This window comes from Diadema antillarum, unplaced genomic scaffold, assembly GCF_040938485.1.
Source record: "Diadema antillarum isolate AM-2024a unplaced genomic scaffold, OU_Dant_1.0 seq00002163_RagTag, whole genome shotgun sequence".
Lineage (NCBI taxonomy): Eukaryota > Metazoa > Echinodermata > Echinoidea > Diadematoida > Diadematidae > Diadema > Diadema antillarum.
The window spans coordinates 1-131,322 of record NW_027272802.1 but is presented as its reverse complement, the minus strand read 5'-3'; the positions used below and the strand labels follow the sequence as shown (position 1 = coordinate 131,322).

The window sequence follows — 131,322 nt, the reverse complement described above, 5'->3', positions numbered from 1 at the left end:
TGTTCGCATTAGAAGTCGAAGTCAATTCTTTCCATGGGTATATGACAAGCAGTCAAACTTTTCTAATGAGCTCTTTGCTTTGGTGAAATATTTAGGCATAAAAGTCTTCTGCTTTTTTGCCCATCATACCAATTGACTGACTAGGACTGTGATGCATTCTTTCACATCACTGCAGCAACGTTGAAATTGAGGGAGGGCCAATGAGGGAAAAGCAAAAAATTGCATCCACTTACCTACTGAACCGTTGTCCAAAATGCGAAGGTCGAAGGCGTTTTCAAACCCCATACGGTAGTCCCCCAAGAGACCCCTGTCCCATTTAACATTGACCCTCATGGCGCCATCCCCCTGGGTCCCGTCGTCCCCGAAGGAGACCACTGTGCCGACGTGCCCCGCCCCTCCGTCCTGGTCTTCCCATTTCCAGTCCGGCCCGCGCACCACTCTCAGGCCTGGCCGGAGGGACATGGCTACGAGTGGCTGCCTCGGAGATTAGGTAGTTGACTGGCTTCTACAGGTTTCTCTGTAATGCATCCACAACATGTTCTTGTGTTATGAGTGAATAGCGAAAGCCCTTACACTTTGCCCATATTATTTCATCAACTAGAATATTCATCTGCTAGTGATAAATCCTAATTTTACACGCTTAGATCTCTTCTTTTACCTTGCTTGCATCTAAGCCACATTCCTGAAGATAAAAACAAAAAACACAGACATACTATAAACACCAAATATTTTGAGAGGTTTTTATTATCGCCAATTTCGCAAGTCAGGTGCTATTCATAAATTTATAAATTTATGCGAAAATATCAACTCTAACCCTGCTGTGAATGAGACATGCATGCATACATTTCTCCATTTAGTACTGTACTCCACAAATGCGACATTAACCAGTCACAAAACTTGATGGGAAGTCCCGATTTGTTAAGAATTAGACTCTTTCTACACATGGGGTATACAGTACGTGATATGTCATCAAGAATAAATACATGGCAGTTTGGTGTGTTTTCAAAGTTGCTGCTGAATGGAAAGTCTACTCAGATTTAACTATGAATGGATGCTCAACCTAAGATGATGTTCATAAATACAGTCACACACAATTTCATCCTCCTGTACAAATGCATACTAAATGCACTTCAATACCCAGAATCCAGTTTTCATGTGAAGTTCACAGTTGATTCTTAATCAAGCAAGTCTTGAGCAAGCTTTCTGGCTGTTAGGCCAGAGCAGCCTTTCTTATTTTATACAAGGTATGTACTAAGTGTTTAATAATATGTACATTTAATACTAATCTGATCTATCCCCCCCCCCCCCCAATCATTTATAACAATGTGATGATATCGTCATAATCAAGCTAGCTTTTGCTACAAGGCATTCCCAATTCATTTCTAACTTCCAAATTACTGTAAAACGAGGAATGTTCGCGTGCATTTTAATTTCGCAAATATCGCGAGCGCCAAGATTCGCAAAATTAGAATGCACACAAAAGTTCTTGTCTACACTACTTTGTGCATTGAATGCTTGTGGCAGTTTGCGAAAATTTCATGCCGCAAAAAAGGCCATCGGCTCCAATTCGCGAAAAATTCATGCCACGAATATATCATGTTTTACAGTATTCATTTTGGAGACAAAAATAAGAGTGGCATTCACATATGCTTCATTCCCTGTTGATAACATATTTTATAAAATGGGTTCAAGAATGTAGCCAATTGGAAGCACTGAAATGAGTCACGTGTGCGTGCATTATTTTCTTACTAACATGCACGGCCGTGCAAAAAAGCGTAAAGTCACTGACGTCACAATGTTTACACTAGCAGTGCACACTCAATCAGTTGTTACAAGTGCGTCGCGCGCTACTATACGCGCTGTCAATCCTGTAAACAACTTCTAGTTCGGGCTGCCAGCCGACCTTTCTTGTGCACAACATGTGGCGTACGTATACTCTTATACGTAGAGTACTTAATATACACTGTATGTGCGGGATTTCCGAGTGTGACGTGCGTAAATGTTTGGGACGAATATCTTCGGACATCTTGACTTTTGAGCGAGTGCTACATGTAGCTGACTTTTATTGACCCACAAAGGTACATGAAAAATGCTGTTAGTTTTCAAACCATTTTATAAATCAAATAATACACAGGTTTGAGTTCGTGACGTTAGTGGAGATGCAGCTCACTCTCGGGTATTTACAAACATGCACTTGGCTTCGCCTCGTGTATGTTTCACAATTGTAAATACCCTCGAGTGCGCTACATCTCCACTAACGCACTCTCACCTGTGTATTATTTGTATAAATAACCTAGGTGGCTGTAATTTGCAATTCAGTAACCTCTGTATTACAGAGAACCTTTGAAAATAAATGAGGCAAAAACACATGCCATATCTGTCTAGGTAAAAAAACAAATAATCATGAATTGTACAAGGGGGAGCTGAAAATAGAATGTTTCTTTAGCCAATCAAATCTGTTTTCTCGCTTTTATTTTTAATCTTATAGTGATTCTCCATTTGATTTTTCTTCTTTTCCTGGATGAGATTTGTGACAAAATTGTTATTCTAGTTGAGGAGGTAACTACACGTCATTGGTTACATTAAAGGACAAGTTCACCTTCATAAACATAAGGATTGAGAGAATGCAACAATATTAGTAGAACACATCAGTGAAAGTTTGAGGAAAATTGGACAATCGATGCAAAAGTTATGAATTTTTAAAATTTTTGTGTTGGAACCGCTGGATGAGGAGACTACTACAGCTTGTGAGTCATATGCGTACAACAGTATAAAGAAAATGTAAAAGAAAATTCAACATATTTTCACTTTTTTCGCATAATAAAAGAGCTCTTGACTTGCCTCTTTCTAAAGGCAGGGGGAATAATATTGCCCATAACATTTGTCGGTAACGAGTCAGGGGAATGTGTACTTTTTTCAAAAGATGGAATTTTGTGAAATTCTCTTTATATTTTCCTTATATTGTTGTACGCAAGTTATTCATACACTGCAGTAGTCTTCTCATCCAGCGGTTGCTGCACAAAAATTTTAAAAATTTATAACTTTTGAATGGATTGTCTGATTTTCCTCAAACTTTCAATGATGTGTTCTACTAATATTGCTACTTTCTCTCAATCCTTATGTTTATAAAGGTGAACTTGTCCTGTAAATATTGTAAGGATACTAAAACATTTGATAACATAACAAAATAATGATTCATCATTTATCAACATGAAATTACAGCAAATGGTAATGGTATTTATCTATCAATGTTTAACAGGAGTGAACATGATTGCTTGTGCAATTCCTGTGGGCATACAATAATAAAATGGTAATCCGATGGTATATATGTTTGGCATTACTGCAAGGATAAAATTGTACAAACAGCCCTGGTTTCACTTTGTTTTGTGCCTTCCGTTTTATTGGGCTCTCCAAACAACAACATGTTGTCACAGGAAGGAGACTCAGCAGAGTGGTTACTAACACGGAAGTCGCTTAGGACATTACAACAACTGCCTCCCAGATTGCATAATTCCATGTAGAGTTTAAACAAGGCACAACTGCTTCTCACAAACAAGGGGTTAAAGAGTAACCTACTTAATCTACTACGCTGATAGAGTACATGTATCAAGTAATTGATGTGAAAGATATAGTACGAGTAAGAAGTCATGTAAGAAGTCACACAGACGGCACATGTCTTTAAAGAAAACCAAAACCCAGAGAAATGTGGATTGAGTGAAAGCAGCAACATTACACATCAGTGAAAGTTTGAGGAAACTTGGACAATCGATGCAAAAATTATGAATTTGTAAAGTTTTGGTGTTGGAACCGCTGGATAAGGAGACTACCAGAAGTTATGATGTCATGTGTGGACAACAATATAAAGAAAATATAAAGGGAATTCCACAAAAAATTCATTTTTCTACCATAATGAAAGAGCACTTGACTTACCGCTTTCAGAAAGCAGGGGGAATAACTGCTACCCTTAGCATACGTATATGTCAGTATCAAGTTGATGGAGGGTAATTTTCATAAAAAATGAATTTTTATGGAAAACCCTTTATATTTTCTTTAAATTGTTGTCCACATATGGCGCAATTACCTCTAGCAGTCTCCTCATCTAGCGGTTCCAACATCGAAACTTTAAAAATGCATAACCCAGGGGGGCTTGGGCACCCCATTTTTTTTTTTGCACCATACAAAGGAATACATAAGGTGTCATCACTTTGCCCCCCCCCCCCCCCCCCCCGCTTTTTTTTAACCCGGAAGTACGTAAGTGGCACTAAAAACGAATAGATAGAGATCTTGTAGTGTGAGCGCGGTAAGGTGATGTTTTTCTGCTGAAGACTTTTTTTTTTTTTTTTTGCTTGTCTGACGAAGAAACCCAGAAGTAGAACAAGAAGGGTGAGCTGAAGACCTTCCAATTTTTTTTTTTTTTTTTTTTTTTGCTTGTCAGCTGAAGCAACGCGGAAGCGCAAGGGGAGGGATGAGGTGGGCACCCTCTTTTTTTTTGCTCGTTAGCTCATGAAACCTCGCCCCCCCCCCCCCCCCCCCCACTTTTGAAAATGCTCCACCGGCCCTGAGTATACCACCAGATTGTTAGACTGGTACCATTCATCCTACTTATCAGACAACATCAGCCTCAATCTCCCCATCTTAATGTAAGCCCAAGCACCATACTAATCAAACAACGATTAACGACTAGGTCTAGTCAACCCAAAACATACTGTTCTACCCCACCCCCCATTCATTATGTGGAATTGATGTTGAGTCTAACCCCACTAAACACCATGGAGGTAGGCCTGCTATCTCCTTGCTAAAACTTGTTCCACCTTGTTTCTAATTATGCACCAACTGAAGTTTGATCCAATATTGAAAACCTTTCTTTAATATCATATCAAGACTGAACCACCATTCACCCGGTCATTGTAACCTAGCTATATTGACCAGTTGTGGATATTTGCTGTATCTTGTGAATTGTAACATTAAAGAGACTTGGAATTTGATGCTCAGAGAGTGAGAGGACAGGCCATAAGAAACCTCTCAAATAAAATACCAGTACCCTGGTAGTGGTACACTTTGTTCGACATATGATGCATCGATCACGCGTTACCCCGGGGTACCGTAGTACCCTGGGGTACCACGTTGTATAGCGCCACCTCACGTCCACTCGAGGACAGCCGCAGAGAAATGCATGCACTGTGTGTGCGTGTACATAGTCATTCCCATGTCACTGCATGTTATACTATGCATGCATGGTACGCTGTGCTAGCAATAGCATGTGCTTCAGTGCAGTGCAGTGCAGTGCAATGCAGTGGCTAGCGTGTTCTATTGTTTGTAGCTCCAGCACAAAAATAATTTCCACTTTTTTGCAACCCAGGGTACAACCTTTTGAAAAAAATAAATAATTCAACAAGATCAATGGCTGATTTTCATTTGGTACCCCGGGATACCATTTATGTCATCATATCAGGGCTGCCAACTCTCACGCATTGAGCGTGAGACTCACGCATTTTGGTCCTTTCTCACTCCAAAACTTTATTTCATTTGCATGCATTTCTATTGATCTCACTCATTTTGACTCCTAAATTTATAGCATTAGCCTATGGGAGCTAGTCTCACTCTAAACTGGTTTCCAGCGTTGGCAGCCCTGTCATATATTCACTGTGTACCTTGTCACACTCACAAGCCATTCCTTCAGCATACCTTCTAAGAACCCGACCCCAATACACAACAGTAGTGTCCATTCTCACCTGTACAGATGAGTGTGGCAAGCAGGCAATAATTTCTGGAGTAAAACCCTGCTTGCAACAAAAAGCTGAACTGCTGATATCTGAACACCATTTAAATCATACTATGACTCTATCACACCATTTTCATGGCAGCTAACAGAGCAGAGGCTCACACACCGTCACAGATTCTATACTGTCATTGCAGTCTCCCAAAATAATTTGTGGACACTTGATTGCAGAAACGTATTAACTGAGGTCTGAGCGGCCTGGCGAAAGGCAATACAACCATCATAACTTATTGTTTGCGGGTAATTAACAGTTAGATGTGGGTAATTAACAGTTAGATACGGTTCTAACGTGTTAGATAATAGGCAGTCCCTGGTCCCTGGTACTGGACCAGTTCTAACCCCGGGCGCTCCTTGTACACAGTTATACTGTGGTGTCGGCGTTGAGGCTGGTCGCAGTTAGACCAATTCAGAAACTCACAGAGCTTGCAGAGAAATCATTAGACTTTGCATGATTAATGAATCTATGATGATATTCAGACTCTAGAAAGAGAGAGATAGCATTCAGTGCAGTATAGCCTATAGCCTAGGTAAATTACTCCTGAACGTTGCAGTAACGGTAACATTAGAATTCCGCAGCTCACGTATGTGACTACGAAGATTGATTCCTGGTGATAGCATTATGAATATAAATAGGAGTTTTACCCTTTAGGACTTGGCGGAAGTAATCAACTCTAAAAAATCCCGCTTCTATTCTATGGTCTTTTCACTAACCCTGTTTCGGTGTCCACTTAACAGGCGACAGGCTACCGCTTCAAGCATAAGAAAATCGGGCGTCGAACGTCTTGCCTAGTAGTAAGTACCGCCTGGACTTGGACTTCGCACTGACTGGAAAACAGTTCCTGGCTGGTCGTCGATCAGCAGCATCATTTGTGGTGGGCGAGTGAGTTTACAATCAGAACTCGCTGTGTGGACCGATCGCATCGCACCGTTGGGGAAAACCTACGGGGAAAACCCGCTGCCAGTCATCACGAACGTCCCAGTTCCGGACCACTGGTTGTTTCTCGGCAAAACTGAACATTTTTCCATCTCCCGGAGAGACGTTTTAACATTCCCCGTTGATGCAATTTTTCGAGATTTTTACATTTCCCGGCCATACGTTTTGCACGTATCCAGCGTTCTGCCATTTACTAGGACAGTATCTTACTGCCTGATGAATATTCATGATGAAGCGGGACGGGTGCCCAAATAGTGCTTACCGAAACGCGAACGTATCTGCATCTTGCTCAAAGAGATTAGGTATAATCTCTTTGATCTTGCTGGAAACGCAATTTTAAACAGCTCCCTCTCTTGTTCATGTTTTTCACGGGAATTATAATTTACATCGGGAAGGATTATCAGGGCCCTGTTGCATAAAACCCTTACCGCTGGACTTAACCGCTCCTTTCTAGCGGTAAGTCTTCAAATTAGCGGTAAATTTTATAATCCTTGATGCTGATTGGTTGTGACGCCCTATTTTGACGGTAGTTACCATTAAAATTCAATGGTATGTTTTATGCAACGGGCCCCAGATTCTTTTCCTGACTGGATGGGAGCGCAGCGTTTTGGTGTGCTATGTACGGAAATAATTTTCTTTTTGCCCGATTTGTTCATTATTGTCTTGTTCATTTGTTTACTACGTTCCTCATTACAATGTATTACAATGAAAATGTACCTAATACATGAATACGATATCATATCATGGATATGACGAGTTTCATGGCAAAATGAGCTAAGCGCTCCTTTTAAATATTTAAAATTGAGCCCATTATCTGAAAGAGGAAAACAAAACATTTTCCACTGATATCTAACTTGTAACAATCCTCATAGCAAGGAATACTCTCAAAGTTAAGATTACAAAAAATATCTCGTATTTTCCATGTCTTGTTTCGGTTTTGTTACTTTTTTTAGCAGCCGTTAATCGCAAACAATATTTCCACTCAACAAAATTGGAGTTAGCTCATTTTTCGATGAAGCTTTTTATTATTTTGCCAGTGTAAAGCAACAACAACAAAGGACAAATATACATAATGATATTTAACATTAATATTTTACGATGCGTGTTGGTATATACAAAAGTAGATGATAAGATAAAACATTTAAACTATAGCCTGATGACAGTGAACAAGACATGGGCTGGTTGGTGACAATGTACCCCATAAGTGGCGGTATTTTACCGCCAGCAGTTTTGAGGGAACAGAATGCATTGATAACACGAGCAAATATCTAATGATAGCAATCTTACCTTTTAACATCCAGCATGTCCAAGGTGACAAGTCTCTGCTCTTTTTTTTTTTACTAACCTTTATGGTATCTTGACGTCTGATTGAATCATTATATTGAATTGAATTGCAGTGAATCGAATTGAACTGAACATTGAATTGAACTGAAATGAATTCAGCTGAATTGAGTTTAATTGAATTGAATTGATATATGTATCTGACGTTTTCAGTTACAATATTAAATCTATTATTCTGTCTAACGATACTTGGTTGCCAGATGGCGTTAACAGCAGTTTGTGATCTCTAAAATTTTGCGTCTATATAATCTAAATTAACCGATATCTGTTATACCCGACCTTTCCCTCTGATATTTGAATTGTATACGTCTCCAGTCTAGGACTTGAAAGACAATGCATTCTTTTCATTATATTCTATACACTATAACTACATGTAAACTGATTTAAGAATACGCAACTACACCTGTTACAATTTTAAAATCTTTCATCACACGATGGTCAATGTTTTGGAGTAATATAATGTTAAGTAAGCAAAATGTTGATGGAATCCCATTTTCTTTGCTCAATTTTCCACTGATAAATAATATTCATTCTGATCAGTTTTTCTGTTTGCGTTTGTTACATACTCAAAAAGCTGCTGCGCTCACTTCGGTTATTTCTCGCATTTATCCCCAAGTTGAATTATCCTTCGGGCTTATGCCAGGTTCAAGTGTGTACGTGTGTGTCACACACAAACACACTGCTATAGCTTCTGACCATTCGAGCATTGAGAATTTAAGGTTTCTGGGACGAACCCTGAACTAGGGCTTTCTATAGCTCAGTCGGTAGAGCACCGGGCTAGCAATCCGGAGGTCTCGGGTTCGAATCCCGATGGAATCCCATTTTCTTTGCTCAATTTTCCACCATAATAGTAACTAAGAGGACGTAAAATGTTCCAAAGGGGGCGCCCTTCACCGCGGGTATTACAGTAAAACGATGATTACCACACAAACACCTGAGTAAAAGTGTGCGAGCCACAATAGAAAGCAACTTACCAGTTCTCTTGCATAGAACCCTATTAATAATTATTGGTAAATATCATTGAAAGTTGAAGCTGGCAAAGTTTCACTTCTTTCTTCCCTGATATCTTTCAAACAAGTAAGTTGGTAGAACGTACATTATACTTTTGAATAACCTCTCTCCCTATCCCCTTTCTTTCTCATTCTTTCTTTTATTTTTCTAGGGAGAAAGTTGGCAACTTGGCAATTACACTGAAAAAGATCGGTGTTGTATCAACACCATAGGTGTTAAATCTAACACCGATCAAGTGTCAATAGAGAACCATACCGACAGGTGCAGAAAGTATAGTGATTGAGTTGAAAAGTGTTCATCTGTTACTTTGTGGTGTTATATTTGACACTCTATACAGCTGGTGATATTTTTGACACTGTGCTGGTGTTGATTGAACAATGACATTACATGATGTTTGTTTGACATTGCTGATTGCAATGGTATAACACCCGTCCAGTGTCAACAGGAGACCACACCAGCTGGTGTTGCTGTGGTGTAAAATTTTGTTCAAAACTTTGTTTCCAAAAATCAAGTACTTGTTTGGCTTGTTGATGTTCAAAATGAACAAGAAGAGCAGTTTTGTATCTTGAAGTGACGCCCGTAGGTGTTGATTTAACACAAAATTATGAGCACCGGAAGTTGAACACCAGCTCCAGTGTTTTATATCTAACATTTGATAAGGACAATTTTGTATATGTTTTATGTATCCCTGGAGAATTTATTTTGTGTGACATCATTTATTTTTACAGTCTCTTATATAGTATAATTATAATGATTTGTCAGCATGCTACTTATATTCTTCTTCTTTTTTTTTCTGCGAGTGGAAGGCGAATTTCTGGATTTTATCGGACAATACATTTTTAAACTCTCCATCTCTCTCTCTCTCTCCATATTTGCCAAATGGAGATATTTGCGATTAAAGGTCAGAAAAATAAAGAGAATAATAAGAAAAATTTTGTTTTTTTGACCATAACTTTAAAAACGTACCTTTATATGTATAGTGACCGATATATCATTTAAAAGGTATCATTTTGTACTTTATGACAGAGACCGTACTTCAAAATCTTCAAAAATGGACTTATCGGTTTTTGCGAACAAACTCTTCAAATAAACTGGTAATGTCAAGTCAAGACTCCTGAAGAAGGCGGAGGCTGCTGAAAATTTGAGTCGAAAAAAACTAATTCTTTATCGGCAAAAATATACATTACCAGTTTATTTCTTTATTTCATGTATAAATAAATAAATAAATATATATATATATATATATATATATATATATATATATATGTATATATATATATATATATATCACTATATAAAAATGGAACCACCATGATCAAAAAGAACGCCCATCTGGCTATTGAAACAAATTTTAACCGAGAAGATATTATGGTTTATATAAAAACCAAATGCTTTACGTCTCGGGTGACTTATGGACATAGTATTATTATTATTATTATTATCATTATTATTATTATTATTATTATTATTATTATCATTATCATTACTACTCTCTAAAAAAATCGAGTGAAAATTTTCACTCTAAAAAGAGTGAATACAAAAAAAAGTGAATTTCGAGTGAAATTGGAGTGAATTTTGAGTGAAAATGCTCATTTTCACTCATTTTGGAGTGACGTCAGGGATCACTCGAAGATTTTGTAGTGATCCCTGACGTCACTCCAAAATGAGTGAAAATGAGCATTTTCACTCAAAATTCACTCCAATTTCACTCGAAATTCACTCTTTTTTGTATTCACTCTTTTTAGAGTGAAAATGTTCACTCGATTTTTTTTAGAGAGTACTATTATTTATAGTGCGCTTTTCCCACAAGGCCCAAAGCGCTTACAATCAATTCAAAACATGTACGACAGTATGTATAATTGGATAAATGTTACAGCTACGAACTAGTTGCAACTGAAAAAATGTGTTTTCAAGGCTTTTTTGAACACACTGACTGATGGAGACTGTCTAACGGTAAGTGGTAAATTGTTCCAGTGCTTTGAAGCAGACACAGTAAATGTCCTATCACCTATCATACATATTAATTATGATGTTATAATCGTAGATACGCTTTCATATTTCGGAATACTTATGGTGTTGATAAATACAGAATCTCAGACAAAATGCTCCCCGGATATACTTTTACATATACATGTACACGTATATACTGGGTTCATAAAGATAAACAAGAAATGAAGAGAAGAAATTGTTCCAAAATCAGCCAGACGTGATGAATGAAAATACGCATACTCTGGAATGTAATCATTGTGGAATAACAACAAATTCTTAATAGCAAATCAAATTTGTAACTGATGTGATAAGGAATATACGGAGAGATCTTCTGATAAATCAGAACCGTTAGTCAAGAGAATGATACAGGAGTAGTGAAATCAAGCCATATAGGTGAGTGAAAACATTATATTTTGCGGTAGCGGTGTATAATGCTACCACCCAGCCATATAGAGCCTACACTTCTGTTATTGTTTTTTTTTCTTCATTGTTGTTAACGTATGCTGTATATTCTTATATACACATGCATTTCTGAGATAAATCACATATCGATTCTCAAATTGATATCACAGATAACATTTATCTCGTCTCGTCTAACTTCTTAATTACTGTTATCATTATTTTCAATCATTCATAGTCGAAATATCTCCTTTGAGGGACCCAAATTTTTACAAGCATGATTTTTGCTGGTAAAGAGATTTGTTACATGCTTTGCGTTGATTATACTTCGTTTTCTTGAGTATTAAAGAGCCACGTATTTTCGTAAGATATTCAACTGGAAAATGAGGGGGGGGGGGAGGTGAATTGAAATCTTCGAGACATTGTCCTAAACAGTTTGACTGCCATTCAAAGATTTTTTTTTTTTATCTTGCAAGTTGACCTCGGCAATATAAATAGTAAATATTTCATTAAAACCGTACAAAGAATAATTACAGCCTTGAAATGCGAAAATTTCAGTGGATTTCGTGAACTAGGGGTTTTCAAGAAGACGTTTGGTTTACTTAATTTATTTCTCGTCAGTTTTGAACAGAAATGGGCTAAAATTATGGTCAATCCATGAGTGAAATGATATTTTTGCAAAGAAGGCCTCGGCAAAACGTGAGCTAAGAAAGTATTGTGGTGTAGTGAGCCCGCACGGTCTTGCGAGTTCGACGGTGTACTTGTATTTGACGTGGTGGAGTATGTCTGATCAACGGAACAGCCTTCCAGTGTTTATCAATGGCCCGTTCTTGTTCAGCTGGAGAAGCCAACAGTCGGGACAACTCGTTTACAATCTAATGCGCCTCATACTCATAGTACCATCGGGCTATCGCTAGCAACTCGCCCCGATAACTAACATACATTTAAAACAGTGACCCTTGAAGCGGATACTTTACCGGTATGTAATTCAAGTGCATCTTCAGATAACTTGGCATTCTTAGGTTTTCTTCCAGTGTCACCATAAATCCTTGCACAGCATAGAACTGTTTAAATACAAATCTGTTTGTATTTAATAGACACATCAACGTAAAGTCATTTCAATTGATTAAATTATCAATCGATTCCCGGCTCCTCATGCAGTCATGCTATACTATTATCAATCACTGGCTCAGTGAAACCACATATATATAAACAACGGCAAATATATATATATATATATATATATATATATATATATCATGGCTCGACACTAACTTTTTTGTTTGGTGGCCCGATGGGGCCACCAAAATCCTAAATTTCAAATTTTTGGGGGCCCGAGAGAAAAATTTGGTGTCCCGAAAAAAACCAATAAAAAACATTAAAAGTCCTTTTTTTTAATGAGTCAAATATTTAAGATTTATGATAGTAAGAATTAGAAGTTGGACATATCTACACATAAATAAACTTCAACAAACTTGCAACACTCACTCTCAAGCATTCATTCAGTCCTTTTCACCAATCCTTTGAACAAATTTAACTGCTAATTTCCGGCGCAAAAAGTTGCGAATTTATTGACATACTTTTCAAAAAAAAATTGGTGGCCCGAGGCGGGCCACCAAATTTGCCCTTTTTTGAAATTTGGTGGCCCGACTTTCATTTTTGGTGGCCCCGGGCCACCGCTAGTGTCGAGCCCTGTATATATATATATATAAATATATATATAGTTGATATCTGGATCTGGACCTGGATCTGGATTAAATACGTTGAAAAACTCTAAACAGAGTATACTTAGCACTGTGAGTGTGCAGCTTTAATAACACGATGGAGGTGAGAGGCAGATATTTAGAAACTGATGTCTATTCTACTCTATTTCAAAAAGAGGTCACGATTAATATGTACTACAGACCACAGTATACTCGGTTCTATTTTTCATAGAACAACAATTGGAACGCACTGTCAAGCACATTGATTCAAAATTCTGATACATTCAGAGATACGCTTTGACAGCACTTATCAAAAAAAAAAATAAAAATGCTGGGGGCTGCCACATCCCTGGCAGGTCCTGTGCATGATACGAACAGGGAGGTGGAAGAGTCTCTTCCACCTCCCTGATACGAGCCTTGGAAACGCAGTGGCGTATGGTTCTCTATTTTTCAAGTAGCTGAATGTCTGTCACTATTATCCTCGAGATCGAGAAAGCTATAATTACTTAGGTGCCTACTTATATCGTATTTCTTCTGTACTGATTGCTTGTTCAAATGACAAGCTGCAAATTGCAAGATTTACAAGCAATTGGACGAGGTCGAACTGCTTATTGGCCGAGCTATTGTATGCCGAGTTTTACATGGCGCCTGCAAACACTTGGCAGACCAACTGCGGTGCTCCTGTAATGCATCACACGCACAGTGAGTGCTTTCTACGTTTCTACATGCATGACAGTGAACCTATGCACACAAGATTGCAGCGTTTCGTATGCGGGGTTATTCTCCACGGTTTGCTGTGTGTGTGTAGTGGAACGGTATACGACAACTGCGGGTTGTTCATGGACTGTGCCTTGCTCGAAGTCGATCGCCGGCCAAACATTGTGGAAATATCTGGAAAAGAAGCAGTATTTTGTTGATTGATATTGATCTGATTCCTATGAGGTCCCTCCGATGATGGAGGAGACGAAGATTATATATCATATAGACGATGAAGACACTCCATATCTTGTGAAATTGCCGATACCTGCCGCGGATGTTACACTCGGAGATTTCAAGAATGTTCTCAATCGGCCGAACTACAAATTCTTCTTCAAATCTATGGACGATGACTTCGGGTGAGTTATATTTGAGTCAGAACGGCTCCGCAACTCGCCAGACGTGTCCTGGAATGTGCAGAGGAATATTGTCACGATGCTGTGGCTAGATATGGTGTCAAAGATTATAGCAGAGAGGGAATTGTCAGCAGTGAAAAAAACAGAACGAAATCTGAAGTTAGGTGTTGTAGTGGGAGACCAATTTCTACGCAGGAGTCCGGTCCCGCACCGATATGGTGATACGCTGCTGCTGGCTGCTGTCTAACGTTAGGCCCTTGCTGCTGCCTGCAGGCTGCGGAGCTGCCGTGACCTCATTTCACATGTTTAGTTGCAATGAATTATTATATCGCGTCTAACGTCTGCTCCACACTTTTTTCCTTTTGTATGTTTAGTAAAGACCACGTAAAACACTGGGAATATATGAAGGGTGAATAGACTATCTGTGTACTCGCAAGTCAAATCACGAATGCCGCCTGCAGCCTGCCCTGGGTGTGTGTATTCAAGAGGCAAATCAATACACTTGATTCTGAATTTGCAGTTTGCATTCGATTTACACAGAAATTACAGTATACGACTCATGACTACCTACATCTAGTTAAAGTAAAGAAAACTTTAGAGGGCTCTTTAGATGGTTAATGTTAAAATGTGTGTTAAGGTGAGAAGGAGGTCATTTTTGGTCATTTGAGTATAAAGTTTACAGTGTACAAACACTTTGACCAGTCTACAGTCAGTAGAGTAAAAAACAGCTACAAAATGTACATGAAAAGAGTTCCTTTTTGACAAGCCACCGCAACTGATTTATTATACCAAGTTATACACTGCCCTACCCTTGGCCTTGTGAGCTTACGCATGGATGCACACACACACATTTGCTAAGAGGTAGTCTTGTGGAGTAGTACCCCGTTAAAGAGTCCCGCAAACCATGGCATAACCTCTGAGAGATGTTGCGTGTTCACCCCAGATGATATAGGGTCTCTAAATTGTCACGTTACAAAGCGTCTGGGTGACCCTGAGCTAAAGATCACACCCAGTGCAAGTCTAGCACAACCTCCGAGAGTTGTACTTTGTGGGGATTCTAAACGGGCTCTGAGGTGAACGCGGCACAAACTTCCGGTGACCTGCTCTGTTTGTGGTGGAGGGCACATACACATATGTGCGCACAAGAAACTGCTGCCTTGAGAGAGGAGAAATGTCTGCCCATCGCCGGTTTCCACGGAAACGTATGCCGACATCACGATAGACAACTAGGGAACTCTTAAAGGGGGTCTGTCCCAAAGGAGCTCTTGCCCAGCTACAGATGCATTTTGAAATTTACTGATTCTAAACTCCAAACTACAATATTTTGCAGTGGTTGGGAAGACTTTCTTTTGGGACAGCCTTAAAGGGATGGTACCTATAGTTTTGGTTGAGATGGGGGATTCAGATTTTAACTTTTTATGAGATCATGAACCACCACTTCTGAAATATTAAAGAGCATATTATCTAAGAGGAATTCAAAGTTAATTTGATGAAAGTTGGTTTTGAAATGGTTGAGGTATCCATGGTAAAACAAAGAAAAACAAAGTGGTCCTAATAAAGGTGGGTCCCCCCCCCCCTCCCCCTTTCTCAGGACCTCTTTGTTTATGGATATCTCAGCCATGTTCTACATCTTTTGGGGGCCACTAAAATGTCAGATTTAAAGATTTTAGTGGCCCGAAGGGACCAGCTGACACAAAAAAGTTTGTGTCAAGCCTTCTATTAACTCTGTAGAGTGTGTGCATGTGAGTACATCGTAAACAGATGTCTAGTTGTGCATCTAGTTGTCAAGAGACCTTGGACGTAAGTGTAAACAGCAAAAGCACTCAATACACGTATCAAACTGACACAGGCAATTCCAAAGGATGTACATGTACAATGTACCTGGTATGTATTTGGCTAGTGTAAAGTGTATACCTGCTTGGCTCACCAATACCATGGTACTTGAAAGATTACAAAATTTATAGAAAATTGGTTAGAAGAATTGAAGGAGTGCTACAATGTAGTAAAGGTCATTCATCACCTTTATAGTAAACTGTACAATTTTGTACTTAATATCTCATAGCTATGAAAGAAGAAAACGGTAGATTTCATCATAATAACATGATCATGTGAGTGTCATAAACGTGGAAATATTTACTGTAAAAGTGGAAATTTTTGTGGTGTTGAAATTTCCGCGCATTTCGCGCAACCAGAAACTAGCGCGAAAATAAAAGCCCGCGAATATTTTTGTGGCCATAGGTTCCTGTGCGTGATGTCTTGATTCCGCGGAATTAAAAAACATGCTAAACTCTTCTGACCCGGCCAAGCGCGAAAAATTAGTTGCGCGAAAATATCCACTTTTACAGTATATTGCCAGGAGGTCTGAAAATGGCTGATTATAAATGCTGTCAAGTTGTCCTAACATTGATTCTTGCAGGCATTTGTTTAGTCTTCCCCATCAAACCATTTTTAAGAGCCATTCCTGAGCTGTGTTTAGATATTCATTGATGTAGACTGTGATCTATTTCTTTCTTTCTTTTTGTCAGATTGCATGCCAAAACATATTTTTTGCTTGCCCATGGCATCAGGCTTCCCCCCCCCCCCTGAAATGCACACTATGCTGTTATTGTGTTATTATTTATTACCTGCATTTATTGCAGATGTTCAGACATTGATATTTTATAGTTTTGTTTGTAAACCTACATGTACAATGCACAATGTGTAAGGGTGGTCTATCAAATTGTGCAGCATGACAACACTCTTTATAACTGTTTCTCGACCTCATTGCCCAGTAGGCCAGCCAGATTGTAAATTCATCCCCTTTCATTTTGTAATTTATGGTCCGTAATGATTGTTTCTTATCTTTCATTTATCCCTCCCTGTGCCTCCTTCCATGAAATATAAGGATTTACAGATATCATAAGATGAAGCAGTACATCTGTATTTTTATACAAACCTGCTTATAATTTGTATGAATGTTGTTAAATTTGTGCGCTAGTACAGTTGTAAATCAATTCAGCATACTTTTGTGTACTGAGCAAACACAATAAGACAATTATGGGGGTATGTCCAAATGTTTGTGGGGGAATTTATATCATGTTTGGTTACAAAGTATCTGCTTCATGATGCTGCAGGTACAAGTATATGTGCAAAGGTACACATGTACACTGTACAATTGCGTCTACAGTTTAGTTCATACTGAATGCACTTCCTGGCAATGCAATGCTAAAATTTGTTCAATCTGTAGTTTGCAGTTAGCTGAGAGTGTACATTGTAGAGGCAACTGGCACATGACCTGAAAGCATTCTTCATTTCTGTACGTACATTGTATCTACATGTACAAGTGGTACATGTATGCCGTACAACTTTCCTTGATGTTAATATTTCACGATTTTTTGTAAGTGGATTGATAGTGGCAAAACTGATGCCTCTTGTATCAGTGCTATTGCTTGACCTCATGGAGACGACTATTTTACTTCTCAGTCCATCGCTGTATGCCTACATTGTACATGTACCCTCTCATGACTGTAATGAGATGTGATGAACATAAAACCGTTGGCATTGTCAGTTGCAGTGATAGAGCCGAGCTGCTGACAATACAATTGTATGTAATGCATATATTGCATGCACTGACATGTGATGAGCTATTGTACAGTGTAAACTCACTCAGTGTGTCTTAGCTGCTGGTCAATACGTTTGAACCAGCTCCATATTCCCAAAGACCATCCGGAACTGTTAGCCTTGACATCCAGCCTTGAACATGAAGATGAGTCACAGCCGTAGATGAATGAATTCCCCGTACCAGCGTGCGAAAGAATTATTCCAGGCCCATGCCCCCGCATGCAGGCGTGCAGATCTGCCCCTGCCTAAGGTTCACACTGTACTCTAGTTTGCGTGTGATCATGCTCTTCATCAATAAGTGCAAGTCTATTGTGGCGGAGTTGGATGGAATTTGGGGGGTGTGGAAGCAGAAGATGCTGTCCTCAAAGATGATGCAAGTTGCCATGGAAGTTCATTCCTCCCTTTTCTCTACTACGATAAGGAAGGGAACTGAAGTTTCTCCTATCGCGAGTCTCAGATGAATTGACTGATTGCATGACTGAATAGTCATGGCTTGGCTGGGAAGATACCAAATAGTAGACCACAAATTTCTCTTGGGGATAGGAGGAGAGGGGATAAATAAATGGGTGGGAAAGTAGTATATTCTGTTGTTTTCTCAAATGTTGTAGTGCCCAGGGGATGAAGGAATGTAGTATGAAGTACAGAACTATCTTTAATAACAATGGAATTACTGATTTCTAAAACAAACAAAACAATAAAAAGAAAGGAGAAAATGACAACTAATGTAATATATGTGAGGCCATTCTTACTGTATTCAAAATTTATATGGTAGAAAATTAGTATCCTCTTGAAGAAGCATGTGCCAGTATACACACAAGCACACACAAATGCATTCATAGGCTCAAATATTTATAAAGGGTTCACAACAGTTGATTGCCATTGTTTCATGAACACTCCGGAATATACAACACCATGAGATGATGACCATGTGATGCCTATTAAATGTTTCTACTGGTTGCTCCAAAATAGACTTAAAATACATATTTGCAATGTGAATATATCCATTCTACACTACTGCTGAAGATGCCCCACCTCCCCATTCTGAAAAGTTAAGCTGTAAAATTTTCCCGTGTTTGATGTACACGTAGAACAATTGATGTACAATGTACATTAATGTATCAGTATACATTCAGTGCATTCAGTTTGATAGGCAAGTTCAAAGAGCTCTCAATTTTCTTTTATAAATAATGATTTCAAAGTATTGTGTCAAATTAATCGGCCAGGAGAAAGGCGATTATGTGGTCTGTGATGCTGGCAACCTACTGTATCAAATTTCTATTTAATGTTTCTGCATTGTTTATTATGATTAATATTCAGTGTTGATTGTGTTAAATCATGATAGTGGACGTTTAATGTTTATTCTTGTTTGTTTGTTGTTTGTTTTTTGCAGGGTCGTGAAGGAAGAAATAGTGGACGATGATGCCAAATTACCTTGTTTCAATGGCCGTGTGGTTTCATGGGTAAGTTTCAATTCACTGATCATTTTAAAGCATACATTATAGATTTCATTGACTAGTTTACTAGGGATCATGGGTACCAGTATGTTATAAAATGTGACATCTGTCAATAATTTGTTGTAATAGATTGAGAAATTGCATGTAATTGCAGTTGACAGCAGTTTCAAAATCTCATCTATTGTTGTGTCATGAAATTGCCTCTTCTGTATATACACATGTATACAGTCTTTTGAAATCAGATGGAATGCAAAAAGAAGTCAACAACAACCAAATATGTACATTTGTAAAGAAGGAAAGTGGGATATGTTCTATAACGTGTGTAATAATGTATTTGTCTGAATCAAAACTATATATAAATGTATGTTTCAAACAACATGGAATCATGAATAGATTTCTAAAAGACATTTATAATGGTGAATACCTTTTTGTGGTCCTGTATATTACATTTGTAGGACAATTCTACATGAAATTGATTATGAAGAATCCATCTGATGTAGTGGAGGTACCTGGTACATTGAAAAACTTTGAGAGTGTTGTTTTTATGATAGATCTACATAAAGTGTATTTGAAATTTTGTTGCCACTGGAGTCTCAAGTGTGCATCACTGAGCAGTGATGGAATTTGATATCCAGATGTTTGCAGCCAAAATGTCATCTGCAAAATTAAGCAGTCACTTTCAAAGCCATTTCTGAGCTCTTCCCCCATTTGGAAGCCCCGTAATTCGAGGGGGGAACGTTTGGGCTTTTGTACTTCCCGCAATTGATTTTCCATCAGCGCTAATGAAAGTCATCAGGCTGGGATATTGATGCAAGTGTGAGGAGTTCAGGTGCAGTAACTACAGCGCAAGGTGTCATCAAATGAGTCATGCATTGGATCCTTTTGCGTTTTTTTTCCGCCTGTCTCTCTCTCTCTCTCTCTTTGGAGGGATACTGTATTTTGTTCTTTGCTGTCACCCACATTCTTTTCGTCGAGTAAAAAATTGTAGGAGTCTGCTGGAGAGCAAGCGTGGTCTCCAAGATTCGTCACGTCAGCCAAGCCTGTGGGCATTTCTAGCTGATTGCAGTTCTGTATTCTTACATTTCTGTATAGCAGAAGTGGCACACACGTTTGTAATCGAAGCATCCAACTGTACCACAGGACTGTGGCATGCATCTACCGATCATCGTAGATAGAGTAAAAAAACTTCTTTATTGTAATTCATTAGCTCCGTCAATAACCCATTCCATTCTCAATATTTCTGAGTATGCATGATCTAAAAATGAGGTGATTGCAATGTTTTTCAGATCAATGCATTGTTAACTAATGTGTCAATATATTAATAGTACCTTTATTTGAAGCTCTCCCCCCGATCAGTTTAGAATTTTTCCTCTTACCTCTAGTTCTTACCTCCTTGGGTAATGACAGAAAATATACTAAATATGACATTAAAAAGATATAGTTGGGCATAGGAAGGGATAGTACATTGTATCTGAAGAAATGAGAGATGAATGCTACAAATTGTAAATGTGATGCAAGCTTTCAAGAAGAGGAGTGCATGGCTGATAGGTTGAGAGAATACTGTGGTTCAAAGGAGCAGAGAGATATGGATAGACTGCACACTGATTATCATGCAGTGATGCTTTGGAGGGGTCAAGTGTATCACCAACTTATGGAGATAGCGCGAGATTTCGCAATGTATCTCTTCCGATGTTAAACTATTGCCAGCATTCACTGAGCTCTATGTATGTACATGTACCGTCGTACAGTATGTACAGTGTACATTGTATGTATGTATGTGTGTACATGTATACACAACAGTACGTATGTATGTATGTATGTATGTGGGCATTTCCGTGAGTTGTGCGACATGACCACCAAAATTTTACCCGCATATTTCAGGACAACTGATAATCTTACTTTGTTAGCCATAGTTTGAAGTGTGTGAAACCAACTTTACCTTTAGGAAAAGTTCCCTTTTGTGCATTTTTATACCTTTTGAAACCAGAAAGCATTTTTTGACCTAAAAATTCCTAAGAATGCATTTCTGTTGCTCTTTGTGATAATTTTTTATATTTGAGGCTCAAATCAAACTTTGTTTGGTTTTACAAATCAAAAATATGTTGATCTAGCAGTAAATAGAGTGGAGACCTCGATATAAGATATGTACTTCGGACAGCAGCGTGCTCTTACATAGCTCGAGAAGCTGCTGTAACGTGAGTTACCGAAACATGAACTTTTTAACCTAGCAATTTTACTATGCCCAACTGAGACATGGTATTTTGGATTATCAAATAACTATGCAGCACACATCCAAGAAATATGATGGGACTTATAGTCTTTGCTTCAAATTCTCATAACAGAGGTCTTAAAATTGTAACGTGAGTTACCATGTAACGTGAGTTACCACAATGTAACGTGAGTTACCAACATGATTTTTCTTTAATACCAAGAAATGATATGAAGGTTGTGATTGTAAGTAACCAATGAGTACATGATTACTGAACTCTTGTATGAAGATTCTATTTCCAGTAGATTTTTATTCTCTTGGTCTCTCTCTATCACCAAACCAACTGGTCTACATGTACAATGTATCAATTACACATGTTCATCACATGTTAACTTCTGAAAGAAACTGTTCCACATTTACTATTTAATATTACAGTGCATGTATACTGATCTGTTACAAAAGTTGTTAAAAGACATTTCTTCTAAAGCTGCATGGACCTTGTTCCAGCAAATTTTCAAAATTTTGTGATAACTATTAATAGCCTCCTGATTGGGATAATCACTGCATGATTACTCTTGAAAAGTTCTTGTTTTTGTAATTCAAGTGATTACTATTTGACATTTCATAGTTTATACCTACCTGTATAGACCAAAGCCATTGTTTATGAGGCTGAAACATTTACACTGTACATGAATGAACAGAATTTTAAGATTGGAGCTCGCTTCCTGCTGTTTTTTCTGAGATTTTTGAGAACTGAACATTGTGAATTTGACACGCTTATGTGTTTTATACTATTCTACTCTGAGGTTTTAGCTATATTGTTGCAAAATCCTACAATGAAACTTTTCCATGTTTACTATAATTTACTTTACATGCTGATCTATTACCAAAAACTTGTTGAATGTGAACCTCATTATCAGACATTTTCTTTAAGAGCTGGACAGTCATGTACCTTAAAGCAAACTATCAACATTTTGTGATATTAATAGTTAGCCTCCTGATCACAAAATATTAACTATTCATGTTTTTCATTGGGATTTACTGCTTCAGTCTGCTTGATTACTCTAGAAAAAAGTGGTATACTTTTTACATGTATGTACAATTTAAATTATGGCTACTTGACATTTCATAGACCACAGCCATTGTTTTTTAAGGCTTAAACATTTATGAACATGTTTTATTAAACTGATCAATACTGGTAGCAGATAACTAAAATTTATCTGCAGTTTCTGTAATTCAAGTCTAATTTCTGTACCAGTTTAGTATAAGAATTTGTAAACAAATCAAACATACAAACGATTGATTATCGAGTAATTCAAACAATTATCAAATAATTGGAATATAAAATATAATATATATTGTTTAAAAGTTAAAAGATTTATTGAAATATTCATTTCTGAACCTTTAAACTCTCCACAGACTACATGTACAGGTCTCTAGTCTCGTGACTCAGTGTATTAAATGGAATAGTTTATGGATGACTTGTTTTATCTAGATAGCCTGAAATCCATTTAAATCTAGTAAAATAAAAAAACAATCAAATCAAATTCTCAATTAAATCCTCAATTTCTGATGCATTTGTTAACTGGAAAAGAGTGTAATTTAATGAAATAGACTCTGTTTCATATCATTTTGTTGAATACAATTTTTGTCTCAGTACAAATGAAAGCTTGGAAAATGACTCAATTAAAAATGAAATTTATCTTCAAGTTGGTATTCTAAATGTAAAGTTTCCTGCCTTTTGGTAATCTCATGGATAGAATGGGATTAATTACTGTCAGATCAATGTTCAAATCAATTTAGATTCTTTATTCATGGAGTTTGTTTGTGAAAAAAAGTTGTCTTGGTAAGTTTTCTTTGGATTATTAAGACAAAAAATCGTCTTGTGATCATGTGGACAAACTGTAACGTGAGTTACCGTAACGTGAGTTACCGCTTCACATGACGATACCTGGAGAATGTAAGACAATTTGAATTTTTACCATACTCTGTGATGTATGTTGTTAGTCCATGACTTTGACACAATAGACTTTAAAGTCTCTCTGTTTCTTGTTTGAGGAAACTTTTGAATATAAGACATACCAAATTTTTACATGTCCAAATTATGTAACGTGAGTTACCGACATTTGTAGTGTTTTTTCTCATACATTGTAGTTCTCATAAGAGTCTGTGGATGTAATGTTGCTGTGAGGTAGGATGGAGGTGCATGATACTCATTCACATATAGTAACTCATATCACTAATTAGGTTTTAAGGATATTGATCTCAACGACCTAATTTTGAGTTCAAAATGTAACGTGAGTTACCGTGGAAATGCCCATGTACAGTGTATGTATGTACAGTCGTACAGTATGTACAGTCGTACAGTATGTACAGCAGCTGCTTAATATTCAGCCCCACTATGCAGCATACACTTTGCACAAGATCCTCGAGTGTGGTCTCCCAAGTGAGAGTGATATTATATCACCACCGGTTCTTCATTCTGTCCGTCCCTGTGACAAGTGTCTTGATTTCTCCGCTGGTAATTATTTTGTCCCGCAGGTGTGATGGCGGTGCAGTCTTTGCGTCGCCAAATAAGGGTAAAGTGTGAGACACAACAGCCCTTTACTCCGCCGCGCCATCAAAGAGAATGGCTGCTGGTGTTTTTGGAGTGGCGAAAATGCTTGGCGGCCGAGCGGTGTAGACGTGCCCCCAGGCGTGGCTAAGTCCCAATTGTGTCTTAATTGCAGACCGAATGTCACAAGGAAAGAGAAAACACTTGTAGTTCAGTGTATAGGTGGTCAGGTATGCAGAATTTGCATCTGTTTATCATTGGCATATAGATGTTTTTTTCTTGGATAACAGCATTTTAAATGAAGATTCTGTTGAAGGCAGGTGGGGGTGGGGGATCTCAGAGAGCATTCATTTTTTTCAGGATGATTGCTCTCTCTCTCAAATTTACCTTGATTGTCAGACAAATCAGTTGTGTCTGATTCTGCTAGAAATAGCTTGCATGCGATGGAAAATGAAATTATGATTTGAATCTGATTACACAAAATACAAGTGTATGTCTGTTTATCTTGGATTATTTAAATGGCCATAGTGGAGTAACACACACATACACACACACACACACACACACACACGCTCAAAATACATTCTTGCAGGGAGCCTGTACATACATGTTGTTAGAAAACTCAAGAAAGTAAGTCTTACATGAATATTATACACCAGATAATGTAAAATTTAATGTGGCAATGTTTGCATCATAGATCTCATTCGAGTATATTTGCCTTTCTCCCCATTGTCTGATGTGTATGGTGCACTGCTTGTATGCATATGTTCAACTTGTATGATACCATAGCATACTTGCCAACTAGTAAGATTTTATCAGATTCAGTAAGATTTTTTACGTTAAAAATAGCAAAATCAGATTTTCTGTCAGAGAAATCAGATTTTAAAAAAATATTTAGATATACCTTTCATGTGTATTTTCTGAAGATTTGACCAAAAGTAAGATTTTTAACTTCAGCTTGCATATACAATGTAAAATAAGATTTTTGCAATCCACGAGTAAGATATTTTATCTTGAAATGTTGGCAAGTATGCCATAGTATCATAATATCTGCATCAGTCATCCCCTTTTTATTTTTTACTTATTTACATTTTTTCCATGGCGTTGGTCTTGATGAATTTTGTATCTTTATTAAAGTTTATGGTGTGCCATGTTCCTCTTGTATGTATACAATAGAGGTCTGAATAGTCTTATGGAACTTAGAATTTTGTTATCCCTTTTGCAAATGATTTTTTTTTTTGATGTACAGTATATGAGATGGAAGTTTTGTAAAATGCACAGAGAATCTTGTAGACCATTTTTCGCTATATGCAAATTATTGTTATTGTTTAAAGTGTAACATGTACAGCAAAGTTGAAGACAGTGTCAGTTGATATCTGCAATGTATGGCTTCATCATAGTCATAGCTCTTAAAGGGATGACCAGTAGTATTGGTGGAGATGAGAATTTATCTTTTACCTTTTTGCGAGATACCAAGAAACCACTTATGAAGTAATACAGAGCATACCATTGTGAGAGGAATTCAAAGTTTATTAGATGCAAATCGGATTTGGAATGGCTGAGACACCCAAAAATAAAGTAAAACAAAGCGATCGTAATAAAAGGTGGGACCCACCTTTTATTAGGATTGTACTGTTTTGGATATATCTCAGCTATTTCAAAACCAATTTTCATCAAATAAATGTTGAATCCCTCTTGGAATTGCATGCTCTTTCATACTTATTGAGGAGTTTCTTATTATCTCACCAAAAAAATATTAGAAACCTTAAGTTAGGTCTTAACCAGGGGGGGGGGGGGGGGGGGTGTTTCATCAACGTTTGTCAGCGCTAAAAGTTGTCATCGCTGACAATCACCATAGTAACAGTCAGTGACCAGAGCATCTCATCCAATCAAAACCACGGATTTTAGCTGAAATTGTCAGCGCTAACAAACGTTGATGAAACACCCCCAGAACGATCCCTTGGACAATGTTATCAACAAGTCTGATTCATACAGATTTCTCTTCTCTGCTGCTTTGATAAGAGTTCATTCTAAACAACTTGTTTCATAGATGAAATTCTCCCATTTGTTCGATTACTTACTGAATCTAGATGGTCTGTGTTCAAAGTGTTAGGGGGTTATACACATTGGTTAACTGTCAACGTTGAGGCAGAAGGGTACAGCAAGTGTTTCAATGGCTGGCCCTCTGCTAGAGGATTGTTCAGCCCCCACTAATGGTCAACAGACAGGGACAATGCTGGACCTCAAAAGAGGGGGTACTTGGTGTGAAGGATTAGGCCAACCTGTAATTAGAGCCCCTCAAAGCTTAACAAAGGGCGAGGGAGGGGAGAAGATGAAAGGCATTAGCTCCTTGGGTGTATGGGCTCCTTTGAATCTAGGACTGGCTTAGAGTGTGTAATGGGTGCTGCATAATCAGCAGGAAGCATTTGTGAAGCCACCATCCACAAGTGACCACAGTGCATACATGAGTAAAGGGGAGAAGAAAATCTGTGTAGTCCCTTCCACTGGATACAGTGTGTTGACTCACTTGTGAGATGGCTTTATATTGAGGAACACACAAGAAGAAGACTGACCTTTTTATATACAACTATAAAGGAACTTCCTTGTTCCATGGCGATGCGTGCATTTCTCTGTCTATTCAGCATTTTCATCTTCAGAAAGCAGTCATGTACAATGTAGTTTCAAAAGGATTGTTCAGGATGAAAGAAAAAATTAGGGAGGATGAAATAATAATGCGTAGCTTGCATGAGATTTTGAAGCAATAAATATCTAATATCTTCTGCAACCTTTGTGATGGCATTCAACCCGTTGAAGACGAGTCCCGAGAATACTCGTGCGGATGTCTGTTGGAAATCAGTCCATCCTCAATGGGTTAAAGGTCAGGTGCGGGGAGTTCACTGCTCATAAGTTTAGGAACATACATAAATGATTGCCATCAGATACACTAGTTGTCTAGTTACCTTATGCATACTTCCAAACATTTTTATTGTTATTTGCTTTAACACATTAACCCATTCATTTTTTAATGTAACTTGCAACTTCCAAGCATCATCCCTTTGATATTTTCTTTGAGACTGAATGCTATAGTACAAGTGGGACGAAAAGCTTGTAGCAAAGACCCTCCTTTAAAGCTTTACTTCACTGTAAATCCTTGTTATCTTGCATTGTTCATTGGAGTGACAAACGTCCTCGATTTAATCGGACGAGTATTTAAGACTGTAGTTTTGCCCCTCTCCGCCTGCTCCCCCATTCCACCCAAAGAAAATAATAAATATGTGTATCATATTGAAATGTGTGATTGAATGAGTCAATGATCTATTTTTGCAAACCTCTGATTCTCTTGCAGCAGACACAGTCTTTATAATGCCAACTTTCTTGAACTACAATATAAGTTGCAATGATCATCACTGTTTTGTTTTGTGTAGTTCTTTTTTGCATACCGTTGCCTGTAATTTGTAAGTCATGCATACATTTTTATGGTCAGAACTCTTTATTGCATTTCTTCCTTTCCCTCTTTTATAGCTTGTGCCGGCTGAAGGAAGCACCAATGGGTCTGATACAGCATCCGTAACCACGGATACAAGGGGGGATTCCCAACCCCCAGCAGAGAGGACAGGGGGCATCGGAGACTCCAGACCACCTTCCTTTCAGTAAGTTGCCATGGTAACTTGGGGATAGTATAGTGATAGGAATCAATGTCATGCCATTTATACAGTACATCAAGTACTTTCTGGTATTGGAACCAACCTGAAACTTGGGACTATCAGCATAAAGTACAAGTGTACATCCATTGAACATAATTGTAAATAAAGGATCATTTTGAAAGAAAAAAAGATAAAGACCAAAGCATATCTGAATCCTGAACTGTATTTCCAGTTTTCTTTTGACACCGACATGTGCTAGAATGGTCATACGGTAGTATCAAATCAATTCAATTTCCAAAGGAAGTCAACTAAAGAATTGAAAGGGAGATGTTTACCATTTTAGTATTATTTGTGGAAGCTTTTGGAAATAAATACTTGTGCTTTCAGCTTCAGGAAAACTAGTAATCCATCTCCCTGTTTTATGTTGTATAGGACAGCCAAGATCATTTTTCTAATAATGCTAATCCGAGAACAGATCAAAATTCTGTTTTACTCCCCTATCTTCAAGTTTGGATTAAAAAGGTACATAGCTAGATTGCATTTCCCCCTTGATAGGTATGTGTCAGTAGTCACATTTCTTTGAAGAAAGCGAGAGAGAAAAAAAATCGTACTCTTACTTTATGCGCCAAGTGACATCTGAATGTTCAAAGAGCAAAATTTGGTTTTGATATTATACAAGCAGCCAGTATGTAGCATTGTTAACCAAGACACCTGTGACTGTTCTGGTAAAGTGTCATCAAATATTCTTGACTAGTAATCAGTAAGGTCTGGCTGTAGTTCATAATGTAAGCTGTTTTGAGTGATTGGCCTATATTTTCTAACCTGCTTGCCCTATATCTCTATACTATTTGTGGACACTTTGTAAAAGTTTCCCACGGTGTCCACACATTCTTCATGATCTTCCCTGAAATATGAAAATAAGAGGGCCTGTCCCTTCCACCCCCCCCCCAAAAAAAAACCGAAAGAGGAAAAATTCAATCATGTACAATGTGAGCATGTGCTCCAGGGACCCTGCTATAGCACTTCTCTTTTCCTCCACACGGCTGCATCTTGGCCAAATGCGAAGAGAGAGAGAGAGAGCCTCGTTGCGGAGGGCATTCTTCGGCGGAGAAAGAATGCCTCACATTCATAATTCGCCCTGGCATGTGACAAACTCAACTCGGGTGTCGGCCGGCAGATGGGTGGGTGTTTGTGGGGGCTTGGGAGGGCCCTTCTCTCTGCCCAATTCCCCACTGGCACTGTCAAGAAGCATTACCAGCCGGCGGCCGTGGGGGCCCTCCCTCCCTCCATGTTGTGAGCCAGACAATGAGGGTTTGCCACACCCCACCCCCTTCTTTTTCCTCCTGACAGCCTAGCCAGACCCCATTCACATGAACACTGTACGCTTGTCCTCCCAAGAGTTTTCGCCCTACTATCTTAACGCTGTAATGTCAGTTTTACGGCAGAAACTCACATGGAGGCATTGTCATCAAACATAAAAAGTTGGCCATGTAGGGATGTTATGTACTGTGAAACATGATATATTCGCGGCATGAAATTTTCGCGAATTGCCACTGGCATTCAATGCATAGAGTGTAGACAAGAACTTTTGCATGCATTTTAATTTTGCAAATTTTGGTGCTCGCGAAATTCATGAAATTAAAATGCACGAGAACATTCCTCATTTTACAGTAGGCCCTAAACCACTCGCCACTCGTCAAGGAGATCTACTGTATCGTGGTCTTGATACACATCAGGTGCTGCCGCAGAAAAAAAGTCATCTTGGTGTTCTTCAGGAGGAAACAGTGAAATACAACTGCCAGATATGAATGGGATCTAATAGCTGTACATAGTGCAGACCTCTTTCCCACTTCCCTGTATGTGTCAAGCAGTATCACAAACAAATACTTAAGGAGAATAAAGAAAGAAAGGAAAAAAAAAAACCCACCACAGCAACCCACACTACAAAGGTGTGAACCATCGTCTACCGTGGCTGCTGTAAGGTAATGTTGACATTGCTTTAGTGCACAACGAGGTGCTTATTCATTTAGAACTCGGCTGTAGCCAGGGTGTGAACTGGGAGCGGACGGTAATACACATTGTAGTATGTGCAGCTCTGCTCACGCTACAGTATACTTTGAATAAAACATATCCCTCTAGGCTTTGCCATAAAGCATAGAGTTTGTTGGTGCTTACCTGTCTGTGATGGTAGTACAGTAGGTGTAGGGCCTAATAGATGATTACGTCTTGCAAAGTTGCTTTTGTAGTTAGAGTAGAGGAGTACATGTATAACATACGACATGTACTTCAAAGTGGTCTTCATATTGAATGTTAAATGTTCATGTGCCGAGGATTTTCAAATCTCATCAGTGTTGATCTCTGTCATTTATTCTGCAATTGACTGAAAGTAAATAAACACAAAAGCAAAACTCTTTAAATGCTACAAGCCACATATATGTCAACTTGTACTATATTACATTATTTTGTGTCGCTAGCAATGTAAGTTCAATTTTAGTATTTTAGCAGACAAGACTATTGACTTGCTGTGCATCTAATGCAGATTCTTACTAGTCAATGAAAACCGGGGAAGTATACTGTGTGTGATATTTGTATAATGTACAAAGTGTGGGAATGTACATGTACACTGTATGTTTAGGTTCTTATAGAGGGAGACAAAAAGACTCTCCTCTCAATAGCCATGCACCAGTACTTTGTGTGCAGAGAGGTCCACAAGTGCTTGGAGCAGACTGAAGTGCAGTGCGTGAGATATAATGTATGTAGTATACTCTATATCAGAGACAGACAAATTGATGTATAACATGCAGCCTTGAGCAGACACATGTAGGCAAACAGACAAATGGACTAGGAATGAGACTGCATGTTTCATTGTGTTTTACAGGATGTATGTTAGTGTGTGTACGTGTCTGTATGTGTGTTTGTGTTTGTGATTGACTCCCACTATGTATCATCTACTGTGTCTGGGCAGCCCTGATTAATCATTTTCTTCCAGAGTACCACATGTACAGCATTGTAGAGGAGGTATTCTGGGAAGATGCCTCAAGTCCGGGTCAGGTCTGTTTGAACTTGTCACTTCATCGCCCAAACCCAAGATCTAAGGCAGACTGTCAACACAGGCTCCTCACTTGTGACTACAGAGCACAGTATACTCGTAGTCTTTTGCCACCAAACCCACGTGTGACTAGAGTCCAGCTAGTCTTTAATATATGCTTCCTAACCCTCTTGTGACTAAAGTCCAGCTAGTCTTATGCTTTACAACCCTCTTGTGACTACATAGTACACAATGCGTAGAAAAGACAAGAACTTTCTTGAGAATTTTAATTTGATGAATCTTGGCTCCTCGCAAAATTCACAAAAAAAATTATGCTCATGAAAATTTGTGGTTTAACTTTTACAATAATCTTGAAATTGTCTTGAAATTAAAATGCCCACGAAAGTTCTTGTCTGCTATATGCATTGAATGCCAGTGGAAATTCGCGAAAATTTCGTGCCAAGAAAAAGGCCGTTGGCTCCAATTTGCGAAAATTTCATGCCGCGAAAATATCATGTTTTACAGTAGTTTAACATAAGTCTTTTACCTCGTATTAACCCACTTGTGAATACAGAACTTGAATGCCTCCTAACCTGCAATGTAGGACCTACATTGTAGTTCTGCAAATACTGGGTGCATGACATGGGTTGAGCTTTCTGTGACAAACTCTACTACAGAGAACATTGGCACACACACACACACACACACATACACACACACACACACACACACACACACAGATACACATAAACACACATGTTATACCACAGATACAGACTCAGTCACACAGAGACACACACACATACCACACCTCAGCAAACATAGCCTGGTGAGAACATAGCAAACAATATTCATATCTTGAGAAGACACAGGGTTCAGACAGAACACCAGCTTGTATATTTAGTATCTATACAGTATGAATGCCAGTGTTTACATTTGGACCTGTTCTACCCTTCTACAGCACACTCGCCTCTGAACATGTAGATCCAGTGAGTCATTGTTTCGAAATATTGCCAACTATAAGTTTTTTTTTTTAATGACATCTTTCAATTTTACAAGAGTACTATTCTATTCAAATTAATGAATTCTTGCATCAAGTTTTTTTATTTCGACCAATTGACGTAATGATACCCAAGTACATGTGAAGAGTTTGTTTGCAAAAACCGATAAGTCCATATTTGCCAAATGGAGATATTTGCGATTAAAGGTCAAGAAAAATAAAGAGAATAATAAGAAATGTTTTGCTTCTTTTGACCATAACTTCAAAAATGTACCTTTATATGTAGTGATCAATATATCATTTAAAAGGTATTATATTGTACTTTATGACAGAGACCGTACTTCAAAATCTTCAAAAATGGACTTATCGGTTTTTGCGAACAAACTCTTCATGTGTATATATACCTACTTCAGAGTGAACTTTTCTAGAAGGCTTTGAATTTGTTTCTTTACACCATATCAAAGCAAAAAACATCAGAATGCAAGTTTGAAATCGATGATTGCAAAGTACAACTTTAGGAGCTGTTCATTATTTCATATCATCTGCTTTATTGACTGTGGGTATTGCATCATAGCTTGAACTTGAAATGTCTACAGAAGGTTTCTCTTTTTACTATTTAGTCCTGGAAGGGATACTGCTGTAAGCTTCACAATGTTATATTATGGTTTGAAATTTTAGTACTTGCTAGCAAGTTGTATAACATTTCAGGGGGATGTTGCGATATGAATATTCAGAAGCCTTGTTTGATGCTACGGCCTGGTTATGTTGAATGTCTGGTCGCAGAGAAATAAACTGTGGCAATGATGGGTGAAGTTGGGCCTTGTTGTATCAAATCAATTGGACCGTTAATCATGATGGAACTCTCACAGAATGCTTTCATACCCCCTACCCCCCCCCCCCCCCCCCCCTTAAACCGGCAGCTCTGCACAGGGCATGCCCTGGGTCATGGGGCACTAATGTTATGGCCTCTATCTTTGGGGATGGCGCTAAGTAAATATGTGCGCATTCCTGGCATCGTGTGGCCGACAGAGAGAGAGAGAGAGTGCAATTTAACTGACCGATATCTTTGGATAGAATATCCCATCTCTTGTTTTCGCCCACTCTATGAAAATGTCAGGAAGAATTATAATCTTTGCCCCTCCGACTGACATCTAGATTATGCTTGAATGAAAGGGGGGGGGGGGGGTGTGAGGATGGGGCAAAGGAAAGATGAGGAAGTGGGGAGGAGGAGATGGGGGATACTGTTTGTTCGTATATATGGGAGGGGTATTTGCTACAACCCTCCCCCCAGTGTAATTGTGTAGACCTAAGGGCTTTTTACACTTCTAAATTTTTGCTTAGTCCTGTACCAACGGTGGGGCTAAGGTGGGGGCCTTAGCCCCACCGTTGGTACCGGACTTTCCTTCGCCCACTTTCTGTTTACACTTGTTTTTGCCAAAGTGGGCTAGCCCCACCGATAATCCCGTACTATCTGGCCCTGCAAAAAAGCAGGGTTAGCACCGCAATTGTGGTGCCAAGCAAGCGAGCGTAAACAGAACGAAGAAATAATCCGGGGTTAAGAGATGGAGACGAAGCCTGAACCCCATAAAGTATGGGACTAAGAAATACGAGTGTAAAAAGGTCCGTTTTCTCTTTAGCCCGGGACGAGAGCTTAGTGCGGGATTTATTGGCGAGTGTAAAAAGCTGAATAAATTGGTATGGGATTAACAATAGTCCTGGGTCAGAGAAAGTATATGGGGTTAAGAAACACAAGTGTTAAAAGGGCTCTATACTACAATAGCCTAGCTATATGAAATAGGCCTACATCCTACAGTATTATGCTGTAGCTACAGTTGTATGCGCATTTTCATGGTTTGATGGAAAAAAACAACAACAAACAAACATATTGTTAGTAGAGCATGTGCATGAGTATTCCTAAAGTTTTCCCATGATTAGTCAGAGCGAGTGTTCATATACGTGTAATACAACGGTGTCTGATTATCTTCCTTATCGTTTTATTTCTAGAGTCTATAGGTCATTCAGTTTTTGAAGTGGGGCCCTTTCGGGGGGGGGGGGATGTTATGATATTTTGTAAGCGGCACATGATGAATAACCCTGCTATCTGCAAAGGTTGATCATAGATGTTGACACAACTTATCCAACAGTCTTAGATTTGATAGCTTTCTGCTTTCCTTATCTAATGATCATGCTCAGTTTCAGGTGCAATGTTTGAATTGTTTATTTCCTGTAGCTTTATGCTTTTTGGACAGTGCATGTACAACTGTATATCTTCAATGAATATTTTGTGAATATGTTTTTGATGAGTAACATGAATAGAGAATTTTTTTTTGGGGGGGGGGGGGGGGTGGAAGAAGGAGGGATGGGGGAAGGTCGCACATATCCGCTGCCCGTAAAGGCATAAAATATGTATTAGACCCAGTGTTATTTGATGTGTACATGCATTCAAACTCCTCACTTCCATCTTTCATGTTTTCAAGAAGGAAGGCGATGAGAGTGAAATTTTCATACTGTTCATTTTGCATGTGAGTTAAGTTTCTCCCGACAGTGTATTCGGGCTCAGAATTCGAGGGTTTTATACTGTTACATTACAGTCCAGTGTGCGATGTGTGGATGTTGGTCGCCCCATTGTTGCAAGCGGTGGACGTCCCAGTGGGATTTTTCACACAAATTTCTCCCATGCCTCAGTTCACAGTCATCTGTGATTCATCTCTGATTTGCTGCTGGAATGGATCTGAATCATCGTAATTTCTCTCTCTCACTCTCTTTCTCTCTTATAGACACAAGGAAAGCAGCTGGTGTGAAAAAATGCTTCCTTGAAAAAAAAATCCTTTAATACTTGTATTTCTTGGGGGTAGTTTTGAACTTTTTTCTCTTCCTTTTTTTAATCTGCAATTTTCTTGGATGCATACACTTCTCTAAAAAGCATTTAATGCCTGCCAGGACATTGATAAGTATGTTACTCAGTAGAAAATCGAACTAAGCAATTTTAGGACTGAACATGCCCGTATCCTTTCAGAGGAGAGGGGTTTGCAATGAAAGACGTGAATGCAGTATCTGTGTAAAGCCATAAATACAAAACTCCTTCAAAACAACTGCTTCACATTACTGGAAAGTTGTCTGTATCAATTCTTTGCTTCTGATTTTTCATGTTTCATGGTGGATGAAAAGCGTGTAAATTAGCAGCAAAGCTTCAGAGCAAGTTCCTGTGAACACTGTCAAATTTGTCCCGCTCTATTTACTATCTAACCCTGTCCCTCTGTATACATGACTGGCTCTGTTTGTACGAAATTTGACAGGCTGTAGCTGTCTTTATTCCATTTTCATGCTCTAGCGGTTAACGGCAGTAGACGGCCATGATTGCATGGCCCAATGCTATGGCAACTCTCTGCCCACTCTGTTTGGAATCCATTAAAGATGTATTTGTCCCAACCACATTCATAGCATTTATGTTATTCATATGAACGTGCAAGTACCCCCCTTTTTTTGAGAGAGAGAGAGAGAGGGTGTACTTATTATGTTCTCAATTTGTTTAGCTGTACAAAGGGTGATAGACAGTATTTATAGCACCTTTGATATGTGACCTCATTGCCACAAAGATATTTCACCACATTCGGGTGAAAAGGGCATGAATAGCTCTTAATTCATACACTTGGTTACGTCCATAAACTTGCTATCTTTCAATCGTAATATGTTATGTCTAGAATGTCTATGTGCTTAAGAGGGCATAATCTGACATTTTCCTGTCTTTTTTTCTTTAATGAATTTTAACCATTTATTCATTTCCTTCTTATTTGCTTTTTTTTTGATGGTGTAATGCCTTCTGAGTTACTGTAAAACCAGAAATTTTCATGTGCATTTTAATTTTGCGAATTTCGCATGAGCGAAGATTTGTGAAATTAAAATGCATGCAAAAGTTCTTGTCTACAACATAATGCATTAGATGCAGCAAAAAATTCATACCGTGAAAAAAGGTTGTCGGCTCCAATTTAATATAATTTCATGCTGAGAATATTTCTTGCTCTACAGTTAACTGTGTATGCCAGTGAATCATGGTTCTGGAATACTGCTTGACTATTCAAGATTTGGTTTAAACTCCTACTCACAGTGCATGATAGTGTAATGCAAACATGAGTGTACTTTGAGATGAAAAGCAAAAGTAAACAAACCACATAGGTCTGCCACTGTGAAATGATGTGTTGCCACCCTTTCTCACCACTTCATATATTCTGTCCTTGAAGACCAACAAATGGTTTTGAAGAAATTCATGTGTGTATGCAGTCTACCCGATATTACATTGATCAAAGAAGAAAATGCCATACTGTAGCATATGTTGTTGTTTTTTTCTGTATGTGCATGAATAAGCAACAAGTATCTCATTTATTGCTAGAAAAAAGAAGAAGAGACAAACGAGCTAATGATTCATTGGCAATTCTTAAGAAATATCATTGTTGCCAATGAATATACTCTTAAATAGAAATTCAGTTTTGATTACTGACATTCCTTTTCACCTTGCCATTCGAAAATATAATGCTTTATTGAACAGTGTCTGTGGAACTGCACGCTGGTTGAATAGAACATGTTGCTACTGTACAGTAGATATGTATCGTATTGCTGTTTAACAAGATTGCAATTACCACTGATCTGTGGCACAAGGTTATCCTTTAGACAAAACAAGGGCATTAGGCCATGTATATGTAGTAATCATGACCATCTAATGGAATTCATGGTGGCTTGCCGGGTAATGTTGTCAGTTTTCATGGAAAACATGCCTGTAGTAAGCCTTTGAAATCTAGGTTTCCCATGTACAGCTATCAATCATAAGACACTGTTATTTTAAAATCAGCCAGTGGAGAATGGCTACAGAATTTAAAGAATACTTCAAGGGAGTAAACTTTGGTATATACTGTTCTGATGCAAGATTTGATCCCCAGAAAAAGCCTATTATTTATATAAAGTTTTGATCATGCAAGTTGTACATAAACAATTTACAAGTATCAATTATAGGTGGCAGTGACAGTGTGAACACAATTTCATTAAGTTGCAATTTTCTCAGGAAAATTATGATGTGAATAACTAGTGTTAATAACATATTTGTTGATTATCTTATTCAGACATTCAGAGCTCTGTCATTTAGCTCACCCTCTTTATACAGGTAGTTCCCTGAAAGGTACTAACACCATAAATGATACTGATCCAATTCTAGAATTATTTCAATGCTTGGCTCCGTCGTCTGCCTAAACACCACAGACAGCATCTCACATTCATTATGCCAAATCAGAGATGAAGAGTGAAAGGCATTCCACTCACAATCCTTCCAGTATAAAACTTAATGAAAGGTTTTATGTAGGGCAATGATTGGATGTCTCTGTATTTCTGAAAGTCAGTACATCACCCACTAGTATCAAATCGAAGAGCTAGCATTCAAATCAAAGCATGCTGAGTATCAGTATTATTGGCAGCAATATTCATACTTTTGAGGTATGATTGTTTTAATGATTTTGAAGACATCATGGGCACATCATGAATGAATAATGAGTGATGCTCCCCTTCCCTCATCAGTAACATTTTGAATGAAAGAAATGTTATTTGGTAGCTTTTTACTCTTTTGTTATATTGCCCTTTTTTTGTTGGTGGTGTTTTTTTTTTTTTTGTGGTGGACAACCTGTTAAATTACAGCTTTACTTTTTTCCTAAACATAAAAGAAGCAGAAACCAATGCAGACACAATCTGCAGGTTCCTACCTAGACTCAATTTCACCATTTTTGTGGAGTTCAATAAGGGGAAGGTCATCTTTGTTAGAAGACGGGAAGCGGCATTGCTGCTGCTTCTTTTGAAACTGTTAGAACTCGATATTGAAGTTCTAATGCATGTATGTGGTGTCACCTAGGACTTGCATGCGAAATAGACTTTGACGTAAACACTGATACACATCCATGTGACTTTTATTAGCAGCATGAAGGGAATCTTGATCAGACCTTGATGAAGGCGGAAACCATCCCAAAGTATCAGAACATTCACAGAGTGGAACTGGCATTTTGTGCGAAGTACATGCATTCCCCTGTGTCAGTTGCGTCGTTAATTGCATTTGCGACGACATACCTGTTCATTACATCGTCAGTTTGCAACAGAGTTCCTGCTTTAGCTGCAGGGAAGGGACAGCAATGGCACTTACCCTATATATTATAATTTGATTTGCTAATTTGCAGCTGAAATGGCGGTCTGCTCTTGGCGTAAGTATCAAGTTCGTTGTACTTCACGCAGCGCTGTACACGATAGAGAGAAAAGACAAACTGTGTACACGTGTATTAATTATGACCCTACTTCGCTGCAGTGCACTATGCCTTGTTGGTTCGTTTGCATGCATAACGGTGATGCAATCTTGCCCCCATCCAAGTTGGATGTCGTACAGAAATCATCGGTGACCTTTTCGCGATCAGGAGTAATCAAAGTAGGGGATTTCATCCGCTCAGTCCGACAAGCATACCCTGCATACTTGATGGTACCAACATGATGCATGGAATAGGGTGGTTCAGTTGCATCTCTAAGGATGCCAGTTTTCTTATATTAACTTTGCGTGATGCATCTAAATATATATTGTACAAGACTCTGTCCTTTGCATGGATATGAAAGAAAAGGCTTTTAACACACACACACACACACACAAACACACACACACACACACACATTTGCATTTAGATATGATATGTTAACGACTCTACCCCTCCCCCAGCAGAAGATATTCATATCAATTTGTATCAATCAGATCCTTGTATGCATTTCAAATATGCAGTCCCTACATTTTCCTGTAAAGTGGCCTCCATGTTGACCCAAATGCATAAACTTGCTTACTGTTCCCTGCAGGAATATCCCAATATATTTTCAGGAGAGAAGTGGCCTTATTCAACCTCAAATTCTTATTCTTGTGAATTACTTGCTGATTGTGATGTATTGGATGTTGGGGGAAACTTGATTCTTCCTACAGCTACCAAAAGATGTATCCTTTTTGAAAATTTGGTGGCCTGACATTAAGTTTTGGTGGCCCAGGGCCTTCGCTAATGTCGATCCCTATTATGAAGTCATAAAATTTTGCCCTTTTTCGCCTCATGTTTTGTCCCCCCCACACACACACAAAAGCTTGGGTGCAGTAACCTACTTCTGACAGAGTTAATCATGAACATGGCATGATATTCATCCTAAACCAGGCTTTCAGTTTACATGAGGGTATGAAATTATCTTCTGTATGGGAAATAAGACAAATTTAGCCTGCAATTCTCATAATTCTCTCATTTTCTTTTGATGTTTCAGTTCGAGCAGAGAAGGTGGCCAGGACAAATTTGAAGGCACTGATACAGAGTCTGTAATAAGTTCAAGAAGAGGTGAGTTGCGTCATTATTGTTTCCTCCCACAATACACTGAGTTTCTCCGTCGCTGTGCAAAGTGTTTGATGTATGTCCATCCATCCCCTCAGCAAACAGTGCATGTTGTTGGCTTTTACAGCAGCATCCATGTATTAGATGTGGTGTGTACAGCTCATGCTGCCAGCTAACATGGTCTGGTCGTCAACACTGCCCCAGGTACGGTATGACCCAGCCAATGATGATGCGGTGTGCAGTCCAGTCCTGCTGGAGTGTGTGTTAATGATGATGCGGAGTGACAGGTCTGCTCCTGCGGTCACATGCGATGTGTTTGGCAGACGGGAAGTGTGGTTGCCGGGGGTAACCCTTCCTTTGTGGTTCTCCTGGTAATGTGCCCACCAGTGTCTTCATACACAATAACAACGGTTCACTCCACCAATGGGGTATTTGCATAAACTACCCAAATGCATGAATACACTCATGAGCATAGGTACAACTCTTTATGCGCGTGATATGTCGTCTAGACAGTATTTCTAGCTGGGTTGTAAACTAGATTAATAGGGAAATATCTTACATGTATGTCACTTGCGTATGCAATACTCTGTGTAGTGTACATACAAAGACAGGCTTATGAAGGTGATTCAGTGCTTTGAATACCCCATATTTGTGAATGCAAACCCTTCACGGACTTGGACATGTCTCTGATACGATAGCAAAATTTGATTTTGACTTGAACTCCGTTCACCTCCCGAGCGGTGCGCTTCTCCCAGAAAGAGGAAAGAGTGCTGTTAATTATTTACATGCTTCTTGTATTAAACAAATGTCCTCTCCTGATGTCTGTGTGGGAGAGTGAGAGATGTTGTGCGTCCTTCAAAACAAATCAGAACGTATTGGTCGAGACACAGCGATGCTCATCATCCCATACTACCAAATTGACTGAATAAGTTACATTTCATGAATAAATGGATATGCTTTAACTAGTTTAAGTGGAATGAAGGCAGCGTGACAGTGGCTGGCTGTCCACTTAGTTGAGATACAAATCTAAGCGGTCCTGTGGCGGAGATGACTTTGCCCCCCCCCCCCCCCCCCAGTTTGCAAGGGGAGAGGGTAGGAGCTTTTTTAACACACGAGTAAAAGCAGACGAGTGTCCGCGCGACTTACTCAGGGTTGGAGACGGTCTTATTTCGCGGAATTACTTCTCCATTTGCCTTATCCCGGTTTTCTCCGCAGCTCTTATTTTACAAATCCCTGATAGGAGTGGATGGATGTTTTGTGGGATGAAGTAGGAGAAGAAAGGCAGAGCTGAGAGAGAGAAAAAAAAAAACAGGGAGAAGGAGAGAGAGAGAGATTATGGAGAATGCATGAAGAAAGTCACTCTCCGCCGAAGATGTCTCATTTCTATTTTCAACACTGACTCAGTCATTTGCCGTTATTTGCTCTGCTCAGAGAGTGTGGGTGCAGTATCTATCGAAAGGTTTCAGGAGGTGATTTGATTGGGGGGGGGGGGGGAGAGGTAGGACTAGGAAGGGAGTGGGTTGAACTAGAGTACCACCGGTATACGAGATGTATGCTTGTTTTGATCCTTTGATGTTCTTCTTCTTCTGCTTTTATGGGAATGCAAATGTGTGTCAAAAGCTTAAGAAATTTGATTCAGCACAGTTCTGTTATGTACTTGCGGTATTGTTCTAAAGGCATGTGATGAGCCTTTCCACCCAACCCCCCCCCCCCCCCATCCCCATGCATGTGTGTATACTGCAAATGGATCTGAGTGATTGGTAATGCGTTTGAACAGCCCTGCAGATGGGTATTAGGATTCAAATGGTTGTGTGTGGCAGTAGAGTCGGTTGATGGGATAAGAGGCAGTGCATCCGAAGATCTCTCTCAGTCTCTCCCCCAGTGACTCATCACCTGTGTGTTGGTGTGTGAGTGTACACTGTGTATTTATATTATGTGTGTGTGTGTGTTTGTGTGTATGACTGTAAAAGTGTGTGTCTACACACACTTACACGTCTAATATAGTTTGACTTGTAATAATATGCGCTGCTCTTGATTTAGTCATTATTGGGAAATTTGTGTGATGCCAGTGGAAAAGTGATTAAGTGATAAAACTGCTGTTCCCAACAGCGTGAAGAGGAGATGGAAGGGGGGAGGGGGGATTTCATGTGCGATGTAGTGCAGCATTAAGCTCATTTGTGTAAAATGATTTGATATTCAATGACTATTTGCAAACGGTTCCAATTAAAATCTGCTTGATGGCGTAATTAGCTCTCGTGTGCTTGGATTTTCCAGTGTGCTTGAGGATTTTCCAGTGACTGTATACATAGGATAATAATTCATTAGGATTCCTCTCATTCAAGGGTAAAAATCTTGTACAGGGTAGAGGAGATGGCGTTTGCTAGCGGTAGCTCTCCCGCTGCATACATGGCATACCCCACATAGGAAATTGACCATTACATGCCTAGTTGAATATTGTTGACATCCCGTGGGTTACGGAAAAAAAAAAGAAAGAAGATAGCTCAGGTGTAAAGTGTGTTGCATGCATTGGCCCAGGTGTCCCTCATCACGTTAATAGACTTTGCCCGCCTCTCTTCGTAACCGGGGACAACGGCTCACCGGAGCTGAGCCATCCCCACTCGGTCAAAATGAAAGTCGGACATGTATGCCCAACCATTCACCAATTACACACCCCAACGAGGTGTAGTTGTCACACCTTTGCTCACTTGGTTATCCCCCCCCCCCCCCCTTCCACCCCCTTGGCTAGCAACCAATGACATGCTTCCATTTTGGCAAAGGTGTTTGAGGGATAAATGTCATGGAACTCCTGTACCCAGTGGAGCAAAAAGGAATGAAAGAAAAAGAAGAGATATTTTTGAGATTATAATGTGAAACAAAGCAAAAAGTTGTGAGAATTCACATCTTTCTGTCTGTCTCATTTCTTCCTGTGGAGAAATAGAGTTTAAAAGCACAATTGATAAAAAGATGAATATATGAATAGATAAATAATCTACATATTACGCATAATTCATGCTCAACATACTGACCTGTCAAATCTTCCTGATTGTAACATAGGATCCCTGAAGATCAACTAACTGCATGTTGCCGACAAAAGAATCATGTGAAAACCACCCTTATTTGGGGATTATTATTGACAGTTGAAATGTGTGTAACACATCTCCCTCACAGCTCTGTGGAACCTCCCTTTAATATTTCAATACTATGTGTGAATGTTGGGTAGTCCGGAACATACAACTATTTGTAATGTGTGTGCATGTGGGAATGCATATTTTCAAAGCTATTTTACTGAGAGTGAGCTCATGACAATTTTTGTGACCAGTTTAATAGTACATTGTATTTGGTACCTTTCAGACAGCATATCGCATGTAAAAAATGGGTCGGATGGGGGGGGGGGGGGGGTGGGGTAAGCTTCTACATTCTTAATCCCCCCTCCCCCCTTTTTCCCACTTCGGAATGCTTTGCTGTTATAGAAAGCCATGTAAGCAGCAGACAGACCTCCCAGCCACATTGAGAGAGTGTTGTTGCAAGATGACAGGACACGCGTGGGAAAGAGATAGTTCCAGCCGTAGATACCACTTTATGGTTCCATGGGCTTTTCTCCTGTGACAATTGCTCCCATGAAATATCTGCACGCTAAGCCAAATACTGTAGAACCTAACCACTAACATAACCCTAACCCTAATCCTAATCCTCACATCAAACTATAAAACCAAAAACCATATCACAACCCTAACCCTAACCCTAGGTCCTAATAGAAAATAAGACCGGACAAATTGTCGCAAGAGGAAATGTTGTGTCACCACACATCATACATGCACAGCAGTACGCAGGAGGGAAATTTCCCAGAGCGGGTTGCATTCACCTCCCCAGGAGGAGTGTGGAGATGTACGGTAATTGTGGGGTGACAAGTTACTCGCGCTCTTGTGTTTAGACGCCAAAATGAAAGATTAGATAGCTCTGGCCGAACCAGCTATGTCAAGATTGCATCCAATTCTCCCTACTCTTCCCCAGCATCAAGATAATATGTGGAGAAAGTCCAAAGTGGATGGAATAGGTAAGGGGGGGGGGGGATGGATGATACAAGATGTAGACTGATAAATGAACGTAGGACATGCTGGCCGGCAGTATGAGGGGCCCTGTCTGTGCCAAGGGAGGTGTGCCTTATGAAGATGTGTCAACAGTGATGTTAGATTCATGCGCTATGGTGTGGTTTGTTGTGCTGTGCATGCTGTACACATTAATCATGATTCCCGTTAGTTGTTTGATCATCCCGAATGTTGAGCAATCACCTCTTCCCCCTGCATCTTCCCCTATCTCCTGACCAACCCCCCCAAAAAAAAAACAAAAACAAAAACATTGTACTTCAATTCAGTCATTTACTTCTTAATAGTCTCTTGTATACAAACACACACTATTTCATATTTCTGAGCTAAGGCACAGGTTTCTTTTATGTTTTGCTAAAACAAGAGAACATTTGTATTATCAGAAGTATTGACAAGAAAAAGAAAGACTATCTTTGTCTCAACCTGAATTGAAGAAACGACAAATTTAAGCAATTTGTTTGAGACACATAATAAACGTCCTCATAATGTGCAAAGAACTTCGCAAGTCCAAGTCCGACAACTTTTGAATAGAGCGTTATTAATTCCGTAGCAATCAATCAAACCCCTGGCGTGGCAATCAAAATGCTTTATCACCAACACTCGTCATGAGAACGACCAAGGATGACACTTGACCCATTTGTAGTAGAGAGGAAGCATAAAAGCTCTCCAGTCTGCCATGAAAATTGAAACCACACGTTCCGTCAAAAGTGAAGTTGTTTTCCAGGACCTAATCATCTCTGCTTTTAAAGTGCATCTTCCCAGTATGATCGGCGGCGACGCTTCAGTCACATGGTTTCTACAGCAAGACATCACTTCTTCTGTTACCTTCTGTAACTTTCTCCAGGTAAAGAAAAATTACATATATACCGGTCATGTGAGACAGATAACTTAGTGATTTTATAAAGAAAAGGGCCTGTAGTTGTATTGGTATATAAACAAGAATAAATTGATGCATACATGCAGTGTTGTAGGAAATCAATATAGAATACTGGAAAAGACATTCCAAAACCAGTTTTCACCAAATAAACTTTGAATTCCTCTTAAAATGGCATGCTCTGTACTAATGTCTTTCATAAGTGGTTTCTTGGTATTTCACAAAAGTTAAAAGCCCAATCCTCATCTCTATGACTCTACCAATACTATAGGCCTACCAATGTTGTACCATCCCTAGGAGGTAGCCTTTCATAGGGTGCTCTCTTTATCAAAGAGTGTTATGACCTACAGCCTTAGCTGTCTTTGATAATTTTGCAGTGAATCACCACTATGAGCCAACAACTCAAGGGGGGGGGGGGGAGGAGGGACTCTATAAGGCTTGACTATGTATTTCAAGTCTGACATTGTTCAGTATTACAAGGCTGAGACATCTTTGTTGTGAGAAGGAAGAGTAACAAATCTGTTTGTTTGTGATTGAGGCAGTAAAATATTGGGTAAAATGACACAGTATCTTTTGTAGGCCGTTGGCTGCTCTGTACATGAAGTTGCCTAAAAAAACCCTTGAATTTCTTTGTGGTGCCCTTGTGTGGAAGTTGATTTTGAATGGTGGGCTAGTAAAGGGGTACAGTGTACCAATTAGCCGGAGGGCCTTGCAAAAATGCATTTCAGGAGCATAGAATGAACCCTGGCAAGATAGGAGTATGGCTGCCTTTGTGTGGCCATTCCAGTCATTGCACTCCCTCCCTCATCCCAGTATTGTGTGCAGCGTGTGACTGCTATTGGAGTAGGCCATACAAGGTTTTTAATGTCACTTGTATGAGTGAAGTGATTGATACATTGTGTTGCGTAGCTCTTGTGTAGATTAGGCAAAGGGGAATGCATTGCAAATACCCATGCTGCTGCAGAACTGAGACATTACAATGCTTTTTAACATATACACAGTAATTATAGAGCATTCTAAAATTCCTCAAATGGCAGAAATTCACCAAACTACCACATTGTCCAATCTTGACTTATGGATTGAAAGCTGAAGGATGTAGCATATTGTTTAGTAGTGTTTCCCAGTTTAAAAAATCCAACCTGCATGGTCCTACTATACATGCCTGCTACCAGTGTGTACTAGGCTTCTATATAAGATAGAATCATCGTGTACTGTAATATAGGAAATTTTCGTGGTGTCAAATTTTTGTGCGCATTTCGTGCAACCAGAAGCTGGCGCTAAGATAAAAGCACACCAGCATTTTCGCATGCCATTTGTTCCAGTAGTTGATGTCCTGATTCTGATGAATTAGAAACACGCGAAATACAGCTTACCCTGCCGAGAGTGAAAAATTACTTGCACGAAAATATCCACTTTTAGAATACCACAGATACAAGTTATTTGAAAACTGTAACATCCCACATATTCTAAGCATGAATTTTGTGAGGAGTAAAGATTTGCGAAAGTAAAATGCCCGCAAAGGGTTTTGTTTACACAGTGCATTGAATGCCAGTAGCAATTTGCGAAAGTTGTGAGCTGTGAAAAGGGCCATCGGCTCCAATTCACAAAAACTTTGTGCCGCTAATGTTTCTGGTTTTACAGTAAATAGGCCTACTTTGATTTTAAGGTCCTTGCACCATACCTATTCAGTCTGATTATATGATAACCCTGATAAAAGCAGTATCTATCTATCTGTCTATCTATCTTCATTTGATCTCTCTGTGTATGTATGTGGCTATATATCTATAAGTGTATGTATTCATAGCTTTTATTAGAAAACAAGGAAATGCAAAGTAATTACCACCATTATTGTAGGCATGATATGTGTTGTACTTGTTGGAAGGATTAACGTGTGCTCAGAGGAAAGGTTAAGGTGATTCATATCAGGAATGAGAGAAAGAGAGAGAAAGGGAAAATTGGGGGGGCATGAATGAGTATTTAATGAAATTATCCAATTATCAAACTCATAGACATCTTGTCTCTCTCCTACCCCCACGAGAGTATCCCTTCCAAGTTCATCTCTTGGTGGCGTGCAAAGAACCCCTTAGAAGCTTGCAACCCCTTTCAGTAGGACACACATCCCCTCGACTCGAGCAGCCGCAGCCACAAGAGCAATTCCCGTAATTGAGGACCCACGCGTGCCGACGATGTGTGCGGTGACACGACGAGTCTGCGCGCGGCGTGCAATGTTTGAATGTCAATTTTGTCGGTGGTGATGATGACGACGACGGTGGCGGAATGGAGGAGGGTCGAGTCAAACAGCAAGGAGCAAATTGAGCATCAATACTAGCGCACATCCAACTCATTGTGTAATCATGCCTTCAGTCATTGTTGAGGAAGAGAAGCAGAGAAGGGAGGGCAAATTGGAGGGGGGGGGGGAAAGAAGGAAAAGACACTTGGAGAAAGAGAGGAAAAGAGATAGGGAAAACTTGATGTAATAGAGACTACAGAAACGAGCAAAGAGAAGAGAGAGAGAGAAGGATATTAGGTGAGACAGAGAGTGAGAGAAATATATGAAGAAAACAGAATGGAGATGGAATTATGGAAGCAGGGATGAGAGGGTGGGGGAAGAAGAGGATGGACATACATAGAGAGAGAGGGAGAGATGATTGGAGAAGATACTACTAGCGGGGGGGGGGGGGGGGGGGGGGGAGGTGGGGGGAGAGATGAGGAGGTACTTCTACAACGATTGGAGATTGGAGAAAAATTGGAATCGGCCTGAAAGGAAGGTGCACAGAAGCTGCATTCATACACACCCCCCAAAAAAAGAAAAAAGGTTTTTGACATTTTAAAATGGACTTTTCCAATGCGATGCAGATTCGTGCATTTGGACAAAAAGTTGTTGTTAACTCTCATGGTCTGCATCACGATGTGAAATCGGTCCGTCCTGATACCTTGTTCGAAACTCGTGCAATAATTTGCCCTGCGATGTGTGTGTGAAATGGGTGCAAAGACTGTAGCAATATCTTTAATCCCATAATGCAACTTGCCACAATAGGTACACATGCTGGGATGTCAGGAGTCACATTCTGATCACTGTTGATTTCTTCTTTTTTTAACTCTTAGGATAATTTGTTATAAGTGGCATGTGTGAATGATGGTGATTAGAATTTATATTTGCATTGCAATGCAGAAGCCTATACTGTAAAATGAGGAATGTTCGTGTACATTTTAATTTTGTGAATTTCACGAGAGCCAAGATTCACAAAATTAAAATGCATGTGAAAGTTCTTGTCTACACTATACGCATTGAATGTTAGAGGGAACTCGCGAAAATTTCATGCCGTGAAGAAGGCCATCAGCTCCAATTCAAAAATTTCATGCTGCGAAAATATTGTGTTTTACAGTAACTCCTGTGTGGGAATGCAGCTAGAGTTAGCCCATCTCTTGAGGCATAAATACTTCAAGCATATTGAACAGCCTCCCTGCTAGTTCTGGGTAGAGTTCAGCTACTTATTACATCATGCAAGTGTATGGAGATACAAACGCACCTCGCAGAGACAAGTTTACCTCGCAAGAATGAAATCTTAAGCCTTTCACTGTTGGTCTGGTCATCCCACAAATATTGTCACTGCTGATGAAAATAAATGATACAGTGCAGTGTTGAAGATATTAGATTTGTAATCTTCGAGCATTTTTGATGATTAGGTCTGTTTGATTGACCGTCAATGACTAATAATTTGTAGGGAAATTCCATCAAAGTTGGTGCTGAAATGAGCAAGCTTCCTCGCTTAGCTAATGACATGCTAGGTTACCATGGCGCAGCATCACACAATGTTTGCGTGCGGTAGTCGGATTATTTGAAAAACACTTGGTCTGTACATGCGATGTTTTGGTGTGTGTCTGAATTTGAATTGGAGTTTTTCAATGCTGAGCTCGTCAGTCAAGATCAGCTGCTTCACTGGCATGACAGATGCACAAAAGACTTATTGTCACAGAAGGAATGTGTTTGGTAGGAAAGATGTTCTCTCCTACAATGGTAATCATCCAGCCCATTGCTGATCATGCTTGGGAACAGGGCGGAGAGACAATGTGTGCCCCACCCCCTAGCTCAACAATATGTGCTTCATATACTGGTGCATTTGCTGTATTGATGCCATCGGTTTATTCTGAGTTTTGTGAAAAGGAAATTTGTGCTTCTGCTCAGGGGATGACATTCTCTAAACTGTCAGTCCATCAAAAATATCGTATAAAACGGGTATAAAGATTTTGGTTACTGTATACGCTGTTATTTTCGCGTACAGATATTTTCGCGAATGAGGAGGTCACGGACATTTTCGCTAGATGTTGTTTTCGCGAATCGACACAGAGGCCTACATAAGGGCACTACTACCTTATAGATTATGGTGACAGTTTCGCGTGTTGTTAAATTTGCGGTCCAACTGTGATTCGCGAAATTCGGGATATTAAACCCTCTTGAAAATAACAGCTTATACAGTATTAGGTTCCTCTTCTCCCCCTCCTCCCTCTTCTTCTTTCTCTAGTATACGTGCAATTCAGTCATGCTGTACAGTAAATCCTGCTAGTTTGGCATAACAAGTGAGTTGGATTGTTAATGAATAAGTGATATTTTGAGCCTTGTATCACAGGGAAAAGACAAAGTATGCATTGTGATCATGTTGCGTGACTTTACTGCACATTTGTTCACATAGTTTTCTACTTCACGCAGTAAAAATGAAAAGGGGCATGAGTGTTTTCAGACAAGTTACACCCAAGATGATCAAAGGGTGTAAGTGGATAATAAAAGCAGTAACTCATCAGGGTACTTGCGCTACCATTAAAGCGGTGAGTATTGCTTGCCTTGTATTTTACGTTCCGCTGCTTTCAGTGAGTATATTTTATTACAAAATATGTCAATTCTCGTAATTGATGCTCCTGCCGCGATCTCACATCCAGTCAAATGTTGTAAACAAAAGCCATTCTAGAAAGACAAATTTTGTGGTCCATGTAACCTCTGTACAGAGACAAGCTTATAAATAATCAGAGAGGGGGATGTGGGGAGGAGAGGGAGACAAGTATAAAGAAAGATCTTGATAGGAAGAGAGAGGAAGAAGTTAGGCATTAGGATACAGTGTCACATCTACTGCAATAAATTAATTGACCTGCAATTGGTCACTTCTGCTAAACTCAGAAAATACAGGTGATTTTTAGATGAGTGAAATGAGTAGACTGTTCTAATCTTTCATAGCTGATTTCAAAGTGAGCTGACCAAGGTCCCAGTTTAGCAGACTGTCTGGTTCTTTGGACGTACATGTAGCTGCTTGCGTGATGGTGAAAGCATCGTAATGTCTCTGCTTCTATCCTATCATTTTGAGAATTCCTTTCTCCCAGCAGTCTGCTTTAAGGTGTGTTCTAAGACAGGGTGCAAAAGCTTGTGTGTTATTTGATATTGAAGCTTACATTTGTGTGTGTGTGTGTGTGTGTGTGTGTGTGTGTGTTTTTAAACGTCTTAATATAGCACTTTACCTTCATAATTCTGATTGTTATTTTGAGTCGTAATAGGAGTTATATACATTTCAACCTTGCCTTTATCTACTTTATGCTATTAATTCCCTGAGCTGAAGTTTGACACCAATTATCGTGAAAGCTGAAAACTTGACCTGCAAAGGTCACGACCCCTGGGTCAGCTGCCCGAGGTACAGGCATATTTATGAGTCACAAGGCTGTTAGGAGAGACGGATTCTTTGTACTGATGATAACGAGGAAAGTTGTACGGAGCTGAAATATGAGTATGAAATGACAGAGGGAAGGGGGTGGGGAGAGAGAGAGAGAGGAGGGGGGGTAGGAGAGATAGAAGAAAGGAAGGAAAGAGTAAACGTGCATGTGTAAGGTATATGCTGGTGTGAGAGAAAAGGAAAGAGTGGGAGAAATAGATAAATAGATGAAGAAAATGATATAATATATCTCTCTCTCTCTTTCTCTCTCTCTCTTTCTCTCTATCTGTCTATCTATCTATCTATCTTTCTATTTACAATGTATGATCTATCTATCTTTCTATCTTTCTACTGAGTATGTTAATATATTTTTTTACTTCCCTAAACTTATTTCGATATTTGATCGAGACTTCCTGACAATATCTCCCGAGTGGTTGAATTTGTGATTGTGGAGTAGGCCTACAGTACACTGAACACAGAATGTATGATTGCACTTCACATTCATGTCGGGATCAGCGTTAATATATTTGCATATTTTTGAATTCGCGAATAGCACCAGACTTGCGAAATTCGCGAAAATAAAAACCTTGTGAAATATTCAGCATATACAGTAACTGCCCAGTAACAAGTACATCGCCGCCCATTAGAATGTCGGCATGGTCAGTGATAATCAAAGAACAGAATCCATCATCCCATTCTCATCACATCTCTCTAATCTATAATGCGCACAGGATTGTCACCACATCTAATTTTGAAATGCCAATCAATTGATGGGCTTGCTCTCTCATTGATTTTGAAATTAGACATGGCCATCTCCCCAATATCATGCTTTTGCCACTTGCGATGACAGTCGGACAAACAGAGATGAACAATTTGCCCGTACTCGAGCATGGTTGGACTGTGCATGATTTTGTATGATAAGCATCAGATGGAAATTGTCCCTTGGTAGATTTGGAGACACAACACGAAGACATTCTCCTACAAATCCACTAATGTCTTTCCTTTGGGATGGGGGAGGGGGGTCGGGATGATATAGCATGTGAATGAAATCATAAAGAGGTGGTATTAAAGATATAAGGAAAACTTTCAGAAGATGATATTGTTAGGAGGAATCTGTGAGATAGCAAAGTAACACTAGTCGCAGATGATATGCACACTTATAGAATTGGAGGCAGGTCATCTAACGTTCAGGCAAAAAGAAAAGGACACCTTCCCTCAATCCACATTCATGGTGTGGAGATGGAGAATATGTTGGCATTCAGCGGAAGATATTTGGGCAAATTTTGTCAGGGGCGCGGGCAGTCGTGGAGAAATCCTTCGACGATGAGCCGCATAAGCAAAACATCTCAATGAGGACAGCATGAGTGCTCTTTGGATCCGCTTGGTAGCACCCTCCATCTGGGCATCGGCAAAAAAAGATAGCTCTTGTCTCTCAAAGTCTCCCCATCTCCACGTTAACTCTCTGTGGACAGCTACGCAAACTGCCCACTATCATCTTATGCGGTGTAATCAGTAGCGATGAAGACCAAAGACTTAATGTTCACATTTTTCATGCTTGCACCCTACGACCTTCAAGGTCAGGATTTGCTCTGGAGAGCCTACATGATGTAGAGGCCATAACATTCTCTGTTTTTCTGCCGTCCATTTTTTTATTTTCGTTTCCCTTTGAATGCATTCTGTGTAGAGATGAATGCTAGTGTACTTGTGGAAAGTAAACAATATGGAAAAGACACACAGACACACCCCTTTTTATTCCCCCCCCCCCACCCCTCAGGTGCAATATTCCACCTGCCCCTGTGTGAAGATGACATTTGGCACCAGAATACAGCTGGAGATTGTGTGGCAAGTTGTGTCTAAGCTTGAATGCAAGTCATTCACTGGATTAACTCTGTCAGTACCAAGGTCCTGTCTGTCCACCTAGGATGCCCTTGGCACTTTCAAGATGTGATCGTGGAAAAGTTAATGGAGAAACACAAGATGTTTTTTAGATTTAATCAAATGCTTACAATGTTTAACCATCTCTTATGGACGTAATAGTGCACTAAATCTTGATGTGTTCAGTTCTGATATCAGATTTAGTGCTGTAAATGTCATCCACATGATACTACATTTAGTCACCATTTCAAGCTGTAGTGACCTACAACAGTGTATGCTCCAGCTTCAATCACCCTGTACACTGTAGACCCTATTTCATAAATGAGATCGGTGACCCCTGCATTTGTAAACTAAAAATATAGATAGTTCTCCTGAAGGAGTTCAATCTTTTTATTAACAACATTTATTACTCTATGGCATGACAGCAATATAATTATTAATGTATCATTTTTGCATTGATTTTGTGCTGTATACTTAATTATAAGACATTAAAACACTATCCAAATTACTTTGATGAGTGAAATTGTAAAAATCCCATGTTAGACAATCTGCAGAGGGGTAAAATGGGAGTACCTCGAAAAACAAGACTAATTTGTATTATAGGCCTAATAGATTAGCATTATATTTCCAGGCAGATTTCTGTTTTGTTTTGTTTTGCTTAGAAAATAAAGGAAAATAATCTTTTCCATCATATTCCTGGGAATGCGATGCACAAGAATTCACCTTCTGATGACCTTGGAAACATCATGAAAATATTATTCTTTGGGCTTGAAGTGTGTTAAACACACTACGTTCACTATAAACTGAGACTGATTTTGCATGTTTTCATCCCAGTACTTCATGTAATGACTTCTGCTGCATGTGCACGGCAAAAGCCTGATAGAACTAGAACATCAACAACAACAACAAACATTAAAAACTCTCGAGGTAGAGAAGTGAGTGAGCTGTCGATACTGGAGTGGAAGTTTTCTGTTTCCCCCCTCTAGCGTTTCTTGTTTTCTCCCCGCCAAGTACACGCTCCCGATACTAAAAGATGTAAATGTTGGGAATCCATCAGGAATGCCTACTTTGGATTGTGCATGACAGTTTCACCTTGTTCGCTGTGTTTCATGTTTGGAGTATTGATGTGTGGCAATGGTGGTTGCCTGTTTACTTGCAGAATGCCCCATGGCTATTTCCATTATTGGTAAATTTTTCTCTCTCTCGCCCTCTTTTCCAGAGGGGGAGCGGGAAAGAGAAGGTATAGGGAGGAGTTTGATACGTGCACCCCTTTACATATCAAGGAGCAATGGTGCGTGTACTTTTCGGTAATCTTGACTGAAGCCTGTGATTGTGGCCGACAGTGAGCTGGGGAAACAGTTGGGCCAGCTCAATTCGTTCCTAAATGCATCAATCATTGCGATAGACGGAAAAATGCACAATTCTGCCGGCGGGAGAACGTCCCTCCTTTTTCTACCCTCATCACCCCAATTTAGATCCCCCCTCCCCCCCCCCCCCCCAAGAATAAGACCAGATGAACAGTGTAGATCTTTGCAGTTGTCAGTCTGTTTTTATTCAACAATCTAGATGTGCGACATGTTTTTGTCGCTTTTCTTTCTTTACATTTCTCTCTGTAAACAACAAAGAGGGAAAAAACAACAACAAAAATGCCCTCAGGACCTGGTATCCATCTTATGAGTACATCTAGTCAAAATAGACTGTATGTTTGCAACTGGGTCTTTCCTAAATGTACACAAAAACTACGGAAGAATTCCAATGTCCTGTTAGCTGAAGTAATGCAATACTTTTGTACCATGCAGACTATTTCCTTAGTTGACCATTTGGATCTGTAGGTTTGTTTTTTTTTAATTCTCTATTATTTTTATTTTCTTGTTTAACTGTTCAAACAAATTTTGTGTCTTTGTACCAAATGTTAATAACACTTAAATGTTTAGAATTTTACTCTGTATTAACATAATTATGTAACCCATCGTATCTTAGTTACTTGTAACAGGTATATCAGCTGGTGTAAAAAGTAGAAACCATCTGAATTTCAAGGAGGAATATTATGCATTTACATCGTGACTTTTTCTCTTCTTCCAACTTGGACTTGACTTCCTTTGCTGTCTCTAGAGGAAGAGTATTTCACTTAAGCCCGCCGCACACTACACAATTTTGCCCCGATTCACCGGTCTTAAGACCTTAAGACTAGAAGTGTGACGTCACAGTCTTGCCATTTTCTAGTCGTACGACTGGGTCTTAGCGCCAGTCGTAGAGATTTGACATGTTGAATTTCTATGACTGGTCGTAGGCTTTCAGCCATTCACAATGCAGTAAAATCATGAGTAAAGTGCAAGCGCACACAGTGCGCACTGCGTGCACTTTACAGTCGGGTCGTATAGTGTGCGGTGTCCGCTCGTACGACTGGTCTTCAGACCCAGCTTGGCTTAAGACTTTAAGACCAGTCTGATCGTGTAGTGTGCGGTGGCCTTTATTCTCTTGTGACCAAAAATTGCCTAAGAATTAGATTTTGTATAGGAATTATCATGAAATCATTGTCTACAGCCAGTTCACCCTGCAGTGTGGTATAGAAATCTAAAATACGTGTAAAACAAATTAAAAAAAAAAAACCCTGTTCAATAGAAGCAGAAATCTAGTAACTTGGATCATATGATTCATGCTGCAATGAGATATTTTCATCGTATGAACCTCTCTCTCTTCAGTGTTTTGAAAAAGTTCAGAGATCATAGATTTTCATGACGGGAATCTAAGTGCACTGGAGGAAAGAGTTTAACTATGTTACAACAGGTGATGCTGGATTATGAAAATTTGTTTTGCAGGTGACAGAAAAGAATTACACCTCTGGCTGGAAGTGAGAATATTTCCTGTAAATCCTTTCCCAACTCCTTCTTCACCTGTCTGTCATCTCAGGCCTCAAAATCCCTTTGACAATCCCCCTTAGTCCCAGCCACACAAACAGATGTTATTGAAAGTGCTAATGGTTTCTCTACGCCCCTTCAAGTGGCCCGGCCTTTGTTCGCCCATCAGTTGGCCATCAGTGGCCCGACAATGGCTCTCCGGTATCTGGTATTGTCTCCCCCAACTGGAGAGGTTTTGGGGGCCGCTCTTGTTGCCATTCTACAGAGGTATTATTGGAATGTGTCTAAAGTGTGAAAGAAAATTGGGGCGAAAGAAGTGGGATGGTGGTTAGGACAGAGGGGATGGGGGGGGGGGAGGAATTTTTCTGAAGTGGGAAATACCTTACCCTCACCACTCTTTTCTCTTCCTTGTTCTCTACTGAATTTGTCTTCTCAAAACCTGCTGCCATTTTCAAGCCTGGTACTATTAGTGAGAGCAGCTTGTAGTAGTGCTAGTCAGAGCAGCTTGGAAGAACACATAGATGATGAAGCACTGGTATGGGGTGGGGAAGGACTTAGAGGTGGTAATTGTTGCTCCCTGCAAGATTTTCACAATTTGTCTATAGAGTACTTGTTTCTGATTTTGATACAGAATTGTCCTCCCCCCCCCCCCTGTAAATATTTCAGTTTGTAGACTCCCATATATGTTTTAACCCATCCCCGTCAGCTCCCACAAAAAACGTGGTTTTTATTATTTATGACCAAAAGAGGGCGTCCTAGGACCTCAGGCTTGGCCAGGAGCTGTAGAATAATTTTAGCCAATCACAGAGATCCTTACTGGGACTCAGAAAAATAATTTATGCAAAGAAACATATTTTAGAATGTCTCTTATTGGCCAAAACACCTGCCAGGGGTTCGAGCCTGCTGAGAAACTAATCAATATTCATGTTTACAGCGCGCATGTATCTTTGTTGCCCCAGCAACTGCAGTGATTTCTTACGCGCGGTATCGTGATATCGATCTCCTCATAGAGTGCTTGACGATATCTCCTTGTGTGTGTACGTGTACTGCTATGCTGGGGCACGGGGGTGTGTGTGTTGAATTCCATTTACGTTAGTGAGTGTGGGTAACTTCTCTAGGTTTCCCGTCCATTTCTCTCTCTCTTTTCTCTCTTTTGCTTTCGTATCATTCTATATCTTTCATTCTCAGAGTACAATCGTACTTCTGAGAGTGTTTTGTTCATTTTTTCTAAGTGATTATCTCGTTTGCAACAATTTAGAGGTGAGTTTTTGTCCTAGTGTTTGTTGAGTTTTTTGATTGAACACGATGTAGCTTATCTACGTATGTGCGAAAACACGTAGTTTGTGTGGCACCCACTCGTTACTTTTCCGTGTAAGCATTTTTGCCGTAGTGTCTTCATCGTTCGTCTTCCAAGCATCGTGTTTTCACCCTAGTTTTTCTCATCGTAGTTTTTTACCTCGATTTTTTTTTTGGGTGCAAGATGTTCTGTGTATTTTTTTATACGGTAATATGCCATCGTTGATGATCTTCATGTATTCATTACTAGTTTTTCACCTCCGTGTCATTTTTGTGTACAACTAATGTCTAACGTGGCGTAGTTACAACTATGTTTAGAGGGACCCCGTTTAGAGCTAGTTAGCTAGGTCTGCGATGTCTGTATCGTTTGCTGATATGTCTTGTGAGCTGAGAGTGACTATGATGGGAGTGATATTCAGGGTTTTGCTGTGGTTGAGGTGATGGCAAGATGTAATTTATTTTGTGTAACCATGTATGACATTGATGATGGCGAGTAAAACTACGACACGAGTAGCCTAGCCTAGGCCAATGACGAGAGTGACACTGAAGAAACGGGGGCTGATGCTCGCTCGTCCAATCGTGCATGGGAGTGGTCTAGAGACCTGCATTACAGTTGTGTATTTATATTTTTTTCCTTTTTCTTATTCACTCGGGTATTGTGCTACCAAAATTTGTGTCTCTGAAGAAACTCAACCAAAAGCTTGACAACAAGTTTGCATCAGGTCTATTCTGTAGTACTAGCACTAGGTTCTAGATCTAAATCATAATGGCGATGCTAGTTTAGTTTTCATTTAGAACTCGATGAAATCCATTTTCTTTGCTCATTTTTCAACTGATAAATTATTTAGAACTGTACTTAAATTCTGATGTACTGCATTCACCATTGTAATAAAAAAGAGCCTGCTGATCAGGTGTTTCATTGTATCCTTTTCATTTCCTCCCTATCCTTTTGGTTTCCTTCCTGTCACTTTCTTCTTTGACCCTGGATGGAAAAAAAAAAATCCCATCTTGCCATGTAAAGACAGAATACATAACCATCATGAAATATCATGACATTGAAATAATACTAAGAAATATTCAAGTGACCAAAATACTTGTTTGTGAAAATAAATAACAAATGAAAGGTGATTTCTTTATGGAGCAGTTCTTTCAAATGTCAAACAGCTTCGATAATGAAGCAAGTGAAATCTGAAAACTATCCTGGCAACAAGTTGAAATTGATAGGGAATTCTGACAAAAACTGTCACACCATTTGATGTTTGAATTTGTCTTTTTATTGGATGAGGTTATACAACTAAGTGCCGCCGATAAAATAACAATCCTCTCAATTTGAACAAGAGTACACTAGTACGACTCAGTAAACAGCTGATTATTTATGCATCGTATCCATGGGCAACTGCGGGGTAACTGCAAGAAGGCGCAGGAAATTAGACTTGAGTCAAGAACGACTATTTATTATTATTTTTTTATTCAAACTATTTTTTTTCTTGGACTGGAAAAAAACCCCAAAATATTTCATATTACGCTTCTAAAATATAAAATGAATATATGAAGTCTTTTTATCGTGATTTTATGAAGAATTAGAATTATTGAAAAAAATATAGATACTAGACGGGCTGAAGAAGGAAGTCTAATTTCACCCCAAGAATTTGCAACACACCGCATCTCGGGTGCATTCCTAGCGTTCTTGCCGCACTCTCACGATCACCTAGCTAGGCCATGTGCACAAGCCAGTCACATGTTCACAGTACACACGTTGTTAGCCAGTTCACCGATCTCATTCCTGATCTCGTGCGTGTAGAAAATTCTCTCAAAACTAAGCCAGACATGATTTTGGAACATACATTACAATGTCAAGACCTTTTCAGTGGACTTTGAATTCGCTATTTGTCTGTTTTAGCTCTTGAATGTACGACTTCGAACGTCCGATTTGTTTTCTACTACACCACGTGGAGTTCGTATTTTTTCAGCCCCATGCTTCTCCACACACGTCACACTAGCACTGTGTACCTGTACACACACAAGCCATCGCGATCGAAGTTTGAGCGATAGCGATAACATGTGCGGAGCAGACATGCGGATTTCAGCACAGGGTAAATGAGTAGTTGAACGTATCACGATTGTAAAACAAATCTTTTTCTATGTCTCTGCAAATTTGAATTAGGCTATCTCAGCATAGATAGATTATGATACATTACAAAATAGATTAGCCATAGCAAGAACTTGCTTACATGAGAGTTATTAGATAACGTTGCAAAATAAAAACCCCGTCATTGAATGGAATGTTCCAGAGCTATCTCGGGGGGGGGGGGGGGGGGGGGGGGCTCGAGGACATTATGGACACGTCGATTCGCAAGTGGGTAAGATGTGATTACAGATGGCTTGAAATGAAGAGGATTTATCGATGAAATACACAGAAACAATATTTTTTCATAATTCCTGCACAATTTATTATTTCTTTTCATAAAATTCACATAAACTAGTGCTGTATTGAGTCAACTAAGTGCATATTAGCACGAGTGTACACGCATCATCCCTCCTGCCTAGTGGGAATGACACAGGCAGTTTTTTCGATGACGTATGAATGCTCTTCGCGTGTAGATCGCGCCGTAGGGAAGATCGCGCCCAAGTTCATGGCCAACTTACTAGGCAGGCACGATATTACAGATTACACAGAGGCCCGTACGTGGATGGGTTAAATATGCATAGGACCAGCAAATGTCAAACCCATTTTTGTTTTTGATTGATATCAAATATGTAGCTACTAAGAGCTACCAGCAATGAATAGGTTAATAGGTACTTGTTGAAGTATTTATTACTTCTCCTCTTAATAAAAGTATTTATATCTCAGTAAGACTCAAAAGTCCATATTATGTTAGCTTTGATTTTTCATACACAAGTGATTTGATGTAGTTTTTGTGATCATGATCAAAAGATTTTTTTTTCTTTCTAGTGGTTCTTTTAAGCCACTGTTTAGGCGCAAGCATAAAAACCACATCGTTAGTCTTGAGTACAGTTTTTTTTAAGTAAAAGTAAAGTTGTTGGAAGAGTTGTGATCAGTGATAGGGCACAATAGACACATTGAAATGTGGGGATAGTAGATTGTTAGAGACTGGGGGAGCTTTTTTTCGTGGAATGAAAGAATCATAAGTCTACACAGCAAAGAAAAGAAAAAAACCACAGGTATCAATCCCCTCTACTAATATCTTGAGTCTCTTAAATCTCTCCCTTTCTCTCAGACATTCATTCTAATCCCTACATAGAGATGGTCAGTTTTCTGCATCCTCTAGGGTAAATCAAACATTTAACTCCACATACATTAGTCATCAATAGTGACATCACTCAGTGGTAGATGGGTAGTCTTGCTTCCAGACATTCTTTTTGTTCACTTGTCTGAATCGATGCTGCCAATGTCCTTTATCTGCAATGCCTTTTAAAGACCAGGTAGCATTAGAATGCCATGGAGTGGCAAGGCTGATCCATCTTGTATACATTCAAAAATTCCTGTAACAAATTGTGGACAACTTTATCACTGATCTCTGTGTAAGTACACACACAGCCGAAGAATCTCGACTGGACTCGGCCGTTACAGATTGAGTGTACACTTCGGATGCACATTCGTGGACGGGCGCTGTGCATGGTTTTCGAATGTGCTCTGGTGAGCACTGACTGAAGGTCAATGCCATGAGGCCACCCATGTGGTTTCCTCGTGTTACCAGGTCTTTGATTGTATAGTTTTTTGTTGAGAGGGGGATTCAGGATTTAACTTTATGTGATAATTAGAAATCCCTTCTACAAAATATCAAAGAGCATCAATTCTAAAGGAGTTAAAAGTTTATTTGATGTTTGTTTTGAAATGGCTGAGATATCGAAAAAAAAAAGAAGAGTAGAACAAATTTATCCTAATAAAAGGTGGGACCAACCTTAAAGGCTTTATTGCAAAATGTTTATATTGTAGGATGTTTTATGATACAACTGATCTACATATATGCATCAAAAGTGATAACAGTTTTTTAAAATCACTTCTCCCACTGGTAAACAGTACTTTAAAAGTGGGAGAGTGGTATCCAGGGTACTTGCTTGATGTCAGACCAAGGAGGTGCCACCTCCCAGGTCAGACCCCATTCCACCCTTCTACATGCATCTGGTCCTTTACCCTCTTGGATGTTCCACCTGTAGAAGCTAACCCCCTCCCCTACAGATATCTGGAAGGGTTCTGGAATGATATTCTGCCATCTTGGAGACTTAAAATTGCTTGATTATTTGCATGCTATATGGAAGGCTTGGAATATAACAATGAACTATGGCTACTCTTCTAGACTTGGAACTTGATGGCTACGTGCTCAATGCTGGAATTCTGTACTATGGCAGAGAACCCTGCAGAAATCTTGTTCATGTTGATATCATATGATTTCCACTGTAAAGCTGTGGCTTCCACCTTTCTTTGCTTTTCTAGCCCTGTGTTGAATGATAAACTACTTATCACTGACTCAATGAATATGTCAGACAGTAATAATCAATGACGTTTACCACGGTAATTTTCATGACTGTAAACAGCTCTTTCTCACTATAGATAAAGAATGCTGATTACACTGCCTTGTTTTTTAGGTTTTGTCAGTGGGATGCAGTCAGTGGGACTACATATTGGAGCAGCATCATAGGGGCAGTCATATAATCCTGCTTCAGATTCAAAACATTAGTGCATTTCAGTGCAAGCACGGACAGTCACCCTGGCTTCTCCATGCATGAATGTTCAACGTGCACGGCTGCAGTTTTCATGTCCTTCTCACTCTCCCTGATGAAGGCGACTGTCTTGTATAGTGTACGTGACTGAGAGATGATTTACACGGGTCAATATGGGACACCTCTAGGGCAGGAACCCCACTTGAATGGGAGGAAAGTTTGTGTGCTGGCCCCTCCCAACGAAGTGGGGGCCGCTGTACTTACGGACTGTAGGCCTACTGGTAGTTGATGAAACGAAGGAATATAATTATGGTAGCCTGAAACTGTTGACGTGGAGCCCAGAGAGGCTGAACTTGGCCTGTCAGAGAATTCTGTGCCATCAACAGTGATTACATTTACGAGACAAAATCACATTCTGAAGGCTCTCCTCATATGCCTGTTAGCGTGGGGGGATGAGCACAAACTTGGAGCTTTGATCGTTAACCACCTGACAATTTATTCAATACGCCTCCAAATACTTGAATAGGGGGCAGGTGCATGTCAAAATATAACCAGTGCTTGCCTCAGTTTGGAGCCATTGAGCAGCTATTTCTGCACTCAGCCTCATCAATAATCTGAGCAGGTAGTCTCGGGTGATGCAGCCCCCCATGTAGAATTTGTCCCGTCTTCAACTTGAGCATAGAGATGAGATGTTGGAGGAGAGGGACTGGCGAGGATAGACTAGGTGCTTTCAAAGCCAACACTCCTTAGGGAGCAATTAGGTGCATATTTAATAAGCCTGGGTTGGAAGAACTCAGAGGAAGGACACGCATGATGATCCTCTAATTATGCAATGATTATTATTCAGGCAGACTGTCATGACATGTTGGCTGGTAGATTTATTTGAGGGGGAGCTTAGGAGAGCGAGACACCCCCTCGAGAAACAGAGCGGGATAATATCTAAACAATAAAGAAAATGGAGAAAAATATGTATATCAGAAAAACAAGCACCCATCTGGTGGATTTCATTCCGAGCGGAGCCAGTTTGTCATAGCTGTCATTTTTATGCGCCCATTGTGACCTCGCTCTGAACCTGTCTACCGTGAATATGTCCTTCCAGCCTAAAGGCGAATCTCTAGTCGTGGATCTGAGAAAACAAAGCGCGAAACAAAAACGACAAAATCCCAAAAGGGAATAAATGTTTGCCATTACTTTGAATCTGAATATGTGGGGATTCTGGTGATTATAGATAATGTTGTCTAATGAATACTGATATTTTCTTCATTACAGACCAATATTTAAAGAGAAATTATGCAACATCCTGCAATGGATACAATGTCAATTCTGCTGCAATTTTAGTAGTACACTGTATGCCTAAATCATTATTCTTTGTTATGTTTAATGATATTTCAATTATTTTTTACTGAAAGTATTGGTGCTGTCTATAACTTAGAAAAAATATATATTTCCTATCTTAATAGTACAAAATGTATATATTCTCTTTGAGACCCGTCCATAAATTGTCCAGAAGACAGTGATGATGAGGATTTTGCTGATAATAATGATTTTATAATTCAATACATTTTGACATTAGTCCGGAGAATGTATGATGTTGATAAGAGAATTATTGATCGGCCTCAATTGTCATTTTGCAGTCATTTGAGAGAAAATATTGTGTAGCTTGTGCATGGGATAGTTTAATGATAGATCGTTACAGTCAAATCCAAAATAAATATCAAATGACTGATTGTATTCAGCACAAGAGTCATGTTAGCTATATCACTGAACTTCACAATGTAAGAATTTTTGAAGTCCCAATTTTTCTTTGTTTACCGCCTGTGATATCATCATGAAGAAAATTAGGGTTACATATTTATGTTGAATGGCTCAGAACATTGGACACCTCTTTAAAGGGATTATTGCCTCGTACATTAAATTCCTGTGTTTGTTTTTATTTTTGTTTTTGTTTTTTGCTTTTGTCATTATAAGAAGTTTGGAAGATTTCAATTACTACCTTTTTGAAGTGTCTGCCAGTCAGAGCACAGCTGTTCCACTTACAGCCCATCCTCCCTTTGTGTAGTTTGCAGGGCAGTATGTTTAAAATGCAAATTGTGCCTTTTGAAAAATCCACTTCATTTGTGCCCATAGGCACGCTAGACACCCAGGCAAATAAAGCACACACTCATGTTCCTTCTGTCAATACCACTTGGGTCTTTCTGTTGAGTCTTTTTCAACATCTTTTCAGTGCCCTTGTCTGCATTGCATGCCTCCCTCTCCAAAAAGCCATTCTCTTGAGTGCAGTCGTACATATACACATATTGCATGATGTTTCTTAAAAGGTACAGAGAAGGTGTAAACAGATTCCCGCTACCCCTTTGCCCCCTGGTTGAACATGCTGTCCCACTTTCCATCTCCTAGCCACATATACAATACAGACCTTGATCCAGCCCCTAAAATACATGATAATCCCGCAAAGCTCTGAAATCCAAACATGAACCCCATATGCTCGCCAGCTGGGTCCAGAGAAGTTTCAGTGAGACGTGGTCGTAGGCAAATTTCTTCTCATGCGTTTCATTGTTATTTCTTTATGTACATCTTCCTTGGGAATGGCTCTTTATTTTTCTTTGTGATTATGATGGCAATGTTGGTAATGGCAATATTTATGATGATAATGATAAGGATAATGATACAAACACAAATAACTAGTTATACAATCTATCAATATTATTGTTATTATTCAAATCAAATGCTATGGTTATTATCATCTTCATCATTGTCATATCTGCTTGTATCCTTTATAGGAATCCTAAGAATACACTTGTCGCAGCATCTGAACTGTACTACTAGCATATCTTTTGTGTTTTCAATGTCATTTGTAATGAAGAAGTTTGTTGGAATGATTCTTCCACCCCCCCTCCCAACTCACACAGATCAAGTATAATTCTAAGACATATCATGATGGTCCATCAGCAGAATGGCATATTTTCAGGGGATTGTCAGGTTGCCCAAATAGTATGTGTGCTTTGGGTGTCTTGAGTGTGTATGTACCGTAGTTTGTGATCGTTTATCCTGTAGTGTTGATTGTTTTTGTTTGTTTTAGTTACTTCTTTTCCTTGCCCAGTTGATTGAAAGAAATTCTCATTCCTTCCTTTTAAGAAATAAATTTTGCCACAGTAGAAATACAGAAATCTGTTTGGTGGTGGTGGTGGTGGTGGTGGTGTGTGTATACGGTGTATGGACTCAAATAAACCGACCGATGGATACTTCCAAGGATTGAATTGTTCCCAACTCATCAGAAGCTCCAGACACTTTCCTCTTGACTTGTTTGCCGTCCCAATCAGTGTGGAGATGAAGATACTCAGTTTGTGTGAAACCTTGTGCCTGATTGCAGAAAAATCAAAAGTATGAGTTTTGTAACTCTCACATAAAGTGTGTCGGACCTCTCAAGACAAAGGGAAGCGGTACCAATTTGGTGTCGAGGGAACCTATTACTGTACCACTTGCTTTTATTTGAAAGTCCACCATTTCAAATCAGTGAAATGAAGTGTGATCAGTGAGAGTGGTGCATCCCTGTCTATGTTTCTCATGCTAGCTGGATAGTAACATTTTCACTTTAGCGGGGGGAATCTTATATTGGTGCTGAGGCCTGCATGGTGCAATCGTGTGTCCAGTGTGGGTAGTCTCCTTTATGATCTGTCTGCTCATCAATCTAAAACTTGGAAATTTACCTCAGCAAAAGAGTCATTGTGAGTTGTGAGATGTGTATTAGGAAGTGAGACCATACAAAACATAGCTCAATATAGAAAAGGAAGATGCAAAAGGAGAAACAAAATCAACATACAAAGAGTAAAAACTTGTGCAAAGTCAGACCAGTTTCACCCAAAATAGTATCTACTGGTTGGTTGTCAGTACAACGTAAGTACCAGTAATACGGGGTCTTGAGGGCAGCTGGTTGTGAGCTCTTTGTTGTGTTTTATGTCCCTCATGCAGTACTCTTTTGTTTTGTGCATGAAATGTCACTAATTTCATGTGCGCTCAGGCCAAAAGCGCACGCCAAATGATACTTTCTTTCAATGACACTTAAGTTACGTTCAAATGGTGATCCTTAACCTCGAGGATAAGCTAACTTCAAGGATAAGCTCTATTAGGCGCCAAGCGTTGCATCAGCCATTTCATCAACGAAATGACTGATTTCTTGACGAAATCAACTGTGCGACACTTGGCGCCCCATAGAACTTATCCTCAAAGTTAGCTTGTCCTCAGAGTTAAGGATCACCGTCTGAACATAAGTTTTATTTGTAGACATTTTCTTAAACAGAGGTAGTTGGGACAGTCATACCAATTCAGGTAAACTTAGTCTTATTTGTTTTTGAAAACACAACAGGATTATTTAGTATTTATAAGAGACATCTGCATAATATGAAGACATTCTGCAGGTGCATTCAACCACAACTGAGAAGGCATGATTTATAGATAATTTGATGACATTAGATTTAAAAAACAAAAATAAAAGAAAACTTGTGTCATATGTCTGATCGTACTCAGTTGTTCACACCTGTTGGCTACTTATGTGTTATGGATTTCTTGTTTGAAAGCAACTCTTTGCTCCATGATGAATCCTTGCCAACCTGTTGTACGACTTCAGTTATGATGATTACACAATGGACAAAACAGACGGAAGACGATGCTGTGGGCAATATGCATCAACCGATGATATGAATGAATTCAGTGCCAGTTTCTTTAGAAATGTTATCTGTGTTTATCCCTCTTCCCCCCAGTCAGTACCCATCATATTTTAATCCTCTCATTAATCTCTCCAAAAAGCCCTCGTATTAATCCGTGTGTCCTACCATCCTCCCTCCCATAGATCGTCATCGCATGAGGAGAGACAAGTACAATAACTGTGAGTTGACGCTTGGATTTATTTTTTCTCATGTGTGTTGCACCACCCATCATGACCCCTGACCTCTCACCTCCTCCACCTCTTCCTCTTCCTCTGTGTCTTCCATCCCTCCATCTTTCATCCATCACCGTCATCACCATCCTCCGTATTAATGCACTGTCAGTATCTGTGGGTCCCTTCAGATGTCCCATTTATCCCATTTTGTGTTTCATCATCCGCCATGTCATAGGCTTAGAGGACTTTCAGACTTATACAAGAACTTGCTGTAATCCAATTTTCCTGAAACCAACACATTTTGAGTGGTAGCGTGTTCATACACCAAAAGGAGTCTACTTGCTGACCTATGTTGAACTACAACGGGCAAACGTGATTTGAGAAATGTGTTGGAAGAAAATATGTGATTCAAGTTTGATTTCAGCTGAACATTGATTATCTCATAACACATTTACAAGCAAGTTTTTGTATAAGTCTAAAAGCACTCTTTCACCATATTTTTCAAATTTGGGGTTTTGTATGCAGTGTCCATTAACATCATAAATTGATACAATGCTTTTGTTGAAAGGAGTTATTAAGTAGGCTTGAACTCACAGTATTTTTTTTTTGTTATTTATGAAATGGCATTTAAAACCCAGTAAGATATGTTATGTTTTGTTAAACCACATGGAATATTGTATTGATTGAGTTACAAGATGGCACCTTCATAGACCTCTCTGCTATTACCAAATTAAAATAAGAACTCTGAAGCTCAAAGAGTTACTCTGAAGCATATTCAACTTGTCTGATTGACCTTTTGTTGTCACTTTTTTTTTCTTTTTTGAGCTGGAGTTATTCTTCTTTATCTATTCATTTTTTTTTTTTTTTGGGGGGGGGGAGGGGAAGGCAAGTTTAAACTTTGTCAAAGAAGTAAAACTGATAAATGACCAACAAACAAGTATGCAAACTTGTAGCTTCAGTGTCATTTTGAATCATAGATCAGTACACCTGCAATAATTTTACGTGCATGATGATGCAGACACGGTGCATGATATGCATTAGCTTTCATCAAACATCCAAGCATATTTTCTTTTTCTTTTCTTTTTTTAACATTTTGCTTTTGTCTTTGTATGTGCTTCAACAACCATAATCCTTAATGGTGCGCTCTCCTGCAAAAAAAAGAAAAAGAAAAAGAAAAAGTAAAACAGATACGATGAGCCTTCAAGAATCAGATATTGCTATCATAAATTCCCAATACCTTTGGAAGCAGATTCATGCCAAAATATTGAGTGAAGTAAATTTGATACACCAGATGGCCAGAAATGTCCACACGGATGCAGTGTGAATAACACCCTCTGCATGCAATGATATTTGTGTGATGGAATGGGTTTACCAAGGATAAAGCGACTGTACAAAATGTATGTTCATATCATGATTTGTAGCCATCCATCTCTGAAATGAGTTTGATATTATGCTTATTACCGTATTAGTATGGATGACTGTAAAGCAAAAGGCCATGGACAAATACAGGCTTTCATATGTGATGAATAGAACATGTTGGAGAACTCTACAAAGAGATGGGGTTACATGCAGATATTAGACCCCGTTTACAGTGCGGGGCTGGGCCGAGCCGCGGCCGAGCCGCGGCCGAGCCCAGCCTCAATTGCGAGGCCGGGCCCCGCAATTTTGTCCGTTTACACTGCCGGGCTCGGCCGCGCTTTTGATTCAAACCTTTCAATATTTTGTCGTAGTGGCGCTCTGCTTGTAAACAAATGCAATTTGGTATTGTCTGGTTTTCAGACCCTTTGCCGAATGAATTCCGTGGCGATGAAGTCGCCGTTCGGGCAAAGGCCTTTGCCGAAGGAAAGAATCCTTTGCAGGACAAAACGACCTTAAACTATACTAGTTTTTGACGTTGAGGGGTTAATATCCTGAATAGCGAAAGATAGAGGCAGAGGGTTTGGAAACCAGACTAAAATTGGCCGCGCAATTGGCCGCGCATTTGGCCCAGTTTGCGTTTACACCAAGAAAAGGCCGGGCTCGGCGGCGGCCGAGACCACCTCCAGAGCGAGGCCAAATGCGAGGCCAATTTTGGCCTCGCATTTGGCCTTTTGCGCATTTACACTGAAGCGAGGCTGGGCACGGCCGCGGCCGAGCCGCGCCCGAGCCTCGCACTGTAAACGGGGTCCTAGTTTCATGAGAAGACTGAGGAACCTGTCTTATGCAGATATGGAATCTTTACTATTAAAGTCCTCGTCAATTGTGCATAGTACATTGTCCACATCGATCAAGACACCATTACATAAGAGGTACATGAATACAGTGTTTTGGAGTGAGACTAGCTTTAGCTGAAGTCAGAAACATTTTCTTACATTGAATAATCCTCAAAGTTTAGGGTCCATGGGCTTTCATCATCTTTCATGAATTTTTTTTTTTTTTTTGACATAAAAACTCATCCACTTCATCACATACCTAACATCAGTAATTAAAAATAGCACAGATTGTGTGTATTTATGGTTTTGAGTGTGTGCCTTCAATGTTTGCGAACTCTAATGCGTGGCCCATGTGTTTGTGTGCGTATACGCTGTATGTGGGTGTATGTATGTGTAAATCATTTGCACTGAGTGTTGGTGAAAATGTGATGCAAATTGGGAGTATGCAGACGAGATGTTGATAGAATTGCAAGACCTTTTCTTTTTTTAGAGAACTACTGGTACTTGAAGCTGGAAGACAATATATTTGTGACAAGTTGTGAACATTAGCATCTTCCATGGATTTTTTTTTTTTTTTTTTTGGGGGGGGAGGCTTTCATGGTCCATATGTTGTATAAATATTTGTGCTGCTGGATTGTATGTTCTGTTGAAAACCATAAGGGCGTATGAGCCAAACCGAAGCCTGAGGGGTTATACCCTTCTGTTATTCATGAGGTAATATGTTTACAGTGATGTTGAGAAGTATCATCGCAGTCTTAGCATTTTAAAAATGAAAAAGTCACGTAATTCTGTTTGATGAACTCTCAAATCATGACAAAAGCTGTCTTGTTAATGGAATTTTTTAGATATTGTCATTTCATTTGCACTTGGTATCCTTCTGTTCAGAAAAGAAACATGTGGAAGATCTGTAAATTTGGTTGTTCTGATGTGATATGTTCCGTGTCATGTGAAAATGTAACTCATCTTTGATTTTTTTTTTTTTTTTACTTTCATTTTGTTGGTCGGTCACCTAACAAAAGTTGTCCGAAATGTGCACAGTATATGTAAGTACCATCGTCCCTGTACATAAGCTTGTTTATCCTTCTCATTCATTTTAGCTGCACCCCACTTTGTTTTCACAGTTTGCGGTTGTGTTCACACTATTTATTCACCGGTTCATTTTTTTTCCTTTCTTTTTATCCTTCTTGTTCACGTTGTCGTAGCAAGATTACTAGAAGCTTTGCGTTTTATGACATATGTAGATGAGAAAAGCAGATTCTTCTGAAAAAGGCATTAATACTTTTTTGATATCTGCATCTTTGTGTGTGTTAAGAAAATGAGAGTTTAAGCAAATTAGCAACAGAAAATTTGAAATGATTGTTGTATTCTGAAAATTGAAGTTGTTTGGTGCATTCTCCATCAGATGGTTCATTTCAAGCATTTGAGATGGAATGGGTACAAAGATAATGACTAGATGGGATAGAAAGTTAACCAACCAACTGTTAGAAATTGTGAGGTATCTCTGTATATTTATTTTGCCCCGACAAAATGGATTTTAGAGTTCAGAGTTCATGTGCAGAGTAATAATGGCAGTATTCCCTTCACCACTCTGCTGTTTTTGTAGAGTTCATTGTCAGTGTCGGGTTGAAGATTATCCCATTTCACCATCCATCTTGTTATTTTCCCCCCTCGGTGTGTCCGCATCTAAGTTATTATACAACAGATAGCACATAATGAGCCCTCTTACTGGCAGTGATGTATTTGGATGTTTATTTGTCGTCCATAATGTCCAAGTTACTGTTCAGTCTGAATCCCACAACCCCCTCCCCCAAATTAATATAGACAAGTGTGGAGGAACTCCTCGCCCCACCCTCCCTGTCTTCAGCAGTGTGTAATCCTAGAGTTTACATTGCTTTTGCACATTTAAAAATGTATTGTGAAATATCACCCTCAACCCTTCCATATAGAGGCCTGTAGGCAATTATTGAAAAAAAAAAAAAAGTTGTTAATGCCATTCCTGATATTGTCTAGTTATCTCTATCCCCCCCCCCCTCCAGTTTTCATTATTTCATAACTGAATTTGTAGAATGAGATAAAGATGTGCACTTAAATTATGGCCATCGTAGTAGACATAGGTGGCAGACACATAACAGTGCATACGCAGTTATTCATTCATTCACCCCGAGTGTCCACTGTGACCTTGTGTGCTCTGGCATGCCTGTACAGGCTTTATCAGTAGAGGGAGCTGTTGACTTGAGAAACCGTAGCTACTCGAGGCAAGTGTAATATACAGTGGGTCTACTGAGAAATCATGTTTGCATTTTTTAAGTTTTTCATGTGTTTTTGCTGCTTAAGTTTTTGAATTTTAGTTACACATCACTTATTCTTGCTTCTGGTTTTTAAATGGAATCTTTGCATGGCATTATCTACTGATTTACTGATATTTTTTGGTGTTTTTTATTGCAAATAATCTTTGTTTATTATTTTTTGATACACGAGTATTAGTAAATTTGCTTTTATTTGATTTGTCTGGAGATCAATACTTTTTACATCTGTTTTTATGTTGCAATGCTCAGAAATTTGGAAGTGCTTGAGTGAAATAATTACTTATTTCTATAAAGAAAAAGGTAATCTGATTTCTATTTAGTCATTGTTGCATTGTTTTGATTGAAAATCTTGATGATGATTCAATTTGATAATGATGAAAGCTAAGTCAATGTCATCAAATTGATGTGTTGTGGAATAATAATATAGAATGAGCCATTGTGTGATGGTTCTAGAGTTCAAACCAGGTAAACAGATGTGGATGTAAGAGACAACATATGACAATCTCCATACATCAAAGGTCCTTCTCTATATCTTGAGGGCATGTAAGAATGACAAACAGACCATACCATCCCACCCCAGGGGAAAAGGAAAGGGGGGGGGAGGGGGTTGGGTCGAGCAGAAGAATTAACCCAAAATCATATCAGCTACTTCCGGTTATTTAGGGTATATCCCCCGTAAGACAACAAATACAAAACAGCGCTGCAGCAAATGGGGCCGCCATGTTTTGAAAGCCTAATGCCAATGTAAACGGGTCACGGAGAGTACATGACCCCTCCCGATGAGATTTCTGTCAGTGGTTGGGCAAATGGCAAGCTTTTGGGATGGTGGAGGGGGGAAGAGAATGAAATTTAAAGGTTTGGTCTGATTTTAGATTACCTTTTTGCTTTGTTTTCATGTACAAGTGTAGTCTCATACCTTGTATATGGAGATACACTGTACCTCTTTAGCTCTCAGCAAGAGTTAAATACATGAAGTAGAGAAGAAATGAGAGATTGGAAATACAATCAAGATCCATGTGAAAATTGTAGTGCATAATTTTTAGCTGAGTGGCAAGGTATTTGTTGTTGGCAGTTTCATCTCTTCTCTTTGACACCTTAGCCCTAATGGAAAAATACAGACAGACAGACAGGCATATACACACAAACACATACACACAAAAGTAGTGATATTTGCATCAATAATGTCTCTTAGCTCTGAAAGCATCATGAAGTTTTGTTGCTATTCGTAAAATCATAGTATATTCTATGATTACGATCCCATTGTACCTATAGGCAGTCAGGATCTGTGTGCAAACAGAACTGATTGTGTATCAAAATACAATTTCACAAGCCTGTGACTAATCAGGTCGAATCAACAGAATAGCATTACTTGTGAGATGTTCTGTCGAAATGAAATTCTCCAGTGGTGGGACTGTGGTTGGACAGATTATGTGTAAGTATTGTCTAATTTAAAAACAAATAAAATCCTAGGAAGTTCTCAGGCAGTGGAGAATATTGAAACACATTCATGGTTGAGGGATTGTCTTGCATGATGGAGTAAGATAAAGACAGTCAAGAAGTGATTGGATGGATAGAAATTGGTTCATTGGTCCCGACGAACCACGAAAACATCCCTCATCTGATACCTTTAGTGTCGAAGGAGATTGTTCCTAGACCTCCCGCCAGGTCTGACATCCTCCCTGTTACCCCAGGCTGCATTCCCCTCCCACCAGGGTTTGACACGCCCGGCTCGGCTCAGAGCTTTTGCCCTTAACATTCATGTGACATCTCACCAACCCCAGCCCCTCCATCCCCTGCAATCCACCACCCCCCCCCCCCCTTCACTACTGTAAAAGTGGAAATTTTCGCGGTGTTGAAATTTTCGCGCATTTCGCGCAACCAGAAACTAGCGCGAAAATAAAAGCACGCAAATATTTTTGTGTGCCATATGTTCCAGTAGTTGAGGTCTTGATTCAGCGGAATTAAAAACACACGAAACTCTTCTTACCCCGCTGAGTGCGAAAAATTAGTCGCGCGAAAATATCCACTTTTACAGTATGCCAGTTAGAAGATATCAGACTCCAACTTGAACTACACGTGGATGCAGGTATGACTGCTTAGCTATGCATCCCCTGAGGGGGGGGGGGGAACCAAATACATCCCCCCTCCCCATTTGTGTCCCCAGACCCCTGTCAGTGCACCAGCAGTTGTGTAAATCAATCTGCCGCCATCGCCAGTGGCCCAGCCCCATCTGTGTAAATCCCTGTGATGCCAGAAAGCCAAACTTGGCTAGTCCCAAGTTGTTTCCGGTGATTACCTGGACAGCAATAAATAAACATTACTCCTTCTGTCGCCATCTCGCCTCTCTCCCTCTCTTTCCCTTTCAATAGATATTTCTTCCAGCAGTACCTCAGTTCCTCGGAAACTTTCCCTACTTTTGGACCCTTTTTACAACAGCATTAGTGCCCAATAAGGTGGTTAAATGATTAAAACATTAATTGTAATAATGTCCTCCCCCTCCAAAAATACAAACAAACAAACAAACAAAAAAGCAAGCAAATGGATGGAAAACTAAATGCCATGATGGTCCAAGTAAAAAATTATGAATTTTTTGATATAAGTTTTCCTTGTAAATGGATTTGAGTTAACATGACTTATCTATATATTTTCCTCATGTAGTATACAAGTTTATTACACATTGTTTTCACAAATATGTTGTATTGGTGCTGTTCTACGCTAATCATATTGTGAGTAAACTAGAAGACAGTGGTCACTCTATAATGATTATGTTCGATGTCAGGTTCAAATGCAGTATATGCCGTATATCTTGTGAACCTTATATTTTTTTTTTCAAATCAAGACCTTTAAGACATTTTGCAATTGAGAACTAGAGCCACAGAATAACAAATCAGCACTAACCTTTCATCAAGAAACAAAGGTAGGGATTACTTACTCCTACTTTGAAGGGGGTTTACATTGCATTTGTGCTACAGGGGTCAACATTTTGCAGTATTTTTAATATCGGGAATATAGGTCTGCTCGCAAACTTTGCAAAATAAACCAACCACAAAATACCTGGTGTATACCGTACAGGATGGAACGTGACTATAGTATAATGTAGTCAACATCTTAGTTGTAATATTTTATTATTATTATTCACAATAAACCAACCACAAAATACCTGGTGTATACCGTACAGGATGGAACGTGACTATAGTATAATGTAGTCAACATCTTAGTTGTAATATTTTATTATTATTATTACTATTATTTATAGTGCGCTTTTCCCACAAGGCCCAAAGCGCTTACAATCAATTCAAAACATGTACGACAGTATGTATAATTGGATAAATGTTATATATACAGCTACGAACTAGTTGCTACTGAAAAGATGTGTTTTCAAGGCTTTTTTGAACACACTGACTGATGGAGACTGTCTAACGGTAAGTGGTAAATTGTTCCAGTGCTTTGAAGCAGACACAGTAAATGTCCTATCACCGGCTAAGGTGCGAGTAACAGAGTATGTGAGACGAAGCGGATCACTAGATGACCTCAAATTTCTAGTAGGTGTATATAAAGTCAAACAGGCGTCTAAATATTTCGGAGCTTGATCGTTAAGGATTTTATAAACAAACAAAACTAATTTGAAAATTATCCGTTGCTTCAAAGGAAGCCAGTGCAACGACTTCAGAAGTGGCTGAGATGGGTAGTCCCTAGAAACCTGAAACACTAATCGGGCTGCCCAATTTTGAAGTCGCTGCACACGATCCAGTTGAGTTGAAGGAATGGAAGAGAGAAGCCCGTTACAATAATCTATACGGGATAGAACTAAAGAACGCACTGCGTTATGACATGCAGATTGATCAATAAATCTCCTAATCCTAGCAATATTTCTTAAATAAAACGTAACAGTACTACAAATTTGAGAAATATGTTGAGACATTGACATTCGACAATCAAAAATAACACCAAGATTTCTTATTATTTCTGAGGGGCTAATTAGTGTGCAACCAACATTGAGCTGAATGTTTGAAAGACCGCGCAGATTGTGGGCTGAAGCTGCTACAAAAAACTCAGTCTTCGAATCATTCAGTTTCAACTTATTTGCTACCATCCTTGTGATGCCTCCTTTGTTTTTTGAATTCCTCTATGCCGAAAGTAATATTTTTTATTATTGAATTGTAGTTGTCAGTTACTCAGTTCCTGCTTGATTACATCTAACAATTTCCGTGCTATTCCAAATATGTGGCAAATATGCCTGGCAGTTTTTGTTTGTGTTGGGGCAAAAGTCACAAATTGATCAACACTTGCAGACTGAGGGCTTGAACCCTTGCCGGAAAACTGTTAATTTCCACCCCCTCCTACACCCCTTGGGAATCACTACAAACCTAATTGCCAGTAGAGATTTTATCTGTCTTTTTCTGTCAATGAACTCATTGGTGATTGAAGGAGCCCAACATATTTAGGTTACATATTTTACAATACCCCATCAGCTAGTCTAGCTTCAAGGCTGACATTCTTCTGTGTCTTTTCCCCATTTACTGTTTACATTGTACCTTTGACCCTCTTGAAGGCGTTATAACGTGGCAGCTCTCCTTCGCAAGATATTCTTTGGAATCTTGAAAGGAATTGTAAGGAAAGAGTCTTCGCAAGTTGTTGCTCATGACCCTGTGAGCAACCATGTCTCAACATTCCATTCATGGTCATAATATAATGTTTAAAAGTTTATAATTTGAATATTTGTGTGTATCTGTGTGTTCCAAGGTTACTGGGAAATACTTCAGAAGGTAAAGGAATTTTGCTTTTTGGCTTTTCCGAGCATTTGATGGATTCAGCCAAACCATTAGTATATTGAACAACTGTGTGTTGACATGCTTTTCTGATACCAAATGCCATTTTCACATCAAATTTGATGGAATTCAATAAAATTTGTACACTAGGGGATATAGTACTGTTGAGCCGTCATTTGCATGTAACCCAGAGACCTTAAAATGGCATAGGTCCCTGAAAACAAAATTTAAAATTATAAATATTTAGTGTAAGAAATGAACAGAGAAATAAAGGTATATATAAGCTTGAGTGAATAAGTGAGTGGATATGAGATTAAGTAGATACAAAAATTAAATGAAAGAAATTAATACATGAATACGTAAAGGTTACACGGAAACAAAACGAAGAAGGAACTATCTATAAGTGTAAATGCAGATTCAATTCAGGCTCATATTGTAGAATTAACCAAATAATTCAGCTATTCTTCCCATGGAGGAGTGAAAAGTTTTGAAAATGCGTGTACATTCAAGGAAAATCCTAGGTACAACTTTTGATTTATCTTTAACAGAAAAAGAATAAATTTTGATATATATATGACATAAATGTAACATACCGCAATTTCAACAGTCATCCAGCAATGGAATTTCATTGAAAGTTGAAATGCCCTCCAAAAAAAAAGGGGGGGGGGGCTTGTACACATAATGGCATTATTGATTTAAAAAAAAATACTAAAAATACTGTTTTGATGGGATTGTATCAAGAGATTGTCCTTGAATCATCTCAGATCTCATGTAATGGAAGATTTTTCTAACTGTGGATTGATTGAAGTCGCTATATGAAATATGTTGTGTATTCAGTTTTTAATGGAAACCCGTAGACACAGTACTGGTGCTGCAAAGCTCAGCTCTTTTTTTTTTTTTAAAGTCACATGAGAGCAGTCATTGAATATATCGTAAGGTCTTTAACAAGGAAACCATGTGAGAAAAAAAAAATGAATGTCCTTCAAAAAAAAAACACCTCGTAATCTTGTAATCCAAACATACCAGTAATTATGAAGTTCAGACCTATATCTGCGTTTATGGTTCGTAAAGCACAAAGTCTTATGCAAGCATAGTTTATTATCAAATCTAGCACAGTTCACATGATGAAATTAATCCAGGTTTGTGCAGACATGATTAAGATGAGACCGAAAGCTCTATTACATTACCATAACATTAGAGGGGATTGAATGACCGATGAAGCTGGATATTTCTGTTGTGAATTGGTGTGACAGAGGACAAATTTATCAGGAAAACAATGGTCTTTGACTGCAAGTAAACAGAGTGTATGTTACATAGGAGGGTGTATAATCATATCTTGGTGTAGTTATGAAATAATAACACGTTTTTGGTTTATTCGTTGCCTCACACACTTTGTTTGTATGTCTACATTTCTATGTCTCTTGATAAAAAAAGCATAATATCATGCTGACTTTTGATAGCAAACAATGGCTTCTCTCCTCTTTCCACCATATTGACGGACTTGGTGGCTGTGAAAATAGTGCTCGGGGACGGTTGATAAGCGCAGAATGGCGTGGTCCGAATACCTCTGGGTAATCTTATCAAATCAGATTACGCAGACGCTGAGTGAGGAATACCGGTCTTCGTGGTCCAGCCCATATTACCTCTCTTGAGTTTTTGTCGAGATTGCTATCAGAGCCCACTGATGGGTTTCTTCGTCAGCTGAAGTCGGGAGATTTTAATTGGCTGTAACACCACTTTGATACTTTTTGCTACTGCTAGAGTAGTTTCCAGACTGCCAGGGCCATATTTCTTCCAGCAAGACTTGAAGAAGTTCACAAACAAATACACAGTATCTTTAAGTTCAGATCTAAATCTGTTTTCAAAAGTTGAATATTACCTCTCGGTGAATTGTGGTATTATGAAAAGCAATCATATTTCATAGTTCTTGATGTCACTAGTAACTGATATTTTCAGCTATTTGGGTTGCGATAAAAAACAATTTAATAAGACTTTAAACAAGACCAAGTTTTGTCTAGACAATTAGTCTGGTAGATCAGACATCTGAAGAACATTGGAATGTTTATCATGACATTTATTAGATACAAGAGCATTACTTATTGTAACTCAGCTATTGTGTAAGATTGACAGTTGACGTATGCTGGAATGTTTGATTGATCAGGATTGTGAATTGCAGGCAAATTTGTTTTTTTGTTTTGTTTTTGTTTTGTTTTGTTTTTGAAGAAAGAGAAAGACATGTCTGAAAGATATGGAACTTTGGAGTCACTAGATTGTGCTGCTAAGTATGGTTAGTGTTGTAAATATTAGACATGAACTAAGTCTGTGTTAGAACACAAGCTTACCTGGAGTGTATTCCTGATATATGACTATATACAGACAGTTCAATTTGATGTTTCTCAAGTTATACATTATTAGGTACATTTCCTGTTGATGGCAGTGGGCTATTTCAGCCACAGCAGCGATTATTCTGGATAGAAACAACAACGAACACAAGACGTCCAAGATGTCAGCTCAGCTGATGAAAAACCATGGAAAAGAAAAGTTTCTTTTTTAGTTTTAGTTTTAGTTTTTTGTTTTTGTTTGTTTTGTTTTATTTTTTAAAGGAGGAAGTAATATGAAAACATTGAAGAACTAGGAATCTATTCAAGGAAATTCATGCCCTTGTCCTAGAAACATTTCAGCCCCTATGGATAACAGCAGGTCTTCCGTTCACTGTCTGGTCTAGGGCTAGTACCCTGCTGCTACCACCTCGTTCATCCACCAGGATGCCAGGCCCATGGTATTAATTTCTGAATGGGGCTGGCTTTGATTGACAGGTAGTAATTTAAAGTTACCCATCACATTGTCCAATGTGCTTCAAATTGATTAGATACAGTGCTCATGTTATTGTGTAGACAGGATTGGTATTCTTGAAGATCGGTTCCTTCAATAAAGACATTACGGCAGTATGTGATTTATAATGCAATATTGTGCACACTTGAAAAATAATGCTTTACAACTCCGTATTTCATATTTGCTCAAGTGCAAATATCTTTGAAATGAAATGTGTTTTATGTGACATTACTCTATGTGATAAATGAAATCTGTGATAAAATTTAATCTGCTTATGATGGAATATTTTGAACTACAGTACAAGGACTCTCCCTTCTTTTGCATTATTCATTTCTCGATTTAAGTATCTGTTAATTCAAATACCAAAAAAAAGAAAAAACAAACCCCAAAACACCGAACATTCAGTAAATAAATTCCTTTTGTGTTATCCAGCCTCAGACCTTGTCATCATTGTCAAGATTCAGCTCTAGGTAATGAAAGACACCACACACATGTTGTATATATTGTCTTCTGAGGTAGGGAGCCTTGAAGGGAGGCTAGCAGTCATGTCAAACTGAAGGTCCCCTGCCCTGCACTATTACTCAACCAGCGGGGAAGCTAATGTATGCATATTATGCAAATAATTTGCTCAGCTGGATATGATATGCATGTTTAGGGTGAGTCATCGTGTAGACTCTGGGCCCAGGCATTTATTCAGAATTCTGAGCTTTGTATGCATGCTGTGCCTTCAGAGATTCTAAATTATGTATAATTGAAGGAAAGACTGAGTGTGACTTTTAGAAAGAATGCTACAGGAATGAGTGCTGTGTCAGTGATAAGACAAATGTTTTTAATCTATTCGCATAAAGTACAGTCTCTCATGAATAAAGATATGAATACGTACTTCCAGTGAACACAAGGATTGTTATTATTATTATTATTATTACTACTACTATTATTGTTATTATTATTATTATCATTATTGTTGTTGTTGTTATTTATATATTCGACTTTCAATCACAAAAATATATTCATATGCATAGGAACATATACTTTTGCATGATATCAAAATTCCTATTTTGCTTTGCTCACACACAAAAAAAAATGACTTTAAAAAAGATGGCCAATATCAATTTATACACATTTCTCATGCAACTTTTAAAATGAATTTTCTTATCATAAATACATTCAGACTTTTCAGGTGAGTGCCTTTTCTGAATCGCACTGGCAATGTTGATCTTCTTGTCCTATAAGGTGTGTTTTCATATGATGAGAGGGAGAGTGTTGATACTATTTATGGGGGTCCTCTGCCTGCCACATGGGACCATTTAACACCATTGAATTTTCGTTGTTTGTCCTTTTAGGCTTTCACTCAGTACTTACTCCCTTTATCCCTTGCAGTACCATATCCGCCATATACTTTGCATATTGGAGTTTATGTGCAAGACCATATCAGGAGCGGTTGGATTCTCAGTTGAGAATCACAGTGACAGAATTAAAAAGAAGATTTTTCCCTTTTCAGAAGAAAAATTAGTGATATCAAACCATGAAGATATACAGTGCATTTACGTCGCGGGAGGCAATATTTTCGGGAGTTGTTCACTTTTGTAAATATCAATCAACTCACAAAATATACAGCATTAGATTCAAAAGGCTAAAGTCTGATCTGAGGCTACCTTCTGTGTGCCCGGCATGAGTGATTGCCAATTTGCAGAGCTGATCAGATGCTGGAGATAGGCGGCGAGCGTCGCATCTCTCTCTTTCATGTATGGGCAGTGATGGAAAGCGCTTCGCGATTAATATTCATCACGCCGGGGTCTTAGAAGCTGAGCAATGGAAGCCCGGCGAGCATTTCTCATAATCTTAGAAGCATTCATTAATCACCGTATCCTACAAATTTATTAATGAAATGTGAAAGGCAGGGAGAGGGGGAGAGAAAAGAAAGGGGAAAGATGCATCAAGCTCTTCAAATATGCAAAGACCTCTCTTATCAAGGTACCATCCGTCAATGTAGTAAGTCAAGGGAAAAATATGACTGCTCTGTATTTGCCAAAATTATGATGAAGACCCCATTCACATATGTAAAATAAATACTTTTTTTTGGGGGGGGGATGGGGCATTTGAGCTCTTTCACTACCATTGCTGAGCTGTTGTATGCAATGTTAACAGTCTTTTTACATGTAGATGATGTGCGGGAGAAGTTAATGTGATTGAGGAAAGGCAACTCTGCCAAGAATTTTACCTCAGGAGCTATCCAGACCTAATGCGAAGAAGCGTAAATTTATGTTGCAGTGATCGAGAAAACTTACAAGTAAATGAGCTGTGTAGGATGTACCTCAAGCCATGCCCAGGTCTTGTCCGCCCTTGTCCTTGGGGAGTTATCCTCAACATGAGTTTGAATTATGATTGGAGGGATGTGGGATCAAATACTCATAATTTATCTCCTACTTTCATATAAATACATCTACTAGTTCATAATTTATGTTTGAGAGATAATTGTGAATTGGGCCCTTGCTATGGACTTGTTTCCATGGCATCTGTAATAAATTATTGTTGCAAAGCTTGCTAAGGTTTGCAGTGCAATGTCTGTGTGTAACTTATAATATGGAAGTGTGAAGACCCTACACCTTATAATGACTGGTTTGATTCAGTCTAGGCTGATACCATGGAAACATGCATGTCCATCGGAGCTGTAGCCATATTGTTTGCCACCATAGGAATGCGTCGCTTTTGTTTTTCCATCTCCCCTGTAAGACCGGTAAAACAAATATTCACCCCGTGGAGGTTTGGAAGGGAGCGTCTGGATGATATTTTGATTTGATTTTCCCCCATTGAGTCATACCTGGTGTGCGTCTTGCCTCCTGTAATTGTCCCTGTCACTCAAATCTAGAGACGAGAGTGGTACATGTATCTTTAAAGGGGCTAGTCAAGTGTGGCCAGAAGTATATAATACTGTCAGACCAGTGTTTGTCTACACAATGCGCTGTATGCCAGTGGCGATTCGCAAAAGTGTCATGCTGCAAAAAAGGTAATTGGCTCTGATTAGCAGAAGTTTCATGGCGCGAATGTTTCTGATGTGACTGAACAGTATTTATTTGAATACCTATTCTTGTCTCAGGCCTCGATTTCTATTTGATTTGGGTCATGGCCAGTTTGTCCTTGACTCTCAAATTTTTAGAGGATGCAACTTACCAACTTGGGAACCCCAGGGGGCATCAAGGCCAAGATTAACACCTATTCAGATACCCTAATGTATTGATTTTCAGCAATATTGATTTGATTGATATTTCTTTGCCTGGCAGCAAAAGTTCAAACTACTGTTTTAGAATGTGATACTGTACATTTATTGTCTTGATATTGACATCATATGGAGCTATGTTATCAAGTTAGCCAGCTAGGTCTATCTCACAGCTGAACTGAGGTCAAACTTCAAGTTAGACAAATGTATTATGCAGATGGATATATAAAAAGACACAGAATATTATGTTTTTGTTTTCAAACTTCATAATATTCCTAGTTACTTTTACCAGAGAAGGGTCTCAGCCAGAAGTGGCCTTTAAACTCTTCAAATTTTGTAGGGGCATTAATTACGACCAGTAGATGAAAATATATCAAGTGAATAACCCAACTTGAAAGAAAACCTTGACAGCACTGCTGTAGATAAGTTTTCATTTCTAAAACCAAACCTTGTCTTTATCCCTGGAATTCTTGGGATTGAAATGTGTCATTCAGTACCTGCCTATGCTCATCATTTGATATTAAAGTGTACTTACCAGATGTAATGATATTCAAATCAATCAGATAAACATATTTAGTGGTATGTTTTAATGACAATTTCATGTTGTCCTTGAGAAAGTGTCTGTTGTGACAGACTAAAGGCAGAGCCACCTTGCAACTTGAATCTCGCTCCTGACTCCTCTCGAAGTGGTCACCTGGGGTCAAAGCCAGGCAGCTGGATCCCCACTGAGAGAGGGGAGGGAGGGAGGGAGGTAGCTGGTGGTGGTGGTGGTGGCAGTAGATGCAGCTGTACCTCTAAAGAGTCAAAACTTATTAACAGACGAGGACAAGTTCATGGTGCTGGTATGGTAACTCCATCTCCCCCACCCCCTTTCCCCCTTTTCTTTTGGCCATCCCTAGTGGAACCTTGAACACCCCCCTCATGTGATATTGGGGGCTCTCTCTGCACCCCTTGCTCGCCTCCTCCATCCTCCCTGTGTCTCCTGTGTGGCCCTATTTTTGTGAGTGGTATGGGTATCGCCCAGGAAGAGACAAAAAGGAAAGACCAGTTGGCGGTGATGCTGTCGCCGGGTGGAGCTGTGGAGGGGTAGCAAGCTGGTGAAGTTGTTTGCGTCCTTCTTGTCCTTTTGTTGTTTTCCGCACATGTTTAGTGATGCATGTTTGTAACTTACTGCCTCATAACAAGTTGATGGTCGCATCAAACCGTTGTCTCTAAATTGCACATGTAGAACTTCGGGGGAGCATTTAAAAAATGAATTGGCCTCTCTTCTTTTGGATTGGGCACTCTCGGATGATGCTACGAGAGGCTTGTCTTTTGTTTTGGTCCTTCATTGTGTTTCGTTATCTTGTTGGAAGTGGAAGGATATGATGAGATCCACCTTCATCCGGAGTTATCCATCCTCGAAGACAAGTTAGTGGCGGCAGTGCTGTTGTGATTCTTGTGCATGTTACGTTCTGCCAGTGTCCTCACATCTCTGTAAAACCGAGGTCAGCCTAATACTATGTTTGATACTGTGGTTGCAACATATTTCTTAAACACTGTGCTGTGGCTTTAATAGCTGTTACCAGATTGGGTCTACACAGTTGATGGTTGCCTGGGGTATGACGTTGATTAATCAAAGTGTTGTTAGTTTTTGTATTACATGCCAACTGTGATGACCAATCCCACACGATTGCCCAGTTTACCTCCATGCATCATCATTTCTGTCAAAGCAAAAAATACAAAAGAAAGCATCAAAATATCTTCTGAAACTGGCAGACACATTTCAACCAAGCTTACCATAGATGGTATCACTTGCTGTTGTGGAAAAAAAAAAATCAGTGAATACGTCACATCTTTTTCTGCCCTGTCACGTTGCTGCTCAAAATCAATTTCTTCTGATTTGTTCTGTATCTCTTACATCGCAGAGTGTCACTACTTCATGAAATTCAATCACGTGCAGCCCGAACTCTCTGAAATGGGTCAGAGTGCAGCGTTTCTTCATTGTGTATTTTGACAATTCTGATGCCTTAAGAGTACACGTGCTGACAATCATGTGTTTAACTGAACGAATACAAAAGAAAAAGAAATTGTCATACAGCATAATGCTTTACTTGACATCTACTGGTCTCCTATGTAGTCATTTTTTTTTTTTCTACGATATGTCTGGTATTTATCCATCTGTATCATATTTGATCACATTGGTGAAAAAAAAAGATGTCAATGGAATAGCATTTGAAAAGGTCATTGCCATTTACTGCCATCACAACTGAAGAACTTTGTGTGATATAATTTTTTGTTTTGAATTCATGAAGGAAAAGGAAAAGTTTCTATGAAGTCAGTGGGAGACTCTTTTGAGGCTATACTGTAAAGCAAGAAATTTCTGCAAAGTGGAGCTGACGCCCTCTTTCGCGGCAGTATATTTTCGCAAATTGCCACTAGTGTTCAATGCATATAGTGTAGACAAGAATTTTGCTTGCATTTTTAATTTCCCGAATCTTGGTTGTCCCAAGATTAATGAAATTATAGTGCATGCAGAAATGTCTAGTTTTACAGTAATTTGCATATTATGGGACTGGGACTAATGAGATCACTTTTGTGTGCCAATGGGAAAAAACTTGAAAATTCCTAATTTATCTTTATTCATAAACTCTTTTTTGTCAGCTTGTCATTGAAATTTTCACTCTGAGTTCAGTTTCATTTTTCTCCATTGATATCAATGTGAAGATGAGATGGCCATTCTCTTTTAAGTTGTTCTGTGTCGTCAGTGCACCCATGTGGTTCTTGTTATGACATGTGATCAGTGGGCATAATATTCCTACCCAGTGTACTGAGCAAGTTTACATTGAGAACATATGAGGTATTTTCCCATAGATTTTATCCCTTCTGTTGGTTTATTCTTTTGTTAAAAGTGATTTCTAATTCTGACCCAAGATTGTCATCACCACCATTTCACGCCCAAGTTGAGCCGACGTCAACAATTTCAAATTGAACCTGGAGTGAGATTTCATCTTGTGATTTTGGTCCTGTTCACACACGCTGAAAATGTTCTGGTTTCCAAAAACTGATTTTGCAATGCCGTATGAAAACTGTCACTTCATAATATGTGTTGATGCACACGCACAAATTTGTAATCATTGCAATCTGCATCGCAGTGCAAAAAAACAGTCAAACTTGATTTTTAAAAAAAAGACCGTCAAAATGTGTGACTGGTGCTCGAAAAAGACTCCAAAAGTTATTTCATCCCATGACACAACTTGCCATGACACTACAAAGTAGGTCTGCACACTACATAGCTGGGGTCATACACCAGTCATCGTTTAGGCATGCTCAGCTGGGAGATTTAAGAGTGCTTTGCGTGCATCTGAATGAGTATTTTTGGCCATGTGTGAACGATGGCAGCCTATGTCGATCTTCACATTGCGATGCAAAATGCGATAACTCTTGTGCATTTCTGCCTCTATTCATGAATTGCTTCCTATCCTACTGCCTTACTTAGTCTCTTTCAAGTTGTTACTACCTTTATTTCAATTTGATCAGTGAGTGCAGTTACCATTCTATTTCGTCTTTACGACAGTGCGCTGCCAAATTTATTGCATAGAAGCACTTGTGTCATTAAAGGTTTAATCACATGAATTCTGAAAGAAAACAAATATGAAAGCCTGTCATTTGTGTGCACAAACTCCAATTGTCAGCTTATCTAAAGATATTGCATACTATGAAGATACAGCCAAATCATATCTTTACAAGTAGAAACGCTCACTCGCCTTGCAAAAGAAGAAAAAGAGCATCTTAATCGGTAATGGAAGCAAATTAGACAGGGCAGACGCAGACGATGCACACTGAGGCATGTTGTTGAACCGAAGTGGCCTTCGTGTTATTTGCACTCTGTTGTCTCCGCCATGTGTTTGACTCTCCCCATTAGCAGGGGCCACCGAAAGAGGGCAGTGGGGGCTGCAGGAGAAGCCAGGCCGTCCCCTGACAGTAGCTTGCCCGAGGGGTTCCCATCCCAACCAGAGTTCAATCACCTCAACCCCCTCAGCTGAGTCCTCAAAATATGGGACTACATAGCATCTCAGATATATTGAAGGTTTTAGCAGAAAGATGTAAAGTTATACAATGTGAACGGTGACTGCAAAAAAAAAAAAAATGAAATTTTTCATCTCACAATACACTGGACCCCTTGCAGTTTTTACCAGCTGTGGTGCACTGCGATACATTGGCATTGTGTCACAGTGAACACACGATTTATGTGTGCAGGTCAGCTCTTCGCAAATAATTGTGACCCAAGTTTTGAAATCGTTTACAGTGAGAAGGATCAATCAAAAAGATGTGACGCTGATCATGATCAAAATTTCAAAACTTTTACAATGAAAATTACTGAGTATTAGAACTTAGCTGACCAACCGACATTTTTGCTTGAAGTTTACTCTTTTCTAGTGATGAAACTTCATACACGGTTGGACCTTTGATTCAGAATAGAAAAATGGATTGTCATAACCTTTCTTCAGAGACGTACAGGGGCCCCAGGGAATGGGGAGTCATCAGTGTTACTTGAAGGTTTACCCAACAGTGTTGGTGGTCCTTGCATCAAGCATGGCTGAAGGGGATGGGGCGATGATGATCAAAGAATGTATCCATAGTGACCACAAGAAAAATATGGCTAATGTATCATTTACTGTACTATTGGAATCACATTTTGTTTGTACTACTCCTGGGGCTCAAAAAGGTTGAGTTAGTTGTCAAAAAAAAAAAAAAAATTAATAATGATAAGAATCCCTTTCAGACTTGCAAGTTAGCTTGTTTCTGATGTTTGAAATTGAAGTTCTTACAGAATGAGTTATTTCTGTTTCTTTAGAAATTAACTTAGATTGGGCTTCCTACCACGTATCTCAAATCGTTTGTAGCCAATGTTTGCATGCAGGTTGAATTCATTGCTGAATTGTGAATCTGTGTTTGTAGCAAATCTGAACAGTTTGAACTCTGGAAGATGTTTTGAGTAGCATGACTGTATTCATTTTTACTTTACAAACCATAAGCTCGAGATGTAACTGTGTGTATGGTGCAAGTGCATATTCACATCGCTGCGTGTTCACTCGGACTGGGGGAGCTGTATTCTTGTGGACAGGCCATGGACTTTGGGACTTTTCCGTTGAACTGCGTAATGTCATTTGCTGAATACACTCGCATTCAGCTGGAGACTTATGCTGCTGCCTGAGCAACCTTTAACTCTAAACATGATTTGAATTGCTGCAGGACAACGATTACAAATGCGATATGATTTTGCAGTGTGAAAGCAGTCAGAAGTTTCAGCCTGGCCTCAATTTGCTGTGTCTTGGTGTAAAGTGCTTTTCTGTATCAATACATTTGTCATGCTGGAGGAAATATGAATTTGTTTGGCCTTGGAGTTGCATGGTTACCAATACATATATCTACAAATTGCTCAATTGCAAGCAAGCAAGAAGCTCCAGCAAGAACTGGCTGCAGTGAATATATAACTGTCATTTTTGTTTTCTTCTCAACCTATGCCTGATCTGGTAAGTGAGGAATGTCATCCAATGCAATTTCGAACTTGCCTGTCAGTAAACAGGCACCACAACTTAATTGATCTTCTGCTATCAACTTTCAGCAGTAATTGACATTTTGTTTCCAAATTTTCAGCGGCGGTGATGTGATTATTTTCACAGTCTGTTTACCAGTGGTGCGTATTGATAAACACAACTGCACAACAGAGACTGCGCCCAATAAGGTGATTGTTTACCACACCTGTCTGACATGGTCACTGATGGTCACTGATGGTCACTGGGGTCAGTTACCTAGAGGGTTGGTCACTCATTAATACAGATTGTTCTCAGGCACTATACACTTTACCTCTTTAGAAAGGACTTGTCTGGATGTACAGTTGAATTCTTCAAAAGAGTAAGAAACAGTGAAATGGAAAATAGATGACTGTGAAGAATATGTGTGGACATACAATTTGCATTGTTACAAACGATGCAGGCAATTGCACTGTCAAGATGCTTTGAGAGAGAGAAAAAAAAAAGAGTGCAAGATTATATCATTAGTATTATACATTTTATCTAGGCAGTCACATGATATTGTATCAATATCTCTTCATCACAACTTGTGATTTGAATGATGTGAGATAAATAATTCAAAGGGCGGGATTCACAGAATCAGCAAAGCCATTTTTTGTGTTTTTTTTTTTTTCTTTCTGCGAGTTTGCTTACTTTAACCATTCTTGGACTGTCATTGAAAGGACCTGGAACTTGTGCGATTCTGTGATGACATCTGAAGTTCTGCTTTGCGTTGGTGGAAATTAATTTTGTTTTGTTAGTAAACACTGATGACAGGGCCGTGAATTTATCACACTCCTCTAAAACCCTTTAAGGGCAATTTACCCCTATTTAATGGGACAGGCAAGAATTCTTCATTCTTTGACTGTTTTGCCAACGCCACTTTTGGTCTCTATATAGTCCATATGTTATGAGAATTTTGTAGCAAAAAGGATGGTTCCTGCATCCCTGATGCTGTGCAGAGTAAATTTGGAGCAATTTCTCGTATGGAACTAGAGCAGATTGAGATGATTGTGAAAATGATCGGATGAAATGTACCATCCTTTTTTTTTTTTGGAATACACTCTTTCATGCATTGATTGAATTCTCATATGATATACCACGATCTGGAAAGGAATATGAAAATAATTGATTTTCCGAAAGCAATTTGAGGAATACTGGGAAATTATTTCTCTCAGCCACCCCCCTCCACCCTATCTCTCTCTCTCTCTCTCTCTCTCTGCTTGTGTCTCTCTGTCTGTCTGTTTGTCTGTTTGTCTGCCTTTATCTTTCAAATGCTTCTCGCAAGCTCAAGTAGCTGGCAGCTATCCCGCATCATTTCAGTTCCCAATTTAAAGGGATTTTTGTTCATTTTTTGTTTCATCTGTTTGATTTTCTGTTAGATATATTTGTTTCAGGCACTATGCTATTATTCCGCACGGTTGCTTTATACCAAGGGGAAATTATATTTTTTTGTAGGGCAGTTGAAAAATGTAAACGTTTGATATTTGCCACACTGCGTGGTTGTTTGAGAGATGTCTTCTTTCGTTATTGTTTAAATGCCCTATGTGATTAAGAGTAGTTCGAGGATGTCTCTGCCAAAGTCATCTTTCAATGAAATTTGGATGACTTCTCAGCTCTCTTCCATTCCGTATGCACATTCATCTTTTTGGTTCCATGTTGTTTGTTGACAGCATGTTGTGTGATCAGGGTAACAGCTAAATTTCTGGTTAGCAACATGTGTTTGTCTTTGAGTGTGATGTACAGTCATCTTCATAGTGCCTTACTGCAAAGACACCTGTCATCACTGTTGTTCATCTGCTAGTGAATGCCGAAATGAGCATATATCGTGGATAAACATAATCAGTGGAATATCTATTCTGTCAAGTTCTGTTTTTAAAACCGCATCCTTTGACCCAATAATTCATAATGATAGCATTGATACTTTGGACCGACACCACTGCAGATCCGGTGTTTCTGCATCCCGTTGGCATGGCGATCAAGAAGGGGGAAGGATTCTGCAGACTTGGTGGTGTGGAGGGGCATCTCCATTCTTGTTTTGTTCGTTTGTGTTTGAATGGTAATTGAGACTCGCCATTGTTGGACACCTGCGGGATGCCTGTTAGAAGTGCGTCCCCGCTGAAGAAGAGGTGTGACAAGAAAATCCGCGGAATAGCGGCTTACGCCCACTCAACTGCATCCTCGAGAGGAAAACAATGAGTAATCGGGCAAACCAATTTGCACTGCGCAGTATAGACTCGCCTGGAAATCTCATATGATTGACTGCCATGTTTTGGTTCTGTAAAGAATTTCTCACCTTGTGTAGAGATCTTCTAAGTATGTCTGCAATTGGATGGACTACCTCAGAGTTAAACGAGTTTTGTGTGTTTGTAGAGACTGTTTGTTGATATCAGAATAGATACCAAGATTTCTACCTTGCAAAAGTATGAACCAAACATTGTCATCAGCTGTGTAGTTATGCAAGCCCTTTTTTTGTACTTGTTTTCCACTTTTTTTTCACAAGCACTTATTGTGGAGCAAAGTCTGTCGGAATAGAGTAGTTGCATCTAGTTTAGTTCATGTATAAGTTGATATCATCTGTATGATACCTTTTTTTTGGGGGGGGGGGGGAGGGAGGGAAGGGGGGTTAACAGTGATTGTAGACATATCACTAGATTAAAATGAGAGATTGTAGAATAAGGACAGATATTAGAGTGGGTACAAAAAAAAGGATCATGTTGAAAAAGTTTATTTTGGATGTTGGGTTTGTAGCTTACTGATGCTGCATCACAATGAAGAGTATGTACTCTTATTTTTTTCAAGAAAGAAAATTTATGACAGATATCAAGGTCACATTACAAGGGAAAATTTACATTTTGTTGCAGTTTCTGTTCCCATGCCCACAACTCAAAAGACTTCATTCAGACATTATGATAATGATCATTAAGAGAAGAAGAAGTCGCGTTGGCTAGCCACTGCGATGCCAAGAATACCGAGAGAGTGGTCCACGGATCAATACCAGCCTGTCCTCAGCGCCTTCCCTCGGTCCCAGCCCCATTGTTCTCGCTTGGGTAATGAGTTCCGGTTGGCCGGTGTCGCCCTTTGTGCATGCCCTGTCAATAAGGATGTTTCCAATGGAGAGGTGCCTGATGGACAGCTGTTTCGTAGAAAACTAGGCCATGGAAATAGAAAGGGAGAGCTGGGGGGGGGGGGGGGGGGGTAAAGGATAGGTAATGAAAGTAAGTCACCTTTAGAATAAGAATGTGTAGTGTATGTGGTGGTGTCTTCTCATTCTACAGGGGAAATTGGATTCTATATTAAAGGACAAGTTCACCTTCATAAACATAAGGATTGAGAGAATGTAGCAATATTAGTAGAACACATCATTGAAAGTTTGAGGAAAATCAGACAATCCGTTCAAAAGTTATGAATTTTTGAAGTTTTTGTGCAGTACCCGCTGGATGAGAAGACTACTGCAGTGTATGAATAACTTAGATGTCACATGCGTACAACAATATAAGGAAGATATAAAGAGAATTTCTCAAAATTCCATCTTTTGAAAAAAGTACACATTCCCCTGACTCGTTACCGATAAATGTTATGGGTAATATTACTCCCCCTGCCTTTAGAAAGAGGCACGTCAATTGCTCTTTTATTATGCGAAAAAAGTGAAAATATGTTGAATTTTCTTTTATATTTTCTTTATACAGTTGTACGCATATGACTCACAAGCTGTAGTAGTCTCCTCATCCAGCGGTTCCAACACAAAAATTTAAAAAATTAATAACTTTTGCATCGATTGTCCAATTTTCCTCAAACTTTCACTGATGTGTTCTACTAATATTGTTGCATTTTCTCAATCCTTATGTTTATGAAGGTGAACTTGTCCTTTAAAAACTAGATTGCAATACATATAATACTGGGTTTGAGAGGTCTCTAAGCAACTGTTCAAATGAATGAATCCTTTGTGCAATGTTGAGAAAAAAATTCTTGATAAAAATGACTGGAAGACTTTCAGAAAAAAATAGAGTGGAAGAAATACTAGCCATTTCTAGATTTATCTTTGCTTGATAACATCATTCCTGGAGAGGTGTGTGTCAGTTTCCTCCAGAGCTTTAACATCTCCCCCCCCCCCCATCCCATCTCAAAGGTTGCGACAATAATCATCTTCTTTGTACAAATAGTGTGCAATACTTTCCGTGTAATAATCCATGTTGATCAGTAATTTCCCATGTATCGCTACATCCGTATTTAGTTAGGGACTGGGGTAAGAATTCTTTCTGCATGAGCTCCACCATAGCACCAGAAACTTTGTCGATACCTCCAGACCCATTTTATTGCTGGCGATGTCATAAGTGAAGGTATTTATACCAATTGCCATTGATTTCGCTAAGTGGACTGTTGTTGGATCTTTAATCAGACATTGTCTGTGAATTCCATCGATTCACGCTTGTTGCCCATTATAGGTTATCGCTTGGTTGGCCTCATGGCTACTCATCAATCTATTATTGATATCTCATTATAGGCCTCAGAGCAACATTAAGGGAATCGATCTAGTCTACCAAGAGTACACATGGTATGACTATATATGGTATCATTACTGTTGGCCCTGACCTAGTATTCTTTGGATTTCTTCTGTCTCCTTTCCTATATACATAATACTGACTTCCTGATTATGGAGATAATCTACAAATGTCATTCTAGGTTTGGAGTAATTTTTTGTTGTTGTTGAAAGATGTTCCTTTTTTTAGCTGAATGAATTATTATTTCAATAATGCGTGATTTCTTCTGTGTTTCTGAAGCTGTCTGTAGTACACTATTAAGTTAAACCATAGCAGTCAACTCACAAAAAAAGTGTCTCTTTGTTTAGGAGGATTGATTTCTTTGGCAGTATTGAATGTATCTCATGATGTGTCACAGCTATTTCTAGCCTACAACCTTTGACATGATGGGCTATTGTGGGAAAATATAAAAATACATTGATGGGGGGTTGCAACTCCTGTTCGCCTCTCAGAGACCAGAACAAAATACCGCCTGATGATACGGTCAGCACTTTTACCCCGACAGATAAGTGTCATGGTTAAGTGCGCTGTAGAAAGAAATGCACGACATGGGGTGACGTAGCCCCTCCCCTTCTTGTACCTCGCAAGTATGAAATGTAGTAAGGGTGTTGAAGCTCTGTTTTGATGGAAGGATAATTGTTGAAGACGTGAGGTGTCAGAACGAGGCAGCGACTAACAATGCGGAATCCAAGAGGCAACGTCTGGTCTTTTTGAAAGCTGTTGACTCTATGGCTTCACACAGTCCTTATAGGTCTGGACCACATCAATATTAAAGGTCTATTTCATTGCTTGGATTTTTTTTTTTTCCTTTACATAATACTTTACAGTATTATTAAAGTCATTATTTTGAATAAAGTGAGAAATTTATTGAACAAATCATAAAAGAAGTTAGACTTTATTTACATGTACAATTGTATATAGGTGAGAAGTTTTTGATTTGTTTAAAGCAATGTTTTACAGTGCTGTGGGATAGGTATGTCATTAAATATTGATTTCATGAGAAATCAATCCTTTACCCACTGGACTGTCTAGTTCATCCCTTTTCATAATGTGTTGGCCTACAAGTGTACTTCTTTTCTTTTTCTTTTTTTGATGAGGGGATTTTAGAGTTTTCCTTGTTTGTTCCCCATTCAAATTAAGATACTTCCTTTAAAAACAAAAGAAAAAGCCAGTTTTAATTGATTGTGAGGCTTAGGGGTAAGTTTGTGGTATACCTGTGGCTTGGAAAGCACCTCGTATTGTTTCCGTAGATAGGAGCGGTTCTTATACTTTTCTTTAAGAGTTTGTGTGGTCTTAGCCCATAAAACCTGCAGCACTCCATGTACAAGGCAAAGCACGAAGGAAGCGGCATCCCCTTCCCCGACAAAAAGAGTCAATTTTATGACTTTCCCCTCCTAGGTGAATGGCAGTGCCCCTCGTAGCGATGCAGCAGTAACGAGCTCCTCTGTCCAATCAAAGTTAAATTGACTACTAAAGCAACCCTGTCTTCTTTTGAGAATAATCGTATCTCTCTCTCTTTCTACCCATCTCTTTCTCTTCGCTCCCTTTCATGCATACTTGCTAAAGCAGCAGAGCAGTGGGTAGTGTAATTGCTATTGTTGTGGAATGGGGGGGGGGGATGGATGGATAGATAGAAGTAGGGACAGACCCACATGTTTACAATGATGGGCGTGCATGAGTGGAATATGGAGTGGGCATCACAACAGACCGGTTTGTTGTTGTTTCTATTTTACTAAAGAGATGAGCACTTGCTTCATCTCGTACAGGGCTTATATGGTGGTATGAGAGAAGTGGAAGGCTGATCCATTGCAGAGGATTTACACACATGTATTTCTAAGCACATGCTGGCCATCACTTTTTTTTATTCATCTACCCCCCCCCCCTCTTTTTCTAGCAAACCTGTGCTGTTGTGTGTGTGTGATGAATCATTCCCTAATCATTCCATCGTCCTCTTTTTCCGGCCAGCTACTCCTTCTTTGGGAGAGGACCAAGCAAACATGCACAGGAGTTGAATGATATGAGGTCCCTGTTGTTTCTCTGGATCCAGTCTTGAACTTCGGAGCTGATAACTACTCTCTGTAATTGAAGCACTCTACTCCGGACACCAAGAGGAGGAGATTTTAAAGGGAGAGAGGGGGGCAAGAATGCACTAACCTCCTCCTCATAATAGCCCTTTCTGTCGGTGGCCCTTTTGTGAATAAAGTGGATGCCTTAATACCCCCCTTCCTGCTTGCCCCGTTATTCCTGTCACGATGGGGACCGGAGACATTTGACAGGGGTGAGGGGGGAAGGGAAGAAACGGAGCACCTATAGCTCTCTCTCCTTCTGTGAACTCGGCTGGTGTGGTATTGCTTGGAGTCCAGCAGTCGTCGTCATCCTCCCGTCTCCGCTAATCGGCAGTAGAGAAGAGGAGTAATGGGCCGGAGCCCCATTGTGCTGAGATTCATTAGTGCTTTGCTCCAACATTTCTGTCCTTCATGCTGCCGCTCTGTGCAATTCCTTGTACTTTTTCCCCCCTTCATCTCCCCCTCTTCCTCTCTCCTTGCCTTGCCTTCCTCCTTATCTCATTGACTCACTTGTTCTCTCTCATCTCGACAGAGCAAAACAGTGTTGCTGTGGTGAATTTAGTACGTCTGTTAGTGGTGGCTCTGGGGTGTTTTCCTTTAAAACATTCCGGGCGTGTCCACCACCTCCTCCTCCTCCTCTTCCTCCCCCCTCCCTGCCTGTGGATAGATGCACCTTGTATCAAAAAGAGGCGCCTTGCCTGTCATCAAAGGTAGCAAGAGCTGTAACGCTTCCGTCAACGCTCGGCGTCCACACTTTTTGTGTCTCGGGGACAGCAGCAACTTGTGCAGTAAACAGCAGCAACAGTGTGGGATAGTGGTATTGAACTTATTCCAAGCCAGGGTTGTGTGTTGGTCCAAAATACTTGCCTAGTTCCCAGTGTGCATTCTTGGTAATGGATGCATCTTTTTCAAAATCATCATGTGCATGGACACATCGGCTATAGTGCTCAGTAATAAAACCCAGCTTTTGATGGGCGCCTTGGAAATTCTCTTGTAAGTGGGGGCCATCATTGCTTTGAATAATAAATATGGCCAGTAGCCTGTTCATGGAGGTACAATGCATCCGGATACCACAAGGTTTTGATACACTAAATTCAAACTGTGATTTTCATGCAGGATTGTGTAAACATCTAGATACCTCATGATGGTATAAAGAGCGTGCTGGGGTCCTGTCTCAAAGGAATGTTGTAATCAGTGATTATGGACTGGAAATGATTTGCAGAGGTATCTTTGTCATGGAATTTGATTACTGTGATTGAACGAACTGTGCAGTGACCAGAAAAGAGACAAGTGTGCAGAAAGACAAAAAGGTGGAGTGTTGCCGTGGTGATATGTAAATCACTGGATTATTTTATGGGGAATTCTGCCGTCAAGTCCCCCCGCTGCCTCTGCCTCCCGCCGATACTCTTCATTCGCTCAACTCGCTGCCACCCGAAACGCGACAACCTCACCGCCGCTCAATCAGCCGTCCAAATGCACATGGTTGCAGAAGCGTACACATTCTATATCCACCACCACCACTACCACTACCGCACCTACCACCAGCCAGGTATAGAAAGCTGCTATAACTGTTTGGTAGTATGTTAGTATAGATTGTGATGCAACCATCTTGTTCTCCAATGTACATTGTATGTTTCACATGTGATGGTTACTCTTGTGTACTGCAGATATTTATCGAGGAGTTTATCGAGGAAATCATTTTTTTTTTAATGTATCAGATCAAATCAAATCAGTACATTTCAGTGTGTATATTTTGTAACATTCAGGAGGTCCATCTTTGTGAATATTTGTTTTCAGGTTTTCACTGCACAATTATAATTTGCCATTATTTCATCAAAAATGAATATAGGTAGGTATAATTGTATGATCAAATGAGTTACATTTATCCTATGTGTAATATGTGATTTTTAGTATTATTGTTACTGAAACAGAAGAGGGTCTACATAAAATAGAATTTTACACAGATGTTACCCTGGCTAGTAGTATACAAGTGGGATTTCCTCTGTTACAAGGAGAAGCCAGCTAGAAAATGTGTGTTCTTAGTCTTGGCTTGCTCTTTCTCTTTCAGACTCTCTGTGAAAGTTTAACATTCTTATATTGGACTTCTATTTCATGTACTTTTTTCATTGCATTGATAAAATGAAAAAGCTGTGCCATTTAGCATTGTCTGCTGCTTTAATTTCCCCATTCTTTTCGAAACAAAATGATTTCTAGTATATGAAAGCCTGTTCATTGCGTGTTTATACCATCTATTCTTGCTAGCAATTCCTCTGACTTTGGTTGAGGAAGGTGTTAGGGGAAGGGGGAGGATTTTGTAGTATTCAATTTTTTACTGTCACATCCCCCGAGGACAAAACTGCCAAAGTAGAGGTGTCTATCCAAGGCTTATAATGACAGAAATCTCGAAAGTACTAGTATGATAGAAGCCTTAGCTAATGGAATGAAGATCTAGAAGTACATGTTAAAAGGAGAACCAGCACTGATGAGCTTTTGCTGTATTGTACCAATTTCTGTACCCACGACCCATTCAAATGACAACTCCAACTCTGCCTTTAAATCTCCCTCTCCCTCGCTCTCTCTCTTTCTTTCTCTGTCTGTCTGTCTGTTTGTCTGTCTGTCTGTCTCTCTCTCTGTCTCTCTCTCTCTCTCTCTCTCCAGTTTTTGTTTTCTGTTGACTGCTTTCATCAGGTTTTTCTCCTGTTTTTTGTCTGTTTGTTTTCTCTCATTCATGATTCTTGTTTTCTCGTCTTCCTTTCCACTGTCTGTTATCTCTGTCTTTAATTCTTTCTATCATTGTGATATATCATCACCAAAACCATGTAATGTTGGGGAAATAATTTTTGGTTCTTGGCAGATATGAATTTGAGGTATGAGTTTTCTTCAATTTGTCTCCCTCTGCAAATTGAAATTTGAAATATCGCAACTGCTGATCTATGATTTAACAAACATGTTTGAAAGAGGAACCACGGTACGTGAACCTGTCATCTACTGCTTTCCGGGCAGCGACACTACCACCAGGCTGTCCCTGGTTGTCGGCAATGATACGATGAACATGGAACAAATACCCAAGCTCCGAGATTCCGACATTGTTATGTTAGAATATCTTAACCTGTTGAGGACGGACTGATTTTGCTAGAACATGCATTTCCCATAGACACCTGCCCAAGTACATTCGGGATTCGTCCTCAATGGGTTAACTCAGAAAAAGCATCAAAGATGCTCAAAGTTTGAACTCAGCCTTCATTCATAATGAATCCATTGTGAGGATGCTTGTGTTGACACTATGTCTATGCGCAACAATAGATTTTCACTGTGTGTTATGTAGCCACACCCTCTCTGCCATCAGAAATACAGTGTAACATTTTGCTATTTTTAAGTCTCCTGCGACAATAAAAAGAGAAATTCATTGCTTGCTCACTGGACATAAACATGGAACTATATTGGTTTTTATGACCAGAGTTGATTTGGGTTCTATAGGTGCTTTAGAGAGAGCTGCTTTAGGCTTGTTACTATGGTGATACTGTAATGCTAGTGAAATACTATATTTGCATGTATGTTCAGAAAGTTCATCACTTTCACATTCCACCAGAAAATATCTTCTTTTCCTATCATGGATTATGAATTTGAGATTTCAAGGATAGGAGATGCTGGTACCCCCTGCAACAGAAAAGGAGTACTGTATACGCTGTTATTTTCGCGAGCAGATATTTTCGCGAATGAGGAGGTCATAGACATTTTCGCGAGATGTTGTTTTCGCAAATTGACGCCAACGCTAACATAAATGTGCTATTAACCTAGCTCATGGAGATATTTTCGCGTGTTGTTAAATTCGCGATCCAACTGAGATTCGCGAAATTCGCGAAAATTAAACCCTCGCGAAAATAACAGCTTATACAGTAATTTGTTTTGTCATGTTTGTTTCTTTGTTTATTTGTTTGTTTATGTTTGTGTCTCTGTGTGGGTTGGTGTGAAGGACGCCATTTCTTGTGAAGACATAATGAAAATTCATAACTTTCCCATTGTTTGATTTCATTCTAACCTGTTCCAAGGTCTGTTGATTTTTCTTGTTTCTGCACAATATTTCAGTCTACATATCCTAACTTTAATTCTGCTGAGGACAAATTTTTCCTGATTTCTTTTGATTACTGTATAAGCTGTTATTTTTGCAAGGCTTTTATTTGTGTGAATTTTGTGAATCACTGTCGGACCGCAAATTTTAGAACACATGAAAATGTCGCCATGCACATGGGCAACAGTACACTTACGATAGTCTCTGTGTCCATTCGCAAAAAAAACCCCAAAAAAACATCTCGCAAAAATGTCTGTGAACTTCTCATTCGCGAAAATATCTGTACACAAATACATCAGTTTATACAGTAGTTGTTGTTCTTAAGTCTGATATTTATGATATAGGTTGCAGGCTTGTGATATTGAAATCTGCGGTACCTACATGTACAGGCCAGTCGTGGACTAAGTAGTTTACTAGTGTCCATATACCACACCAATCAGGATATCTGCCATACAGTGAAATCATTGTTGATATAATCGTAGTAAATAGCCATGTTTGACCAAAGCTTGGTGGATGATACATCGTCTTGTATTCTGGTCACGATCCTAACTTCTCCTTTCCCCCATGTGACCCACTGTCTTTCTCCCATAGCCCTGACCCTTTCTTCTACTCTCCATTTGGAGTCATTTGCATGACTAAAAAGAGTCTGCTTGACCACAAAGGAGAACTGTAAACAAGGAAATCCCACTCCGGTGTGAGCAGAAGGAATTTCTGAGAATCTTCAGAGAAAATGGGCAGAAAGTTTTAGGGGAATGGAATGGTTGTGTAGGGTCACACTCTACTGTCCACGTCCTGTGGTGTACGCTGAGCGAGATTTGATCCTGTAGAAAAGTTGATAACCACATGGGTTGATGGTGTACGTTAAAAGAGATGGGGCAGAGAGTGTGTTGAATATTACTAGCCAATGACAGGTGTAATATTCAGAATCTTGCATTTATATTTGCGTGTATGAGAGATAGGACTTCCTCATTCCACTACTCAGAGGCCACAAATAAGTCTTGTTTGAAATATGTTGATGATATTCTACTTTGTTTTCACTTTCCACATTTTCTTCTCTATGAATTCTGTGAACGTAATTGCTCTATCTCTGTTACTCATTCTAATATGTCATCTCATGTTTTCAGCACATTTCACACATACACACATCATCCATTTTTTCTGCATACAAAAATAATTTTCCAAATGCAAATCATGCTCTTTCATGAAAGTTTGTGAAGCAGTATTTGTGGTTGTTAACGAATAATAATGTATCATGTGATAAGATGCCTGCCATTTTATTGTGAAGTTGTCAAAGCAATTGCTGCAGAAGAGTGATTCCTATAGATACCCCTTGGTTTTGACATTTTAGTCGAACTTTTAAATAATTTGCCTCTCTATCTCTCTATTCTATCTCGATCCACAGTTTCACGGAGCAAGCGTGACCACCACAGAAGCGGCCATGGCTACGAGAGTTCGTCCACGTTGATGAGCAGCGACATCGATTCCACCAGCTGCTTCGACTCGACGGACGACGACAGCAGGTAGGCGGGGATTCGATGTTGTACGAGTAAAGTGCATCGTGCACTTGAAAATTTAAGTACAGATGGAACCTTGTAGGCTGTTAGCTGAGTGTAGCTTTAATGTGACCTTTTCTGCTTAAGATTTCTCAGCTTCCTTTCCCCCGAAACAAATAGAAAACAAAAAACAACAAGAGAAAGTGGAGATTTAAAGTGAAGGGACAATTTTTCTCAGTCCAATCCCAAATATGGTGTCACAAGGCCTGTCTTCACCAGACCGAAGTTTCAATTTCAAAATAGCGTGCTATTTTGCAGTGAGGAAACTAGCCCAATATCAAATTAACCTGCTATTTGTGTGGTGAAGACTCAAATAGCACACTATTTGATTGGGAAAATGTTCCCCAGAATCTTGGTCTTGTTTGTGAAATAGCGTGCTAATTTGTGAATTAGCACGCTATCTGGATTGCGTCTCCATCAGCCAGAAATTTTCTAAATCCCATCATTTGAACCGCCCACTGAGACCTTAAAACTCTACGTAGAGTTCTGTAGCAAAGTATGCATGTGTCAACTTTGGGCTAATTTCCCAAGCGGGCTATTTTCAAGCTGATAAAGATGCATATTCGTAATATCAGGCTATTTTTCCCAAACTGCAGAATAGCCCGCTAGTTGAACTTTGGTCTAATGAAGACATTATTGACCCCACGTACTGTCCCCCCCCCCCCCCCCTCAAAAAAAAAAAAAAAAAATCTGATAATGCTGACATATTGGGGGTATTCACTTGCAGAGAAATGGTATAAATTTAGGGATGAAAACTACTAACTTACAATGATCGTCATTTTAAACATTGTTTTTTAAGACTGGCCTAGAGGGATTACATATTTGTGATTTCAGTTTCCTACAATATTATTAGATTTCAAGTTTTAGCTTCAACTCATCCTCCAGCTAAGGTAGCCTGTCAGCATACCATCCCATTTCAGTTGATACTAAGAGTCACAGTGATATTTTCACGAAGGGGAATGTAAAAGATCCCACTTTCCTGCTGGGTGTGAAAGATTGTCGGAATAAAGGTGTCCACATATTTGCCGGACAAGAAATTCAAGGTGTTAGAAATCCTGTCCTGAGCAAAGACATTGAGGTGTTGGGTGTTGCCAGTGGCTTGGTAAGCATCCCTCACTTCAAGGATGTGGAATAGTTTGACAAAGAGGAGATGAAAATTGTCATTACTTTAATCCCCCCACAGACCAGTTCAAGATAATTCAGCACCTGGGCAGTTATTGACATAGTGACAATAGAAAAATCATTTAAAATCTGCAAAACTGGGGCAAAAAAAGAAAGAAAGATAAACCAATTTCTCTTTGTGCTGCAGCCAAATATTGACATGCTCTGTGTGTTGGGCATTTTTTTTTTCAGTTTTCTGGGATCTTGTACTACAATTTTGGCATTAATGATATCAAGTCTCATTTTTTCGGTGTTTCAATACTGTCTGTACAAGAAACCCGTTTTCTTGTTGGAAGATGACTTGAAATACCTCTTGTGTTTTTGTATGCATTTTATTTTTTATTTAGATTTAAAGAATTTGTCTTTGTCAGTGCTGCTGTGTAATGCTTTAGTTAAACTGTCTGCATCCTTTGTCGTCATTGGTTAGTTTGTCTACTTTGATAAAATAGATGAATTATCTGCAGTATTATTATTTTTGGCATTTTATGTTGTAGATAGCTTCTTTTACATAGAGCTAGTGAGGTCATCTGCAACAATGATCTTGAAGAGTCAGAAATTTTGCGATACTGAATAATTGCGTTTAGTATATTGGTCTAAAAAAAAACTACCATCATGGTTTTGCAGCAGTGACATCTCTGCAAAGCAGGAACTAGAAAAAAATATGACTTCCACTGATGTTGTTTGAGTTGATAAACCAGACTTCATTTATTTTCATGGATTCATCGCAACAATTATTCATTTAACAAGAAAATTTACACTGAGTTGGAATAAACCGCCCACTTGTAGACACAGGCTCTGAGAGCATAAAGCTATCAAGCCTGTGACTCCATGAACTCTCCAATTTTGAAACATGCTTCAGAATTTCGATCTCAAACAAAACTATACCACCCCTTTAAAGCTGATGAAATGAGGAGAAGGATGCAAGGAGAAGAAAAACCATAGTATTTGCTATCATAACTGAACATCATTGCACGTGTGTAGAAGAGTGTTTCCATGCGACTATTATGTAACTCGTACCCTCGTCACCTGTCCGTCCCAAGCTCAGTGCGTGACATGGCATTGGAGGAAATTTCCCCTTTGCATTTACACTAGCAGAGTAAAGGACTTTTTCCACAAAATAATGGAATATTAGTGTAGCAAAAGAAGCTGTGGAATATTAGTGTAGGAACATATTTCTGATGGGCAAGTCTTGATGGGTTTATGTATGCTTACAAATGGTATGCTATTTTAGGATAGGGATGATTTGTAGGCTCATAGATAAAGTGATGAAGGTTTCTTATTTTCTGCAGATGGGTAGTTATCTCATGAGTACATGTTGTGATGCAGCTTAAGTTGTGCATGCAAACTTATCTTCATTCTGTATCATGTGTACAATTGTATATCAAGCTTAATAGGGGTGGTGGATTTTTTTCTTTTTTTTTTCTTTGCTTTTTAGTGGCTGCTATGAATTCAATGTCTTTCTAGGCATCCTGCGAATGCTGTTTATTTTTTCCCTTCTCTCCATCCTGCTCCTGCTCCTTTTCCTTTTCATCTGCTACATTCTCCTGGTCTGCCTTACCACGTTTTCTGTGTCCTCCATCCACTCATCCTCCTTTCTCCACGTTCGTCTTTTACCCTTTCCCTATCCTCCTAATGATCACCACCATCACTATCCTCTTCTGTTGTTCCTGTTGCTACTCTTCCTTTTCTTTCTTTTTCCTTCTTTCCCTTCTCTTCTCCTTCCTCCTCTTTCTTCCTCCCATACCTGATTGTCATCACCATCACTATCTTTCCATTTTCCTCTTCCTTCTCTTCCTTTCCCCATCTTGCTATTCGTCCTTCCCCTTCTCCTTTTCTTCTTTCTCTTCTCTTCTCTCGTCCTTCTTGCTCTTTGTTACTCCCCTCCTAATCATCATCACTGTTGCTGTCTTTCCATTTTCCTCTTTCTCCTGCTGATCCTTTTCTTCCTTTTCTTCTTTTTCCTCCTCTGCTCTTTCGTGCTATTTCTCCTAATCATTGTCACTCCATCACTCCATCTCTCCATTTTTCTCTTCATTCTATTCCTTTTCCTCCTCTTCCTTTTCCTTTTTTCTATTCCTCCTCCTCCCCTTCTATGTCTTTCTCACAATCATCATCGCTCTCACCATCCCTCCATTCTCCTTGTCTTCCTCCTTGTCATTATCGTCATCATCATCGTTGTCTTCATCGTCTTCCTCGTCCTTGTCTTTATCATCGTCGTCATTGCTGTCGTCATCCTCATCCTTGTCTTTATCATCAACATCATTGCCGTCATTGTCATCCTTGTCTTTATCATCGTCGTCGTTGCCCTCATCGTCCTCCTTGTCCCTTACCTCCCAGTAGGTTCAGCAGTGCCACGGAGAGGAGCAGCTCAGCTCGCCTGATGCGAGGCCCAAAGAACCGCAAGAAGAGGAGGCGTCCAAAGATGCCAGCCGTGCACAGGGTAGGCATCCTTTCCATTATAGCCATGCTTTGTGACATTTAAAGCAATGTCCATATTTAGTTTCCTCCATACAATCCTTCCTGCATTGACAAATGTTGTGATGTTCATAATCCCTATGATAAATAGTAGTTCAACTGCAAATGAAAATATGAGTGTGATTCCTTGTCCTTGGAATATGTATGAAGTACCTTAGGAAAGATATGGTAAAACTTTGCTTATATGTCACAGTTGATTAAAAAACATGAAGAATTTATCAAAGGTCGGATTTAAGCATAGAAACTATGAAAAGAACAGTTTGTTATTAATATTCTGTAGAGTAAGAAGCAATTCTAGAAACTTCATGTCTTGAGGTGGATTTTTTTTAAAATAGATTTCGTTGTTTCCTTTTAATTTTTTTTTTTTTTGCAAAGAAGAAAAAGAGATATGTTTGCAAAGCCTTGAGGGTACTGATGATTTGAAGGGGATGAGGACATAGTGCAGGGAGGGATAGAAACTGGGTCTTTTTGTGAGATTTTGAAAGGATTTATGCTGAGCAGTTCGGATCCGCTTCAAACTTAGGATGCTGGCTTCTGTCATGGTTTAAGAGTAAAGGAAAGTAGGCCTACCTAATCCCAGAAGCCCTGTAGATCAGGAAATTTGGCATTAGAAGGTTTAAACTCCTAGTTTCGATCTTACCACACCCGTCCCTATTGCAGTTCATTCTACCAGGACATCAGGGTCTTTGACCTGAGGACATTGACCTCAATCTGTGTACATTCACATACTGGTTGTCAATGCTGTTGAATATAAACATCAGAAAATTGCATTTTGCTCCATAAGAATTTCTGTGGGGGTGGTTGCTGTTTGTGTATACTTGTTGGTTTCTTCCAGGAATTTCTCATACCATACTCATATTTTAACTCTAAACTCGGAACATTTCAAAGCAAAAGTAACATGTCAAGAAGAGTCAGGTACTGGTCATTGGTTAATCCCTGTCATTCATACTCCAATGATTGGGTTGAAGAGAAAATGACAGGTTATCAAACTCTGCAAATGTCGTCTTTGTGTGGTCACATGGGAATGAAACTATGTATCCTCAGCATTGATTATTGTGCCTGTTGTAAAGTTCATCATCTACACTGTAGCTTCTTTGGGAAGCTTATGGTGGTGGTGAATAGCAAATATGTATTCAGGTTGCGGAATGTCCTCCATCATGTTCTTGCAAGGTAACAAATTTAGCATCAGTGTTCCGTGGATGGAGATCTTATAACTACAATGGTTGCCATTACTCACAGTTAACATTAAGAAACAGTGGATTGTGTCCGATCAACAGTCAGTATTAAACCAGTAGATAATGGATGCAGAACCAAGCTGCCCTGAATAATACAGAGATGCAGAGTGGAACACCAAATGTTGGTTGGCCAATAGTCCTACGCACAAATAAATATGTTATGTACATATGCAGTGCTGACTATTGACTGCAAGATATAGAATTGGTGTTACTGAATGTTATTTTTCAAGAACAATTTGTATTTTATGCTGTATTCTTGATCCTTCTTTGTTACAGGCGACGTCATTCAGTAGTATAACAGACTCCACTATGTCACTCAACATCATTAACTGCACATTAAACTTAGGTAAGTGATGAAAGCTCTTGTAACACATGCACAATGACTGTTTATGAAGTGAAAAATGTGTGTTTTGGGGTGTATTTGACCATGTTTTAAGGACATACATTTGTATCCTTTAGATACTAGTATGCCCTTAATAGAATAGTAGATTCAAACAAGGCTTGATGCCATGTATGAAATGCACAAAAAGAAATAAAAAATCACTCTAAAGTCTCCCATGATTCTGCAGGACTGTCTTTGAAAAATTGGATATTTCTTGGTGCCCTTGCAAGAGATTATAACTCCCTACCCCCTTTGATTTTCTTGTGTGAAAGTTGTGAAAGCCCTGATATATTTGTATATATCATATCATATATATGTGCATATTCATATACATGTAGATAGATAGATAGATAGATAGATAGATAGATAGATAGATAGATAGATACTTAGATAGATAGATAGATAGATAGATAGATAGATAGATAGATAGATAGATAGATAGATAGATAGATAGATCGATCAATCACTCTAGATAGATTAATGGATGGATGGATATACATTGTATAGATGGTTACAGCTCGTTATTCCGAAGGTTCGTTATTCCGAAGGTTCGTTATTCCGAATTTCATTTTCAGATTAACAAATCTTCGGAATAACGAACCTTAGGAACAACGCCACAAATGTTCGGATTAATGAACCCTTTTTCATTTTCGGATTAATGAACCTTCGGAATAACGAACCTTCGGAATAATGAACAGCACCTGTATAGATAGACAGACAGATAAATGTGCCTTTGTTGTAATTTGCAAACTTGTGTATACGGTAATTAATGACTATCAGGATGATGATGGTAATGATGATAGTGACGATGGTGATGAATAAATGATAATATTATTACACAAGTGTACTGATATTTTTATACTGTGATTATGCTGATACTAAGATTCAAGTTTATGAGGATGCTAATTTGACAGATGAGAACTTCGGACTACAATATGAAATGATTCAGTGGAAAGTGATAATGAGCTATGGAAGTATTGAATTTGTCAGTGTTGTGATTGTATGTCAGTAATCATAGTACAATCTACATGGTGATCGAGATGGATGTATGAATTTGTTTTTACAACCACACAATAAGTAGTCTGAGATCAAAGATACTAAGCCATGCAATTTGGTAATTTTAGCTAAAGCGGAGCATTCAATGATATGAAATCTTCTGTATTTTCCCACAGATAAAATCAACTTTCTTGGGATCAGTATTGTTGGTCAGAGTAATAAGGGCGGCGATGGTGGAATCTACGTTGGCTCCATCATGAAAGGGTGAGCAAAGAATTTACATCAAGTTGTATTTTTGTGTTATGTCCCTACCCTCTCCCATACTTGTGTGTCGCTATGCCTTTTGGGGAAAAACTTAAAAATGTGAAAGAAGATGAAAAGAAGATGAAAAGAGGCAAGGAAATATGTTGCTTGCATTTCGTTTCTATAGATGCACATTATGTACATGTATGTGTATAGTTGATTTACTTTATATTACGTATATGTCGCGAAGCGGGTGCTATTTGCATATTCAGCAGCACACAAAAACGTTCAATCTGATCCCGACACGAATGCGATGTGCACTCGTTCATTTTTACCATTCATTACTGTACTCCATGATCGCGAATTTGTCGGGAAGTCTCAATTTTAAAGAAAATTAGACTTGCTAAATTGTATGGCGTGTACAGTAATTCATACCCAGCAGTCACCCTAAATGGGCTTGCATTCATTATAGGTAGAAGTTTGCTATCGGAAATCTCATCACTTGATTTCATAGCACGGCTCGAGCTGACAAACCCATTCTGTGGGAAGGCACCCGGGTAAATGACAAAAGGGCATTTCCAGACATGAGATTCTCACAGGGGGTGAGATTGCCTTAGAATGTTGGGTGATGGGGGATGGGGGGGGGGGGGGGGGGGGGGGGGGGGGGGGGGTGATCCACTCCCGTCATTATCTACTCACCTCTTTTTGAGGGGGCTTTCACACCGACAGAGAACTCTGCGTGCAAACACGTTTCTGAGCCAAACACCTGTCATTCCAATCAAGTAATTGTGTGTATGTCTGAATGCAAACTTGATGCACACCTGGCCAGTTGTTTGTTTTTGGAGGCGATTTCCGAGCGAGTTTTGCATGATTCTGCGCATGCATTTCTTTTGTGTATCTGAACAGTTGTTACTTCTGAAATATGTTGAGAAGATGGCGCTTTGCTTGACCTTGTAGTTATTTTGGCCATGCTACCTGCATTGTACACACTTAACTCTCACATGAAAGTTGTGCATGTGACTGACAAGGACTTTGTGTTTTGGACACAGCTGCTGTATGGCATACTGTTTTCAGCTGGCAGTTGATGAGCAGATTCAGTTCTGTTCATGTGAACACTCCGTAACTGAACACAATTAGGAATGCATTTCAGAAGCGTGATTACAAACGAGTTTGTCGAAAGTGTGAAAGCCCTCTCCATCTTGTTGTAGGACAGTGGGGGCCTTTATGCATTCAATTTAGAGTAATGCCTTTAGCAGAGAGTGTGATTTGTCATCCATTTGTGGCATTGTTGTGAGATGGAGCCACTGCCCCTGGTAAGGCAGCATCAAATCGGTGGTATTACCCGCACCCTGATCTTTGGGGATGAAACACAGTAGAGAGAGAATGGAATCGTATGCCCCTGGTAGGCAGACATTTATTATCGGTTTGTCTTCCCGCGCCAGGAATGAATGGAAGAGCGGAGTTTAGTTCTGGTGCCAGTCTTGATTTGGAAAAAAGCGCGCCCGCGATGAGTGGCAATTAGGCAGAGGCATATTTCAGCCTGCGAGATAACCAACGCGATTATCATTACGCAAGCTCTCCCTCAGTATTGGTAGTGACAGTCCCCCGTAATCAAGTTATGACATGGGAGGTTGTTGTCTGTGGCATTCTAGAAATCTGCTGCTTAATGAATGAGTCATGGTGTGTGCAGAAATTTCATCAAATGTTATGATAGGGATGACAACATCATGTACTTTTTATTTTTCCATTTGGAATTTCAAATATATTCCTTTTTCACTCCCTTTCCTTCTTTGTTTTTGTTCCCTCCTTCCCTCCCCCCCCCCCCTCTCTCTCTCTCTCTCTCTCTCATTCAACCTCGTTTTCTCTCCATTTGTTTCTGTCTGCCTATGTGTGGTGTATCTGCACTTTTTGGAGACAAAATGATCGCCCTAACCCCGCAACAATTTTCGGGAGTGATTCCAATTTAGCGGAGTCGTAATTGTTTTTGGCAGTTCGATGTTCCCTTTCTCCCTGTGCCGCTCTTCGCCCATCCCGGCCAGCCGAGTCCTTGCCCCCTTGGGGTGGGACTCCGGGCGATGCAGCCATTCCTTCTTTTTTTTTAATTCTTTCTTTCATCGTAGCATGGGGGTATGATTCAAGAGTGATTTGGGGGGTGATGATTCAGTGTATGAGCACAATAGAAGCATCCCGCCTCCCCCTCCCCCTCATTTGCATACCTTTCATGTCGGCACAGTGCCGGGCCTCCCCAAGAAAGTTCAGCGATGGGTCACATTGTGATGGTATCGTGAAGGAGTAAAAACACAAAGGGGGCAACCCTTAGTTATTGATATATTTTGTCAAGTCATTGAAGACAGTAAGTCTCCCATCCCCCTGTAAAAGAGAGGAAAAAAGGATACAGTAAGATTTTTTGTGAACTTACAAATTAGTTCAGAGCCCCCAGGTGTAATGACTGAAATCAAAATACATGCAGAGTCGGAGTGGTGATGTGCTTTCGTTTGGCGGCGGAGATATTAAGGTCACTTAGCTTGCTCACCAGTGTGGGGGCATTGTTATTTACTTCTTTATGTCTTACTGGAGAGCAATAGTTCTTTTGGGGGAAAGAAAGGGTTTGGGGGGTTTGTTAATTCTTTATTGATAGGATTTATTTTTAAAAGATGTATATATTTCCAGCTGATTTGAGAGAAAAAAAAAAGAATGTGTATTGCTTCAGATGTTTCCTAGGCAATCAAGCCAAGCACATGCTGTGTATGATATTATTTGGTATCACTGGAATTTTGATTACCGGTAGCAGAGAAGTGATTAAATATACAATTCTTGATTCATCTAGAAGAATAAGTACTGACAGTCACAAATCCAACCTAGATTGGCCTGGAGCTTTTGCAGTATTATACTGTCGTCTATTCTTCAGTGTAAAGTGCATCAAACCTTTCAATAACCCAGTAATCATTTTGTGAGATGTGTGAGGAACTGAGATTAACAGTGTTTTGTAGTCTTCGTCTTCAAATGTGGAGTGGCATTTATTTGTTTCATATCTGCTGCTTCTGCTGTTTATGTAACGGCTGCAAAGTACCAGATAATGTCTTCATGTCCATATGAGTTTAGGTGAAAGCAGAGTAATTTGATGTTTGGGCTTGTGACACTCCAAAAAGTACTTGCTTGCACAATTGAAAATCACTCAAAATTGCGTCAGTGATTTCATACAAAGTTAGTTCTTTTGTATGAGTGCTGGATCATAAATGTTCTTCTTTTCATCTCTTTCTTTCCTTTGCTTCAGTAGAATAGTGTGCTTTTCTACCTGAGAGTGGTTGTGAATTGAATTTCCAATAAATTTTGACCCAATGCAGAGCTTCTCACTGCTATCACATTTGATTTTGTTCAGTCTTCATCTATTTCTTTTAAAAATCTCTTTGTAAATGACGATGGGAACAGCATTATCTTTATTATAACAGTGTTGAAAGTGACATTCAGTGCAAAACATTGGAGACTGAAATCAATGCATGTTAAGTGGGAAGTTACCAATATTCCATTTCTTTCAAACAGCAGTTGCAATATGTGGTAATTTTATTTCATTTTTTATTGTTTTGACAGAGGAGCTGTAGCAGCAGATGGCAGGATAGAACCGGGAGATATGATCCTACAGGTGAGGGGGTTTGACTTGTGTCCCCTTCCTTACGAGCCATCATGGCTTTTCCAGTGATAGATCACACAAGCAACGGCACCACAAAGCCTGGAAGCCATTGAAAAAGAAAATGATGATACTGACATCATCAAAGATGATGACATTTGCCATTTCGTTGGAATTTGATCTTTTTTTTTTTTTATAAAGACTACTACTCTTGTACTTTTGAAATCTATTTGTGAAATATATATCTTCTATATGAATAGTACAAGCATGAACAATTATCTCTTCCTGGAATATACAGGGGCATTCTGCAGAAAATATATCTCTTCCAAAATGTGCAGGTGGGTCTTTGAAAAGAAGGCAGTATGAGCATGGAATGTGGTTCACTCCATCAAATTTGTGATGGGCTGAATTACACTATTCACTTTTTGTTAAACAATGTATCCTCTTTGAAAATATGAAAATTTAACTGTATATATATTTTTTCCTCACCCGCTCATTTGTTTGTTTCTGTTTCATTTGTAGGTCAACGATGTCAGTTTTGAGAATATGAGCAATGATGATGCAGTCAGGGTGTTGCGTGAAGCAGTCCACCAACCAGGGTGAGTCAGACACTCCACAACATTTCCATGTCTGTCGTCCTTGGGATGCTTGTTTGTTTAGGGGGATTTGTCTCTCATCAACTAAGGCTGCATTTATCATCTTTGCCATGTTTGAAATGCGTTTCAATACCCACCAAAACGCATTTGCAAATTCCTTTCAGATCACGTTTCTCGAGTTGTTGCGTTTATCAACTCTGTCGTGAGTCGATTGGGAGGGCTTGTCACTGCACAGCTCCATTGCATGGTTTGACCAGAGGAGCGGAGATGTGTAGCTGACAGTGGTTGGTGTGGGCAGGTCCAAGCTACATGTACATGTATGATTGCGTTTCAAGACGACTTTGCGTTACAGAAACGCATTTCTGGCTCAAACACATTCGTGATCACAATTTTTTCGGCGTCTCAGAATCGCATTTCTTACCCCATAATCAAAACAGCTTTGTGTTTATCAACTGCCCAAAACTTTGTAGATTCTGCACCAGAAGTGAGTTGACAAACGCACTCTTAATTTTCATTTCATCCTACATTTATGTTTTACTTTTGACTGTCCAAGGTAAAAGCTTGTCAATTTGTGCACCAGCTTAGTGGTGATATACATGTAGCAATAAAAAAGAGCAGCAAAACAAGTAAACGTATACACATTGTTTCTACAAAATGATATCACAGCTGGCTTTCTAATGGTGTTATTACAGTCATCGTTATCTTCACTCTTTTATATGTGACACTGGAAAGCATTGAAACAATGTGTTTAGTTAGAAGCCATAGAATAAAGAGAAATGTAAAAAAACAGCAACAACTGCGAAACAGTGCAACAAATCCTAAACTTTCAAACAGATGTAATTTAACTGTAAGCTGTTACAAATTATATATAATTTTCTAATTTGTCATTACAAATTATATAAGATTTGCTCATTTGTCGAAGGAAATGGTCTTTTTACATTTCCTCTACTTCCTCTTTCTTCTCTATTTCAGGCCCATTCGGCTCATCGTAGCCAAATGTTGGGACCCCTCGCCAAAAGGCTACTTCACTATTCCAAGAAGTAAGTGTCCGTTTCACTGTAAGCATTTACACAAAGAATTCAGTGTTTGCAATGCACTGGAAATGGTCAGTGACAATGTGATGGGGTATTGCCTAGTCAATCATAGCTTTGGATATCACAAGTGGATATCCGTGGTTCTAATATGACACAAGTTTGCCAGTGCACATAGGCTGGTCGCAAAAAAAGCCCTCCAGAATTCTTCCTCGCCTTGCCGCTGACCCCTTTCAAAGTTTTTCAAGAGAAATTGTTCTGTCCTATGTGGTTAATCATAAAGGTTTGCATGTATTGTTCCACAAAAGTGTAATGTTAGTGGAAACACTTGATGGAGATCTTGAAAAGTACCTACACAGAAATGAGTATGTGGGATTAGTACAATAATTTACCATTCCCTCTATGCCTACACTGTGCACCAGGCATAAATATTAGGTGCCGCTGTCTGTCTTATAGTTACAGGAAAAACAAAAATCTTATTCCAAATTGTATTTGTTTTGTTGGTGTATTAGCAGTTACAGTGTTTGGGGAAAATTTTCCAGTTGAGTTGATTTGTAGATTATATGAATAGGATTGTATTACTTATGGCACAAACAAATGGCAAGCATATGATCATATTTTAGACAATGCCACAGGTACAAAACAAAGCTAAGAATAAGAAGTGATGGAATCCAATTATCACAGGTGTAGAGATGGTACATGTATGTGTTGAGAGACAAACAAGAAACAGTTATGACATCTTTGTTTTTATAAATGAGACCATCACTGATCGTGAGAGAGAGAAATGCTGTTGTGTGTACTGGGAGAAATGTACAGTATGTTTGTGTCCACGAGATAGGGCAGGGTTCTGATTTCATATTCTGCTTGTTGCTTCAGGTGAGCCAGTCAGACCCATCGATCCCGGTGCTTGGGTGGCGCACACGAATGCCATGAAAGGTGAGATTCATTCTCCGTTTGTTCTTATTGGTTTAAAATCCTCTCTTGTCCTGTTTTGTTTTGTTTTGTTTTGTTTTTACCACCGCCAAGGGAGGAGGTTATGTTTTTATCGGTGTTGGCTTGTCTGCGTGCAAAATAACTCAACAAGGTGTGAACAGATTTGGATGAAACTTGCAGGAAAGTAGATAATGACACAAGGAACAGATGATTAAATTTTGGTGATCCAGTGCTACAGTGATCCAGAAATGTTTATGAATCGTTGAAGGATTTGTTTATCTTTTGGCAGATAGGGTCAATGAACTTGGAAGTTCAAGGTGCGCGTATTTGAGGTTTGCATATGCGCACTAAAACACATGCTCTGCTTGGGCTAGGCGCTGAGCAGCTGAAAGCTGATGATGTAAACAAAAGGCTTCTATATTGGGAAATTGAGGGATTTTCAGCACGCGTGTATGGGTAGAAATGAGCTGCTTGGTGGAAGTCTGCACTCTCCGAGAGCTTTTCTAGCTTGTTTGTTTGTTTGTTTTTCTGTGGTGAGATCTTTATGTTGGCTTGGCTATTGTCAGTGAAATGGACAGAGATGACTGCACTACATGTACATGCAATGATTGTTAATTGATGATGATGATGATGAAGTCTTGTATAGCGCCGGTATCCGCCAAGTCGGCGCTCATGGCGCTTGCTCCAAAATAAATACATAATTCAGCTTAAATTTCATGGGTGTATTATCATCTTCGCGTCAAATGTTTGTTTTCCTCCTAATATTTGTTTTCCTCCTCTGCTCCTGCAGTTGCTGCTGAGATGGGAGGCCGGGGAGGGCCGATGAGTCCGTCCATGACCTCCATGACCTCTACCAGCTCTTCCATTAGCTCTTCTCTTCCAGAGTCAGAGAGTAAGTGGTCAGCCATGTTGGGCTATGAGATGCAGTACTGATTGGCTACCGGTATGCTGGAAGAGGGACTGGGGAGGGAGGAGAAGGAGGGGGGGGGGGGGAGGGGGGGGGAGGGGGGAGGGGTTGGTAGGTATGGGCAGCTTACTAGAGGGAATTGAGACCTTGAACCCTGTCTCCTTCTTCCAGACTTAGAGAGTAAGTGGTCACCAATGTTTGGGCTATTAGATGCATTTATTGATTGACTACCGGTATGCTGGAAGAGGAACCAGGGAAGGAGGGGAGGGGTGGGGGGGGGGGGGGGGGGGATGGGGAAGTGTTGGTAGGTATGGGCAGCTCAGTGGAGATACAATGTAATTGAGACCATGAACCTTGTCTCCTTCTTCCAGACTAAGTAAGTAAGTGGTCAGCAATGTTTGGGCTATTAGATGCATTTATTGATTGACCATCGGTATGCTGGAAGAGGGACCGGGGAGGGAGGAGAAATGGGGAAGGGTGGGGGAGGGGTTGGTAGGTTTGGGCATCTCAGTAGAGAGAATTGAGACCATGACACTTGCCTCTTCTTCCAGAATCAGAGAGTAAGTGGTCCGCAATGTTGGGCTTTGAGATGCTGACATCCATTATTGCTGGAGTATCCTGGAAGAGGGATGGGGGGTGAGGGGGAAGGGAGTGAGGGGGAAGGGGGAAGGGGGAGAGGGAGGGGGATGGGTTGGTAGGTGTGGGTAACTCATTTGAGAATTTTGAGACCATGACACGTATCTTCTCTTCTGGAATCACAGGATAAGTGGTCAGACATGTTGAGCTATGAGGTGCCAACATCCATTATCACTGGAGTATCCTAAAAGAGGGACGGGGAAAGGAGGGGGATGGGGGAGGAATTGGTAGGTATGGGCAACTCAGATGAGATACTTGAGGCTATGGTACTTGTAACAATTAGGTAATAAAAGAGGATAAATGCACCAATAATTCTCTTGATTTCTTATAGCACACTGAAGATTTTTTTCCCCATTGTTTAACCCCTAGACATCACCAGAGGCAAGACCACCATGTGGGTCAGCCATGGCAGTTTGATACTGTGGGTCTGGCAGGATTATATTATGGATGTTACCCTCTAACTTATAAAGTATGATGTTATTACCATAACTAGAATGCCATTATATGCTTAGGGAGTGAGTGATTACATGAAGCCAATGGACACTTCAGTTTGTGAGATTCCTGTGATACTAATAATGGGCACAAAAGTAAAAAACAAAACAAAACTGACTGTTGATTTTATGACAGCATGCTGTAGCTTTGTAAGTTACATATGTAAAACTTTGTGATAAGTCAGTGACCAAGCAATCAGCATTTCCCCCCTAAGGTTCAGTTTTTCTTTGTCAAGCCGGAATGGCAACAGATTTTGAGGTTGGCACTTGATCTGTATGTAACCAGGTTCTAGTACTGGAAACTGAATGTTGTTTGCTGATGAAACCTTTTATCATTTTGTCCCATTCTGCCATGGCTGCCTGTTCCCACCTGCAGGGTTAGAAGACTTCAGTCACCTGACGGTCAACAGCGACATGGCGACCATCGCTAGGGCCATGGCCGCGCCCGACTCCGGCCTGGACATCCGGGACAGAATGTGGCTTAAAATTACCATCTCAAATGCTTTCATCGGTAAGGATAAGGCAGTAAGATATGAAACAAGGGAGAGCTCTAAATAATAAAATCTAAATAATTTGGACAGTCATATTAACCCTTTGAAGACTTGTTCTGAGTATACTTGGGCAGATGTCTATGGGAAATGCATGTTATAGCAAAATCAGTTTGTCCTCAATGGGTTAAGAAACATCGTTTCTTTCTTCTCCTACAGTGATTTCGTTGTGTTTGTTAACAATTGAAATGTAGGCAAAATTCTTTTACCGAGTACCATATTTTCAGAGGAATGAGCTCCACATTTTACTCTCATCAGCGAACGTTGATGATGGCAGACATGGTAGAAAGATGTGCATTTCGAAGTTTTAAAATCTCCTGGATAATACTGTTATGATACTCATAGCTTGCAATATTACCAGAGGATTTTTCTAAAAACGTGCATAGAAGTAAGTGCAAACGTTTCATTTTCGAGTGTCATAATATCACATACAGCTTTTCAGATGCTCAATCCTGTTCATCTACACCTGAAGTTTGCAATTGCATAGCAAAACTTGTTTAATGAATGTATTCAACATCAAGCTAGTCTCCCTTAAACCTATGACATTGAATGTTGAATTCTTATCTGAACATTCTTAGCATGGGATAAGTGCTTTTAGTAGCCACAGACTGTTCATTCATATCTTTGTCATGGTACCCCTCCTCTTTATTGGTGTAATAGCAAATACCTTGAAAGGACAAAACTGTAAGTTTTCCCTGCTTCCTACCACCTATTTGTCAATCCCATTGCCACGCTGAAATTATACCAAAATTCTGGGATTTATCTCTGATACCTCGATACTATTGTTTCGCTAGAATTGGTCTCCCTTATAATTACCTCCCACACCTCTTCTGCCTTGATGCAGATAAACATTCGGGTATATAGCGCGCGCGTGTGAGATATTTCTTGAAATATATTCTTCACTTCTGCTTCTTCCTCGGTGTTGCCAATCTGCTCAGGTTCGGACGTTGTGGAGTGGTTGTTCAACCGCGTCGAGGGCTTTCAGGACCGGCGGGAGGCGCGGAAGTACGCCTGTAACCTCCTCAAAGCGGGCTTCATCCGACACACGGTCAACAAGATCACCTTCTCCGAGCAGTGTTACTACGTCTTTGGCGACCTTTGTGGAAGTAAGTCAGAGTAGATACGGCTTTCTCTCTAGGTGTGCTAACTGTGCTTTCTCATGTTTTCATATACTGTAAAAGCTGTTACTTTCGCGAGGATTTAGTTTTTGCAAATCACTGTTGGGCCACGAATTTTACAGCAAGCAAAAATATCGCAAATGGGCAGGCATTAGTGCATGTACGATAGCCTTGATGTCAAATCTTGAAAACAACATCTCGCAAAAATGTCTATTACCTCCTCATTCACGAAGATATGTGTACGTAAAAATAACAGCTGTGATGGCATTGGCGTAAAAATTCATTAACAACAGCAGGAAGAGACAAATGTATAAGTACATACATGATGATCAATCATGAACTCAAAACCAAAATGTATGAATAAACTTGATTTATGCTTGCATTATGGAAGAAGGCAAGTATTGGTGCTTGAGTACTCTTTCAGTCCTTTATATTGTAGTTTTAAATATGCCTTTCTGTGGCATGACTAGTTCTTGTAAGTCTGTGTAATAGCTCTGGATGTTTAATGAACAGTGTACCGTTATTCAAAGGCACATCCACATCCACTCCATCTATTCTGCAATAAAATTTGGAAAATTTTTACTACTGAACTTCAAAAACAATTCTAAGACTGATGATGGGACTAGTCCATTTGATGACATTTTGCAAGAGAATGAACTGCCAAAACAAAATTAGAGAAGTGATGTTTGCGTGAAAAGTGATAAGAGGAAGATTGTGACAATGAAGTTTACAAAGATTTCATACTTGTGGAATCTCATTTATGTTGTAGTCCGAATGGTCACAAAGTTTCAATTCCTACATGTGCAGTACTGCAGAATATCATTAGGTGTTTGTCATGTTCCTGCTCTGTAACACTTCGCTACAATCCAAAATCTTCTGCATCCTTCTTTACCCCCTCCATCCCGTAACCATTCCATCCCAAAAACATCCCATCCCTTACCCCTTCCATCCCTTTGTCCCTCCCATCCCTCACCCTTCCCATCCCTTGCCCCTCCCATCCCTTGCCGCTTCCATCCTCCAATCCCTCACTCCTCCCAATCCTTCTCCCCTCCCATCTCTCACCCCTCCTATCCCTTGCCCCTCCCATCCATCTCCCCTCCCATCCCCTGCTCCTTATGCCTTACCCTTCACCATCACCTACAATCCCCATCTCTCCTCCCTTTTCCCAACACCCTTACAGATATGGCGGCCCTCAGTCTGGGGGAGGAGCCCTCTGAGGCTGACCAGGACACGCTGGCACCCCTCCCGCAGCCGGTAGGTCACTGGATATCCCCGCCCCAGATGCCCACGGCACCCCCCATGCCTTACCAGATGCCCCCTGGGGTGCCTGGCTACACCAGCTTCGACACTGCCAGTTTCACTAGCTTTGGTGCTACCAGTATAGGCAGCGGGAGCGGAGGTAAGTCCTTCTCCCTCTCTTTACCAGCATAACTGTAAAAGTGGAAATTTTTGCTCATTTCACACGACGAAAAACTAGCGTGGAAATAAAAGCTCGCAAATATTTTTGCCTGCTATATGTACTACTGTGTAATGTCTTGATTCCGCTGAATGAAAAACATGTGAAATTCACTTTACTCAGTAGAGCGTGTAAAATTACTTTTAATGCGCAAAAATATTCACTTTTACAGTACCATCGAGCATCAAAGGGCTTTGTTTTTACCATAGTAGGATCTATTCCACTGATATCAGATATAGGCCTGGACTTCTCTGTAAGAAACTTCTTGGTCTGTGTGTAACAGTGAAGCTTGCTAGTTAGCTTGACCAACAACTCTCGGTATCGCCAATGCGCAGAAAATTTCTGCGCACGCTGAAGAGCTCTGTCACAGATGCACTGTGGGATTCCTCGGTGCCCTTGTTCGCTTCCAGTTGTCTCACGCGAGTCACAGTTCCCATACAATTCAATGGAGTTATTTGTCTGCTTTTCCATTGTTACCCATTTTTTTCTTGGCACGTTTCTAAGTTTTACTGATTTGCGGTCTCCAGAGTCATGGTTCACTACTGCAAAGCTTCAATGTGCTGGTCACACGATGGAAAGCGATGAAATCTTCAACAAAAAATACCTCTGGATAAAGACAGAGCGTGATCTGAGTGCATGTGCTGCCAAAACCGGGGCAAGCTTGTCCTGTGAGCTATCCCATAATGCATCTAAAACGCTGCTCTGCGCACGGCACCTAGGTATTGGCGATACCGAGAATTCACCTACACCAGATTTTTATTGGTAGATAGTACCGTAGCATCTGAAATCCATGCTGGATGTCATCCTGAATCATTGCTTGTTATATTTTGGAGCAGAGATATATTGTGTAAGATGGGGAGTCCAGTACTTTTTTCTGTCTCTGAATTTGAATATGCCTGAGATGATTTAAGCAACTGCTTTGCTACCCGAACCCTTTACAGGGATCACAACATTTGATATCATTTGCCATAAGAATAGCACCTGTCACTCGCTGCTCAGACTGCCAGTCAGTGTTACACCCTTATCTAGACAACTATCAGAATATTCTCTTTCTCGTAATCTTAGAATATTGAAAGTACCTATACCATAGCATAGCTGTTGCATTTGATATGAAATTTGATGCCATGTTTTATGTTGTTAAACATGAGTTTGATTATTCCAGTGTTGAAAAGTCACAAGCACAAACAGTGTCATAAAAATTTGTTTTTCTAGGAAACAACTCATCTTTTAGTGCCTTTAGAAGCCTTTGCTATGAAACGTTATGACAAGTGGAATTCACGGCCTGATTTTGTAATAGCCACTTTTCGGTTATGTGATCTGAGTTTCGTCAGCCAGGATGGAATTTGTTTCTCAACCAAGCAAATTTAGTTTAATCACCTTGTTTGTTCCTTAGTAAAAGAAAAGTCAACATAAGCTTTGAGAGAGATGACAAAAAGAGGTTATCATCTTCTGTCGTGGAGGTATGAGTGTACTAAGAATTGTCAGGCTTTCTTTTCCTGTGTATTGATAACACCGTTTTGTGTTGAGCGTGACAAAGGGCCCCTCAAACCCCTTAGCCACATCTTTTGATAATCAATGGGCCAGAGTGGTACAGTAACTCTCTTCTCTTTGGAAGTTACGTCCTTTTGCTTCTCAACTGCCAATATGTTGCATGACAAACTATGTGCTAATGACTAGCGATGTGTATCCACTGTGTGCATTTGATCAAGCAGGAAGCAGCGATTCCGGCCACAGCCAGGACAAGATCGGCAAGGCCATGCTGGGCAAGTCCGGCTCGGGTAGCCACGGCAGCGGCAGCGAGTCTGACCACGCCTCCACCGTAGCTGGGGACGTGATTCCCCCGTCATCCATGGGCAGCACGCAGGGCATCGGCCCGCCCTCCGTGGCCCACACGGGCATGATGGTGCAAGGCATCGGGCCACCCCAGCCGGGCGTTGTCGGGCCGCCACCTCCCCAGGGCATCGGACCCCCCTCGCAGGGACCCGGCATGATGGGCGGAGGACCCGGCATGATGGGCGGAGGACCCGGTATGATGGGCGGGCCCCCCCTCATGGCACCACCCCACCTCATCACCCCCATGGGCCCAAGCATGCCCAGGCAGCTGGGCAGTGTGCCCGAGGATCTCTCGGCAAGCAGACAGTCTTTCCGCATGGCCATGGGGAACCCTTGTGAGTTCTTTGTCGATGTCATGTAAACAGAAACATTAAAGAACAACTAAAAGAGAAAGGCTAAAAACCAGAAATTAACAAGAACATTACACTGAAGGTTTAAAAATATTTTAACATAATACAGCAAATTTTGTCAAGGAATGTAATCAGCTTTCAACAATAGGACATGGAAAAAAAATTAAATTGAAAAAGAGACATCTCTTTCGCTTGTGTTTATAAATATATATACATATATTATATATATATTATTCTGTATGTTTGTTTTTTTTTTTCCTTCTGTATGCGTAGCAGGCATGTAAATTTTTTTTTCTTTGTTTTATTTTTCCATTCTGCTGAAAGCTTTAAGAGTAACGTTGGCTTACAAACATTAGATGCTGTAACATAACTAGAGCTCATTGTGCAATGTGTCATGTCTCTTATATATGATAAGCTGGTGACTGTTATCTCCTTTCCAGTGAAAGGAAGATTGTTATGATGATAATAATAATGATAATGATAATAATCTGTTGTTAGATATAAGACAGATTTTTTTAAAAGCAGCATCTTCTAGTTCCTACATTACTGTGCCTCGAAATTGGAAAATGCAATACGAACAGAGAAAACAGGTTAGAGAGTATATCTCAAGTACTAGCTAAGTATTGTAAGTTCATTGAAAGCTTCAACTGTCCGAGTTGTCCATTCCTTTTTTTTTTTTTTCCCTTGTTGTTGATTTCAGTTTGTAAGGAAAGGAGGGGGAGGGGAGAGATTAATGGCGTAAATTAACCTTTCTGCCGTTTCAAATCCGGAAAGTTGCATAGTATACACATACATTACAAACATATCCGACTTTCTTACATTAGAGTAATCATGAGATTAGCTTATTGTATCTCGTTATCACCTCAGTGTGATGTTGAATTCAAAATCCTTCCGTTGGTTATTGTAGAATTTGTGCTAGGTGTACTGTTCAATGTGAAATGAAAGCAGCAATAGTTAACTGTCACAGGGGAAAATGAGATACAAGTATGTGTGTACATGATGAAGAGACATGCATCAAGATCATACGTAGACCAGTCGACTTTGTTAGATTGACGGTGCCGCAAGTATGGCTCGAAAAGTTAAGTGTTTCTTTCTTGCAAGTTGATATAAGTTGGTTTTTTCATAGCTTCTTTATCAGCCTGTGCTGATTGTGTTTGACAAATTAAGAAGGGACAAAGATCTGAAGCACCCCCCAGAAAGAAAAGTGTGACAGGGCTTGGAATAAATGGCAGGTCGAATTGATTCAATGCATGGAATTTGATGTTGCAATCATGTACGCTATTTCAAGGTCTGCCTGTACAGACCTCCCAACCATACTGAATTTGGAGGAAAGAATCTGAATTTTGACCATTCCCAGCTCTTGTCTCAACAGGAGTTTCCTAGTCTGGATAAATTTACTACACACTCCTATGCTATGGGAACTGCTCTTTCTTTCCTACTTTTGAGCCAAATCATCCCTATATTTCAGTCAGAATGGTTGGAAGGTCTACCTGTAAAGCCCTCAATATTTTCAAGTGAAGAAAGATTGCTACGGTGTCACTTTTTAAAGTCCAGAGATGCAGCTTTTATTGCAGTGTGTCATGTTTCCTGAGGTGTTCAAAGTCAATTCAAAGTTTTCTGTGCTCTTTGTGTTACCATAGGGTATGAATGACATCATTTTTTGTAGCTGTTTTCCTACTAAGCACCAAAACAAAACACAAGAAGCACCAAAACGAAACACAAGAAAATCTGAAGTACTCTTGAAATTGAACCTTACAAGTCGAGAGTAATGATCTGTACTTCACTTTGAGAATAATGCCAGCATCTTCTCATACTATGTGCTATAGGAGAGTAGAATGAGGGGGGGGGGGGGGGGGGAAGAGATGCATTTGTATTCCAGTCTTAAAAAAAAACCCCAAAAAACAGGACCACATAGAGAAAGAAGCCCTGCCACATATACCTGCAGTTTGGCTCTTTGGTAGATAAAGCAGATTCTGGAGAAATTGTGTCCAATGTGAGAAAGTGTTGATTGTGTTGCATGCAGTTTTGCCTTTGCCTATGCACCAGATGCAGAATCTTTTTTGTTGTTGTTGTTGATTTAGCACTTGTTTTTGCTGTCATTACGTTCGTTCCATGATTTTTTACGCACAAAGCCACCATTTCTGTATTCCTGATGTTGCACCCCACCCAAAGCCTGCGACCTTTCTAAACCCCCAAAACATCCTTGAAGATCTACGCAGCATCCTGTTGTAATTTAACTCGCAGCCCAGGACTAACCCCATCCCATACCCAATCTCCAACACATTCACTCCCGTCCTGCACTTATGCACACTGCCATCACCGTCTGAATGAAGCATTGTGTGTGCGTGTGTTGTCGCGCACTTTGTCTGCCTAACGCACTGTTTCTAACCCCCCACCCACTTCCCACCCCAACCCAACCCCCTTTGGCTGTTAACAAATCAGCGGATGACCATGTCAACCTCCTTGTGCAGTTCTGTTATCTTGTCCACCCACTTTTCTGGTCAGATCTCCCACTTCATGAAAGGTGTGAGTAGGATTCCAGGCTTATGCACTGAGGACCTTATGTACATCGTAGTTCACAGTATGATGGGTAAACGTCATAGATTAAAGTCCCTGGAAGTTTGATGAGTGTCATAGGTTTATTTGAGTTACAACAATTTGGCTAACACACACAGACACACACATGCACTCCCACAAAATGTATCAATGTCCTCGTGCGATCTCATATGGTCTCATGTTTCTGGTAATGAAATTTATGACTGCGTGACTGGGTCGCTGATGGAAAAATATAGATAGCTACAATTGTAGGAAAATACCTGCAAAGGTGAAACTGAAAAACAGTTGCTCTTGGACTTAAAACTCCCTAGGTCACAACCGCAGACAATGATTTCGTTTGAACTCCCAAACTGAAGGATTCATCCTTTCCTCCACCTCCTCAAAAAATTAAAAATTAGAATAAAAAGATTGTAGCCCTCACTTATTTGTTCGACATTTACTTTGAGTTCATGTGAGAGATTTGTGAATGACAATTTATGTACAGTGTACCATGCTAATAGTGTAGTCCCGTCAAATATATCATATAGAGATCACCAACTTGGAAAACACCTCTGATTGTGTTGTGAGCAGTTCTGAAAAATTCATAAAGAACCTTCCCAGTCCAACATGAATTTCGTCACGTATTCTGCATGATTATTTTATGATTGTTGATCAAGCTGCAAACGAAACTTTTGAAAGTTGCCCTGTGTAGGGCTGGGTTTGGGTTTGGAGATGCATCAAGAATTATCCAAATCCGAGGGAACATCTCAGTAGAGCAAGTTTGTTTGTTTGTGTGTCATCCCCATTGTGGGGGGAGGGGGAGGGGGGAGATATACTTGATAATTGTCCTGCAAAGTCCACTGTCTGTATATGACATCACACAGCTCAGTTAAATCCTGCATGTGAGCTTCCTTGAACTTTATTGTCTCAAGTGCCATTTGCAAGTTTGGAGATCACAGACATACTGTACATATGATTTGCAGCTGTATGCCTGCATATGTGTGCACGTGCATTTGCAGTAAGCTGATAGATATGACCTCTCTACCCCTGAGGTGTGAAGGATCGTTAACTTGTTGTATTGATCAGACGCCAAAGAGGTGTGCTGCTCTCGGTACTGAAGGATGCCTTAGTATGCTACGACATTACTTGCGGTTTAACCAAAACTTCTTGTGAGACGGAACATTGCAGGAATGCGGCAGAAGGGTGTGTTGTGACATGGTTAGAACGGGACAGCATGGCACCACCCATGCATATTTGTGTTTGTATTTAGTTCTTAGCTCTACAAAATGGTGGCCTGCAGGGCAGACATTCACAAGAATAGACCATATCGTCATCCAAGGGATATGGCAAAGCGGTTATAATTATTTATTTCCTCAGGGCTCTAGAAAAATGAGACTATTTCCTTTGTCAGCTGATATGATTTGAGACAAATTAAAAATTCTGAGTCAGTCATTCAGTCAGGGCTCTCAAAAAATGACATAATCCAACAGTACCATATGCATTTCACTTGTTCAAGTATTACTGTTGAACTTGAGCAGTCATTAAACTGCCAAATTAGTGGATTTCATTGAAATGTTAGAATGGAAAGGATGGTGGTTTCTGATGATGCATTATTACAAGGCATTAGACTGCATTAGATTCCTAAATGGCAAACCATTTGAGGCATTTGATACGGAATTTGACTCACAGTCAACTTTTAGCAGAGGATTTTTGTCTGTTGTCTGTGGAATTGGTGGGATAAAATTTGGGAAGGATTTAGTTCCCTCTGCACATATGAAAAGGTAAAGGACTTACACATCACTGACAAAAAAAAAAAAGTGCATTCAAAAAGGCTATCCCATTAGATTTGATGCTGATGAAATGGCAGCTATGTCAGCTTTTGAAGGAGATGAAATCTCATGCCCTAGACACAAGCTTGCCTTTGATTTATAAGCAGTCGATTGTGAACTTTGATGGAAGTGTTCATTTCTGTTTTCTAGGTAGCATGTAGGTAGAGATTGATAATTCTAAAGAGAATGTTCAGAAAATGTAGCGAAGAATTCCGTACGTTTGTGAACTATGTAGGAGCTTGTGACATATGACCTTGGTAATAGCCTCCTCCCCCAGTCTGGCCGAGAGGTGTTCTTCGTCCGTGTTTTCCATGAATGTTAGTTAGTTCCGTACCTGTGACAACACATAGCTTGTGCAGGATTTTCCCGGTGTTGTTCACTTCTGTTTGCCACAACTTTTGTATCTTGAGAAAACAACGGCAAATCATCCTCTGCCTCACATCGCTACCCCCAACTCCTGCCGCCTGCAATTTTTCATGGATTCCCAGTAAAAATCAGCGCCTTTTGTCGTTGTGACTTATCCATAGAGACTCCCCGCTTCCCATACCTCATGAGTTCATTTACTTAATTTTCATCGCAAATTGATAATGCTTCTGTTTGATAGATGATTAACTCACATTTCATGTCTTCAGCAACCAACCATATTCATATTATCGTTTCCTCCATTAAAAAAAAAAGACCAATATTTGTGGGGACCATTCATTTTCATATCTTCCATGCATCATTTTGTCAAAGCTACATTTTTCATCTAAGTGTACCACGTGATTGTTTCTGAATATTGTGAATGTATGCCGGCGATGTTGGGCAAATTTGTGTGACAACAAGGTGTCACAGTATCAAACAAGATGAATCTAAGTCAGTGTTAGATGTCCTCCATTCATCACTTGCCTGGGATGGCCACAGATATTTGATTTGATTAGATCAACCTCACCTGCATGCAATTCTGTTTGTTTTTGTTTTGTTTTTGTTGTCTTTTTGTTTTTCTAGTCAAGCTGTGATATTGACTCGTTGCGTTGCATTCAGATAGGAAATCACAAGTAGAGAAGAGAAAAAAAAGAGAGAGAACTACGGCGACACGACCGCAAAATGTGATCACCTCTTTTGCCTCCTCATTCTCCCCCCTTCCTAGGACCGCTAATCGCGATAGTAAAGAGCCGCTAGTTGACGGAGGGACGCCCTCTGTTGGGGGGTCGTGGATCACTGCCCCCTCCCCAAGAAGCAAATGCCATGCCTGCCACCGACAACGAGCACCGTCAGAGGGTCTGTAGAGCACAAGACAGATTAAACCTTAAGCACGTCTCTGTTGAGTCGTCCGCACACCCCACCAAAGCCCAGCCCCCCCTCTTTGATTTCAGTTTTGATTTGCGAGCCTCCTCGGCGATTCTTTTCATTTGTGAAATCTTTTGGTTACTTTGACCTGTTCTGCCCCCCTAATGCCTACCTCTGGCTGCATCCATGTTTTCAGTATTTTTCTCTCGTGATGTCAGTGGTAGGAAACATGAGACAGTGAGAGAGAAGAGATGGATAGAGAGAACGAGAGAGAGAGGAAAGGATGCACTTCATGCAATCATGGCTTTATTGCCGTTTCCTCCTGTTACTCCTCCACCTCTTGTCATAGGGTTCTGTCTATCATTCTATCCAGTCGTCCAGCTTTGTAAACCAATGTCTCTTACAATGTAAGGAGAGTTAAGTGGTCTTGAATGTTCAGGAGCATTGTGATATATTTCTCTCTTTTTTGGGGGGGAGACGCAACTCTAGTGTTCTTATCCATTGTCCCCACTGTTGCTGTGATAATGTTCTGTGATGTCAACATTAACCTTTTCCGTGCCAGGGACTTTGGATAGTGTGTATAAGGCTCTAGGATTTTCTATGCCAATTGACACTCAAAGCACACAGGGGGTTAAATGCAAACATAGTCGGAGCTTGGAAACGATTTCTCTTTGCATGCAAAATGGAATGAATGCAATCACTTTTTAGCCATCAGAGGGTCTGAAGTAATATTGGTGGAGATTTGAATGCATACTTTTAAGACTTTCTGCTTAATTGGAGCAGTAAAGGGGCCCATGCAAGATTACTTTGCTGCATTCCAGCATTAACTCCTGTGGAGTGGTTGATTTTTCCCTTTAAAATGGTGGTCATTTCTGTAACCCCCTTTAAAATGGTGGTCATTTCTGTAACCCCCTCGATATTTTGTGCTCCTTCCCTCACCATTAACCCCATTTCTTGTGGAATGCAGGCACCGTTAACACTTTTCACGCATTTCACGGCGAGACCTCTTTGTGTACAAAAAAAGCGACCCTCGTCAAATTGTGTGTTCACGTACAACATGTACCATTGACGCATGCACCTCAGTACGCCCCGTCTTGCACATTTGAGTACGGTCACATTCAAAGTTGTATGTGCTTGAAATTCCAAATGGCACAGTTGTTACAACATCATGATAATGATTTTTTTTTCCACCTTGTAAAGTTCGATTACCTCCCTCAATGAATAGCAGTACACTTTTTCTATCTAATTTATTCAAGTAATCATGTCTTTGTGCGGATTTACGTGTGTACATATGCCTGGAGTGTATGGCTATGTTCTGTGTGCGTGTGTCTGTTTGTGTGTGTGTGTGTGTGTTCGAGTGCTTGTATTCTCAAATTTCTCCAGAGTGTGGCTTCATCTTTGTGTCTTGTCAGAAATGTGAATCATGTTCAACTTTGTCCCCAGATACATATCGCAAGACCAAACACTGTCAAAATTCAGTGTGCAGTTGTAATTTTCTGTGGGTAATGCATGTCACATTCTGATTGGGGACAAGACTTGTCATTGTACTTTCAATAAACTTTGTCCTGATGAATCTTGGGAGTACTAGAAATTGCAGAATATAGATTTTTTTAAATATCAACAAAACTGTGTAAGACCAGACCAAACCAACTTGGGGGGGGGGGGGTGCTGGTCATCGATCAACATTCACCCCTCAAGTCCAAAAGGATCATGCTTGTGTAATTACTTGATTGTTTGGGTTAAAATCATGAAGAGAATGGGGAAAAAATAAGCTGCCTACATGTATCTTTGTTATGATACGGTAATCAGTGCAGTAGTTCAGTATATTCAGGCATCATACTTGTTGTGCCCATTACATGTAAATGATCTAAGAGATTGTCCAAAAGTAAAATGGCCAGTTATTTTGACACATTGTTTGGAGGTATGTGTCATGTTTTGCACTTTCTCGCATACACATTGGTTTCCTGTAGTCCGTTGTGATTTATGAGGGTTTTTTTAAGAAGTGCACAAAACAAATGTTAGATGTTGATAATTGGCCTTCCACAGTAAGTACAGGTTTGCAAATAAACAAAGTACTCTTTGTTTGAATATGTGTTGCATTGTGAAGACAGTTTTTACGCGATCATGTCTGATAGGTGTTATTATTTGAGTCCAGTACGTAGTTCTTCCTGTGTAAACACCAAAGTACTGGACATCAGAGGCGACTTGTAGCTGTTTCGTCAGCTTTCATGTTTGACTTGATGACAGTACTAGTACTCCATCAAGCTTGTGCTTATGTACGGTAATCATTTTGCAAATCATGTATACAATTTTAAAAAATACACATTTACTAAAGAATTACCACATTTTTTAATATCGTATGCCCTTAAAACTCGCCATTTAGGATTCACAATGTTGTAATGAGTCTCGATATTCGTCTAATTTTGCTGTTAAGTTTTCTCTGATCTATATGTGCATTGCTTTTATTCTGCAGCCACGTTGGGTAAAATTTATCTTGTAAAGTGAGTACTGAATGGACCAAAAATATGAATTCTTTATGAATTATATATTTATAGTTATAGCATGATTTCATTTCATCTTCCCCTCCATTCTGTTTGATCAGGGGATGTTTCACAAAGAATTAAAGTCGAAATTAAAGTTGAGTTGGACTTAAAATTATGGTATGCCATTAGTTTCTCTTTTCAATTTTATCTAATGTTTTTAGAATCCACTTCAAATCGTTATTAGAACTTGCAGAAAAAATCCTTTGTCCCTTACTTTATTTTGTTAATTAATGCTTGGATGAAAAAGTCTCCAAAATTTTCATTCTTATATGAAAGTTAGAATATTATTGAAGTCACACACAGCCTACCATAATTTTAAGTTGATCTTGAAATTTAAGATTGACTTCAATTCTTTGTGAAACACCCCCCAGAAGAGTTCCTGTCCCACCTTGAAATCTTTGATGGTTCCATGTATGCTGCTTTTGCAAGTTCAGACCAGAAAAAGGAAATTAAAGCTTGAAGAGTTGTTTTTGATACGTCACGATCTATTTTCCCCCGGGAAGTTTGAACGAATATGCATATTCATTCATTCATTTGTACTTTTTGTAATTACCATAAAAGCCAGTTCCACCTATTCATATCAGATGTTTTATTGATATGAAAGAAAAGAATAGGGAATTGTTCATCTTGTAGGGTATTTCAAAGGATCATCATTGAAAAAGAATAAAAGGAAATAGATAAAAGGTGGAGGTATTGCTCAAAGCTTGCCCAGGAGGGGAAAATGTGTAGGGGTGAAATAATGAAGTAAGCGGGAAAGGGGGAGAGATGTAGATGTAGAAGGTGGATTTAATGGGAAAATGCTGTGTGAAATTTAGATGGATGATTGTTGTATTCTTGTAGACTTCTTGGTAGGCTTATCTCGGCGCATGGAGTGTGTATTACGTGTAGCATACTTTGTAGCCTGAAAACACGGCATCGTGATATTTTCTAACCAGTGTCAAATTTGCCACAAGTTTGGACAGAACTCTTGGAAAATATATATATATTGTTCGCTGGAAGCAACAGACTTTTCATATCTTTGAAGAGAAAAAAGACAATGTTATACATTTTTTGAAGGCCAAAGGAAGCTAGTTTTGAAGAGTAAGGCAAATCACTCATGAGGGATGTGTAATTCTCTCTGCACTCTTATTCTAGTGTCTTATGCTTATGATAATGTAAGTTACATTGTATGGTGAAGATTTCGTGGCAAGTCACGGACACCATAATCGAAAGTCGGGAGGAAAACATTTCTCTTCACTGCATGTTTGTGGTCAGGACACGTTTCCCCCCATTTAGCGGGGAAGCATCGTGAAGTATACTGTGTTCATAGAATGTTGCTAAATGCAGTTCGTATTCACTTTATGTTGTTGTCGTTGTTGCTTTCTATAGTGAAGCCAATGCAGAGAATGATACAAAGCAGTACATAAAAGAGGAGGATTCTCACCAAGTCTTATTTAAATATTGTACATTATTTCATGTTTTTCATGTAATGAAACTTCAATGTTGAATGGAGGAGAGTGATTTTTTTTTCTATGCTTCATATGTGTAAAGAATTCTAAGGCCATATTTGTGTATGTAGATAAAGTACTTGTGGGAGAAGAAAAAAACAAAACTGTTGTACTATGATGTATGTTATTTATGTGCTGCTAGATAATGCTTATGCGCACATTTTCTTTTTGTCTTTTTAGTCCTTTTTTTTTGTGTGTGTACAGAACAATTCATAAGATAATGTGTGTGTGTGGTATGAAATCAAAACGATATCTTTGATGCCAAAATGTCACCTTTAAATAATTGTGTGTAGAGAGTATACAAAATGAAACGAGGCAAAGCAGAGCAAATACAAATGACTCCTATCAGGAAGGTGTCTAGGGCATCATGCGACTTTGGAGTTCTGTAATTGTCAATTTTTTTTTTTTTTTTTAGCCGTGTAGCGATGAACTAATTGAAGGAGAAATGATTTGGCGAGTTTCACGCTTGTTCGTCATCATTGGTTCATACCAGGTTGTGTTCAAATGCTCAGTGGAGCATGTATTCAGGATTGTCGGGGCCAGTAGGGCTGGTTGAGGACAAGTGCTTGTTGCGTAAAGGGCAAGCAGTTGTCCTAATAAGATAACTCTGCAGACCAGGGCACCATTCAGTGGTATTCATAAACTACAAAATATGAGCATTTTCTGTGTTATAATTTTTCATTTTTAAAACCATTGCATTAGATTGCTTCGTGGAATCAGAACAGGAAGATAACATTCATTCTCTATGGGGACCACTAGCATGAATTGTTTCACTCTATGTTTAGATGAAGAAAAAAAAACAGCGAGAAAAGAGAGATATGGCAGTTAGTGTGCAGTGTATTCAGATCATTGGGATAGAACACGTGTTGATTCACATTGCAATAAACCACATGAAGTCAACTCGGCTTTCGCCGAAATATAGTGTATATTATTACTACATATGTCATACGTCAATATTTTTTTGTCCCGCGAGACCCATTGAAATCTGTCCGATGCTTGCATTTGCCATTTATTCATTTTTTCTTTCTTTTCATGGGGGGGGGGGGGGGGGGGGGGGGGGAAGAAACACCAATGGAACCCACAATTTCAAGCCTGGAAATTCCTTTGTTAAAATGGCACTTTAAGATTGAGCCCTGGCATGAACATGTAGCATTACTGTTCAACTTTGAGAAAAAATAAAACATATTCTGGATGATGTTATAGTAAGTAAGTATACTCCCAGTGCCCTTCTTCTTTTCTTTTCTTTTTTTTCTTCAAACAATTCTATGCACTACAGCAAAGCGTGGTTGAAGTAAAATTGCATTCAGCTAGAATTATTGATGTGGTGTAACCAACAGCTGTGTGCCCTAGCGCTGCTCAGAAGAAGTTTCCTTATTAAGTCTAAACGTGCACATTGTATGTTCGCAGTGTATGGTAACCATTTTCCACAGTTCACTGCGAGTGTAGTGTATGCATCTCAAGAGAAGAAGTCTATCAAATGAGAAATTTGCCAGCCGTGGTAGCAGAGAATGAATGTCATGCAAACATAGAATGTAATAGGTGGGACAAAGGAGAGGAAAATAATGTGTATTAGTATTTTGTGGTCAAAGATTTGAAGTCACTGGCATTTAAAAAAAAAGTATGTATGTGAAATAACACAAAACAAGTTGACAGATTGTTGTGGTACCATGTGCATTTCCTGTGGTATTTCAATGTAAGAAATCCAAAGAATATCATAGATTTGCTGGGTTTTCTGTCTGTACTGCCCATATTTGTTCTGACAATTGGAGCTGAGCCGAGTTATATTGAGCCAAGAGTTCAGATAATAGTTCTTTTCGAGTATCTGCAATGTAAGATGCCTGAAACTGATGTTTTAAAAAGGCCGAGTTGTGATTGATGATGTACAATGTGTATGCAAACCTCTAGTGCACACACATTTCACAAATAAAGCGTATTCACATTACTATGATAGCCATCAGTGTTGATAATTGGGTATTTGTGATATGATTTGTGATACAAAAGGGGCTGCCTTTTCATCTGATAAGATGAAAAAAAAAAAATCATTTTTACAGATTTTTGATTTTTTTTTTTTTTGGGGGGGGGGGGGTGGGGCACAAAATTAATTCAAAAGTGATGAAATCAAAAGTGATTAATTCAAAAGTGTTTAAATCTTGAATATCTAACATCTCCATCAATAAATGTCTCAAATCCATACCATGTTCAATCTTGTATTCTTAATCTATAGGTGATTTACATGTATTACCAACTGACTGTGGTTTTACAGAGCATATTAAGTTTTCTTTCCAGTGAAACCAAATAAAGAAAAATACAATGTATTCGTCAGAATTTTGGGTGACAAAGCGGAAGGACAGAAATTCAATTCTTACTGCCTCAGACGCTGAGTTTGTATATTATAGTGAGTTATAGAGTTTGTACTGTTTTTTTTGTCTTTTTTTGATAGCTTGGCGGAGAAAAACCAAGCCAGTACGTACCAGAATAAGTGAGCTCTCACTAACCAAAGACCAACCCCCCTTTGACACTGATCGAGATATTTGTCGATCAAGGAAAACAAACAAAAAAAAAAGAAATATTAAGAACTGTCATTTCCTTGTTTTGTTGTTGTCCTTATGTTTGTTTGATGTCCTTTTGCTTGACTCAACAAGTTTTTTTTTGTTTTGTTTTTTTAATTATTCAATTATGCTCAGTATTCCAGTTATCTTGTGTTGTAAACTCAGAATAAATTGTAGCAAAATTTTGAACTTCATGATACGTGTGCATTGTGTCTTGAAACTGGTGTAATTCAGAGCATAAACTGCAGAGTGTGAAGAAGACTGTTGAATTCAAGGTGAGTGGGGGTGAAAGAGACTGTAATGTGGCTTTTGTAGGGTTCTAAAAGTATTTCTCATTTTGCATAAAATGATAGTTGTACCATCAATAAATAGCTATCTATATTTTGCCATAAATCCCTGCCATGATTTGTGAATGATACTGCAGGTAAAAAATACTGTACGAAATAAACTTTTAATTGCAAGCGTATCAATCCGAGCACCACGTACTGACTATGGTACCTTACCTATCAATAAGTAATGAAATTAAAATATTGTTCAACATTTAGATTAATGAAAAAACACCCCCCCCCCCCCCAAAAAAAAAAAGAAAAAAAAAAGACCTTACTAAGC

The 131,322-nt window shown here is 39.5% G+C and overlaps 1 protein-coding gene across 11 annotated transcripts; it reads left to right on the top strand.

The window, feature by feature from the left end:
• Positions 1–13,923: 13,923 nt before the first annotated feature.
• Positions 13,924–124,568, top strand: LOC139714112 (segment polarity protein dishevelled homolog DVL-3-like). 11 transcript variants are annotated; one of them, XM_071625829.1, is made up of 20 exons: positions 13,924–14,271; positions 19,259–19,328; positions 27,608–27,735; positions 39,063–39,133; positions 65,356–65,391; positions 68,597–68,620; positions 98,335–98,452; positions 101,984–102,086; positions 103,633–103,702; positions 104,911–104,998; positions 108,566–108,617; positions 109,125–109,201; positions 110,171–110,238; positions 111,106–111,165; positions 111,953–112,054; positions 113,573–113,707; positions 114,683–114,850; positions 116,043–116,261; positions 118,028–118,486; positions 123,995–124,568. In XM_071625829.1, coding segments are annotated over exons 1-20 (2,214 nt in total). In that variant the 5' UTR covers positions 13,924–14,107; the 3' UTR covers positions 123,997–124,568. The 11 variants fall into 11 exon arrangements, with proteins under 11 accessions (XP_071481930.1, XP_071481928.1, XP_071481927.1 ...); XM_071625827.1 differs by lacking the exon at positions 123,995–124,568 and having other exon boundaries at positions 101,987–102,086; positions 118,031–118,956; XM_071625826.1 differs by lacking the exon at positions 123,995–124,568 and having other exon boundaries at positions 101,987–102,086; positions 118,028–118,956.
• The last annotated feature ends 6,754 nt before the right edge of the window (positions 124,569–131,322 follow it).

What these genes read in the sequence shown, in the direction of transcription:
- LOC139714112 (XM_071625824.1), top strand. Translation starts at nt 14,108, where the DNA reads ATGATGGAGGAGACGAAGATTATATATCATATAGACGATGAAGACACT. An exon ending in TAACTGCACATTAAACTTAG is followed by an intron (nt 103,703 to 104,910) that starts GTAAGTGATGAA and finishes ATTTTCCCACAG; the next exon opens with ATAAAATCAACTTTCTTGGG. An exon ending in GCACACGAATGCCATGAAAG is followed by an intron (nt 111,166 to 111,952) that starts GTGAGATTCATT and finishes CTGCTCCTGCAG; the next exon opens with TTGCTGCTGAGATGGGAGGC.